The sequence below is a fragment of the Neolamprologus brichardi genome, chromosome 3, assembly GCF_056152115.1.
Source record: "Neolamprologus brichardi isolate AB-2024 chromosome 3, ASM5615211v1, whole genome shotgun sequence".
Classification (NCBI taxonomy): domain Eukaryota; kingdom Metazoa; phylum Chordata; class Actinopteri; order Cichliformes; family Cichlidae; genus Neolamprologus; species Neolamprologus brichardi.
In genome coordinates, this window is record NC_142106.1 from 5,975,367 (window position 1) to 6,115,970 (window position 140,604).

The window sequence follows — 140,604 nt, forward strand, 5'->3', positions numbered from 1 at the left end:
GCCCGACAATTACGCTACTCAGTCTCAGGACCACAGTTTCCAAACCAAGTTACTCTTATTTCCTGTTTTAACTGATGAGCGTAACTTAGACAATACACAACATGAAGTGTAACATAAGGTAAATACATACATACATACTCTGGCTAACTCTGGCTGGAAGAAGCTTCTCGGATGAGAGGTGAAACGTCTTCAAGCAACTTAAAGAAGTCCAGACACTTTTCTTTGCAAGCTCCTTTGACTACGATGACCTGGATGACTGAGAACCTTCACAGACGTAAATACATCTTCTTAACTCACATATGTTAGCTGACAGATTCACTGGCTTTCCACTGTAATGATATAATACTTTAAGATTTAATAAGAAAAAAGAATTAAGATTTAATACTTTAAGAGCTGTATATGTCATTCAGCAGTTAACTTAAATACAGACAGTGGCAGAAAAACCATCTTGCAATATGGCGGAGCACTATTGAAATCTAGCTTGCACAGCAACGGAGTTCAGCTGAAATTCCTCAGCAGAAGCAGTCCACCATTAACCTCTACCATTACAATGAACAATGATGATGGGCTAACGGTCAGCAGTAAAACGTGTTGCCACATTTATAGAGTTGTGTGCAGTGGGCCGTTACCTTAAACAGGGGAAATAGTGGAGAGATGAAAGAAGCTCCTGCTCATCTGTATTGACTGAACAAGAGGTGCAAATCCCCCTACTGGAGCCCTGTGGCATTACCAAATCAAAACACTATTCACTACATATGTGTGTGTGTGTGTGTGTGTGTGTGTGTGTGTGTGTGTGTGTGTGTATACATATACATACAATTAAAAAATATATACAGAGGTTAGCGGTTGGATATTGTACAAAGGAAATGGCATTTATGTACAGTATGGAGTGCATAATGTTGAAGTTCTGGTAAGTCATAGGTGTCAAACTCTGGCACGCAGCCTAATTACATTTGGCCCGTGAAGCCATACCAAATTACTATCAGAGCTGGTATTATACAGCTAATATATATATTGTTTAATATTAAGCTTTGCTTGTTCCATATTCAGTTTTTCAGCAAAACGTGTTTGGGTCCATAAGAAAAGATTCATTCTTAGATCTGGAGGAATAAATATATTTCAATAAATATTAACGTTAGCCCGCAACTTTGTTCCAGTTTTGAATTTTGGCCCACTGTGTATTTGAGTTTGACACCCCTGTGGTAAGTGATGGTGAGGTGTCGATGGCTGTATCCCAATTCAGGGTCTGCAGCCTTAACGGTCCTCAAGGGCCGCGTACTCAAAGACCGCTGAGGCCGGAAGTGCGAGGCTTGTGAAATGGGACGGTCTGCCCAGGTTGCCTAGCAACCATGATACTAACAGCTGGAAACGTTTCATACAGCTTTGTTTGATAGAAATGAAGGAGAAAATCTTTTGTTCATTTGTTTGTTTGTTTCTACATGAGCTTTGATCATTCTCTGATTAAGCTCAGCTATTGAACAGCGTATATTTTAAAGTAAAGGCTTTAAAACCAAGTTAGTACAAACGTCACTAATGTCACACAACTTTGCCGACATGTGGCCAACAGTAATGTTTTAATGTTCTTCGTTAGTAAACATTTGCACATAAATAAGTGACATAATATTCAGTACTTACTTTTCACAGTTTACTCTTCGGCCGCTCCGCTTCTGCCGTCTGCGGCAGAATTATCCACACCCACCGCCGCGCTATGCATTGTGGGATATGTTGGGCCATGAAGTCTACACCGCCACGTCCTTAAAATTCAGGGAAATGAAGGACACATTTGAGGGCCGCATTTCGAGCAGCCTTTGAATTGGGACAGCCTTCGTCGCGTCGCTGTGACGTAATCGGCCTTAAAATGCGGCCTTTAAGGCTGCAGACCCTGAACTGGGATACAGCCTATGAAGTGTTCAGCAGTGTGATGGCTGCTCGTTCGGGACTGGATACTGCAGTACCAGTGGATCAACGCAAAGTGAACCCGGACAAAACTATTACCATCATCTTGTTTTACATTCCCACTGTGTGTGGCCATGAGACCAGTTTTCCCACGCTTCAATTGTGTATGTTCATGCGAAGAGGGGAAAAAACTTCCACAGGACTCTGATGTGAAAAGATATAAACAAAAATTTATTCCACAGCTTGTAAATCTTCTTATAGGAGTAATCAGGACTAAGTTATCCTCAAGAACTGTGGCTCTGTCCTCCTCTCTTGCAGCATCTTGCCTCTGCTATACTAACTTTTTTCTCTCCCACTCCCCCCTTGAGCAACGCATATACTCATTTGCATAAATCCACATAAACCAAGCCTTTAAGGCACACGTATTCATGGTTTTACTTAACCAACCCAACAATAATGCAATAAAAAGAAATTTAGTTCAATCGTAACCATGAATTTACTCATTAAATTACTAAATACACAAAATAATCAAAGGAGCTTGCAAAGAAAAGCGTCTGGACTTCTTTAAGTTGCTTGAAGACGTTTCACCTTTCATCCGAGAAGCTTCTTCAGTTCTGAGGTCAAATGGTGGGGAGTCCCAGATTTAAACCTAGTGGGAGTTTCCCCCCACAGAGGGACAAAAGGACCCCCTGATGATCCTCTAATCGCCTGAGCCAAGGTGTGAAACTGGGTGTGGGTCCCAATCAGCCAGAGTTTCGGGTGAGTTCATTGTGAAACCTGGCCCCACCTTATCATGCGAATTCCTGGGGTCAGATGGCCCAGGGTGTGAGTGGGTGTTAAGGCGTCTGGGAAGGGATCTCAAAACTGGATTATAGATGGCAGAGAGTTGGTGTCGTAAACCACCGCCTCTGTTCAAAGATGGTCGCTCACAGTGGACATAGATGCTTCTTTCACTCCTCTTTCAAACCATCTGTCCTCTCTGTCCAAAATGTGAACATTGGCATCCTCGAAAGAGTGACCTTTATCCTTAAGATGCAGATGGACAGCTGAGTCTTGTCCTGTGGAGGTGGCTCTTCTGTGTTGTGCCATGCGCTTGTGAAGTGGCTGTTTGGTCTCTCCAATGTAGAGGTCTGGGCATTCCTCGCTGCACTGTACAGCATACACCAATACGTGTTTTGGCGTTTTGTCTTTCGGGTGAACCAGTTTTTGTCTGAGTGTGTTGCTGGTTCTGAAGTACACCGGGATGTCATGCTTGGAGAAAACTCTCCTGAGTTTTTCTGATACACCGGCTACATAGGGGATGACAATGTTGTTGCGTCTGTCTTTCTTATCCTCCCTCGCTGGTGTCTGATCTTCTTTTCTGTGCCTCTTTGCTGACTTTAAGAATGCCCATTTAGGATAGCCGCACGTTTTGAGTGCTTCCTTTACATGTGTGTGTTCCTTCTTTTTCCCTTCAGGCTTAGAGGGAACATGTTCTGCCCGGTGGTGTAGGGTCCTAATTACTCCAAGTTTGTGTTCCAGAGGGTGATGGGAGTCAAACAGGAGGTACTGGTCCGTGTGTGTGGGCTTCCGGTAAACTTCGATGTTGAGGTTGCCATTCTCTTCAATGTGCACAGCGCAGTCCAGGAAAGGCAAACAGTCATCTTTTGTGTCTTACCTGGTGAACTTGATGTTTTTATCCACGGCGTTGATGTGCGCAGTGAAGGATTCCACTTCTTGTGTCTTGATTTTGACCCAGGTGTCGTCTACATATCTGTACCAGTGGCTGGGTACTCTTCCTTTGAAAGAGCCAAGAGCCTTGCTTTCCACTTCCTCCATGTAAAGGTTGACTACAATAGGTGACACGGGGGAGCCCATGGCACAGCCATGTTTTTGTCTGTAGAAGCCTTCGTTGTATTTGAAATATGTTGTGGTGAGGCAGAGGTCTAACAGTGTGCAAATCTGATCGGGTGTAAAGTTGGTCCTGTCCTCCAAGGAGCTGTCTTCTTGTAGTCGTTTTCTGACAGTCTCCACGGCCGCCGTGGTGGGTATGCAAGTGAAGAGAGAGACTACATCAAAGGACACCATGGTTTCATCTGGATCCAGGGTAAGTTTCTGGACCTTGTCAGTGAAGTCGGTGGAGTTCTTGATGTGGTGTGGGGTGTTCCCCACGAGAGGAGCAAGGATGGTAGCAAGGTGTTTTGCAATGTTATAAGTGGCTGAGTTTATGCTACTGACTATGGGTCTGAGTGGGACAGCTTCCTTGTGGATTTTTGGAAGTCCGTAAATGCAGGGTATGGAATCCCCTGGGTAAAGGCGGTGATAAGTAAGGTGGTCAATGATTTTGTCCTTTTCCAAGTCTTGAAGGCAAGCTATAACTTTCTTTTTGTAGCTGCTTGTGGGGTCTCGCTTTAAGGCTTCGTAGGTATTGTTGTCACTGAGGAGAGTAGTGATCTTTGTATGGTAATCTGTAGTGTTTAGGACCACGGTGCATCTTCCCATATCCGCTGGTAAAACAGTGATGTTGTGGTCTTTGCTCAGGGAAGCGACGACCTTCTTTTCTTGTATTGTGAGGTTGGACGGAGGGACTTTGGCACTGGAGAGGGTGGCTGAGACTTTCATCCTGATTTGCTCTGCTTCTGTCTGTGATAATTTATTAATCCGAATGGCAGATTCTGTGGCTGTGATGAGGTCCACTATGGGCAACTGTTGTGGAGAAATGGCAAAATTGAGACCTTTGGCTAATACTCTCTTTTCAGGTTCAGTGAGATTCCTGTCTGAAAAGTTCTTAACCCATTTCTCCTGACTGTCTTCAGGTGTGTTTTCTTCTATGGGTTGTGTAGGTTCAGAATGATGAGTGTGTGTTTTTGAAAGCAAGGTGTGAAATTTCCTGCGTTGTCTTTCTTTTCCTTTCGAGTGTTGGGCCCGCTGAGCCTTGTCCACAAACTTGTAAACCTCTTCTAAGATTGGAGAGGGTAGAAGGGTTTCCAGTTCCTGCAGAGTCTGGCTGATCTTGATCTGGAGGGCATCTATAGTGAAATGGACCTGTCTTATCCTTTCACTTAAAAGGTGATTTTGCGCTCTCTGTAGAATCAAGTCTGCTCTGTATCCCCTGACAGTGGATCCAAGGTGCAGGCTCTTAGGAACAACTCTGGTTTGTCTGCATCTTAGGTTGAAACGGAGATGGTTCCTATAATCCGCTAGTTTCCTTGATTCCCTTTCATACTCCCGCACCAGTTGAATGGTGTTCCTCCCAAAATGTACACCAATATGTCTGTGAAGGTTCTCAGTCATACAGGTCATCGTAGTCAAAGGAGCTTGCAAAGAAAAGCGTCTGGACTTCTACACAAAATAAGTTTAACAAAAAAATACAAATACTAAAATATATTAACTATATTAACTTTGCTCATACAAACTGCATATTCCATACAGCAACACATTCAAAACAACAATGAAGACATGTCATGAAATACAAGGAATAGTTTCAAAGTGTTTCAAACTTTGTGTTATGGAAAAAGAAATCCAGCTCACATTCGAGCAAGTTGGCTATTAGCTTGTTCCTAACAAGAACAAAGCTGACATTAAAATTCCTAAATCGAACTTTCCTTTCAGCTGCAGCAACCCTGGTTTTATCCTCGAACACAAAGTCTTAAAAACTAGAAAACAAGAATCTAACAGGGAAAAGGCAATGATCAGTTGAAGTCTGTATTCATTGAGGAGATTATTTACTTAACATGACCTATAGCGAGTACTGGCTTGAATAAAGTGAATGAAAGCCAAAAATGAATTGTGGTTTCAACAATATGTTTAAGGAGGCAGCAGGAGGACAGCTGCAGTTTAACAGCTTCAATTCACTGACAGGAAACAACATTAGAAATATCATCATCCTCAACTCATCTGCTGCACTGACACTGACACCTTCAACGGACACACCTTTGCTTTATCAGTAAAAATGAATGGAAACATCCTGTGAGTGAAAGTGTGTGTGAAGGTGTGTATGTGTGTGTTAGTATCAGGATCAGAGAACGACAGCTTTCCTCTGTTCCAGTCCAGATTCACTCTGATCCTCTGGAGCTTCTTCTCTACTGAGAGAGCAGTGACACCAGATGGTGGTGATCGTGCTGAATATTTACTTTCATAGAACCCTATTGTCCATAATCCAGACTGTATGATTCCCTTCCTCTGCACAGACTCTGCTAACACACCCAGTAACCACACTGTACTGTCTCCAACATCAACATCCCAGCTGTGAGTCCCTGAGTTAAAGCCCTCAGAGCCCAGGACAGAGAAATGATCAAACCTCTCTGGATTATCAGGAAGCTGCTGCCTCTCTCCTCCTGCTCTCACACTGGTCAGATCTTCAGACAGGATGAGGTTTGGATGAGCAGTGTTTGGGTCCAGAATGAGAGGAGTGTAGGAGACCATGTCCTTCATGTTGTTCCAGATGTTGAAGGTCAGGTTGCCCAGGTGTTTGGCCTGGTCTATCAGAGCTCCTGAGGGCAGCTGTGGATCATCCAGCAGGGGGCAGCGCTGGACTCTTTCCACTGCAGCCTTGTAGTTGTGCAGGAATGAGACGTCTTCAGCTCTCAGCTCCTCCTCTGTGGCTCTGACTGTGTCTGAAAGAGCTGCTATCTCTCTGCTCAGAGCCTCCATCTTCTCCTTCATCATCCCACTCTTCTGCTCCTCTTCCTCCCTCAGTGCAGCCAGCCTGGCCTCCTCTTCCTCTGCTAGAAACTGGTGAAGCTTCTTAAACTGCTCCTTAATCTGCCTCTCTGTGTGTCGGGCCTGGACCTTAATGTGTTCTGCTGTTTGATCAAACTTCACTTGAACTTCTTCACAAACCTTTAACTTCTTCTTTAAGGGCTCCAGAGTTTCCTGAAGTTCCTTCTTGTGTTGTCGTGCAGCTTCATCGATGGGTCTGAATCTGTGATTGGTGTGTTTTTCTGAGTCTCTGCAGACGACACACACTGGCTGCTGATGGTCCAGACAGAAGAGTTTGAGTTTCTCAGAGTGCAGACTGCAGAGAGCCTCTGAAGCTCTCTGATCTCTCTCCTGTAAGAACGACTCACACAGGTTCTTTAAAGCCAGATTTTAAGGTGGATCATAAACTGATCTTTTCTTACAAACTGGACACTCGTGTGTTGGTCTCTCTCTCCACCATCTCTTCAGACAGTCTTTACAGAAGCTGTGGCTACATGACAGAATAACAGGATCTCTGAAGACCTCCTGACAGACCGGACAGCAGAGATCCTCCTCTGATCTAGAAGCCATTGAGTCTGTGAGTGAAGCTGAAAACAGCAGACAGGAAGTACAGTCAGTCCTGGCTCCCCTCCCTCCTCTACCACCTTCACTGAAACTTCCTTTGAGTCGTGTTTTTGCTCAAACTCACATTCAGTGTGTGGAGCGTCAGCAGCTTGAAGCAGCAGTGTTGGAGTTTTCCACTTTTCTCTCCTGTAGCTGGACTCACTCAGAGGAAGCTGCTAGTTTGGTCTGAGCTCAGTCTGATCGTCTGTGCGTCTCTCTTTACTGAGGACGAAGAACTTCCTGTTTCCTGGTTTGTCACATTTGAGAGACGTGAGGGGAGGAGACAAATGTTGCTGTTTGACTTTTAACTAAGGTGTGTTTCAATCCTGCCTTCAGGTCAAAAGCTATTAAACAGGTTTTGCATCATTTTCACCTTCACAGGTCACAACATGAAACCTTTTGTTAATTCTATAAAATAAAGTTTGGCTCAGTCGTGCAGCTGTTTGGCAGCTTTTATTTCAGACTTTGTTCTGGTTCTTGTTCAGGTTGTAATGTATGTAATGTAATGTCCGCCCCCTCCTCCACCTCCACCTGACAGACTGAGAGGACAACAAACACAACATGAGCTGTGCAGCAAAAGCAGCTCTGAACATGTTTTGTCTGAATGGAGAAAATTATATCTTTGCAATGAAATCAAGTTTGACTGGTTCCAGTCTGAAACATGTCCAACTGAACAGAAACTGTCTTATTTGGTTTCTGTCCAATCAGCAGCAGAGCTCTGTCTTAAAGAACGCTGTCCTATCAGCAAGTTTGATGTACTCAGACTAAAAAAATATTGGAATAAAATAAAAACGTTTCAAAATAAAAGCAAAACTGAATTTTAAATGTCAGCAAAATCTAAATGAACATGATTCTCTGCATGCCAGATGTGTCATAAAGACGTGACATGGACGAGTTCTTCTTTCAGAAACGGAGCTCAGCTGACAGAAATGCAGACGAATCAGTACAAGTCATTAATAAAGACGTCTGTTTCTGCAAATTCATTGTTCATTTTCAGGTGATCTGTTGTATTAGTGATTCCATTAATGTAAGAACATCTGCTTCACCTCTTGTTGGAGACAGAGTCAAAGCAAAGAAAGGCAATTTGATGCAGCACTGTCATGGGACATGAGTATCAGGCCACTGCAATATAATCTCAGTCATTCATATACTGCTGCACGGGCTGTAGTTACATCGTAAGGTTTTAAAAACTGAGCTTTAAAATGAACAGTGGTGATAAAAACCGAGAGAGGCCGACTGTGATCACCGACTTTTTAAGAGGCTCGTTCAAATGAAATGGAACCAGATACAAAGTATTACAACATGTTAAAAAGACACCTGTCATGGGTCTGTAGCTCTCCACGGTTTTAGGGAACATATTAGTTTAAAGTAAGTTACAGGGCTTTTCCTGCCTTACATATGCAATAAGCTGATCTGCATATCAGCATAATTCTGGATTATTATGATTATGATATTAAAAAAGACACACCGCCTCTACAAGTGTGACATCAGCGGTCATGGAGAGTCTCCATCCAGCTGGATCACTGTCACAGGTGAGGAGCTTCACTCTCATTTCATGTCTTATTTCAGCCACAAGTTTACCTGAACAGATGGGATTCTATCTGCAGGCAGACCTGCGACTACAGCCCCGCCCACATCAGCACCTTCTACCTCAAGCCCCCTGCATTTTGACTTTACACTGCTTCGCTACCTGCTGGTGCTCTGTCCATATTTTATCTCCACTCTTCTTGTTGCATCTTTACATCGACAGAGCCACAGGTAACACTGATCAATTATTAAACAATCAATAATCAATGAACTGATGACAGATATCTGTCTATAACTACAGCTGTTAACATTTTATAGACTGCATCTGTGTTTCTTTTCTGATTTGCTGACTGCAGGGAACAATCCACCCACCAGTGATCATCCGAGCTCTTCGGGTCAACGGATTGGATGAAGAGGATGATGTCATCAAAGAGCATTGATTGTAAATTTTACCGAAGATTTTGAGGCTCATTCAAAAACAAAGCCTGTGTACAAATCTGGTCTCTACACTGCACTAAACAATAAGAGGAAACAGAGCCATTCTGAATCCTTCAAAATAAAAACCTTAAAGAAGCATAGAGGCTGGTGCAGATGCTGGATGAACAACTAATGAGTATTAAGGACACATTAAGAAAAAACATTATTATTGATCAGTTTGAGTCAAAATGTGGAGATTACAGTAATTGTTTCAAGACAAACTGCGATGCTTGTTGTACCCTCATACTTCAGAATCAGCTTCAGGTACAAGGAAGGAAATGGAGTGTTTTTTCCTCCGGAGAGTAGATCAGAGAGTGGAAATTTAAAGAAAGGTTGGGCTTGTTAGACCTGTTAAAGTGGGAGTTATTAAGTATCTTGAGTCTGTCTATGACTCAACTCTCTTTGTTTTTGCCTTGTCAATTCTGTCTGTGCTGTAAGAGTGAACTTGTTTTCAATAAACTATTTCTGCTATTTGAAGTAGCATCTCCAATGGTTTTTGCATGTTTTTTATTATACTTGAAATAGATGACAGTTAGCTTAGCAAGTAAACTTTGATCTTCAGTTCCTGTATTTGACAAAACTCTAAAACATGTGAGTTTTGTTTTAGATTACTCAAATAGAAATGAAATGCAGTTAACATCTGATCTTTGTGTTTTTTGTTCAATGATCAGCGTGACCTGTATAAATGCATGAACTTTATTATAGTAACGCTGGTGTTTCCGTCATGTGGTAACTGTTAGGTTTAACTGTACAAAGCTTGTTCGACACATGAGAAACATACAAACTTCACGATGTTCAACTAATATTTTTATCTTAATGAATAATTTGATTACTTAATATATTTATTTCACTTTTATCCTGATAATCATTTGATCAGTCAGATACATTTGATTATTTTCAAATTGATGTTTCCTGGGTCATTATTTTAATTTGCTGCGGGATGAGACAACATGGTGATATTTATGGTGGGCGGAGTTGAACATTTTCATATATATATTACTGTCCGAGAGTAATGATTCTAACAAATACATACAGTTAACTTATTAATTTAAATTAGTTTATTAATGTTTAGGAAATAAAACCATCCCTATCTTCATTGATTAAATCGATTCAGGTCATTTTCAGATCTCGACATAAACACGTGTGACACAGTGAACTGAAGCCCCGCCCTCGGCGTCTCTTGCCATGGCAGCGTGTCAACAGCGCTCCATGGAGACGGCGAAGCCTGAACCGGGGCAGTTTTTCCGCGTTTCTCCGTGATTTGGACACAGCTACCCGCCTGCAGATGATGGGACGGCCCAGGTACTTCACTCCCTCGGAGGTGGCGGCTCACAACACGGCGGAGGACCTGTGGGTGTCGTTTCTGGGCAAAGTGTACGACCTGAGCCCGCTGATGAGCCAATACAAAGGTGAGCCGCAGCAGGTAGATTACTGCGTCACCGGTTGAAGACAGGGCAGGCTGAAAAACACAAAGTGCCTCTGTGAGAAGTCAGAGTCCGTGAGAGTGATTCCTGTTTTTGACTCTTTAGTTACACAACAGGAAAAAGAGTTTCCGGAAGTGTCTGTTCCTGCTGCTAATCCACACAGCGAGCAACCAGAAGGAGTCGCACTGTGTGTGTGAGACTTGTGTGTCCGACATGAAGACTGGCAGAGTACAAACACACAAAATGACAACACAGGGAATAAATAAATAAAAAACAATCCCTGAAAACGTGGATCACAGTTTTTCCACTCGGTTCATTGATTTAATCCATAGACTGTATGCAAAAGATGGTGCGAGGACCTCAGGTCATTTTACTGAAAGAGGCTGCCCTCTGGTGGTCATTTCAGGCATTTCTGCACTGAAGTGTCAAAGACCGATTAAAAAGAAGTGTTTTTTCTTTTGATATTTTAAAGACACAACTAATGATTGACTGTAACATCTAAAGATGAACTAGATCAGCTACTGTTAAAATTATGTGTATAAATTAAATTAGATTAACTGAAAAAGCCGAAGGTGGGTAAATGACCCAAATAGTTTTAAAGAGAATATTTAAACCACTTGGATGAATGAACTTTGTGTGGAAGTTAATCTTAATATTTCAAGGCATCCTGTTTCCTCTGATGACTGATCGGACAGTTTTACTCTGAAAAAATTACACTTTCAAGCATTATGATGCATTCCTATAACTAAAGGTGGAATTTTAGTTTGAAAATCAGAGATTTCATAGCATCCTGTTACCATCCCCTATCTAATACACTTTTATTTTGAAAATGATGAATTCTTTTAACTAACTCTAGGTTTTATTTTGAAAATGTGAGATTTCATAACATTCATTACCTCACCTAACATCACCTTCCAATTACTAATTGGACACTTTTATTTTGAAAACAAAGACACTTTAAAATAATCTTTCCTTAAAGTTGACTCGCTGCTGGAGCCTCAAGTGGACATTAAAGGAACTGCAGTTTTTGTTCCATCAACACTGGCTTCATGCTTTAGACTCTATGATCAGCTTGTTTTGTTGCTGTTTGAAAGCCTTTGTAATATTAATTTGAAAGAGTATAAGTAAACATCTGTGTAGTATTTCCTCCTACAACTTTCTTAAAATGTGAGTGGGTTAAAATCAGACACCGCTGTGGGAGTTCTCAGGTGGAGAGTATTAATGAGGGTAACATGTGTTTCTGTCTGCAGGTGATGTTCTGCTGTTGCCCATCATGGAGTTTGCAGGGAAGGACATCAGCAGCTGGTTTGACCCCAAAACTGAAGACGTGAGTGCCGATCAAACTTATCCTTTAAGCACTTTCTCACTGCTTGTATGGATGCTTCTTGGACCACTAGTGTCTTGCTGAAGGGCATTACAGCATGCTGGAATCAAACATCCTGAGCCACAGTCACACTCAGTCATCTCCTACACCTGTCATTAAGGGCAGCTTGAGTAATAGTCGTGCATTCCTAATCCTGCTGAAGTACAAGTGTTTTCACCTGAATGTACTCGCCTGCTACTGAGTTCTGATTTGGAGAAAATTGAAATACTGTTGTTTAATCTTCTCTACATGAAGCTTCACTTCAGGTTTAAGCCCAAATCCTCCCAACCTCGAGCAACTTTCAGGAAAAAAACACTTTTTCCCAGAGACCTGTGGTTTCCATGGGAGTGCAGACTGCTCTCTAGGCTTGTGTGAGTGGTCAGAATCAGTTTCCAGGTCACATCGTTTTCTCGTATAGAAAATATAGAGAAATAAAACTTCTTATCACAGTTCAGCTAAAGATAACCAGACAACATTTCCTGTTGCTTTGTACTTGGACAGTTAAAGTAAACACACGTCACTGTTTTCTCCAGCAGGTTTTGCTTTTACTTCATGAGGACATTTCAGTTCTCTGATCTGGAGTCTGTGGGCAGTGGCCCGCCTCACACCTGAAACCTGAAACAGCATCTGGTGGTTTTATGCTCCTGTGCTGTCAGTGTAAAAAGATAGTAAATTAATGTCCCACCTGTCCTCAGATCCTGAAGTACGTGGACCCTCTGACCTGCTGTGTGGCGTACTACACCCCCAGGGGGCGTTTCCTGCACATCCCTCCCAACGGTCCGCGCTCCGACTGGGACAGCGACATCGGACTGCCGTGGTGGAGAGATAGCCGATACGAGGTGGGGCTGCTGTCCGCTAAAACCAGGTGGATACGAATCATCAACACGCTGACGTCGCAGGAGCAGTGGATGGAGGTGAGCACATCGCCTCAGCCAGATGCACTTTGGGTAACTGCGCCTTCATGATGTGGCTAACGGTCACAAAGACGTTTAGCTACAAACACAGTGTCCTGATGCCCTCAGGTGTGCTCAGAGGAGACTCTGAACGAGATCCTGCAGCGCTACCTGCGATACAACTCGCATGCCCGCAGCTACACCTGGAAACACAACGGCGCCGTCCTGGACGTGAACAAGACGCTGAGTGAGAACAATGTCCCAGACAATGACCTCGAGCTCGAACAGCTGCGTCTGGACCGAGACGCATTCACCCCCGCCATCCTCCTCCACTACAACGATGACCTCACCGAGGGCTGACCTCTGACCCTGAACTGTGGACTAGAACATAACAGTTATTTTATTAAAGCTGTGCTAACAGGAGCCTTTTCTAACTGTTGTTTAATGGAAGTTTTAACCAAAGAGAGACTTAAATTCTCTTTAAAGGCCAATCTGAGCTGCACATTAGCACAGATGGACTCCCACAAAGTCACTGGAGACCCAGTTCGGGTTCGCTGAGTTCCCTGATGGCTAACTGAGCTAAGCAGTTTGGAAATTTTGTGCATAAAGAGGCTGATCCAGAGCCAAACTCTGTTTGGTCTATCTGTCTATATGTTGTTTCTTTGCATTTAACTTAATTTTACATCTTCTTTTACATCTATCAGTTCAGCCCTCACATCTTTAAATAGCCCTAAATTTAAGTAAATATGACGAGATGAATATGAAGAGAAAATGTTGGCCACCCCTGGTTTAAACCTAATTCACCACTCCAGTGAGTCAGGCCCCACAGACTCCCGTGTTAAAATATTCAACTCTTCAGGTGAAATTAACATGTTTACAACCTTTACAAATAATAGATTTCAGGTAGAATGAGATATATATTAATAACATATAACGTACAACAACTAAAGGCTTAAAAAAGTGGAGGTTAACGTCAGTAAAACACATGTATAGATGTACAACAAGCCTGTAAAAGTCAGACCTGAAGCTTTTTAGCTTAGTTGGCGTATCTCTGGATGGCGTAACCATCAGAGAACACTGTGAGTAACAAAACCCAGAATGGGGCGTCACAGAGTGCTTTCTTACAGGTCATGGAGTTCCACAGGGCTCTGTTATAGGTCCTTTACTTTTGTTCAGATTTAAATTATAATCTAAATTCACTTGTTTAAATTGTATTAACACTTAAAGTTTCCATTAATGGTAGTGTGGCCTGTTTGCTGCTGTTGGAACATTATGTTTAACGCAAACATGTGACTAAAATTGTACTTGAGACCATCCCCTAAAACCTGGTGAATGTTAATGTGATTATGAATTAATGTCATAGAAAAACTGATCCAGATGGTTTTCCACAGTTTGTTTCAATTAAACCATTTAATGTTGAACTCTGTGTCCTGAACACCTCTTGTTTTATATCGAGCTTTGTGTTTATGGTTATCTTGTGTTAAATTTTAAGACCACATGTCTGTGTTTGTTTGTGATCTTGCATTTACACATAGTTTGAATTTGTGAACACTGTGGTTGATTTTAGGGAAGTTCAGACCGAGGAATGCTTCCCTCCCTGGGAGAAAATGTTTCTGAACAAAAGGGAAATTCTGAGGCTCGTTTTACAGAAAATACTAAAATAGGATGTGAGACCAGGAGCTAAATCCTCAAAAATAATTATGATGCGCTTAATAAAACGGGTACTTGCACATAGTTTCATACTTGGTGGGTGGGAGGGAGGAGGTGATGTAAATTTTTATCTGATGCTTTCCAGCTGATTCTTCACAGGCAGAGCAGAGGTGAGGAGCACTTTATTCTTTCTCCATTATTAGTTTGAATTAGCTTTGATATTTAAGTGAGTTTGGTAGAAAGAACAATTTGATTTGGTTTGATTTTGTTGAGATTAGCATAGGTGTGTTTATATACTGAATATCTACATAAATCCAGCTACAGGTGTTTTCATTTAAACTACTTTGATGCAATTTATATTTAATAAGTTTAAAATAACTTTATGGTTTAACTTGAAAGTAATAAAGGGAGGCATCACCGGGTAGTTTTTGAGACTTTTGTTTGTCTCTCCAAAGGTACTGTAACTTGACTGACTCTATTTTAACCACAGTAAGAGGTGAGCAGAATGGAGGAATCATATTATGAGAATTACTGGGACCAGACGACGCACTCTCTCACAGGTATCCGTGTCATTTAAGTTGGGAATGTCTTGGTTGTAGCGTGCACCTGTAATAACTGAGCGTCTGTCAAGCAGACAGTCCAGCACCCTCATCTGCATCCAGGTTCAGACGGTGGCTGTTTCCTGGTCTGATCGTCGTGGTCCTGCTGATTCTGATCATAGTGATGGGAAGTACCAGTAAGTGCGTGCACGCACACACACACACACACACACACACACACACACACACACACACACACACACACACACACACACACACACACACACACACACACACACATTCTAGTTTAGGTTAAATGTGGGGACCACTGTTGTCAGGTCATTTGTGAGGACCCCCAGTTTATACTTTCATAAACAGACACGACCACAAAACAGTCAAGTATTTTGTCACCCAGATGCCCCTAGAGAGCTAAACTTTTAAAATCATTGCAGCACAAGCATCTTCATCTTCTTCTGGCTTCTGTCTTTAGAACTTGCTACATCTCAGCCTATTCCCAGGATCCTCCTCTATCACACCACTCTGCATGTCCTCGTTCTGTCATGGTCCTCGGTCACTGACCCAGTGTCTTGACTTCATAGTTTTGTTTTATTTTGAATATTTTCTGGTGATTCTAGGTTTGTCTTGTTTTTCGCTTCATGTCTGTAGTTTTGGTTATATTGTTCTTTTCGTATTTTGTTTGATCCTGTTCTTAATTCCCCTGTGTTATCTTTATTCATGTCTGTTTTTCTCATCTTGCAACAACATTTCACTTCCTGTTTTATTGACTGACTGTGACTCACAGTGGATGCTGGCATGTTTCTGGTTGGTGTGGTTTTCTGTTTTAATGATTCTTCTGAGCATTTTTGTACCTTTTTGTATCCAGATTTCTTTTGTATTCCCCCCCCCCCCACACACACACACACACACACGCACACACACACTACCAGTGTTGGGCAAGTTACTATGAAAAAGTAATTATTTATAGTTACTTTTTTGAAGAAGTAACTAGTAAGTGAGTTACAAGATTCTAAAAGTAATTAATTACTTGAAAAGTAACTATTGCGTTACTTTAACAAAACGTTTAACCCTCTGGGGTCCAGGGTACAATTGGCCATTTGTAACTACTTTAAAAACTATTTATTTTGCCTTGTTTGGTTTCATCCTTTTCAGCACAACCTCACGTGTCTGAATTTACAGTTATGTTTTCATTTTGACATACTGCATTAACACAATTGATCTAAAATCAGACAAAAAACATAAAATCCGAGTAGAAAAAGTTATATTTACTTATTATGTTATGTTTACTGTAACAACCACAAACATGTTTATTGAATCATATTTCATAACTTTAAATGCAAATATAAATTGTCAATTTTAAAATCCTATGCACAAGTTTGCAAACAACAAAGTTATTGGCATCCATTTACCTTTTACCTTGATTTTTTTAAATAACAATTTCAATCTATTTACACAACAATCAGCTGTTCTTCAATAAGATGCCACACAAATTATTTGTGCCACTCCAAAACAATAATTTCTGTCCACTATAAAGGAGAAAATCACAGCCTGATACCTGCAGGTCTGACAGCAGCAGGTGTGTCACTACAATCAGCAGGAGCAGAGTACGTTAGTAGCTAAATCACTGTGACTGCAAAGATGGTTTACAGAATTTTCTTATAATTGAAAATAATTTTTGATCCTTCAACATGACATAAAGATAAAACAAATGATAGCTAAACTCTAATCACACAATAGATATTTACATGACATCATCTTCAAATTAAATTATTATTAAATAAATACAATTTTCACCCATAGAAAGATAAAAGTCATTTGATTTACAGTTTTTGTTATATTGAATCTACATTATGTAATAGAGCCAGTTTTTAAAATGAGCGTTTTATTTTATCATCTCTAGTTTTGTTTCATTTTGTTCTTTTAATGATTTTGCTTTACTGAACATTTTTTTATTTTTGTCTTACTTTGTTGAGCAAATTTCTTTATTACACTATTATTTTATTGTATTATAGAGTGTTTAGTTTGCTATACTACAAGAATTTCCTCTTTTTGGGGATGTGTACAGTTGACCTTGTCCATCTCTTTTTTCAGACAGGAAGATGTCAAATCGTCTGGGGACTTTGGAGCAGAGAGTTTCCAACCTCAGTAAGATCGTCCAATCACTGAACGCCTCACTGCATCACACTCAAGGTAGCACACCTGTTAGTTAACGTCTTTTTGGAGAACACTCAAAAAACAAAACAAAAACAGGACACAGTTTCAGCACATTACTCTGCTACACTTAAAATGTGAATGTGGTTAGCTTACATAGATTTTATACGTCAAACTTAAAGGTGTTTAGATCCACAGCAAAACTAGTTATTGTCCCAGTTCTGGGTCATCTTGACCCAGCATTTTCAGTTTCTTGTGTTTTGGTATTCTTCTTCTTCTGAGTTATGATTTATGTTCTGATTCTTTAGTTGTGCTGTTTTGATTATTATTATTCTAGGTTTCAGTTTGGTCCTGGTTATGAGTTTAGTTTTTAAGTTTTGTGTCAAGTCTGTGTCTCGATGTGATTTGTTTCTTGTTTCCTGTTATACTTTGAACGTCCATGTCTTATGTCAGTGTCCATTTTACTTCCCCCTGTCGCGTTAGCCCTAATTTCTCCCAGCTGTGTCTCCCTCCTGTTTCCTATTCCCTGATTACTCCACTGTGTATTTAAGCCCTGTGTTTGCCCTCTGGCGTGTCGTTAATGTTTGCTACCCTCAGTATGCTGTGCGTTTGTCTTCTACTTCTGTTTAGTTGCTCAGTTCCTATATTCACAGTTTTTTTTTGTTTTTTTGGACATTTTATTTTTGTGGAGTTTTTCCGAGCAACAAAGCTGTGCTTTAAGTTTAACCTGTCGGTTCAGAGTCCTGCTCTTGGGTCCACCTTTCCGGCCTGCCCGCCACACAGCCTATCATGACAGTTACAGCTATCTAGTAGAGGTGGACAATGTAACACTAGATAACACTAGATATTGAAACATTATATATTTAAATTAAAAATGACACATTTATATTAAAGCACTGCTTATTCATAGTGGAGTAGATTCGGTACCTTTGTGTCAAATTAATATATTTGGAGGGATTTTATTGTTTCCCTTGTTTTCCTTAAAACCACCTGATTTAAAGGTTTAAAGTAATTCCTCTCTATTTCTGAAGTAGGACCCAAACATTAAACTCTTCAGTTTAGACAGAGTGTTTATTTACAAGGTGGTGAAGTAATTCACCAATAAATCTCCGTGTGTCCCAGACCCCCGTCTTCATCCAGTGTCAGTGCTCTGTGCATGTGCTCCTTAGTGTTCGTGTAACCCGTGCTTGCTGCCCTCTCGTCCCGCAATTCTCCTGAGAAAATAACAGAAGGAGCCGTAAATACACTACACTGCGACAAACTCACACTCACTGACTTCCAGCTGGGAAACTAACAGGAAGTCTCACAAAACGATCCAGCATCGGAGAGAGCTTCACCACACTGCTGAGTAGCTCCCTCAACGAGGCTTGATCATCTGCAGGTTTGTGTGAACATCTTCCTCAGGTGTGGCCAGCCACCTGGCAGAGCACACCCACCAGGCCTAATGGTGCCCGTAAACCAGCCTATCAGATGCACCCACACCCATATACACACCCACACACACATACCTGCAATCAGGGAAACCAGTGACAGCCATACCATACATCAAATATACTTATAACAAGTAATATAAGTCCAAAACTGCAGAGGACCCCTGGGTCATCAGACCCAGGTCCCTGACACTAAAATATTTATCTCATAAGGGATTTATGCAGACTTACACTAACAATGTGAAAGTCTAAACCAAACGTCATCATTTTAAGTGTTCCAGTTGCCAAGTTGCTAAACATGCTAAGTCTTCTTGTTTCTAGAAACAGCTAAACAAGTTCAGCAGCTCCAGTATGCTGTTGACAACAACACGGACCAGCTTAACTCAGGTTTGTCTGCCCCCCTGTGGATTATACTGCTGGTGATGACTCCAAACATCATGTTTAACCTGTGTTTGTGCTGTGTGTTCAGTGTGATATGGATCCATAATGATATGGAAAGATTCAAAATCAAACAATTCCAGATGAAAGAGGATGAAAATCATAAAGCCATACTGGCATCATACTAGCCAAACCAGCCATTCCAAACTTTTTAAAAATGATTTTCCATTTTTGTTTATTTTAACTTATTTTTTCTATTTACTATTTTTCTGTACTGTGCTTTGTGACTGCAAGTCTGTGAGTCTGCAAGTCTTCCTTCCTTATTTACTTTCTTTCCTTTTTCCATGTTTCATCCTGCTTTTTATTGAATTTAATTCCCCAAATGTTTGGGCCATACTCAAAGACACATCATGCCTTTATTTGCATTTTTTTTTCAAAAAGGTTTTTCAGAAATTACAAAAACATGCACACATGTCCACAGATTGCCCTTAAAGAGTGACTCGACTGAAAAAGAAAGTGATCCAGAGTTGGTGGGAATTTTATATCAGGTTTCCAGCTGCAAATCCCTCCTGTCAGACACTGTAGAAACAAAATTAGCATGTTAGCAGAAGCAGCATTTTCTGTGTAGCTTTGCTCAGTGTTAGCACAGCTTTTAGTGCAGAAATGAGCCATGCCAGCTTTGACAGAAGCTGCTGTAACCCTGGAGATGAGAATAGGACAATTATGTTCACTTCTGCATAGAATTCTCTCACAACCATAATAAGTAATGTATGTGTGTTTTTCCAGGCGGTGGAAACCCGGGCAGCCGGACAACCTGACCGGTCACGGAGATGAAGACTGCGCTCACCTTTATGATGATGGACTCCTGAACGACGTGCACTGCTCCATCAAGATGCAGTTCATCTGTCAGAAACCTACCGTGAATGCCTGAACACACCTGCTTCCCTGGCTTTGCCCACATCTGCTCTCAGATTACACCGCGAAAACTTGTAATATAATGAAGATATCCCACTTACTGCTCTACAGGGGGCGCTCTCCAGCAGGTCCAGAGTTAATGAGGCTATATGGAACTGTAGAAGAAAATTGTAGAAAATTTCCTAAGGTGTTTACTTTAAAGACTGAATAGAACATGGACTAAAACTGAAACTGTAGAAAAACATTAGTGAGAAAGACCTGTAATTGCAACACATGAGCTCTTTAATGAGCGTCCTGATGCCCTCAGGTGTGCTCAGAGGAGAATCTGAGGAGATCCTCCAACATTACCTGCACTACATCTCAATGCTACATCTGGAAATACAACAGCACTGTCGGGACATGAAGAAGATGCTGAACGAAAACAGCACTCCAGTGAGATCTGCTCAGCCCCGCTGTCCACCTCCCTCTTAAATGACAACCTCACTGAGGGCTGACCTCTGACCTCTTGAACGTCGGACTTTCACTAGGTCATGGAGTTGGGTTTTGTTTTAGCTACATACTAATGAGGAACTTTTTATTCAAAAAACCTACCTTTTGAATGAATACAATTATGTATAAAGAGGTTAATGTTAGCCAAACCCTACCCCTAACTCTAAATGGGGTCCTTGTAACCAAGCGTATGCTAGCAGATGACTTTTTTTTTTTTTTTTTGCTATTTCTAATCATTTGTGGCTGCACATTTGTTTTTCTTGTTAGTTTGCTTTAATCCTTTTGGTCATCATGCTGTATTGTGCACATGTGGGTAAAACACACATCAAGGGCTGGACTAGGCCATTTAACATCTCAGTAAGGTGTTTCATCAGTGCCAAATAATTAGCAAGATCTAATAATATTTTAACAGTACTTTCACTGTAACCTTTAACCATGCTTTGAGTCAGTTAACCATGATGTGGTAATTTTGTAAACTTATCTAAGTCTGTGGTCCTGAAGTAGAAATGCTGGCCACTTCAAACTAGGGGACGAACCTAGTGGAGGACATCCTTACCCACAGACTCTCACATTCAAATGTCCAAGTTCAAAGCAGAAATAAACATTGTTACAGCCTGATTACAAAAAATAGTTTTGGTCTCTATATCTACACCCCTGCTTTATTGCAACAAACTTACTTTTTTAAAGCATCTGAATAAAGCCGTGTCAGATATTATGATGGTATTATCGTCACACAGTTTTTGTAGGTTTTGGTTGATTTTAGGGAAGTATCAACTGAAAAGTGGCTCTTTGGCAGGGAATGGCTGCCTGTTTCTGATTAAAAAGGAAGTTTTGAAAGCAACTTCTGTAAAACTTGGGCTGATTCACTTTAAAATCTAACGAATAGGATGATAAACACGAAGCTAAGACCCCCAAAATGTTGTGACATACCCGTAAAAATGATGAGTGAGTGTTTTCACACAGCTAGTTGCATGAAGGGCAGGAAGAGGAGGAAATATCAATCTTTATGTCTGAGAATCCCTGCTACTTCAGAGGCAGAACTAAGGTGAGAAACTTTCATTATTAATTTGTTTGTAACAGTGTGAATTGGGTTTGATATTTGAATCAGTTTAGTAATTTTAAAAGATGCAGTTTGAATTTCATTATTACATCTTGATGTTAACACAGCTTTGTATATTTATTGAAAATATACATAAATCCAGTTAAGAGTTTACACTGCTTTGGTTTGATTCTTTTCAACATAAAGATTCAAATCTATAACAGGTTAAATTAAAATGCAGAACTGATTCTTTATACTTTGCTTTCAAGCAGCACGACTTTAAGATGGTCTTGAGCAGAAGTTCTCCAGGCTTTCTTAAGGTCTTCTTTTTCCATTGGCTGCTTTTTCACCCATTTTCAGTCCAGTTCCTTAACATTTTCAGCATAGACCTCATTTACCTATGGGGACATAAAGAACTTCCATCTTTGGGCACATTTTCAGGCTCTATAAATGTTGCTGATCTCTATAATTAGAACAGGGGTCTAATGAACCCAGTTTGAGGTTAGGATAGGGGAGCCTACGAGACGTGTACCCTGTAACTCAGACTATTTCAGGAACAGCAGGTCCGGGGGAGGTTGAGGTCAGGAGACCTCCAGCAAGAGAAGGGTCTTCAACATACTCATATATGATATCAAAGGTGAAGCAACAGCAGGTATAAATGTAAATGTGGAGTGGATGTGTCTTTGTCACATGGGAACAATAAGACCCACTCATGAATAAATATCTCAAACCATCGAACTATCCTTTTGATTGTCTCCTTCCACAACTACATCACGTCATTATAGAACGAACCAATTTTAAAACTGTATCTTTAGGCACTTTGTTACTAGCAGCCTGCTGCAAAAACACACCATTAGTTCCCATTTTTGTGGCTCAATCTATGACAATTATCTGATATAATACAGTTTGACAGGAATCAAGCATTTTTGCACCAATAAGGTGATTCCCAAATAACTATTACCTGAAAATTTTGACTTAAGAAAATCAGGAAACTGGCTGGAAAAAGAAGTGGCAGGTCTAAAAAAACAACAAAAAACTGTGTGCTGCAGATAAACAGTAACTGAAAATCAAATCATTGAGAAAGATGAAAAAATTAAACACTTCATTCTTCAGCATGACAATGATCCCAAGCACACTGTTAATGCAATAGGATTAGAATAGCTATTTTTTGAGAATCTTTTTGTGCAGATTTCTTTACTTTTTTAAATTTCTTATTTAACCAGACTAGGTGGCCGCGATGTCTGACGTACCTTATGAGAATAATTGGGACAACACTGCGCTCTGGACCAAAGGTATCTGTTTGAGCTTGAGTAGGCAACTTATTTGATTTTAGGATTTTAAGATCTACTTGTGAAGCAGTAACTATGTCTGTCTCTGTCAGATTCTCCACCGTACTTCGTCTCACCGATGTCCAGGTTCAAACGCTGGTTATTTCCTGGTCTGACTGCTGTGGTCCTGTTGATTCTGATCATAGTGCTTGGAGTTACCAGTGAGTATAAAACAGACACATAAACAGAGATTTCTTTATGACTAATTTTACTCCACTGACCTTTTTGTGATTATGCTGATCTGCTTTGTAAGGCTGTCATGTTTATTCCATTATAGGCAATGCTCACTGTTTTAGTTACTATAACACAAGCTTAGCTAAATATTATTTTTATTTGCTGTCGTTTTGTGTGTTCAGACACAAAGACATCAAAATATCTGTGGTCTGTGGATCAGAGAGTTTCCAACATGAGTGACACCATCCAGTCATTTAACACCTCACTGCATCAAGCTCAAGGTAAAATGCCTGTTAGTCAATGTCTTTGTCACACATAGTATTAGAAAACTAAATGTGGTTAGTTCATATGTAAAGACTTTATAAGTCAGACTTTCTAAGTTAACAGATTTGCGGATTTGCAGTGTAACCCACAACATCCAGAATTTTATGGCTCCCTAAAGACAAGACCTGCTCCAGGTCTTTCCAGTCATTTGGGATAACTGGGTCTGACCAGCAGCATTCATCTAATCCAAGTCACCAGAACGTAGCGATCACTCGACAGTGCTGCTTTTCTCTCTGAGAGGCTAAGACATAAGATCAGAATATATGACAAAAAAGTTACTGACCCTTAGCCTACGGTGCTCAAACACCATATGCACTTATGAGCCACCTTGAGCCACCTTGAACATGATGATGATGCAATCAGCATTTTATCACCTCAGACGTTTATCAAAGGTTAAGCCCTTTCTTTCCAAGCGTGACTTGGAAAGTGTTATTCATGCCTTTATTACCTCACGTTTAGATTATTGTAATTCTCTTTTAATAGGGGTTGGGCACTTTGTCACGCTTGCAATTAGTGCAAAATGCTGCGGCACGATTTTTAACTGGCAGAAGAAAATTTGATCACATCACTCCGATTTTGGCCTCTTTACACTGGCTTCCAATTGAATTCAGGATCCGTTTTAAAGTCCATTTATTGGTTTTTAAATCTCTAAATGGTCTGGCACCTGTTTATTTGTCTGACTTGTTGAAGCCCCACGTCCCCACTCGTTCCCTTCGGTCAGCTGAGCAGTTGCTGCTTTCGGTCCGAGCGTTCTCTGTTGCCGCGCCGATGCTTTGGAATAACCTTCCTCTCCATATCAGACAGGCTACATCAGTGCCAGTTTTTAAGTCTTTATTAAAAACCTATTTTTTATTCCCTGGCTTTTAACTCTGTGGGTAACTGATATTTTTTATTGCTTTGTTTTTTTTAAATTATTTTTTATTTTATTGCTATGTCTAGTTTTATTACTATGTGCATATTAGTATTGTATGGCACTTTGGTCTACTAGGTGTGTTTTTAAAGTGCTATATAAATAAATAAATGATGATGATGATGATGATGATGTTTGTACCCATGCCTGGTACAGAAGTGAAATAACAAAATACCAATCTGGTTCAAATGAGACTGGGTAGTGCTTGCAATCTACAGGTCTCTACTATGTCACCCACATGAGCTTTTGAAGGCACCACAGCAATTTATGTAGTCCCCAACAAGGACTGTAGGATTCGATCAAAAATTAACCAAGAAGGTTTGGTGTTCTCAACTGCTGCACAAGTGCGCACATTCAAAAGGATTACCCTCTGTGAGCTAAATGTTCATAGAGGTGACTTTCACTTTCTGGGATTGTGATTCCACAATCCTTCCTTTAGAAAGAAGTGAGGCCAAAGTCTAGTGATGGTGAGATGAAGCCTCGAACTGGAGCTTTCCATCCAACAGGCCGACGGTCCAACATGGTTCCAAGCATTGTGATGATTCATTTGCTCTACTGCGCCATCAAGTGGACGATTCAAGTGAAACAGGCTCTGTGATTATAATGATGTGATGTGTAAACCTCTGAACTAAATAAATAAATTGTTTTCATAGTTATTTATCCCGAATATTGTCTCAGTCTGATACAAAAGAGAAAGTGGAAACTATCAGGACAGAATTTTTAACTGTAATCATGCTTATATCTACATCTGGATGATGACACAAACTAGTGCGTGGCGCTTCACTTTTTAATAAACTAAAAGACAGAATTCAGATTATAGGATCTGTAGTGTTGTTTATTTATATTATGGCACTTATCATTTATTATATTTATTACTGTGTGCATACTTTATTAGGAGAGATGACATAAAAAAAACCTCTTCCTTGCTGGCTTCATCGAAGAAGAAATGCTCAAGTAAATCAGGAAATCAGCCGTGTTTTGCTGCCCATTTTATTTTGAATCTGGCGCAAACCGGCGTAATCAAAGCAAGCTTCGATACGCACTTCACAAAAACTCCCCCGAGATTACCCGACACATGCTTCGAAGCTTCGGCACACAGGACACATCACTACCAATGTCACTCCACCTTCTTAACAAGGTCAGGTTTCTTCCTTACAACTGTAGTGATGCTCCAGATACAAAAAAAGTCTATAATTCTGAGGGTCAGAAGGCCAATTGGTCTTTGCTAAGGCAAACCCCATCGAGGCCTAACCACCCAAGGCTACCATTTCCCTTGAGGCCCCGGTTAGCCAGTGCTGTCTCAGTACTAGCTGCTTTTAAATAGCTGCCTTTCACATATTCCATTTCATATTAAGACAATTTTAGGGGTTTCCCCATAGCCCTTGTGTTCCTTAACAACATCTTATTTGAAGGATTTTTGAGATATTCTAAATTAATCAGTGAACTAGCTACAGTGTCAAACATGCTAACATGCTAAATCTTTTTCTTTCTAGAAACAGCTAAACAAGTTCAGCAGCTGCAGTTTACTGTTGAGAACAACAAGGACCAGCTTACCTCAGGTCTGTCTGCCCCCTGTAGATTTTACTGCTGGTGATGACTCCAAACATCATGTTTAACTTCTGTTTGTGCTGTGTGATCAGTGTCGGAGGCCATGAAGCAGCTGGCACTCATCGACACACTCACCAAGAATATTGCAGCCATCAAATGTTCCCTTGAACACATCATCAACAACAGTGCGTTTACCATATTTTACCATTTTACACATCTGCAGACTGAATTTCACATCTGTGGTAACTGTTTCTCTCTGTCAGGTTCAACTACAGGTGGTTGTTGTCCTCTGGGTTGGACTGTGTTTGAGTCCAACTGTTACTTCTTCAGCAGTGATTCTCGGTCCTGGAACCAGTCCAGAGACTGGTGTCAAACACAACAAGCCCACCTGGTCATTCTGCGTAACGACAAGGAGTGGGTAAGACCTGCCCACACCTGTCACATGACCTACTATGAAACACTTTTTTGCAATATTATGCAATATTGTATTGTACCACAAGATGGAGTAGTGAGTCAATGTAATTTTTATTTAAACAGCTTAGTCATTAAATACAAATTCTTCACAAACAATATATTTTTTGTTGTTGTTGTTGTTGTTGTTCTTTTTCCAAATGCCGTCATTGTCTCTTTATCCAGGACTTTGTGACCCATAACACAATCCCTCAATTGTACTGGGTCGGTTTGTCTGACTCCAGAACTGGGAGGTGGGAGTGGGTGAACCAGACACCATACAGGATTGAGCGCAGGTCTGTTTCAGTAACAAAAAATATAAATTCTCTGTTATTTTCTCCTGTCATGCTGCATTAACTGTGTACGGCCACTTAATATCAATTAACTCAAGACACAAGGATAAAAATGACTATTTCTTGCATTTATAAAATATTCTCTAACCTGCAATTTAAAACTCAAGGTCCAATTAAAAATCTGAAAACTTTCTGTTACATTTTCTCCTGTTTACCTGTGTTCCCCTTGATGAATGTGCCTTTTCAGGCGATGGAGACCCGGGCAGCCTGACAGCTGGACTGGGCACGGTCTTGGAGGGGATGAAGACTGTGCTCACCTTCACAGTGATGGACGCCTGAATGACCACCACTGCTCCACCAGGTTCCGCTTCATCTGTCAGAAACACAGCCTGAATATTTGAACACATTCGTCGCCTGGCTCCACCCACAAACTGCTCTCCAACTACTGTTGATTACAAAGAAAATTTCTCTTTAAGATATAAGACAGAAAAATCTTATCTTATTAAGTAGAATTCATCTAATGTGGACTTCCTGTTCCATAGTGGGGCGCTGTTGAGCTTGACCAGAATGAATGGGACTCTATGGAGTCCATGATTTACAGGTTGTGTTTTTGTTGTAGTAAAATACCTTTCTGTGAGTATTAGGGACATCACACCACCAGGTCCAGTTTATCCCAGATCACAAAGCCTAACCCTTTGTGCTCTTTAGCTTCACCTACCACCATTCAAACTGAACAGGCTTACTGTGTGCATGTTTTAGATAGTACACAAGAGTCACTGTGATGTCACACATTGATTATAGACTCACTATGTTGGGTTTTAAGTGCCAGAAACAATAAGCAGACTGGGTGACGTGTTAAGTTATCAGTTGTGTGCATCTCACAGGCACAAATATCTGTTAATTACTGCCAAGGAAGATTAAGATAAAATCCTAGAATTTCACTGACCAAACCTTTGGACTTCTTGGATTGTCTGTTAACTGCACTGAAGCCATATGTTAGTTAAGATAATTGCATCAAATGCTCCAAAATCACAAACATCATCCAGAAATGCAGTTCAGGGATTGTCGTTGGCTGAGCTGAAGCCTAGCAGACACTTAGTACCTGTCCAGCTTGACATAATTTAAATAGGTGAATCACAAAAATTGTACTACAGTTGTACAAACAATGTTACAATGTAAACCTAAATAAAAAGTATCCATCCATCCATTCTCTTCCACTTGTTCTTGTCAGGGTCGTGGGTGGCTGGAGCCTAGCACAGGGCGAGAGGCCGGGTACACCCTGGACAGGTCACCAGTCCATCCCAGGCCTATTACAAAGAGATAGACAACAATTCACACTCATATTCACACTTAAGGGAAATTTAGGATCACTGATTAACCCAACCCCACTAACTGCATGTCTTTGGATTGTGGGTGGAAGCAGGAGTACCTGGAGGGATGATCAATAATTGAGCTCTGTGGAACTTCATCTGTGATGTCCCGGCGTTTTCGGTGGAAGAAACACATCACGATGAACACAATCAATTTACTAGATCTTCCTTGCGAGGATGATTCAGATTTGCATCAAGAAATTCTATGTTTTTTCTTTAGGATTTCTCGAGTTTTGGCTTCTAATTTCATTTTGTTGATTTCTTTTGTTAGGTTTCTGATGTTCTTAGGTTCACTCAGTCTTTCCCTGTCTTTTTTTTTGTTCATTGCCTTTGACCTCTTGTCTCTGGTCACTTCCTTTTTCAAAGTTATTCTCTGATGCGTCTTGTTCTAGATGTACTTTGCTTTTTGTTTCCCTCTTTGCAATTATATGCCCTGCTCTCATTGTCCCCTCCACCATCTGATTCCTCACGTAAACTTTAGTTTACTTTAAGAAAAAAAATCTTGCCTTCTTTGTTTTTGTAAAATTGTTTGTCAGTATTTTTTTCAGCTTGCATGCTTTTTATGTTGGATGACCCGAGTCGCCTGACAACTTTTAGTTTACATTTTCAATTGTAATAAAGTTGCTTTTACACCCAGAGAACTCCCTCTGTTTGGGTCATCTCTCCTGAATTATACTGAAACTTTCAGTGACTCTGATACAGTGAAGCTTTTAATTCACTTGTCCCAATAATATTTTATTCATTTATTGGTTTCACAAGGCAAAACATATCTACTTACAGTGAGCATATGATAAATCTGATGTAGCCCATGCAATGAAACAGCCAATCCTAACAGCTGCAGGTGTCTAAAAGGGAGTTTTTCCTTCCCACTGTCACCAAGTGCTTGCTCAAATTAGGTCGTCTGATTTGGGTTTTTTCTCTATATTATTGTAGTGTCCTTATGATATAAAGTGCTTTGAGGTTGTTGTTTAATTTTTTCAGTAATTTAAAATACGCACACCAAGCTCAGCAAATGGAAGTTCCTATCTATATCAGATATTATGGTGTCATCATTTTGCATAGCAACAGCATAGTAATGGCTGAAATTTTGTACTGCTGTTTTGCAGTCATGCACTTCTAAAACTTCATAAAAGCATAATCTCATAGTTCTATCCACAAGTTACAGCCACAGAATGTTGAATTAACACTTTCATGCATGAATTATGAAAATTATGAAAACCTCAATCAGGATCTTTTTTTCTTGGGTATTTTATTCATCTTTAGGCATGAAAAGATGAATAAAAATACTTCAGAAAAAATCATGGATGAGGGTTAAATAACAAAAATTACAATGAAACACATCATACATGTATAGTAACATTAAACGACCAGTGGGTGGCAGGGTATTAAGTGACACGTCAGTGTCCAATGTAGTGGTTTATGTGCAAGTATACCATCAACACTGACACAAAACAAGAAAACAGCCTTTGAATAGCTGCCCACTGTAGTGACCACTATGTGTGAAAGGGTTAAATACGATACAAAATGACCCCATTACACTACCTGGCAAACACCTAGCAACAAGCTAAAATGGGTGAGTCTCAGCATTTATTCATCTACAACACCTTATAAAAACGTGTCTTTGAAATTTTAAAGCAAACAGTACTTCAACATGGGCATGTCCCAGGGAAGCAAAAATATTAAAACCTGTTATTAAATTTTTACTTTTTGATCCCAACCTTTTCCAAGGCTATTTGGTGGGAAAAGGTTTGCAAATTCACCACATCTGTCATGCCAGATGTTTAATTACCTCTTGTTTATCACAACTATAACTCCAAAAAGTGGGTTTAGGGAAATGTGCATATCAGTGTGACTATCAATGTTTTGTACATTAGTCATTAGCCCTGACACAACAGGATTTTTCCTGTAAAGAGTGAGTTTTAAAAAGTGCACAATCAGAGTTCACTCTGAGGTGAAGGCATTTGTCAGGCTGCTGAGTCAGCTGACAGTTTCCTACCAGCATAGATGGATTATCTATGAGCAACACTTTTGTTTGACTTTTTGACTTTTGAAAAAAATATATTTTTGTTTTATATATGCAGACATTGAATAAGAAACTGCTTCAATGGACTGCTTCATCGTTAATGGTCGCAGGGACATAAGAACTGCATATTTAAAAAAGCAACCAAATCTGAAGGAAAGCTTAAAGGTTTTTGTGACTTTTTAAGTTTAAAAACTGAACTTTTCTCTGCAGTTTAAACTTACATTGCAAAAGTAAAAGTTACTCAAGCATGTTAGCGTCATTAATCAAGACTGCCAACACTATAAATTAATCTGTGTATGAGCAGATACGGCTGCCTCCAAACACAAACTTTCATAACCCTCCGATCTTTTTTTTTTTTTTCTCTTTTTTCTCCGAAAAAAAAAAAAGACGATCTGCTCTACAATTGTCAGTTTTCATCTTATGATTTCATAAATGCAACAAAACCTGGTATCACTGTATTGAACATGCAAAGTTAGAGTGTTTATAATCATTATTACGATCATAAATACAGTAAAAGATATTAATTATTTTAGTTTTTTTTTTGTGAAAGGTTTAGGGGTGTTTGTGAACTTTAGTGTTCTGTTTTTTTTAGGGAAGCAAAACCTCCCCAGGTTTTGCTTCATTTTATAGCTGATTCAGAGGACTCAGAATGAACAGCATGTGCAACAGAGAGCTGATATTCATGACAGCATGGAGCCAGATTCACTTAAAATGATCATAAATATACTAAAAAACTGTAATTGTGTACAGCTATACAGATGCTGGTTTGTGAGATACAAATCTCACAGTGATGTTAACAAGCTGTTGTTTTTTCGTTTACTTATATTTCACACTGTGGGCCGTGTTACCTTCAGTTTAAAGCTCACTATATGATTTTGTGACTCCATACAGATTTATTTGGTCAAAAATGTCTGATAAAAGTAACCGACCCCTTCATACTTTGTGCTCAATGATGCTCCTGAAAGCCAGCATTAGGTCAAGCTCTGTGAATCTTTTGTGTGAAAGGTAGAGCAGTGTTTGTGAACTTTAGTGTTCTGGTTTATTTAGGGAAGTAAAACTGACAATAAATTCCCTTTCTGGAAACTCCCAAAAATGTCTTACAAGTTGATTCACAGGACTCAGAAAAAATAGCATGTGCAGCAGAGAGCTGATGTTATTGGTGGCACGGAGCCAGATTCACTTAAAAAAAAAGATAACTGGGCATTCAAACTCAGTTCTGTATTTCATGGGTGGGACAGAGGAGACCATATATATTTTACCATCAGGGGAAACAGACGGCATATTCTTCTCTGGTCAATCTACAGAAAAAGAGGTGAGAAACCCCTTTTATTTCTTATAATGTCCAAATTTTACCCTCACAGTATGACTATTTTCTATCCTTAAAGTAAAGGACAGAAAATATTAATATTTTTAACACACATTGTGTTAAAATTTTATTCTTTTTAGTTTTTTTTGTCTTTTTCCATGCAATTTTGCTTCTTCTTAACTACATAATTATGAGATAAAATTTGTAAAATTTTCAAGGCTGCAAAACACATTTAAATTCTCTCCAGAAGTTGATTCTGTTCATCTGGATGTAACGTTTTCAGTGGGAGAAACGTTTTGTCACTCATCCAAGTGACTGATCAGTGGTTGTTGATCAATGGTCATGAGAATTTGCATAATTAAGATTAAGGACTGACCTCCCAGCCCATTGTTCCTTCAGTGGTGCTGGTTTTAGTCATTATGCAAATGTCTATAAGTAAGTAAGTAAAATGTATTTACATAGCACTTTTTAAAACAGGAAGTTATTTCAAAGTGCTTCACATGGTAATAAAAGCATATCAAATGAAACAATAAAACACTATAAAGAGGGTATAATAGCATAGCCAATAAAACAGTATACTACACCTGTATTACCTAACTGCCTGTCTAAACAGATGTGTTTTTAGCTGTCTTTTAAAAGAAGCTACAGAGTTGATGGTGCGTAGCGGGGGAGGTAAACTGTTCCACAATATTGGAGCCAAGGTTTTAAAATCGCGATCCCTCTTGGTTTTCAAACGGGTCCATGGAATGGTTGGAAGACCCCTATCAGTGGATCTAAGGATTCGGTTTGGACAGTAGGGTTGGAGAAGCTCTGTGATATAAGTGGGGGCCTCACCTTGTAGGGACATGAATGTAAGAGTGAGGATTTTAAACTGATATCTAAACTCAACCGGAAGCCAGTGCAAGGATTTTAACACAGGGTTTATATGGGAGAATTTATGACTGACTGATTTAGGAAAGCCTTAGATCAGGGGTGAGCAATCTCAGTCCACGAGGGCCGGTGTCCCTGTAGGTTTTAGATATGTCCTCGAACCAACACAGCTGATTTAAATGGCTAAATTAGCCCCTCAACATGTCCTGAAGTTCTCCAGAGGCCTGGTAACGATCTAATCATGTGATTCAGGTGTGTTGACCCAAGGTGAGATCTAAAACCTGCAGGGACACGGGCCCTCGTGGACTGAGATTGCCCACCCCTGCCTTAGACAGACAAGAAAAGACTGCGTTACAGTATGAGAGGAGATGAGGGTATGGACAAGCATCTTTAAGCATCTCCAATGAAGTAGGTAGGACATCAACTGGACTCACTGAGGGTTTCATTTGGGTCAGTATTTCTGATAGATCTTCTAGAGAAACTGGGTGAAAGGTTGGGGAAACCTGCAATCAGCTGAGACAGAAAAAGTCACTTGGATGAAAACATTTCTCCCACTCCGCTACGTCCAGATGAACAGAATCAACCTTTGGAGATTAACTTAAACTGGATGATTGAGCATGCACCAAGATACTTAAACTGCAGCCAAAGCAAGTTCACACCCACTCTATTCTTCTAAAGCCTCAATCTGTTTTGTTCTATAGCTGACTCTTCTTGGAAGCAGTATCATAGTCGTAATAACAAATGTATATAATACAGATTGTAATGTAGTTGATGCAACAGATAACTTCATAGCATATTTAAAGAAGTCATCCTGACTTTTATCTTCCACACCCTCAAAGTGGATTCAACCCTGACTCGTGTTTTTTTTCCTTTTTTAGATTATATTTTCATATTATCATAATTAAGACTGAGCATGTTGCTGATAAAAATCAGCTGAATGTGGAAGTTGTTGGTTACTTACTCAGTGTTATCATGGTTTTATTATCCAGTAAAAACAGCAAGCAGATGACAACAATGGACCAATACCATTATGTGAAGGACCAGGATGGTAGTGCACTCTGGATCAGTGGTAACTGCTTGTGTCTGAGTTGGTAATGTGTTTGTTTTGACTTTTTTTGAAATTATATTTGTCTGTCAGAGACTCCACCCACCCCCGGGTTGGCTGTCTCTAGATTCAGACGCTGGTTATTTCCTGGTGTGACAGCCGTGATCCTGTTGACTGTGATCATAATCCTGGGAGCTAGCAGTAAGTATGCACATGTATTCTTGTTAATGTCATATGTGGGGACTACTGCTTTTGGGTCACTAGTAAGGCCCAATTTTTGTGAGTTTCACAAACAGTCATGTATCATGTGGTTTGTGGCTTTGATGCCTAATGACAGCAAACACTGGACCTCTGAAGCGCACTTCAGCATGCTGGTGCAAATAGTATAGTATAATATAATACCATACGTTTGGTTTATAGCTGCTAGAAAAGAAAAAACAGACCACTGTGACTGCACATAAAGCTAACAGAAATGTAGTCACATTAAAACTTAGCTAAAGCTAACTCTCAGACTTTATCTTGTAGAAGACTCGAAGAAAATTTTGGTCCAACGTGACAGCCAATAAGTGATGATCGTTAAAACTTTTTTCCGCGTTTGCAGTTTAGGGCTGCAATTATCAGTTATATTGTCATTTATTTTCATTCCACTTTATTGTGTTGTGTTATATTGAACACATTTACTTTATTTTATTTTATTTATTTATTATTTTTTGTATATTATTGGTGTGCATTTAAATTTTGCTTGACATTTATATTTATAACTTTTCTTCATAGAGCAAAATTTAAAAAGCCCATTACCTTTTTAGCACTTTGAGATTTTTTCCCTTAATGTTAAAATTTTGTTTTCAGTAACAAAATTTTCCAGCATTTTGCGTGAGTACATGTTATGTTGTGTTATGTTATGTTGTGTTATGTTGTGTGTTATGTGTTATGTTAACATGTTATGTTATACACACTCTTAAAATTTCTTTGTGTTTTTGTTGTCTGCTTGTTCAGACATAAAGGTGTCAAATCACCTGTGGTCTTTGGAGCAGAGACTTTCCAACCAGAAGGACGTCTTCCAGTCGCTGCATTCCTCAGTGCCTCAGGTTCAAGGTAACACACCTATTAGCTATGATAAAATATTAAATATAAAAATAAAATAATATAATTTTATATATTTTTAATAAAATATTAAAAGTAGGTTACCCTCCTGCTCTGATGGCTGCAGCCCTAGTGATTCTGAGCACAGAGCCCACACAAATATTTATTTTATGTTAAATGTTGGCAATAGTTTTCTGCTGTGAGGCCCAGGGTTCACTTCATAGCAGTAAATACAAAAGACATCATTTGATGGTAGTAAATGTTTTAACCCTTTCATGCCCCTCTATCATATTGATACAGAGGTATGGATTTTTCAGAATGTTCCACTTTTAAAAGCATTTTCTGTCAGTTTTTATTTCACGGTTCAGACTTTGCAGGGTTGAACACAATGTTGTTTTTGTGTTTGTTTGTTTTTGTTCAGACGTAAACACGTCAAATCGTCTATCGTTTGTGGAACAGAGAGTTTCCAACCTGATTGATGTCATCCAATTACTGAATGACTCACTGAAGCATGTTCAAGGTAACAACATGTATGTATGTATGATGAGAGCAAATTTGACTACACATGAAAACATAACAATAATAAATGTGTGTTTTGTTTTTTAACACATTTCAGTCAAACAGAACATAATATTTTGTCTTCAGTAACAATAATTTACTTTTCAGATACGTATATCTTAGCTTATCTCAACTTGTGCTACAGACTATGTTACATTTAACTGTACTTTCTGTTGTCTGTTCATTCAGTCACAAAGACAGACACACACACACACACACACAGTGCTACAGTGAGCCACAAATTTAACAAAAAAAATGTCAGAAGTAGCAAAATTGATATAAATGATATAAATTAAAACTCATAATGTTCAATAAAATTTTCCATTTTGAAAGATTCATGTGTGGCTGTGTGGCAGGAAGGATGAAGGACCCAATTGCAGGACTCGTACACTGAATGTAAACTTAAAGCAGCAGCTTTATCCACTTGGAAAAATCCTCCATAAAATAACTTGAACATGAAAACTGAGAGCTAATAACTGAGAAACTAGTAACAGTAGGAAATGAGGAGCACAGAACTATGAATGATAGAAACCAGATTGAGAAAGTTGCAGCACTTTGGGTGGTAGGACACAACAACGGCCAGAGGGAAACACAAGGCTTAAATACACAAGGGACAAACAAGGGAACACGAAACAGGAGGGAAACACAGCTGGGACTAATCTGAGATAATGAGATGGGGAGGAAGCAAAACTGAATAAACTGAATTTTTCAAAATAAAACAGGAAACATGAGACCTTCACAAAGACACAAACTTAACACTGTGACATGGAGACATGACTGACCAGCGGAACAGAGGGAACATGAAACACGGAGACAAAGTAACTAAACGTGGAACACGGGGAAGGCAACTAGAAACTAGGACCTAAAAGCAAAGGAGAGCCAAAAACATGAAAAACAATAAACCAAAGAATATAACTTAAACCAGAATTACACAAACTGGTTCACAGACCATTTCTGTGAGGTTAAACTTAATGGGTTTTTTTAAAATGCATTTTCTACTTTCTGCTTGTTCAGACACAGACACATCTAATCGTCTATTATCTGTGGAGCAGAGAGTTTCCAGCCTGACTGACGCCACCCAATTACTGAGTGACTCACTGCGGCATACTGAAGGTAACACACCTATTAGTTAAACTTCACATTAGTATTCCTTCATTTGCTGTGGAAAAAAGGGAAAAGAAAACAAAGGAAAAAAACAAAATTCAATGGTGAGTAATTGGACAATAGTTTTCAGAGGACAGATGCCTCAAATTATGTAAAAGACTAAGTTGTGCAATTCCTCCATCATAAGTTTAAGCTACTTTTTGTCATTATTTTAAAGAAGAACTTTCACCACTCTGGGCCTGTTATTTTTGTTTATTTATTTATTTTTACCAATGAGGATTTATCAATATGATTAATGTGCTCTTAATAACTCACCTAGTTAAATAAAGAATATATTGACTTACTGTGTTATAAAACATTTATAATAACTTCTACTGTACAACCTTTTGGTACATAAAAACATACCATGTTGGTGTTTGGACATGAAGTTATAGAACTTGGCTCTTCAATTATTTTGTGGCTCCAGTTAATTTGCATCATTTTACACGTAGCAATTTCAAGTTTCATTCCAGTATCCATGCTGCTAAAGTGCTAACATGCTAAATGCTTTTGTTTACAGAAATGGCTAATGACCTTCATCAGCTAAAGCTTGCTGTTGAAAACAACAAGGATCAGCTGACCTCAGGTCTGTCTGCATTACTGCACTTTCTTCTGCTGGTGATAACTTCATACGTCACTAACTGGTGTTTGTCCTGTGTGTGTGTTCAGTGACCAAGACCCTGAAGAAGTTGTCGGTCATCGACTCTCTCAGTAAGAGTGTCGCTGCCATCAAATGTACCATCAACCTCATCCTCAACAACAGTACGTTCACTCATATTTGGCCATATCAGGAAAATGCACATCTGCACACTGCCCACATCTGTTTATCTGTCTGTACCAATCAGGTTCAGATGCAGGAGACTGTTGTCCTGTGGGTTGGACTGGGTTTGAGTCCAGCTGTTACTTCTTCAGCAGTGAGTCTCAGTCCTGGAACGAGTCCAGAGACTGGTGTGAAACACAGCAAGCCCATTTGATCATTCTCCACACTGACAAGCAGTGGGTAAGACAGTTCGTGGTAGTTTTAAGTGCCTGAGTTAAAGAAATGCGGACTTCTGTTTAGGTTGGTGAAGATGGTTCACCTCTGATTAAAGAAGCATATTCAGCAGAAAAAGATGAAGGGGACTCACATATTTAACCTTCTGGTAAAATACTATCACACGTTTCTTTATTGCTTTACTAAAAATCTACTCAACAGTTGCCCCAAAGCAAAAGTTAAGAACTACAAACTTTATTTACTATACACCCTTTGCTTTACACACACTCATGCTACCCAGAGGATGAGACCTGCTGACCAAGCTATAAATTATCCTGAGTGATTTTCTTCAACAGCATTCTTTCTTTTTGTTTAGGACTTTGTGATCAATCAAACAACCCCTCAGTATTTCTGGGTCGGTTTGTCTGACTGGAGAACTGGGAGTTGGGAGTGGGTGGATCAGACACTGTACACTGTGGAGCCCAGGTCTGTCTCAGTCCACTCTTGTCTCAAAGCAAAACACGCACTAGTTTCAAAATGTTTTGGTTTTTATCAAGATTTGTTATATTACCTAAACCTAATATTAAAGCTTTAAATGCCTAAATATAACCAAGAAGTTTCATATCCTAAATCAAACTGTAAAATGTTTGTCCAGAAACGGTAACCAGTAGATCAGAGATCGTGAGTGTCATGGGAGCAGGGAGCTTTCAGCATAAAGAGGAATTATTATCAGTCAGTGCTCCACAGGAATTACACATAATGTGTGTGTGTGTGTGTGTGTGTGTGTGTGTGTGTTTCAAGGCGGTGGAAACCTGGGCAGCCCGACAACTGGGCCCATCATGGTCTAGGACCTGGGAATGAAGACTGTGCTCACCTACACAATGATGGACGCCTGAACGACCAGCACTGCTCCATCAGAGAACGCTTCATCTGTCAGAAAGACAACCTGAGAGTCTGAACACACCTGCAGGCCTGACGCCACCCACTTCAGAATAAAAGGAACAAGCACTGGATAGAAAAACAATGAGAACTTCTAATACAATCAGGAAATTCCACTCTGTGGACTTCCTCTTTCATGTAGAGTTCTTTCAAAATATTCCAGAATTAATAAATGCAACATAGCCTATTTAGAAACAGTCCACGTATCCTATACAAACACACTTCAGACCATCTTTACATCTCTCCTTAAAAATGTTATTTAAAATAAAAAATAAATTTTTAAAATTTAAGAGGTCCAGTCTTAGAACATTTCCTCAAATTTCCAGAATATGATAACGTTCCACATTATTGTCAGAGGGGAACTCTAAACATTGGAGTTGTAGCCAGAATTTAGTTTATTTGCTTTAAGCTTCAAAATAATGCTAATACACTGAAAATCTAAATAAATGAAGATCAGACTCTTGCTCATGCTGACAATATGCATATAATGTACATAATGAAACATCCCAAATGTTCTTTAGTAGACATGTAGCTGTGCATTCACTTTCACTGTAAACTTATATGAGATGTCAGATGTACTTTGTTCCATGTAGGCATTCAATAAATCCTCCTATTGATCTTTTATATTGTTTCTCTAAAACGTAAATGACATTCATTGAACCTTGCGATCATGTTATTTTGTAAATCACACCTCATTTGTTTATATTTTTCCAGTAGGATGGACAACAGATGCAGCAGTTGATTGAAAAGTGTCAGGGAGGAAAGTGCAAGATCTCTAACCGCTGACTGACATGTTGTAGTCAGACATTATGACATACATTAAAATAATTGAAAACAAATCTGTGTCTGTCACTGCTTCTTTACCTTTATTGCCACTGCTACTCAAAAACATTTTAATGATTATCTGTTTGTCCGTCACTTTTCCTTTTAGTCTGTTTGCAGCTCCAGACTCAGGTATTTTCAGATGTTTGTCCTTTTTTCCATGAAAGTTTAGTTCTTTGTAGTTGTTGATGTAGATTATCTCAATGTAGTAATCAGCTAACACACACACACACAGGTGGTGTTTTCCAGTGCAAAGTGCAGCTCGTGGCCAATGACCTGAGGCTGTGTTTGGACAGTTCGCCTGTTTGTTCATTGGGGACTGGACGAAGACGAAGTCAGACGCACGCCATTTCACGCAGAGACAGACCCAGAGACCAGAATCGCCATGACGACTGAATACCATGACAATGTGGACGAAGAAATGAGCAATTTCTGGAACAAAGGTGCCTGTCTGTGTGTCCACCTGTCTGTGTGTTCTGTAAAATGAAAAACTCATGTCCTATTTGTCTGTCCGCAGAGCCTCGTACTGTCGATTTCTCTAGGTTCTCCAGGTACAGACGATGGCTCTTTCCTGCTCTGACGGCTACACTCCTCGTCATTCTGATCATAGCTCTGGGAGCCAGCAGTGAGTACACTCAGGACACAACTGGGCCTTAAGGTCACTATTCATCAAAATAGACACCTAAAACACAAGTGTATAGATTTTCCTGTGTGGCCTGCGTTATCCTTTTGGATAAACAGCTGTCCACTTTAGGAGATATTGACTTTAGAGGTGTCTGGCTTCACTTCAGTATAATATAATCAAATGATGCTCAACTTGTTGCTCTGAAGGTGTAAAACATACATTAGTTTGTGGGCAGTAACTGACCCAGCATGTTCTTGTTTCTTTCTTGAAACTCTTTTCTGTCTACTGTCTACCTCTATCAACCAAAAGAGGTGTGTTTTTATCAACACAGTCGTCATTTTCCATCCTAATGACTGGAAACTTTCTCTCAGGAACTTTGTTCTCAGATACTTGACAGTTTCCTTCTGACTGTTGTCGCCTCTGCTGTTTAAATCCATACAAAATTAGGAGTCTGTTAGGCTAAGATGCTGTGCTAATCCAGAAGACAGATAGCAATCTAATGTTTCACTCACATTTCCTTGATTTAGTCTTTATTGATAACGATTTATATAAGGTCATGCATACTTCAGTTGTTCATCTTGATTGTAAAGTGCTTTATGACTCAGCTGGAGGTCCAGTTGATAAGAACACCACTGCACAGATTTTAACTGGCACCAACAAATATAAAAACATTTTTCTTGTACTGCCAAATTCTGATGTTGAAATATTGCTAACTGATTTTAAAGCATTCAATGACCTTGCTCAAGATAGACTCATATTAATCCATGTGTCTATGTGTTTACTTAGAACAGTGAATGGAGCAGTGCTGATTATCCCAAGGTCTTACTGGGCCTTTTGCTGAGAGAGCTCCCAAACTGGGGTACAGTCAGCCCATTGAGGTCAGAATAGAGATCCAGCTGTGTAATTATAAACTACTGCATTACATAAACCTGAAATCTGTGTGGAACAGCTGACCCGTAAGATGTGTAGAAGAAAACAAAACATTTGTTATTGAAGATACAGTTACCGTGCCATATCAACAAAACAATAACCTTTAAAAAAACTTCAGAAAGCATGGAGAACAACAGTTCAAGCTTTTTTTTTTTTTTTCAGAGTTGTTTTTTTATTTTTTTATTTTTTTGCCTGTCCCGTTTGGTTCTTTTGTAATCAGAATTATTGTCTAAAGGCGAGGAAAGATACCCAACGGATTTACTTTACCAAATTGACCATCATAGCCTTGCCGTAATGGTCTATTTGATTCACCTTTTATTGTTTATTTTATTTTATTTATTTATTTTATTTTCACTTGCTAGATACAGGACAGACTTGAATGAGGAAAAGAAAAGGGAGAAAGGAAGAGGGGGAAAAAACAGCGGAGAAGAGGGATGGGGATAAAGGGCAAAGAAACCCAAAAACAACTAAATAAGCAGGCAAAAAAAAATACATATATCAATCACCTGGATCACCTGTTGAGAAAGAAAAAACACAACAAGCAGAAGAAAATGAGAGCAATACAATAAACAACATCACGATGATATATGTGAATATAACAGTAAATACTAAATATTAAACATTATTGTGCAGCACGTAAGATCGACAGCGCACAGTGTGCTTTGAGGTAGGAGCCAAAAAGGGTGTAGTTTGTGTGTGTGAGCACCCGTGTGTACACCTGTGAGCATGGACGCGCTTGTTTTTAAAAGGTTCCTTCATGTAATGATCTGCTAGAGGGTGTGGAGGGGCCACTGCCCCATCCTCCAGGGCATGAAGCAGGTATGGAGGAGATCAAGACTCCAGACATCCAGAGGCCCCCAGAACACAAGAGACCAAGGAAGACCAACAGAGGGGCAGCTGCACCACTATCCCAGAAAGAGCTGAGGAGAGTCCCAGATGAGGGGTCACCCAGCAGCCACGGAGCAGAAGCCAGGGGGGGTTGCAGTGACGTGCCCGTGAGCTCTGCCGGCAGCCAGCTGCACCAGCGTGACCGAGCCCCAGGCCGAGAGGCCGTGGGGGACCCCACCCCCGAAGTGGCCCGAGCGAGCCCCAGGCTCCAGGCCCCGATAAGCAGCCACCAAGGAGTGAGCCGGTGTGTACCTGGGCACCCACCCCCGGACACAAAGAACCACCAACGCACCGATGTCTGAGGGCGTCTGCCACCGGCAGGGGAAGTGGTGGGGGGAGATAGGCCTCCATACCTGAGATGTCCCCAGAGAGGTGGCGTCTGATACCCAACCTGACATATAGACACAGACATACAGGCACACAAAGATACAAACATCCATTCCCACCCTCATGCTCTCATATGCAATTACTCAACACTCAACCAACGTGGAGACAGACATAGAGAGACACTGTACACACAATCACACTCCCCAAGCGTACTCTAAGAACCAGGTCTAGGTACCTTTGCCCCTGGAGGGGGAAACTGCACCCAGACCCAGGTGGTGTTACCCTTTTTTTCCTGCGGTGGGGAGAAGCAGACCGCCCCGACTCCGCAGCAGCAGGGAGGCCCCACACTCCAGACCCCAGTCGGACGGCCAACTCCTCCTCCTAGCCCCCCCGCTCCAGCAGGTCTCAGAGAACGGGGGTGTGAGAAGACTCCAAAACCTCCCTCCGCCTGCTCATATGTAGTGTTGATGCATGTGTGTTCTAAGGTGCATTAAAAACCCAGGAGGGCATGGAGCTACCTGCCAGAGAGCAGCAGGTAAGCGCATAGCCCCTCCTGATAGCCCTCGATGTCTACTTGTATTTAAAATTGAGAGGTGGGCAACGACGCCAGGGGTGAGGTGTACACCCTGATGGTCTTTTGGAGTCCGTGTAGCGTGCCCACCCCCAAGATCTTATATATATGTGTTATGAGAGTGTGAGTAATGCGAATGTCTAAGTGGTGAGATAAAATTGAGGCACAAGAAGCCAGAAGGGGACAGAGGGGGGATGCCTCCCCTGCACCCTGGTGACACACCTTTACCCCAAGGCCCTGCATGTGTGGGTGATTGTGGTGGAGCGGGAAGAGGGAGGCAGCTGGAGATGGGGAGGGAAGGAAGGGAGGGGCAAGTGACCCCTCCCTGGGGCCAGCTCCCCCGCTGACCCCAGTAGGCACCCCCATACTCTGCAACCCACCAGGGAAAGGGGGCCCAGGCCCATCCGGACCAGAGCCCAGAACAGCAGCGCCGCTCGGCCCCACAGAGCCCGGGACAGCCCACCTGACCCCACCACAGAGAAAGCTGCACCCACCCCGTCATCCATTCATCTTCCAGACTACACAAGACAATAGACGCCCAGGCTAAGATCTTCCTCCACCTCTCCTGTATCTCCCCCTCCTGCACAGTGAGTTCCTGAAGAGAGGAGAGCTCCTGCAAGGTGTAACAACCTCCCCCACCAGTTGAAGAGCCCCCCAGGTGGCTCGATGCACTGGCGGCACCCCGCACCAGGGCCGGGCCCCCATACACCCACCCGCCCGCAACCCCAGCAACATACCAACCAAACCCAAGCCCCCGAGGCCCAGCCAGGGCCCCAGCCCAGAGACGGAGCGCCCCCAGAACCTCACGCCCGTCCCGGACCCACCCAGGGGCAGCCAGGCTACCAGGTCAGTAACCCACGTCCGTCAGCACAGACCCTCCCCTAGCCCCGCTGCACGCAGCCATGAGGAAATCGTCACCTAAGAGCCAACAGAGCCCCTAATAGGCCATGGGGTGGCTGTAGCCAATAGGCCATCAGGTGGCAGAGCAGGTCAGCCACTAATCAGAAGGTCGGTGGTTCGATCCCAGGCTGCCTCCTGGCTGCATGACAAATATCCTCGGGCAAGATACTAACCCCATGTTTGCCTACTGGTGGTGGTCAGAGGGCCCGGTGGCGCCTGTGTCCGGCAGCCTCGCCTCTGTCAGTGCGCCCCAGGGCAGCTGTGGCTACAATGTAGCTTACCATCGCCAGTGTGTGAATGTGTGTTTGAATGGGTGAATGACTGAATGTAGTGTAAAGCGCTTTGGGGTCCTTAAGGACTAGAAAAGCGCTATACAAATGCAGGCCATTTACCATTTACCATGACCGCTACCCCGGGTTGAGCCCCCCAAGGAAGATGCTCCTGGGGAACCCCCCGACGCCCTAAGCCTGTCCCTACCCCCACACCAATCACAACAGCAAAGATGGGACCAAACTATGACCCACCACCCCCACTAGGTGATGGAGCTAATCAAAGGAGCCCAGAGCAATTGATCTGATGTGGTGGCAGAGGCTGTATCAAGACTAATGTAATCTAATAGATAATTTCTATATTGGTTAGAATTAAGATTATTTTTATTTTTCCAGTTCATGAGGACTGTTTTCTTGGCTATGCATAGGGCAGTGAAAACCATATGGGCTATATTCTTTTCTGTAGTGACATTATCTAAGCTGCCCAACAAACACACTAAAGGGGAAGTTGGAATGTTACATTTCAGACACTTTGATAAGTCTTCACATATCTCACGCCAAAACTTCAGAACTGGTGGACAGAACCAAAGAGCGTGGATATAATTGTCCGGTGTTTTGGTTTGACAGTGTGAGCAGTTGCTGGTAGTCTTAAAGCCCATCTTGAACATCCGATGACCTGTGTAGTGCACTCTATGTAGTATTTTGTATTGAATTAATTGAAGACTGGGATTTCTAATTAGATGAAAGGTTTTTAAGCAAATCTGAGACCAGAAGTTTTGGTCTAAGTTAACTGATAAATCCGCTTCCCATTTTGCAATAGGAAGTGATATTGATTTTTCTGTTTTAGAAAGCATTCTGTATATTTTGGATAGTAATTTGGGGGTTTTAAGAGTAAGAAATTGAACCACACTTGATGGTGTTTGTAGTTCAACTTGACCCGGTTTAAATTTCATTTTTACTATGGATTTAATTTGTTGATATTCTAAAAATCTTTTCTTGTTGATCCCATGTTGTGTAACTAGTCTGTCAAATGAAATAAATTCTGTTCCTTCTAGTATATGTTCTAAATATTTGATTCCTTTACCACTCCAATCTGAAAAGTTTATCATATTATTGTTTTGTAATATGTCAGGGTTGTTCCAGATAGGTGCACGTTTGCATGGGATCAATGAAGACTCCGTCAATTTTAGTTTAAGCTTTTTAAAAGATTACAAAAAGGCTGGCTCTGTGGAGGCAAAAGATAACGAAAGTAATGGTGCATAATGTGTGCTACGCCATAAACAGTTAAGCAGATGTAAATAATCAGATAACAAAATAAGGTGAACAACAACAGTAAGTACTTTTATTTAATGGTGAGAACATAGACAAAGATCCTATGAAAAACGATTAAGTATTTCTTTTCGGTAATGATTTGATGAAAATAATTATTATTTTATAATTTTTTTTTATGTCTGTGTGTTTGCAGACACGTCGACATGGAACCGATTGTGGTCCTCGGAGAAAAGTGTTTCTAATCTGACTGAGTCACTGAGGGACACACAGCAGCTCACCAAAGGTAGCTCAGATGTACTCATACTGTGATACCAACTGCTGGCTTTTTCATCTTTTTCACACTTTAGTTTCCCGTTCTTCTACCACAGATACAGCAAAAGAAGTTTTGTCAATGAAGTTTGCTGTGGAGAACAACAAGGACCAGCTGGCATCAGGTGGAAACTCTGCAGAGCAACACTGCATACACATTAACACTAGCAAGTAGTTTTATTAACATACCTGTGCTTTGTGTGTGCAATTCCTCAGTATCAGAGGCACTGAGGCAGCTCTCAGTCCTGGACGCTCTCCGCAGGACGGTCGCTGAACTCAAATGTTCTTTAGAACGCTTGGTCAACAACGGTACACAGCTCCCGTCTAACCCTGTTCCCTCTGCTTCATTTACCAAAGATGCCCTCACAGTTTTAAGCTTATAGAACAGCTTTACCGTTACTAAAGAAGAAGCCTGTGTATAAATGTGCCTTGGTTCATTGGCCCCCAAGTCATTTATCTCTGAGTCTGAGGCATCTGATGAGCTCAGACCAACTTCAAACACCTGCAGGCATTACTGGAAGGTTTAAACAGGTTCTTGAAGCTAAGAACCAAACTTCATGTTTCTTTGTATAAACTGTAACAAGCTAAGGCAGAAAGGTTTTGTCTCTCTGGGGGGGAGCGAGGTCTTATGAGGAAATTAGTAACTAAATTGTGTTATTTCCTAATTTAAGATTTGTATTAAGCTCTCCAATTGTTCCATTTGTTTATTATATTTATTTGTTATTATTTGTTTGGCCTTCTTTTATTTTAGAATTTCTTAACCATGTGATTGTGTGCTTTCATCCACTGATCTTTTTTGAAAAGGATGATGTTAATCTCATCATATTTCTTCACTAAAAATATGTTTTTCTAAAACGAGTTCTCACAACGACTGTCTAATATCTCCTATGATTGTCCCCTTTTAAAGAAGGTCTCCAATATCTAAAAGTGTATTTTTGAAATGACTTATAAAACATGGAAACCAGACACTTTCTGTCTGTCCGTCTGTCAGGCACGACATCACACGGCTGTTGTCCTCTGAATTGGGATTCTTTCGGCACCAACTGCTACTTATTCAGTACCACGCCATTATCGTGGCACGATGCCAGAGACTGGTGTAATGGACACGAATCTCACTTGGTCATTCTTCTCACTGACGAGGAGTGGGTGAGTTGGCTGTCCCTCTCATCTGTTTGCACTGACACTCAACTTTGTGATGCAGCTTAAACACACTGTCACCTCAGTAGGAGCTCTTTTGTGATGAGCTAATCAATAAAAGCCGAACTACAGCTCATGTATGTGACTGAAAAGGGGAGGAGCCTGTATTGATCCTTGATTGAAACTGAAAATTAGAGTTTTCTGTCCGTCTGCCTTTAACAGGATTTTGTGACCCAGCGTACTGTGGGCTCCTTCCACTGGGTGGGTCTGACTGATGAGAGGACTGGGCAGTGGGAGTGGGTCAACCAGACACCCTACATCATGAACCGGAGGTAAGCTGTTACACTTAAAAAACAAAACAACTGATGGTATACATGCAAGAAAATGAGGGGCTGTGTTTTTTGTACTGCCAATTAGGAAGAGAATGTAATTGTTCTGCCCATTACTCATGCCGGTCGCTTAGACTACCAATCAGGTGGAACAAGATAACCTTCCTAGCACACCTGATCATTTCTCACAGCACACCTGTGTGCCATGACACAGTGGTTGGGAAACACTGCCATAAGGAAGACAATAGTGCTACATAAGAGTACATAACCAGTGTATCAACCATTCAAAGGTAATCTTGCTACACAGATTCCCTATATTTAGACCAGCCATGAATGACCTCAGTCACACAGGCCTGGTGTTGGTTACTAGGGGAAAATGGGTATTCCCTGAGTAGTTGGTGAGCAGTTATTACTGGCTGATAGTTACTGTGAAAATGGTTGCTAAAGCAGCGCCCTCTTTGCGACCACTTCACTTCTAGACAGCAAAGAGAGGTCTTTAGGATGCTGATTTTTTGTTTGTTTGGGGTTTTTTTTTTTTTTTGCTAAAGGCACCACAGTCCAAGTATGATGAACCTTTTGTTAAAAAAGATGTGTCTTTTGGGGTTTTTTTCTAATTCAGCATATTTCTAATATTTATTCTTGTTCATTTATAAACACTATTAGGTAATTAATCATGAGTAAAATATCATGAGTCAATATTATCAGGAAACCATCTGGAACATTTTCTATTTACAGTTAACCCAGAGTCATTGTGAGACAATGATTTTTAGAGAATCCTAATTGTAGAATGAATAGATTTAATAGACGTTATATTCAGTCCCATCATCACCATCATTATGAGCTTCTGGAAAAACAAAGACATCCTTTTTTCCAATATCAAAAGGTATGAAGTGGCGAGGGTGTCCTACTTTATGTTTATGAGGAGTTCACATGACCTCACATGGTCTTTTTAAAGGCACCTAAAAAGAGTATGTCACAAATAATACGCAAAGGACAAAAGGAAAAGTGTCCAGAGAGCCATAATCATGGAAAATCATCAGACATCTAAGCGGCATCTTCGGGACTACCACTTCGTCATCAGCTGTACTCGCTGCTGACATCTGAAAGTCTTTTTGCAGGACCTTCATAGTCCAGACCTCCAGGCAGGAAAAAGCAGCCTCTTCATTTTGTTGCTGAACTGAAGTCCCAGTCCTCAGGCACTTCATGTCACATCTACATTATTATAATCTCAGGGGTACACCACTATTATATTTATATCATACTGGTCATGCTTATGTGTGTTTGGCGATAACTGTAACTACAAATATCCAAAATGTGATTCTGTTCATCTGGACGTTTTCAGTTGAACAGAATCAAGTTTTGGAGATTTCCTTACCTGGATGATTGAGCATGCATCAAGACATAACTATAAATAGTTATTTGGCATTACTGCATTTGTGTTTGAGAAATTCTGTGCGCATTTTCCCATATAGTTCATTGTATGAGCTGCAAAAATGTTTATAGCGGCTGTAAAGTTGGACGTTTTACCTTGAAAATTTGTGGGAACTGAGTGACTGCTGGAACGAGCCTCAATTGGACATTATAGGAACTGCAACTTCACGTGCTTTGACGCTGGCTTCTCTTGTCTGTCATGGTGGTTGCAGCTCACCTTAAGACTCACTTTGTATCATTCTTTTGTAGGAGGTGGAAACCTGGGCAGCCTGACGCCTGGACCCATCATGGTCTCGGTCCCGGGGATGAAGACTGCGCTCATCTTCATTCTGAAGGACGTCTTAACGATCTGCACTGCTCCAGCAAAATGCGCTTCATCTGTCAGAGGCACACCATTAAGAACTAAACTCAGATGTGAGCTATGTGCTGACACCATTGAATAGTGTGATTACAAGCTACCAGAATGATCTGTTTCTGCTGTGCTGAGGGAAAGTTCATTAGTGCTTTGCAGTTTGTATGTTGTATCAAAATCTTGATGTACCTAATTTTCCAGAACTCCACTGGTGTCCAAAAATCTAATAAAACACATCATCAATTTCCCTGAAACCTTCCTTCATTATCCCGAACAAACCAAGAGATTAAAAGTTCTTTAAATAGTTCTTTGAATTCCTGAAAGAGTAGCCCTAAAGGAAAACTCTCAATGTCCTAAAAAAGGTACGGTTTCACAGATCAAGTGTTTCTTAAGCCAAGTCACTTTTGAGAATTCCTTAATTAAATGATCAGGTTCCTTAAAAAAGTTTTGAACTTGAAGTGCATTAAAAAATACGGAAGCGTAGAGCTGCCACCCAGGCAAAAGAAAAATACAAGTGTATCACGTTATAACGTGAAACGTTTATTGTTCTAACAAGATACTTTTCACGTTTGTACAATATACCTTTCACGTTTGAACAACATAATATCACGTTATTACAATATACATAATTATCACGTTCGTACAATATAAATATTATATTGTACGAACGTGATAATTATATTGTACGAACGTGATAATTATATTGTACGAACGTGATAATTATATTGTACGAACGTGATATTTATATTGTACGAACGTGATAATTATATTGTACGAACGTGATCATATATTGTACAAACGTTATAAAAAATACCATTACAATAACATTTTTATTGTAAGAACGTAAAACGTGTTGCGTTCGGAAACCCAAATCCATGGTAGGTGTGGAGAGCTCACGCTCTTCAGAACTGGCACTTAACTTTGAATGCCCTGCTTTCAACATGGACACAAACACTGATAGCCCACTTCTGAGATTTCTTCGGAATCGTGGTGTACCTGAGGACTGTCTCTTACGAATGCTACAAGAACGCGTAAGTGCTCTCGTGAGGGGGAAATTTGTAAAACTCGCTTTTTACGAAGTTACAGCGTCTAAAAATATGACATATTGCTAAGTTAGCAACCACAGCGGTTTTCGCTTCTCTCGCTTTGACTGCGTAAGGACGTAAAGGTAAACTGCATTGGTGTGGATCTATATGGAATGGAGAATGTAGAACAAATTAACCCGCTGTATAAAACTGGGTCGTTGTATGACCACGTTACTACTTAACCCATATGCAGATTCCAGGTTTCTTAAATATATCGCTATATTATGTGATGCACTATGTTTCCTTGTTTATCTAAAAACAAATGAATTAAACTGTGTTTATATTGATATTTGGCTTCAATTTAAAAAACCAGTGAGTTCAACCCTTTGTGCTCTGTGCAACTGAAAGATACGTGAATACTAATTTACTTTTTCAAAAGTGGGCGTTGTATATACTGTAATATTTCTATTAATAACATGTTAGATAATCTCATTAATGTTGCTGGCATAGAGAGATGAAAAGAATAAATGCTAAATATTGATGGCTGCCACTAAAATAATAACAGACAATTATCAAAACACATGTGAAATGTACATACATTTTTTTAGTGAGGTACCTCATGTGGTGTGGCAGCAGGTATACCTTGTACTTCTGTATAGTAATAAATATCTCTGTTATTACAGATTGATGCCACAGTGATTGATTTCATGGATGACAAGACCCTGTCTGGTTACATCCCAACATATGGTGATCGGATAGCTGCCAGGCGGTTCTGCTTGGAAAACAGTGGTGCAAGTACTAAGGAATCAAGAAAAAACTCATTGCTTGAAAAATTGAAGGAAAAGATGGGAATCAATGAAAATGAGAAGAAACCTGATCATGAGGAGGCATTTGTTTCTAAGAGAAAAAGAACATATGCAAAAAACAACAAATGGGCTGAGAAAAAGACTCGAAAAATTGAGTTAGGGTGGATCCATGAAGGTAAGCAAGTGAGAAAGCGCAGAGGAGGAGGAACAAGGACCTTTGATGTGCCCAAAGACTCCAAAAAAGCTGACATATTACAGTATGCTAAAGATCTTTTCTTTCCAAGTGGAAAAAGCAAATTTGGAAGATGGGAGGTGTTCAGTCATAACATATTAGACTATCAGGAAGAGGCCATATTTGATGAAAATGTCACAGTTGGAGAACTCTACTCAGCACTTAAAATGGGAATGTTGAGATTTTACTTGTGCACAAGAAGATTTTCCAATGATGAAGATGATGAAGAAGTTTATGATAGAGGGAAAACACATGTAAACAATGTTACACAACTGACTGACTCACATCAAGGAGATGAAGAAGCTTCTCACACTGTTGTGATCTCATCATCAGAATCTAGGAATGCTGATGAAGATGTATTATTCGACACATCTGAGGTAATGATTGGACCCTACCTTGGAGAGCCTCTGCCTTGTCAACTTGATGACACTGTAATAGATGAACCATTCCTGCAGTTTGAGGAAGATGATCTGGTCATCACATCCATTACACTTCCTCCAACAGACACAGCAGTCAGTAGTCCAGATACATCTATAAGCAATGAAGCAATAAGCTCTGCAGGATCATATGATGTTGTCTGTGTTACCATCAAACTTCACAGGGTTACTATTCTGGAGGAGATGATCAGCCAGTTCAAAGATCCAGCACTCCTCATACACCCTCTAAAATACACCTACATTGATGAAAGAGGAGCTGATGCAGATGGTGTATCAAGAGATGTGTATGCTGCATTTTGGTCAGAGTTTGTGGACAACACAGCTGAAGGAGAGGAGTTCAGAGTGCCATCACTGTCTCCTAAATGGCAGGAAGAAGAGTGGAAATCCATGGGTAGAATTTTACTGAAGGGATTTCAAGACCATGGATATTTCCCTTGTCGCCTTGCTCCTGTTTTCACAGTGGCACTCATCTTCGGTGAGAATCAAGTATCAGATGATCTGCTGTTTGAAAGTCTTCTCTTTTACCTAAGTCAATCAGATAGAGATCTGATAACAAGGGCACTAAAAGAAGATCTTTCAGATGAAGACAGGGATGAAGTGCTGGATCTCATGGATCGCCTGGATGTATCAGTGCTTCCAACCAAAGAGAACTTAAAAGGCCTTCTTCTGAAAGTCGCACACAAACAATTAATCCAAAAACCAGCATATGCCGCAGAGAAAATGTCCTTAGTTGCAAGCCACTTCCTAAAAGAAGCTTTTCAAAGCCCACAAGATGTCCTACAAATGTATGAAGATAAAAAGCCAACAACGAGAAAGCTTTTGAAGTTGCTTACTGCCTCTCCCACCACTCAAGCAGAAAAGCAAAGCTTCAGATTTCTGCACCAGTACATCAGAGGACTTGACAATACAGGGCTCAGAAGGATGTTCAGGTTTCTTACTGGGTCAGATGTCATCTGTGTTGACAAGGTTGAGGTACTGTTCACGCCTGTGGATGGACTGGCACGACGACCTGTGGCACACACATGCGGCCCTCTTCTGGAACTACCATGGACATACACGTCCTACCCAGAACTACGAAATGAACTGGACAATGTTTTGGCTGCTAAAAGCTCTTATGAGTTCAGCATAGCTTGATTAAAGTCCATCATGTTTAAACCAAGAATGAAAGGTTTGCACTAACAATGACTGGCTATGAAGCTCTAAAGTTTGTTAAACCCACAAACAGGGAACACATCATTGTATAAAAAAAGAAAGAGCTTAAATTTCAGGGATATTTGAATTTATTTTCAAAAAATTGTGGATAACATCAATTTGTTTCCACCATGAAAAATGTAAATTTCAGTTTAAAATTTCATACTTAAAAGTTTTACTAGTTTAAATGTTAAATAATTATGTTTAATAAGTTCATATGGTTAGCAGCAAGAGGTGAACTATGCTTATTATTAGTTCTATCTATCATGTGTCAAGGTCCTTTTCCACAGGTCTGTGGTACAGTTTTGTAGGATACAACATGTCTGCTAGAGGGGATGTTTTGTTTAGTAATAATTCAAAAGACTTAATATTAATTATTTTCAAGTATATATATTTTTTTACCTTTCCACCAGTCATTTGTTTAGAACATATTTAAAGGGAATAACTTTGGAAGGCAATGTGTTTGATGCAATAGTTGACTGGAATAAAAGACAGAAAATTGGCACATAAGTTAAGTTTTGTAGTGTTTATCAAGAGTCTGTGTTTTCTTCTCCTTGAACACAAATAAAAGGGAGGCTAACATCTAACAGTGTTTGTTAATTATTAAATAATGCAGAATTTTTACATTTACCAGTTTACAAGAAACTGTTCGTGGATGAATAGCAGTTGCACAGTGTGTTCAGTAAAATTGAAAACAATATTTCATGAATGAGAATGTATAGGATCAGCAGTTTAAAAAATGTTTTTTCGACAGTCTTAAAACAGAAATCAGATATAATAGAAATTCAGTTAAAAAATAATTGGAAATGCCAAAAGGTTGAGATTATTCAATGCAAGTCTTTCTACTGATTTATTTTTAAAACATTTTGCGTATTCAAGCATTTACTTCAATGTTCTCATTTCAATTAATAAACAGGTGTCAGATGTTTTCTTTAGATGGGAAGCAAACGCCTGTTTTTTGCATAAATGCCTCAGTCAAAATATTTAAAAAAAGAAAAGCAATACAAATACAAGGACCTGCTTTAATTTTGATTCTTCACTGGAGTACGCAGATTTGGTTAAATAAATTTAGACATGCTTGCTTGCTACTATCTTCAACCGAAAATCCAAACAAAATAATAATGATTGTCTTTTCTATTGTTTATTGCACAAATAAAACATTGTACCAAAAAATATGTGCATAAAAATTCCCAAAGCCCAATTATATTTAGGTTTATAAGTCCTTCAGTATATAGGTTCTCAGGAAGAGATACAGTTCAATGGATTCATCTGCTGTGCTTGGTGGAAGTAAGAAGTTCTCTGACATTATGAGGCAACACAAGCTGAAAACGGTTTCATCACAGGTATAAGGTCCTCTCTGTTGACATTCTTGCTTACAAGCATCCACTGCCTCCCGAGAAACCTCTTTCAGATGATCCTGTCCTCCAAAGAGATGAGGGATGGTGTACATGAGAATCGGACGTCCACTTGGAGCAACTGCATTTCTGCTTCTGCGTATTATGTGGGTGTTCCACATATGTGCAACTTGCTGCAGCTCCTCCTATTAAATATTAAAAATTAAAAATCTCATATCAGTAAAAGAACACATTTCTCTTGGCTCAACATGTTACCCAAAACGGCGCTGGCACGGCTGGCAGCCTTAACCCAATTTCCCTCGGGATGAATAAAGTACGATCAATCAATCAAAAGCACCACACAGTGACAGTCAGAAAAACAGAGTTTATCAAAAAATAAGACAACAACAACAACAACAACAACAACAACAAGAATAACAGTAGTAGACACGTGATACTGTGTAAAATTTAAAGTAATTATTAAACGTGAATTGTTTTAGACAGTGTGATTTTATGTTTCTGGCCAGTGAAATATGCATTCTTTCATATCCTGAACGCAGTGATAATAGGGACGGTGCATGGTGGGTGTTAAAGCAAACTTTTTATTCTCTCTCCGTGTCTCTCTTTCTCTCTAACACACACACACACACACACACACACACACACACACACAATGACTCATTAAAAGAATATAAACATGGTTACATACCTCGATGACGTTCAGGCACGTAAACAATATGAGCTGCTTGTCCAAAAAACATCCAGAAAAGCAGTCATGGTCTTTTAGTTCCTGGAGACGATTTATCCAGTGCTGAGCATGATGTCGTCTCAGAAAGGCCCACCAGCCTTCAATACGCTGATTGTGATTGCTGGATCCAGTAATAAAACAGTTTCTGACGTTCGGATCCATAGTCCAGCGCAAGAATCGTTGTATCTCGGCCATTATGACATTTTCTGTTCCCAAATCAGAGCGAATCCTAGCAGGTGTTCCCATCCTCTTTTCAACTTCTGCTATGAAATATCCAGCAATGACTTTGGGATCATTGTTTGTTGAATAGGCATGAAGCCAAATCATAACTCTAGAAAAGCCATCAATAGCTCCATTTATACAGATTTCAAAAGGCTTCAGTTTGTCATAGGAGTCAACATGCCACATGAAATTTGGTCCAGGATTTACATACGTGCGTCGCATTAGGCGATTTCTGCGTCGTTGCTCAACACCGTAAGGGTCAAGATATTTCAGTAAATGTCTCACAGTACTCTGCGTGACAACATAACCTGCCTGAATGCAGTTCAGGTGGTGTAGTTTGTATCCATGGAGCCTCCCGTGTCCCTCCAGTTGATCAATAAGAAATCGTGCCACCTTAATCGGATCGGACTCATTCTTTCTCCTGTACAGTCCCATGCGTTTTAGGTTTCTTCTAAGTGTCCGCATGCTTATCACAATACTGTCCAAACTGCTCAATAACAGCAAAATCTCCCCATGCCTCAATCCAAGCATAAAATAGAACTTAATTGATTCCAATAAACGAGCCATTTTCTCGCACTTTGATCTGCACTGTCACCCACTTCACTATGTTTTACGCTTCCGTAGTTTTACGGCAATATATCATGCTCGAACAATAAAATATATGTTATAACGTGAAAACTTTATTGTTCAAACAATATAATTATCACGTTCGTACAATATAATATTTATATTGTACGAACGTGATAATTATATTGTACGAACGTGATAATTATGTATATTGTAATAACGTGATATTATGTTGTTCAAACGTGAAAGGTATATTGTACAAACGTGAAAGGTATATTGTACAAACGTGATAGTATATTGTACAAACGTGAAAAGTATCTTGTTAGAACAATAAACTTTTCACGTTATAACGTGATACACTTGTATTTTTCTTTTGCCTGGGTGGCAGCTCTACGCTTCCGTAAAAAAAGCTCCCAGGATTCTTGAAAAAGTCCTCGAGTTAATGGATCATTATCTATGTTGCAAATGTGGAGAAGAGAACTTGCAGTAATTTGCTTTTCACAGAGCGACATTTAAATTTATGCCTGCACATTCAGACTTGAGATATGAAGCATCATACCTATGTTTTAATGTTGGAGGAGTCTCCTACACTAAAGAAATAAAACAAAAAATGCCATCCTCACTTCAAGACTTCTCTCCAGACATGAAGTCAGGGCTGTAACATATGAAAACATAAACATGTAGCAAAGTCCAAAGAAGGCCATAAAACTTTAGTCTAAAGTAGGCATTGACAGCTGAGGTACACAGTTAACATTATAGGGAAAACTGTTTTTAAGATGACTCAAAATGTAAAATACTGTAAAATATTTATTTGAACATGGATTGTGTCCATTTTTAAAAAAATTCCTCATTATAGCTTATTTAAAACAACAACTGTTGACCAAAGTGCTATGCATTTAAAATCATCAAAAGAGATAAAAACATTGTAAGAAAGGAAGCATAAAATTAGAATTTGTTTATTTTTCATTTCCTAATTTTTTGCTAAGTGTTCAGACTTTTAGAATATTGTGTACATTTTAAATGTGTGCGTACATATTTTGTACACTGTATGGGGTTATGGGCTACAGTCTAAATGGCTTAGATCTGTCTTGGCTGACTTAAAACATGTTGGTTCTACAGCCACCATCATAGCTAGGATTATGAACTTGAATTGGGAACTCAGCCGTCTGCAATCTACTGACATCTAGGGGTGAACATGTAACAACATTTAAATAAGTTCTCAAGCTAATCAGAGTTAATTTAGGTTTTCAAGATTAAGTTACTGAGAAAAGTTCAAAAGGTTCTTACAGAAATTCTCTAGTGGTTTAAAAAGTTCTCAAAGTCCTTAAAAAGTTCAACAGTTAATTAAATAAGTCTAAGTTCTTAAACGGAAAATTTGAGAGTTCCTTAAAAAAGCCCAGGAATTTGTAAAACAAAGATGAGTTCCTACAAATGCCAAAGCTATTTAGGAAAGTAATCAGGCTCCTTAAAGCGTGTACTACATGTTGATACATACTGCTGAAGTAGTTCGAAACACTGACAACTTTATGAAGGTAAAACCTTTTTACCTCCTTTTTCTTATATTTCTTCTTCTGAACAAGGTTCAAGCTCTCCTCCATCAGCACCAGCCACAACTGAACTAACTCTTTAAGTCACCAGTCATTGTGGTTTTGTCTTTTCCAATCAGTTTAATTTCTGTTTCCAGACGAGTTTTTTATTTGTGTCACTATTAGTGTTAATGGTTTTTGTTTAATTATCAATCTCATTATTATTATTTTACAGAAGGTGTTGGTCAAGGCCATGTTTAGGAATACCAGAATAGAAACTGCACTTTATGACCTCAAAGTGATGCAGACCTCCCAATCCTCAAAAAAGATAAATAAAATAACCATAAAATAAAACTACACATCTGCGAGGTGGTTTAAAGAAGTAGATATTCAGATGATCCATGATGGGTTTGAAGATCCAAGAAACTGGTAGTGGAAGAAACACAAAAAGCACTGGGAGATAAATTACTGCTGTCAGTGAGAGAAAACAGCTTTTTAGGGAGTTAAAAGCATCAGTCGGACAATACGGCCACTGAAACATTCACATGGGAGACATTTTATTGGGATGTTAAATGAAATATTTGCTTGAAGTATAAAAACTTCACATGTGTAGAAATCCAAAGAACATTCAGTGAAGAACAATGTTTTCCATACTACAGATACAATGTAACAAGCTGTGAATCCAGGAAAACAAAAGTTTATCAAAGTTAACAAAGCAGTTTGGCATATAATAAAATATAAAATATAATTTAAAGTTATTAAATGCTTTTTGTTGGCAAGAACAGAAAACAGTAAACAGGTAAACAAAGACAGGATTTCAGAAACACTGTGGACCTGACACTGTAGCACAAATGTTAATCCTATTTCAAAGCCTCCTTCACAGAAAACACACTGAATGTAACAGTGAATACTTTACAGAAATTTCACAGTAAAAAGGCAGAAAATACCACAAACAACAAAACAGCAGCGGCAGCAGTGAGAAGCAAAGAAAGTAACCACATTGCATTAATCGCCACACCAGCTCTTCTCTCCTTATACTTAAATAAGTTAATTTCTAAAGTTTAAAAAATGTTAAATATTATGTCACAGTCCACAAGAGGAAAATGGGGGATAAAATAAGGTCATAAATCTGAATTTTAAGGGAAGTGAGAAATAATTTTACACTGTAAATACAAAACGGTCCAAACTGAACCATACAAACATGAACCAACACAATCTTAGTGTATTATTCAAAATAAAAGCAAAATTAGGCTTAAAAATGACTTTTAAGCCTAATTTTACCCTAAACAATAACACTTTTAACTCTTTACCTTCTTCTATTTAGCTTATGAACCCTGCTATACACATTTTATTAATACCTCGATATATTACTGCACTTTTTGAGTACTTTGATGAAGTGGTACTACAACTCCCAGCGTCCCATCAGCATTTTGTAAATAAGAACAATGAAAAAAAGAGAACAGCAATAAAGTGTACACATTTGTCACTGAAGATGTTACAATGTAGTTAAAATTAGTGTAAAAAACTACAACTCTCAATACTTACAAATACTAGAATTTTTAAGTGTATATACTACAGCTCCCATCAGGCATCAGTTGGTCAGCTGGAAGGCTCTGCTTAGGACGAGTTCAGTTGTAGTTCCACCCAGATGACACGCCTCTACAATGCACACCAGCCTCTGATTGGTCAGCTGGGACGCCATAGCGATAAGGTCACCTGAGCGGCAAAGAGAAGACCCTTTACTATCACATCTTTGTGTGTGGGAAGGTGTGACCAGATATGCTCTGTGGGAACGTATCTAGTTTGTGAGGACATTTCTGAGAAGATATTTCTGCTTTGTGGGGACGTCTATGCATTACAAGGACATTTCTGCTTATTAGGACGTTCCTGCATTTTGGGGACAAGTCTGCAATAGAAGGACATTTCTGTTCTGCAGGAAGCTTTCTGCTTTAAGAGGACATTTTGATAATGTAAGTGTTTCTGCTCAGTGTGGACATTGTGCACAAAGAGGACATTTGTATTTATGAGGACATTTTTAAACTGTGACATTACAAGTTACACACTGTGAGGATATTACTGTTTGATGATCACATTTCTGCGTTATGAGGACATTTCTCTCTATAGCAAACTTTACCAAAGTGTTCCCCCTAGGGGGGGCGCAGAGCCATTGCAGGGGGAACGCGATATGAAAAGGGGGCAAAAAGCTTGGACACTGCTAGCACGGTCGCCCACAGAAACGCAAAGCAGGAGATGAAGCATCGCTGAAAATGTTTCCAAACCAACTTCATTCTAAGCCAAAGACTAGAAAATATGATGAAGCAAATCTTCTCTTCACCTGCACAAGTGCCGAGGTAGGTCTCCCTGCAGGATTTGTTTTCCCTTTGTTGGGAGCAGCGCTGGGCTCTTCAAATCACAGACAAACAGGATCCCAGAGTTGTTTATGTTTTTAAACCCATTTTGCACAGAGAGGCATTTTTTGGAAAATGCATTAATAGCAATGTTGAATATTATTACACACCAAAAAAAACAACTACACGTAAAATAATGACACCGTGACGCCTCTGCCTTTGTAAATGGAGGGACAGTAACTGTGTGTAAAACCTGCAGACAGTCAGATTAACAGTATTTTGTCTCTATCTGCCATTCTGCAATTCATCTCATGTAAACAATAACGTGGCGCACAACGTGATGTGAAAATAGCCACATACCTTTGACGTTGTGTGACGAACGCAAAAAAGGAGTTTTAAAAATCTCAGTTTTCAGTGATTCGAAACGCCGTTTACGTGTGGACGAAACAGCTGTGTTTTAAAAAATACCCGTGTAGGTGTGGACGTAGTGTAAAAAGAGTTAGTAGTTTATTTTATTACTACCTGTAATTTATTGCAGATTACTTGTATTTGCTTAATTGTTTACTAAATGTTTGAGGTGTGAAATAAACCACAATGGAGCAAAATATGGGTGTGTGTGGTTGGAGGATGTGTTTGTGCGCGGGGGGCAAATTTTTCTTGTAAAACAAAGGGGGCCCAGCAAAAAATGTTTGGGAACCACTGGTTTAAACGATGTTTAGTTTAAGAGATATTTAAACTAAACATCGCAGTGCAGACATGACGTCAGATCTATCAAAGTGAAGGCCGTCTCTCTGAGATATTTACAGCCACAGATTGACTGTAAATATCTCGATTAGCTTCAGTGCATCTGTAATAAATATGTGCAAGTTTCAGTGCTTCGTTTAAACTGTATGATACTTATACTGACCCAGGGTCAGTGTAAAATACAATCCTAGCTGGGTGAACAAAGCCTGGCTCCTTTAATCCTGCATGACAAACCTCAGGATGCAGGTTATTATTACTCTTTCCTGCTGGCACACCTGTCACACCTGAGAGTCAGCTAGAAACTTACAGTGACGTGGACATCATGCAAAGACTGCCAGACTCTGTAATACTGCAAATGATCAGTGACTCAGGTTAACACTAAAGAAAGTAAGAGAAAATTTTATTCTATTAAACAGTAAAAAATCCACACACATGTAACTCACCACTGTGTGAACATCACAGGGGAGAAATCGTTTCTCTGAGTCAGAGATGAGTGTCAGTAACACAAAGGTAACACTCAGTGTCATGCAGTGACTTTTACACAACCAGATCAGATGAACCAACTCACACTAAAACATGCATTTTGCTGCACTCTTTACACTTATTTCTTTTCTTTCTGCTCTTTTATATATTTTGTAAAACCACAAAAAATATTTTATATCAGCAGCAATTTCTCTCAAACTGCTGCATCACAGCTTTCATGCTCTGACCTGCATGTGAAATGAGAGAAAAGCTCTTTATTAGTAACTTTTACAACTTCTGGCAGGTTAATGTCTGAACTTTGGAGTGAAACACACCCTTAGTTACAAGAAATAACACCACAGTCTGTAACTAAGTGAATCCACCTTAACACCACCTGTGTGTGTGTGACTGCATTACACTCCCACTGCTGGGAACCTGAACAAGAACCAGAACAAAGTCTGAAATAGAAGCTGACAAACAGCTGCACCACCGAGTGACACTTTATTTTATAAACTTCACAACAGGTTTCATGTTGTGACCTGTGGAGGTGAAAAGACACAAAACCTGTTTTACAGCTTTTGAGCTGCAGGCAGGATTGAAACACACCTTAGTTAAAAGTCAAACAGCAACATTTGTCTCCTCCCCTCACGTCACTCAAATGTGACAAACCAGGAAACAAGACGTTCTTCGTCCTCAGTAAAGAGAGACGCACAGACGATCAGACTGAGCTCAGACCAAACTAGCAGCTTCCTCTGAGTGAGTCCAGCTACAGGAGAGAAAAGTGGAAAACTCCAACACTGCTGCTTCAAGCTGCTGACGCTCCACACACTGAAGGTGAGTTTGAGCAAAAACACGACTCAAAGGAAGTTTCAGTGAAGGTGGTAGAGGAGGGAGGGGAGCCAGGACTGACTGTACTTCCTGTCTGCTGTTTTCAGCTTCACTCACAGACTCAATGGCTTCCAGATCAGAGGAGGATCTCTGCTGTCCGGTCTGTCAGGAGGTCTTCAGAGATCCTGTTCTTCTGTCATGTAGCCACAGCTTCTGTAAAGACTGTCTGAAGAGATGGTGGAGAGAGAGACCAACACACGAGTGTCCAGTTTGTAAGGAAATATCAGTTTATGATCCACTTTTAAACCTGGCTTTAAAGAACCTGTGTGAGTCGTTCTTACAGGAGAGAGATCAGAGAGCTTCAGAGGCTCTCTGCAGTCTGCACTCTGAGAAACTCAAACTCTTCTGTCTGGACCATCAGCAGCCAGCGTGTCTCGTCTGCTGTGCCTCAGAAAAACACACCAATCACAGATTCAGACCCATCGATGAAGCTGCACAACAACACAAGAAGGAACTTCAGGAAACTCTGGAGCCCTTAAAGAAGAAGTTAAAGGTTTGTGAAGAAGTTCAAGTGAAGTTTGATCAAACAGCAGAACACATTAAGGTCCAGGCCCGACACACAGAGAGGCAGATTAAGGAGCAGTTTAAGAAGCTTCAGCAGTTTCTAGCAGAGGAAGAGGAGGCCAGGCTGGCTGCACTGAGGGAGGAAGAGGAGCAGAAGAGTGGGATGATGAAGGAGAAGATGGAGGCTCTGAGCAGAGAGATAGCAGCTCTTTCAGACACAGTCAGAGCCACAGAGGAGGAGCTGAGAGCTGAAGACGTCTCATTCCTGCACAACTACAAGGCTGCAGTGGAAAGAGTCCAGCGCTGCCCCCTGCTGGATGATCCACAGCTGCCCTCAGGAGCTCTGATAGACCAGGCCAAACACCTGGGCAACCTGACCTTCAACATCTGGAAGAACATGAAGGACATGGTCTCCTACACTCCTCTCATTCTGGACCCAAACACTGCTGATCCAGAACTCATCCTGTCTGAAGATCTGACCAGTGTGAGACGAGGAGGAGAGAGACAGCAGCTTCCTGATAATCCAGAGAGGACTGATTTGTTCTACCCTGTCCTGGGCTCTGAGGGCTTTAACTCAGGGACTCACAGCTGGGATGTTGAAGTTGGAGACAATACAGTGTGGTTACTGGGTGTGTTAGAAGAGTCTGTGCAGAGGAAGGAAAGCATAGACTCTGGATTATGGGGAATAGGGTTCTCTATTTATAAATACTACAAACACTCACCATCAGCTGGTTTCACTGCTCTCTCAGTAGAGAAGAAGCTCCAGAGGATCAGAGTGAATCTGGACTGGAACAGAGGAAAGCTGTCGTTCTCTGATCCTGATACTAACACACACATACACACCTTCACACACACTTTCACTCACAGGATGTTTCCATACATTGACAGTGATGGTAAAGTGAATGTGTGTCCGTTGAAGGTGTCAGTGTCAGTGCAGCAGATGAGTTGAGGATGATGATGTTTCTAATGTTGTTTCCTGTCAGTGAATTGAAGCTGTTAAACTGCAGCTGTCCTCCTGCTGCCTCGTTGTTCCAAAGCTCTTTGTTTCTCTTTTAGTTCTCACTGTTTCTTTCTGTTTCTGCTGTCCACCTTTTCACATGGAAAATCATTTCACTGTTTCTCACTGAATGACTCCCCAAACTAGATTTGAAATTCTATCAAGTTTCTAATCATTACAAGTGATTCATGTTTCTATTTGATGTGTAAATGGAGATGATTTCGTTTGCTGGGATATGGACTGACATGTGTTGAATGGGAGGAGCAGTTTGTTGTTGTCTTCTTGTCTGTTTATGACAACAATAAATCTATTGTTGAAACAATGATTCATGTTTAACTCCATATATGAAATGTTTCTGATCTTTGAATTCTGTTTGATTAAAGACTTTCTTCATGACACAAATGAGATTTCAGTGTATTAATAGAACTAAATAAGCTCAGAGTTGAAAGGCTGGAGTATTATGTACGTGCTTCACTGTCAGTATCTTCAGGGGGATTCAAAGGGAAACATCAAACTGCTGTAATGAGATCAACTAGTTGGGCTGAACACACTTATCTGCAGTCAAAGGAGCTTGGAAAGAAAAGCGTCTGGACTTCTTTAAGTTACTTGAAGACGTTTCACCTTCATCTGAGAAGCTTCTTCAGTTCTAAGGTCAAATGGTGGAGAGTCCCAGATATAAACCTAGTGGGAGTTTCCCCCCACAGAGGGACAAAAGGACCCCCTGATGATCCTCTAATCACCTGAGCCAAGGTGTGGAACTGGGTGTGGGTCACAATCAGCCAGAGTTTCGGGTGAGCTCATTGTGAAACCTGGCCCCACCTTATCATGTGATTTCCTGAGGTCAGATGGCCCAGGATGTGAGTGGGTGTTAAGGCGTCTGGGGAGGGATCTCAAAACTGGATTATAGATGGCAGAGAGTTGGTGTCGTAAACCACCGCCTCTGTTCAAAGATGGTCGCTCACAGTGGACATAGATGGCTTCTTTCACTCCTCTTTCAAACCATCTGTCCTCTCTGTCCAAAATGTGAACATTGGCATCCTCAAAAGAGTGACCTTTGACCTTTAGATGCAGATGGACAGCTGAGTCTTGTCCTGTGGAGGTGGCTCTTCTGTGTTGTGCGCTTGTGAAGTGGCTGTTTGGTCTGCCACTTTATTCATCAGCTAGCAAAACTAAAGGGGAGGCTGGAATGTTACATTTCAGACACTTTGATAAGTCTTCACATATCTCACGCCAAAATTTCTGAACTGGTGGACAGAACCAAAGAGTGTGGATGTAATTGTCCGGTGTATTTGCTGTGCAGTGTGAGCAGTTGTTGGAAGGTGTATAGCCCATCTTGAACATCCTATGACCAGTATAGTGCACTCTGTGTAATATTTTGTATTGTATTAATTGCAAACTGGGATTTCTGATCCATTGAAAGGTTTTTAAGCATATCTGAGACCAAAGGTTTGGGTCTAAGTTGATCAATAAATCTGCTTCCCATTTTGCAACAGGAAGGGATATTGATTCATTTATTTTAGAGAGAGTTCTGTATATTTTAGACAATAATTTGGGGGGTTTTAGACTAAAAAATTGTACCACACTTGATGGTGTTTGTAATTCAGCTTCACTGGGATTAAATTTCTTTTTTACTATGGATTTAATTTGTTGATATTCCAAAAATCGTTTCTTGTTGATCCCATATTGTGTAACTAGTCTGTCAAACGAAATAAAGTCTGTTCTTTCCCATATATGTACTCTGTATTCCTCGTCCACACGTAAACACAAAAAAGGAGTTTTAAAAATCTCAGTTTTTGGTGATTTGAAACGCCGTTTACGTGGACGAAACAGCTGTGTTTTCAAAAATACCCGTGTAGGTCTGGACGTAAAAGAGTTAGTAGTTTTTTATTGCAGATTACTTTTATTTGCTTAATTGTTTACTAAATGTTTGAGCTGTGAAAGAAACCGCAATAGGATGAGGAGAGGATGTGTTTGTGCGCGAGAAGGGGGGGGAACCTTTTTCTTGTAAAACAAAGGGGGGCCCAGCAAAAAAAAAGATTGGGAACCACTGCTCTGTGTGTGTTCACTGACCTGGTGATGGTGGAGGAGTGTGCGAGGAGAAGGCTCCGTGTGATAAGATGGAGGTCCAGGTGTTGGAGTGAGACGAGAGGAGAGGAGCGGGAGAGGAAGATGAGGCATGGGGGAGGAAGACGGTGTCGATCAGCACTCCGTCTGAGAGAGCTGAGGGGACAGAGTGGTTCATTTACATTTGGAAAATCTGACCGTGTCTCAATAAGATATCATGACAGTCACCATGGTTACCAGTGCGCTTATTAAAGTGTACCTCTCAGTCTCAATGTGTAGTAGCCATCGAGGGCGGAGTCAAACCTCTCAGGCGTCGCCCGCCGTCCCATTGCCACCGCAGCCACCTGCTCCTCTCTGTGGGCGTGGTCGTAACGCATCGGGAGCGTCTCCACAGCAACAGGTGGGAAGGCCGGCAAAGTGTGGGCAGTAACAAAAGACGAGGTGTCATCATCATCATTATCATCGTCGTCATCGTCTTCATCATTGTTGTCATCAGAGTTTGTGTTTTCAAGGAACTCCATAGAAGCTTCAAAGAGAATCACTGCAGACAGACAGAAGATCGAGAACATCGTACTATGAGGAACGCGGTCCCCGTGGTCACTGATGAGGACCGTAGCTCCTCTGATTACCATCATCTTTTCATGTTCTGTCATCTGTGAGGCCTATTCTGGTAGACACAAGGAGCACAGTTGGGTCTCTTTTATGAAAAGTTGTTTTTCTGGTTTCTTGTGAGGACCTCTGTCCTTTTGTTTCTTTGTTAGCACCACATTTGATTATTGTTTTTCTCACCAACGACGATCAAATCTTGTGAGGACTAGTATTTCTGCTTTTTTCCTTTTAAATGATTACAGTCTCTCCGGTCACAGAAAGGTCACTTGTGAGGAGCACAGATTTTCTGAGGACTTCAGTTGATTGGTGGAAACGCCTTTGGTCATTTTCTTTTTTTATCCTTATGATGATCCTTCTGTTTTTCTTGTCAGATGTGAGTAACTCAGGCTTTTTGGCTCCTTGTTGTGATCTAACGTTTTCTGGTCACTGCTAACATTTTTTTTCAAAGTGTGTGTGTGTGTGTGTGTGTGTGTGTTTGTTTGTGTTCCATAGGAGGACGACAGCTTTTAAGGAGTCCTTTTCAGGATCAGGTCAAATTTATTTAATTTTATTTACATTTTTATCCCACCTGAGGACCGTACTTTATGGAGGACCTTGATGTTTGTATTACATGTAAGGAAGAAAACCTCGGGAGTAGACTGAAGTGGTCAGACCTTTTGTCTTAATTATCAGGTAGAGCTGCTGAAGACAAACATTTAAATGAAAAACTCAAAGAACAAAACTACTTTATCTGTCCTGGATGCTGAATGTGGTCTCCACACACCTCGTATGAACATTCATTTAAACAAAGGCTCTCTATTATTTTTAGATTTGGTCATACAGAAACTTCCTCTCAGCAAAGTGCAGTTTTTTTGAAACAACATTCAGTCTCACCCGTCTTGTTGTTCTGCTCTGGCTGCAGTGTGATCCGGGGACTTCTGAAGGGACAAAACAATTCAACCTCCTTAGATCAGAGTTCATCTGTCACGAGGAGCTCTGATTAGTCAGACACTGGAATACTGCGGTATGCAGTTTATACATTAATATAACCCGATCCCCCTCAGAACTGACCTCTTGGTTGGCGTGTCCGCCTGCAGAAGCTGCTTCCTCTTCCACGACTTCCTGCTGAAACAAACATGGTGAGTGTGACTTGCGGTCAGAGCTGAGCGGTGCAGTCAAAGCCGGTTTAATGTCTCACCCTGCTCTGCGGTCCGGAGGACAAGGCGTCGACTTACTGACCAGTGAGGACGGAGAGGTCAGAGACAGAGAGGGGGACGAGGGGGAGGAGGAGAGGGGAGGTCTGAAGGAACGAGGGGTGGAAGGTAACGGGAGTTGGGAGAAGTAAGAGGGGGAGGAGGGGGGAGATGCGTAGCGGTGGCGAGAAGAGGGCGAGGCAGAGGATGCGGGGGAGGGGCAGAGAGATGAAGCTCGGTCTGTCCAGAACAAGCAGCGATCCTCCTGAAGGAGAGATGAGGAGGCGTTAGAGGAGGAGCAGAAGGAGGTCAGGTGGTCCGAGGAGTTTAGACGCTTCAGACAAAGAGCTGATCCTCTTTGAATTAAAGCTGCTCGAGTGTTTGTTCACTGTGGTGAATCTCGAGAGCAGGAAAGTGATACATGAGTCATCCTGTAGCCTGTGGTCAACGCTGGCACATTCCTATTCACGAGGCTACACCGGCTTTGTTTCCGAGCATCTATCCTGAATGTTTACGCTGATTATTGGAAAAACTAATAAGAAAGTGTTTGTTGGACTTTGTCTGTTTTCCTGTAGACGTGTGACCCATGTCCAAACTGGACGTTTTAAGTTTTCAAAGCAAGCTTGTTACTTTACAGCGACCTGCTTTTGTCCCTTCCTGAAAGCTTAAAGTCACTCGCTGTTTAGTTCAGCTTGAGCCAAGAAGACTAAAAGAGACGTTTGGTTAGAGACACAAAGTCTGTGTTACAGGAATTAAGACTCACACTGGGTCCCATTTGTATCCGTCACTACTCTTTTCTTCATAATTTAAGCAAAGGATGAATAAAATAATAAATTATGTCAAATCTGTCGATCTCAGTCATCTGAACCTTCATGTGAACCTTCTTTAAACTAAGTGCTGCACAAATCAAACCTTTAACGTAACTCTTGACTGAAATAAACGAGGTGCACTTGATTTATAACACAAGAGAAAACGAGAGATTTGCAGTGAGAATAAACACTTTATCACACATTCATCTCCACCCTTCTACACGCAGCTATCTCCCTCTAGTGGCCATAATAAAGAATACAGGTTACCTGCCAAACCCAGTCTCTGTAATGCTGAATGAGTCACATGACCTCTGCATGTATAAATAAAAAAACTGAACAGATCAGATCACAAAGTAAAGCCGTTTACATTTACATAACAGATAATTGTGCACTAGCTGTTACCTCTCCTCTGCGGCTATAAGTAACCATGGTGATGGTAGCCTGGATACAGAAGGTGTGTCTCTCCCTGTAACAGAGCCGCTCCACCTCCCTCTTAAGCTCCGCCCCTTGCAGGAATCCCAGCTCGCCTGTGTTTTAGATTCAGCACAAAAGAGATAACTGAAGCTCCGTCAGAAAAATGAAACTGCTCTGTGGTCAGGAGCTATAAACACACACGCTGACCTCTCTTGTCCTTCATGTATGTTTCCAAGGAGACCGGAGGGGGCGGGTAGATGAAGAAGCCTCCAATCAGAGCCCTGTTCAGCACCTCTTCATCGTCCTGGCTCCTCAGCCACTGGAGGAACTGCCGAACTGGGCGGAGCCTGCGGTAACTCATCTCTGAGTGGTGCCCCAGGCCTGCCAGTCGACCAATCAGGAGCGAGGACAGAGTTGACACACAACATTGACCGCCAGGGGGAGTCAGCGGGAGAAACGCTGCAACTGAAACTGTGAATGTAGCTTCGTACACAGTGTGTTACCTGTGCAGTACACCTGTGTGTAGGTGGTGTTGGTCAGGTAGAAGCAGCTGTGACCGTGATCCGAGGACCTGACCACCTTCAGTCGTGTGCAAACGACCACGGACACTGCAGACGGAGGGTAAACAAAGATAAAATGTGCTGCAGACACACATTCACATGTTCACGGTCAAAGCTACGGTGTCTCACGTGGGTACAGCCTCAGGTGGGTTTCCGGCTGAGACGTGGAGAAAAGTTTCACCGTGACTGGCTGCTCACTCGTCCCGTCCTCCAATCGTAGCCAGCGATACTCCAGAAGCTCCACCCCTCTGCCATCTTCAAATTAAAATAAAAAATAATACTTAGGAATAAAAAGACAATTTCTTTGTGGCTGAAAGAAAACTGAAAGAAAACCAGCAAATTTTGTTGTCATGGTGTGTTTTTATCGCCACGGTAACTCCCTCACCCTTGCTCCTGATTCGCTCCGGCCGTCCTGAGAACGTCAGCAGGCCAATAACATCACATTCAGCACCGTTAGGGCAGTCCAGCAGCTCCTTACTGACAAACAGAGTCAGTGTGTGAGGACATCAGCTTTAAACGATCAAAATGAGGACATCTTTGAATTATGGGGACATTTCTCATTTATGATGTTTGAAGGGCAGAGTTTAGTTTCAGGGTCAGCGGGGGAAATGCTTTATTTAGACTAGAAGAGGACACAAAACATCTACCAAGTCCCCGTTTTTTGATCAAACCCACATTAAAACTTAAATTGCTTCACTAATATATAGTGTTTTATAGTGTCTTCATAATCTTGCTCACAAACAGATAAACAAACAGCTCTAAGGGAGTGTTTCCAACCACTGTGCCACAGCACATAAGCAAGACTGTCCTTTGAGCCTGAGATCTGTGGACTCCGTGGTCGCTTTTAAAAAAACAGCTAAAAACTCATCTTTTTAAACTTGCTTTTGGTTGATTTTTATTTTTAGGTTTTAGCTTCTGTGAAGCACTTTGTGATTTTTATCTTGAAAGGTGCTGTATAAATAAAGTTTATATAAACTTTACTATATAAATAAAGTTTTACTTACTTACTTAGTCTAAGGGAGTGTTTCCAACCACTGTGCCACAGCACATAAGTGTAACATAAGAAATTATCAGGTGTGCCGTGGAAGTTTATCCACTTTCACCAGATTGGTACTCCAAGCGAGTGGCGTGTAGTGACAGGACGAACAGGAACAGGAAGAACAATTAGATTCTCTTCCACTAAGTGGGTTACATGGACGGCCAACCGCCAGTAAAACAGAAGAAGACAAGAAGAAATACTAATGTACAGAGTAGTACTATAGTACGACTGCAATAAAGAGGGAAAAAAGAGACTCAGAGTTGTTGAGGAAGAACTTCCTGTGTGTCTTTCTTCAGTTCCTGCAAGAATATCAGCTTTGTGTTCAACTAAGCAGGCCCGGTTTCACACTAAGTAAGTAAATTAGAGCAGATTATCTTTATATTTCAATAAAAATGGTTTTTGTGACATTTATTTTGGGTGGTGTGCTTTGTGATTTTTCTGATGTGAAATATGTGCCGTGGCTCAAAGAGTTTGGGAAACACTGCTCTAAGGGTTGAGTAGAGTCCTCGTGTGCACACAGGATGATGTACCTGTTGTAGAAGCTGTAGGTGGGTGCAGGGGGCAGATAGTCGGGTGAAACAGTGGATTCTTGGAGGACAGAAATGCGTGCAGCAGGATTTCTGCTGTTCACACTGATCTCTGCACAGAAAAACAGAATCAAAGCGATAACTGTGAGTCACAGGTGTCCACGTATACAATGTTCAGTTAGAATAAGTCTGCTTCTCACCTGTGGGGAGATTTAAAGGTAACTGAGAAGTTGAAAAGGCTAAAATGAAAGATTAAATATAGACGTGTGTGAAAAACACAAGTGGGGAGACTCAATGAGAGGCCCACTGGTTCAAACTGAGTTTCAGGGTGAAGTTAATATAATAATATGTTAAGCTTTCAAATCTGCACATCATAAAACACCTTTTAGCCCAAAGGACCGGAGTTTGAAAAAGGAACAAATGACTAAAAAAGTCTCGTTGCGTTGGTCCTGTGTACCTATGTCGTTGAGCTCAGCCTGGTAATGCTGTTTGACTCGATAGCGTCTCAGGCTGATGATGTCACCAGGCTTGAGGCAGCGGTACCAGCTGACACATACGCTGTTCCACAACACCACCCACACATTTCCTGTCCGATCGTTCACCTCCAGCACCGCCTGAAGCAGAGGGAGCGAGAGAACAGCTTAAAGTCTGGAGTTCCTCAGGGATCAGCATTAGGTCCTCTGGTAATTACATCCTATTACTATGAACAAAGACGTGTTACGTTTGGCTGTTACACTGCGTCTTTATCTGTTTCACTTGAGTGGCTCTTTAAAACAATTAAGATAAATTTGACAAATAATACCTAATATAATAATACCCAAAATATGAGACTGAATGAGCAAGTTTCCCCTGCTGGTGTAGCAACTAATGCTTGTCTGATGTTGTTTAAGTTTGAGTTAGTTTAAACAGTGAATAGGTGAATAACTAATAAAAATCTGTATTAATGTGTTTGCCAGTGTCGATAATGGTGCACACTAACCTTATAAGGACACTCACAGTTCCTGTCTGTTCTCCCGTAATACATGAGATGTGACTTTTTGATGATGCGTACAATCAGTTCGTGTTGGACGGCGCCTCTGGCGATGCCCCGGCGACCGTACAGGTAGGACTCACGCAACTCGGATATGGTCACAGCAGGACATCGTCCTGTTGACACACACAGCCAATCCAGCCAATAAGAACGACATGAATCCACTGTTTGTCTTAACTCACTTTATATTTTATATTTCTATAATTTACTATTGCAACCTTCTGTCATATATCTCCTGTACTAGCAGCCGATGATAACGTTAAAAGTGGCAATCACACTGTTTTTTTCTAGTCTTATATTTGTGTGATGTCATTGAGAGACAGACACCCACCTGCTCTCTGGGGACAGGCAATGAGAAGAAAGGCTTCCAGATAAATGGTAAATAAAAAATGGTAAAAATAAGAAGTCAGCGGGTTTGTTTGAAGGAATGTTTTTTTAATGAAGACATAGATACCTTCCTCTGGCTCTTCTTCTGCTTCCTGACCCGCTGCCTCTTTATCAGTGGCTTCCATCCACGCCTCCCCGCTGTAGTCCACGTTGTTCCACAGAGGGAGAAAGACGGTCCTGCTGGCTCTCAGAGGAACCAAAGGACCTGCTGGATAAACAACATCAGCAAATCAGAAGCTTTAAAATGTTAGAAGCAAACCTTTTAATTTACAGCCCTGAATGTTCAAAGTCAGTCGCTGTTTAGTTCAGCTTGAGACAAGATGACTAAAAAGACTTTGATGACCAAAATCTGTGTTAGAGGAATGGACATCATGTCACTATCCAGTTCTTTTCTTCACTACTCGTGTAAAGGATGATTCTATCCATCTCAGTCTGATTGCCAGTGACTGGCGGCTGCCATTGCAAGACGTTCTTTAGTGTTTTTAAAAAATCTGATCTCCTGCTTTGTGTAAAAATACGATCAAATATCAGGTACAAAAGAAAAGTGCTACGATACAAAACCATCAATAGTTCACGATTAAACAAAAAGATTTCTGCTGTAGTCCTCAAACGTGGTCCTCGTGTCCAACACCGAAGCTTTGAATGGCTTCACTTCCTGTGGAAAATGGTCTTAAAACATTAAACCTACAGTGGCTTCATCCCAACACGTGAAGGGCTGATAAATGACACGTACGGACAGTTCATACGTTTACAGGGAGCTGAGTCTACAAAGATGATGCCTTACAGCTGGAGGACGAAATACACTTGAGTACGTTCACAACACAGAAACCCACTACAGCTGGGCTTCGATCGTTTGTAGGCACCGAACAATTAAAACTACCGTGTACAGTTAAATACTCTCACATGAATCACATTTGGAAAAGTTCTGGTTTGAGCAGGGAGCGAACATTCCCAAAGACTACCTTAAAAGTACACCGGTGTTTTCTGAGGCAAACCCAGAATATTCCTCACAGATTACAAACAGTATGATGCTGAAACTTTACTAGAACATGCTGACAGGTCACATCATGAATCCCTTCAGATGGTCCTGAACGCTGGTGTGGAAATAATCCCACCGAGAGGGAGATTACCGACCGGTGCGTTGGAATTCCTGTGACATTTCCTCCCGCATGTCCCACATTCCCAAGATGTCCTTCAGAAACACGTGTGTTCAGATTCCTATTGGTGCTTGAAGAAACTCAAACACCGTCACCGTAAAACCCGTCCGGCTCATTTTAAAAGGCTCTCAGGTCTGTGCAGTCACAGTGGCAGCATCCTGCAAAGGTCTGTTTCTTCTACAGGAAGTAGAAGTAGTAAACCAAAGTATCCTGCAGGATTTAGTCATTTTCTGCCTGTAATTTTTCTCTCTTGTGTCAAAAACACAAGAAAACTCTAAAACTAAATGGCCTGTATTTGTATAGCGCTTTACACATCCAGTCATCCACCCATTCACACACACATTCACACACTGGTGATGGTAAGCTAGTAAACTAGTTAGAAAGAACAGGTTTATCACACTAGTGCACTTTGAAGAGGCCGATGGTTGTGAGCAGAATAACATTTGTGAAGAAGTGAAACATCATTTTTTGTGTGGTTCACATGCTTCATATGTGCTACTAGAAGAGCCATCGTGTCAACCTTCTCTTAACTAAGCTGCAGAAATCAAACCTTGACCAAAATGAAAGCGGTGAAGTTGATTTGTAACAAAACAAAAACAGAGATCGACAGTGAAAAGGAATATAAAAAAAAGTCATTTCCAACCTGAAATCTGAAAAATCTGAGAGTCACAATCTCCTCGTTTCTAGCCTCTTACCTTCAGTTTTTGAGGATCCAAACCAGGGCAAAGAGTCCCAGTCCACATCCGACCATCTGTCCCCGACTTCTTCATCCTCGTCCTTCACCTCCAGGCTCACCAGCCTGTAGCTGCAGGAGCACACACAAGTCAGCTGGTCTGACTGCATCGCAGCTACATCGTCTCTATTGTCCTCACTCACCTGTCTCCTTCCCCAAAGGCCCCGGAGCACTCGGGGAGCTGTGCGGTAATGGCAGTGCTGAAGGTGGCGTGTCTCACTGCAAGCCCAGGCCGCAGGATGTTCCTCTCCACCAGCCGGTTCAGACCAGGATCCATAGTCACCTGAACCCGGCAGTCCCCATCGCTCAATGTGGCGTCGTACAAGTCGTCACCTGAAGACATCAAACTGGTAAAACCCCAAAGAAAACCAGTATCGTCATCAGATTGAAATATATCAAACAACCAGTTAAAACCGGGTCCGACCTTTGAGGACGGCCTGGGGGAAGTAGACGGGGAAGCCCTGGTCCCTGGTATAACGCTGTAAGTCCACCACATAGAGGAACTCCCTGCAGACAACCGAAGTGGATGGAGATGCCTGCAAGGCAACAAAAAGTGTTAAAAATGTAATACACTCTTCTTTTACTTCTCAGCATAGCTCCTGCTACACCTGTAGACGTTCATATTAATCACAACCAACTATGGGCTCAGTGTATGTACTTGCTGCTCCAAAAGCTCAGTTTATCACTGTTTTTTCTAGTCTTGGATCTGTATGACATCACATAGAGGACAGAAGGGGCAGCCAATGAGAAGAAAGTTGTCTTAAAGGAGGAGGAGCAGGGGGGAGCTTAAAGGGCCAAAATAAAATAATTATTTTAAACTGTCATTCAGGTAAAACTGATGAAAGTTTTAGTGAATAAAAAGTGAATAAAACATTTTGGAGCTGGAATTGAGCAGAATCGTTTCTACTTTAAGTCTGAGTGATAAGTGGTCTTAAAAACAAAATACAACAGTACAACATAAAAACGTGTTGATTTTTAAAGGGTAAAAACAGGTTATACTCCAAATCCGTCATTTCATTGTTAAACATTTACTGACGCCTTCAGGCAGAGGTGCGTCACACAAACCAAATCCAATTTTAAAAACGTACTAATCAATGATTTTCTCATTCCGCGCCTTCAAACGAACAAACCCAAAACACATCTGGCTATTTTTCTAAATACTTATGATCCTAATTTGATTTCGGCACAACATTCAGTCACCAGACGGGTTGCTGTTTCTGTATAGAAAGCGCGTTTCAAGCAGCTCATCCACAATCTGACATTTAAGCATGTTTCTTACAGGCTAAAAGCTAACGGACACAAGACAGTTTGGACATGTTTCTACGTCTCTATTATGTAATATTAATTCAGTATTCAGTCGGTAAACATAGCGGATCCTTTTCTATATCACATATGTTTTTTTTTAATGTGAGAATCGTTCAGCAGCGCTAACACGTCAGACTGACTGCGCTGGTCAAGATAAAGCTGAAGATTTTTGAATGGAGTCTGGTGGAGGATGGGGTGGCGGCAAAAAGGCGGGGGATTTAGCAGCTGTAGGAACCGGTTAATCAATCAGACCGATCAAGATCGTCCTGGCGGCTGTAAGTAGAGGAAGCACACCTTGTTAGTACCGGGTCTGGACCGGCCCAGGGTTCTCTGGAAGAGGCAGCCCGCGGCTGCCATGTTGAAGAAGCCCAAACAATAACAGTGCGGTGCATTATGGGAGGAGGGAGGAGACGCAGATTTTCTTGTTTAGTATTTATGACTTAAAATACTAATAGAACAAAATAGGATTATTTGTTAAATTAGTGTTAAAAATCTAAATGTTTAGAAGTAAAACACACCTAAAGAAAACTTCTAAAAACGTCTTTTAAAATTATATTTGGAGCTTTCAAACTTGACCTTTGACCTCATGTAACCGTGTGTTTCTGCGTTGTCTGACAAAGAAAGGTAAAAGAAAAACCTCCAAGTAAATAAGTGCTCGCTCCAGCTCCTCTCTCTGCATTTATTTCTACATTAAACATAAAGTACAAACTTACATGGAACATTTTTGACATAAGAAAAAACACCAACAAAAACTCCGACATACCTGACAAAGAAAGGTAAAAGAAAGAAAGACCTCCGAGTAAATAACTTGCTCGCTCCAGCTCCTACAACCAAATACAAACAGTGGGGGAGAGGGTTAACTCAACCCAACAACTTCCAAGCTAGCCATAGTTATATATTCGTGCTAGCATTAATGGCGCCACATTTGTAGCACACACATACTACACATTTATAGCGCCTAACAAAACACAGGCTTAATGATGACAATAATTGAACTAAAATCCCAATCAGAAACATCAGGGTGGCTAAATATGAATTACATGTTGCACAGGGTAGAGGGAAATGACACCAACCTCCCCCACAGGGGAATTGTAGAAAACGGGAGAGGCCAAAGGGGTACACTGTATTTACAGGGTTGCACCAAAGAAGAAGAACAATGAGGAGGAGCTCTAACCGATAATGAATATAAATACAGGCTTGAAGGTCCTAACAGTCAGGTATAAAGGACACATTTTGTGTAATTATAACAATATGTAATCTATGACTGGGTTACACTCACAGAGTTTATTTATTAATTACATATAATACATACGGGCAGGCACAGGACTTTACAGATGTTCACACAGTGACCTTGTTCTGAGCGGCTGGTTTATTACAGCGTTTATCCAGGACCTTCATCTGGTCCCTGAAGTATTCAGGCTGCTGCAGGTGGCACAGGTGAGCAGTGAAAGTAAGCTTAGGTTAGATGAAGCTCGAAAGCTGTGAACATGGCTTTTATTTCAGAGGACAAACAGAAAACAAAATGAGGAAATAAAGAAAAGCAGAGCAACAGGTTCTCAGCTAATAAAAACTCTTACAGCAGCCACGAAATAGTCGAACATCTGGCACATCTGGGGTTAGTTTTCAGTTCCTGAACAGACTTTTGTGACCGTGTGGATGTGGTACTTCCAGCCACTAAGCTCTGCGCGTGAAGTGCTGCGAGTCTCTGAACTCCAGGTAGAGGCTGAAGAGCAGGTGCAGGGACTGGACGCGGCTGCCGTAGACGGGGATGTCGAGCAGGCCGCACACAACGTCCGCATACTGCGGCAGGTCACAGTTCAGGCGGGCGGACGGCAGCTGCAGGCGGTCCAGCAGCTCCTCGAGCTCGGTCGGCCACTCCTGCATCAGGCTGTCGATGTCAGGCATCGCTCTGCCGTACTGGACGCTCGCTGGCGGCTTGGAGCGGTGCAGCGCGCTGATGCTCTCCACCCAGCTGTCCACCGCCCGCGGGTTGCTCTGAGGGTTGGCGATGCTCGTCACCTTCTTCACCTGCAGGAAAGGAAACAATGAGGAGTGACTCTGACTTTAATGCTGAGTGTGTGTGTGTGTACAGGTGTGTGTGTGTACCTCGGTGGCGCCGTGCTGCTTGGTCTCCTCCGACAGAAACAGCGACAGCACCGTCGGGTCCGACTGCTTCACGCTGGGCTCATCCAGAAGCAGCAGCCCCAGGTTGTCTGGTCTGCCATCGGACCTCGGCACCTGTGGGATTACAACATGAGGTCACTCTGAGGTCAGAGGTCGCGCTTTCTATGCTATCAGGCGCGATTGTGTTCGAACCTTGAGGAAGGCGTCGATGTCTCCCACTGCGGGGATGAAGTCCGGGATAAACGGCTTCAGGTTGTGCTCCAGCTCGACGGACTCGGGGGCGTATCTGAGACGAACACAAAACACGGAAACTCTCCAGATGTGTGCGTGACAACGACGTGATTTACTGCAGGGTCTTTAACACAAAGTGCTTTGACTGTTGTTGTGATTCGGTGCTTTATCAATAAACTTTGATAAGGTGTTTGTTTTTAGCAGAAAAAGGCACCAGATGGTGGCACACGTGTGTCTCTGCTCACCGTGTGATGTACTGGAACAGCTCTTTGATGTCGGTGCCGACGGGCAGGTTGGCGTAGTCGGCGGGATCATACAGGCCCTCCGGCGCCTTGTGGAGCTTGCTGTCCTCCTCCGATTCGTCATCTTCGGAGTCCTCGTCGTCATCATCTTCTTCTTCTTCATCATCCTCTTCTTCCTCTTCTGGCCGCCCCCCTGCCGGCTCCTTCCCCCTCCCGTGGTCCTCGTCAAACTCGTCGCTGCTGCTGTGGGCCGACATCAGGCTGTGAACCCTCCTGCTGCTCCTCCTGAACTCCACCTGAAGAAGGAACAAAACCAGGTCATGTGACCTGAGACCAACCTGGAGCAGGAGTGACTCAGCTTACAGTTCAACTCTGATGGAAGAAAACTTTATTTATGTTTTAATAAAAACTGGGGCTCACAACTTAACATTACCAGATTCACTCTTCTGTCATTTCTACACAGTTTCTTATATGAGACGAGTTTGTGACTGGAAACACTTTGAGCTTTAAATAATGAAGAAACACGAGCAGGCGTCACGATCACCGGTTAAACCGGAGCTCTCCGCAAGGACAGGAGATTACCTGGGGCTGGCTGCGGGGAGTCGGGCTGTACACGCTCGGTACCTCCTCGGCGTCCGCCACATCCAGGCTCTCGTCGTACGGCTGGTTCTTCAGCAGGCGGCCTCCTCTGTCCCGGTCAGCCCGCTCCATCGGAGCCCGGCGGGTCAGCTGCGGGCGGACACAGTAAAACCTCCATCAGGAACAACGGTTTACAGTAGCATTAGCCACCTAGCAGCAGACAGCTAACAAGAGGCTGACACCGGCGGTTTTAAGCCCGTTAACCCACCTGAGTCAGCACACACTCGGCATGCAGAGACAAACGACCTGCCGGCAGAGCTAAACTCAAGTCCGATAAATATGTTTTAAATGTCTTACTTGTCGTCTGAGTTCAAGCCAAACTCGCTTTTCGGCGTCAAAATGGCCTTTGTGGAATGTTACGTATCCTGGCAACGGGACGGGCAGGGCATCATGGGTAGTGTAGTTAGAATCTAATGAGCGCAGAAGCTCCAGCTGCAAGGCATATTATATTATATTATATTATATTATATTATATTATATTATATTATATTATATTATATTATATTATATTATATTATATTATATTATATTATATTATATTATATTATATTAAAAATAAGTGCTTTAAAGTAACTGGAAGAAAATGAAACAGTGGTGCATTTAGTCAGTCAGTTCTATATTCTTTTGAATCTCATCATCTCTCAGCTCCTCTCGACTGCTGAATGGAAATCAAACAGATGGATGGCTGAGGCTCCTCTAAATCTGGAGACTGGAAGACTGAAATAAAAATAAATAAATAAACATGTTAACAAAACAATTTTAAAACCACAAAAATCAAATCTATTTAAAAAGAAAAACTATTGAGGCTCATTGTCATCAATATATTTCTGATGAACACGCAGGGAAAGGTTTCCTGAAGTGTGAAGTGACAATATTTATTCATCTGTTCTCAATAACAAAGGGTTTACACAAACAAGGCCGTCCACAGCTGTTTGTGGGGCGCGACTCCTCTTAATATAGGTGCTTGTGTTATTTTGTTATTGCGGTGTTTGTATGTTTTGCACCTACCTGAAACAATTCAGGTTCCCTGGCAGCTTTGCACAGTCTCTCAGGAGAGTCTTTAAAGATGAACGAAAACAGGCCTTTGCTTTTAGTTGTGCATTATTCTTTTTTCATGCTATCTTTTGTCTTTTAACCTTGTGTCATCTGGTGCTGTTTAAATCCTATATTAAATGAAACTGGATTGATGTTTCTCATAAATCAGCACTGGCATTGACTGATTGTAACATCCTGAGGCAAAAACGATTCTTTCATTAAACTTTATTAAAGCGTTTGGGTCATTGCAGATTTCCTGTCGAGGTCGTTACATTTTACATTTTGATGATCTCGATTTTATGTTGGTTGGAAGTCACAGCTGTGCAACCTGTATGTATCACCACCACCACATCATCCTCATCGTTTAGTGCACCTTTATTCTTCAGTTATGCTGAACAACTTTTTACTCCAGAAAACAAGAGGGACTCGCGCCCTGAGGACATGTTCCCAGTGGTTACCACCTCATAAGCTGTTATTTGGTTCAGAAGTCAAGAAAGAAAACCTTTATTTAGAGAGCACATCTTAATCCAGGTGCAAATGCAAATTATGAAACCCCACATGTAAAGCCTCACAGTAAAGCCATAAATTAAACAAATCAGAACAGCAAACATGAAGAAAAGAACAATAAAAAAAATCAGTAATAAAAAGACCTAAAACTAAATCCCTAAACATCCATCCATTCGCTTCCGCTTATCCTTTTCAGGGTCGCAGGGGGCGCTGGAGCCTATCCCAGCTGTCATAGGGCGAGAGGCGGGGTACACCCTGGACAGGTCGCCAGTCTGTCGCAGAGCCAACACATAGAGACAGAAAACCATTCACACTCACATTCACTCCAGCATTCACACCTAGTGGCAATTTAGATTTTTCAATTAACCTATCCCCACAAAGTGCATGTCTTTGGATGGTGGGAGTATCTGGGGAGAACCCACGCAAACATGAGGAGAACAAACATGAGGAGAACATGCAAACTCCACACAAAAAGACCCCAGCCTGATGGTGGAATTGAACTCAGGACCTTCTAACCACCGTGTTGCCAAAAATCCCTAAACAACAAAATAAAATTGAAAATATAATGCAGCAAAAACGATTAGAACGATAAACTTAAAGAAAAGGAGTAGGAATTAAATCAGTTTAGATCAACATCAGTCCACTAAACAGGCCTCACAAGAGTGTTTCAGTCATTTCTTTATCAAGCTGATAAAATTTAGGTTGAAAAAAATGAGCTAATATTTGGCAGAAAAAAAACAGGGCTGGGTCTGATTTCTATAATTGATTTGATTCGATTCAATTTTGACTCAGACAGAAATATTATCATTTGGATCGTTTATCTGTACAGATCCATATTTTTATATCTGTGTATAAAAAAAAATCTGACACTAGTGAGACTTCATCACAGGTGTAAACTTCACAGCAGATGCCTTTGTGTGAAAGTTAAGCTGGGCATACACGGTGCAATTTATAGCCCATTTTGAGACGATTTTTCACTCCTGCGACTTGGAGATCGACTCTTTATAAATCGGACTTTTCCTTTTGTTTTACTTAGTGCTGGCAGCATCGACTCGCTAACGGAGATTTGAGGAGTTTCGCCTTAATCGTGTGTCATGCATCATGTAGTATACATGGGGTAATGAGAAGCGATTAACACCTCACGACCAGCTCCCGATCAGCAATTGTACGGTCACATGGTTGCCATACATATAGATGCGATGAAACGAGCCAATTTAACGCAACATCTCACACTCTGCATGTGCAAATACAGAAACAGAAGAGAAAAAGATGAATCAGTGCAGTGTGTGATCTGGACGCAAGCAGCGGACTTGTAGAACTTTGGCCCATCCGAACTTTTTTGATGTGGTCTTACAAAATTATCATCGCAACATCCGCAAAAGAAGTTGGATGGACATTGCTGCTCACTTGCTGCTGTGTTGTAAGTCAGTGTTTTTCATTAGCATTTTAGTTGATGTTGTTGGTGGTGTGTGTCTGTGGGAGTGAAAGACAGAGAGGGAGGAAGAGCAAGAGACAGATTTTGTGTTATATCTTAGCTATAATATAAGCGTTGGTAACACTTCATGTTACCAAGCTAAAATTTGGATGCACAGTTTGAGCACTCAGGTCGCAGAGCTGAGCATCAGGCTGTATAGTGTGAGACCCTGCATCGTGACCTACGAACTTCTAACCCCTGCGATTCAGTCGTACACTTTGAGCAGAAGCTGAATAACGTGACTGAAAAAAACATTGCACAGTGTCTGCCCAGCTTAACTGAGGATAAAACAGAAAAACATGAAGGAGATTTTCCTGGCCTGGCTTTTTATAGCAGATAACCTTTGTCAATGGAAAATTGTACTTAGTAGTCAGTATAATCTTTTAATGATATAAGTTTGAATATGGTAGAATACTGCATGTAACCATTTGTGTTTATTGAAAGGATGTCTCATCCTAGGAAGTCTGTAACATTCCAGGGTGTTCTGGCTTTCACCCCCACATCCTAGGAGCATGAGAAAGTTCGTACCTTGTTTTATTGTTTTACGGTAGGATTAACGTAGTTATATCTGTTTCCAGTCTAAGTGGTTTAGATGAACTGCTGGACTTCCAGTCCAGCAGGTTTAGGGAAATCACTTATGGGGTCACACTCTGACCACACACACACCACACAAGCACCCACTGAAGTGTATAAATAAAGGACCAGGGCAAGTCCTCAGGGCCACTCTCTGAGACTCACTCTTGGGGTGTGAGTTCTGAGAGATGCCCTTGCTAGCAAGAAATTCTGTGTGTTTCTCCTCTCTGATTCTCTACTGAAGAAGTGTTTTAGAATATATCTCTTAACATTATTTGGTCCTTCGTAGCCGGAGCAGAAAACATCAGAACTGTTATCTGTGACTCTGTTCCAAGATCCAGCACTGATTCCTGATGCCGTGGGAAGCCAGCACCGAAGTCTGTGCATAGCCCTCTTAGACGAGGAGAGAGCCCCAGGACGTGAATTCGGGTCTGGGCCGGTGTTTTTAGTCTGGTCCACGGCGGTGGGATTCAGTCTGATGATCCGAACCACCAGTGAGACGTCGGAGGGTGAGAAACACTATTTTGGTATATAAAACGGCCGCAAAGGTTTAAAGTAACGTGATAAATTAGGTTGGGTTCACCGAAAGGAGCTGAATTAGACTTAAGTTTTAGAGGTAGCTGAAATTACTTCGTGACAAATTAAAATACGTTTAGGCAAATGAAAACATGTTGAGACAAAGAAATTAAAATAGGTTGGGTTCACCGAAAGGAGCTGAATTAGACTTAAGTTTTAGAGGTAGCTGAAATTACTTCGTGACAAATTAAAATACGTTTAGGCAAATGAAAACATGTTGAGACAAAGAAATTAAAATAGGTTGGGTTCGCCGAAAGGAGCTGAATTAGACTTAGGTTTTAGAGGTAGCCGAAATTACTTCGTGACAAATTAAAATAGGTTGGGTTCGCCGAAAGGAGCTGAATTAGACTTAGGTTTTAGAGGTAGCCGAAATTACTTCGTGACAAATTAGCGCGCAAATGTCTATATGTGTGTGTGTCTGGAAGTAAGTTGATCTTACAGCACAATATGCTGCTGAACTACTTTCATTTTTGTTTTCTTTGCTGAGGCTCAAGTACTGGTGACAAAGGAGAACGGTTGAGTTTTATCTCATAAAACTGATACCGCTTCACCGTTAGGGTGAAGTCGAAGGCCGTATCAGTAAACCACTCTGAAGTCAAGCGTGCCAGCGACGGCCCAGCAAAATTTTTGAAAATGGAGAATAAACAAGCGAAATTAACACCTGATGAGAAATGTTTAGAAAAACAACAAGCCGGAGCAGGACTAATCCAAAAGAAAGGGAGAGGAATGCATAGTGGAAGAGCAAGAGGTAGAGGCAGAGCTACACACACACCAAACAGTGGCTTTAGCACTGCATGCTGGAGGTGTGGAAAAGAGGGACATTTTGTACATGACTGTAAGAAACAAAGAAGACAGTAACTCAGAAACAGATAGCAGCTCAGGTGAAGAGAGCAGTTCAGACTAGGAAGAACGTAATAATCCCTCACCAAGTGAAAATTAGAGATCAAAGTAGTAGTAGTTTAAAAAGGGTTGGAAACAGACCCGACTGAATAGATATAAATACAAGAGGAATAAAGTAAAATAAGCAAAAGTCTAAATTACAACTTATCTTTAATGTATTCATACTAATAATAGCAAGGATAACAACCTGTAAACTGGTGTTAATGATGAAATAATATTAATATGAAGAGGCACCTCAGTCAGTTATGATGTGAGGTGGATAATTGTTGAAAGTAATCTGCATTAAGCTTAGGGTTGCTCAAATTCAGTACAATGACATATGAAGTAAAATAGGTAAATACTTTAACTAATTACGTGCATAGAGGCACTTGACCTGTTTGAAAAACTGTAATCCGAATATGAGCCATTGTTGAGATATAGAGCACACATATGAAAACAACTAATATGCTGAACCCTGTATAAAACAGCTGAAAACTACATGATGGAGAAGCTGAATTAAATATGAAAGTGCAAGTCTTTGCCACTGTGGGGCAAAGCACGCAACCACTGTGTGAGGTTGCGTTGTGGTCTCTTCTGAGCTGATGAGCAAGCTACACATTATCAGATTGAGGTCTGGCTGAGAACTCTTCAAAGAGAGGGAAACAGAACTATGATAACTGTGATAACTGGAGTGTGCAGCGTTTCCGTGAGCAGTTTTCCTGCATCTTGACTCATGTGTGTGGAGTGCTCATAGCATCAGCATTATGATTTTGTTTATTTGTTTTGTTGGGTTGAAAATAATTCAATAAATCTGTGATCATATTTATGGATCACAATAGCACATGCCATTGGCCAAATGATTTATGTACGCAGATGAAAAAAGTGAGTGTGAATGTGTCTGACGTCACAGTGTTTTTGTGCGCTGTGTAAAAGTAATTGCCTCTGATTGTGAGAGCGGTGATTCTGCAGGTCACCAGCTATTGTAAGAAAAAAAAGAAAAAAAAAGAGTGAAAAAGAGACAAAATTTACATTGTAGATGAAAAATAATCATAGGAAAAAGGTTTTGTGTTGATCAGCCAAGAACAACTACAATCTCATTTTCTGCTTTTAAGAAAGGACTGTTCACAAAAACAGAGAGAGAGAGAGATGTGTGTTGATTAAGCAGTGATAATAATAATGAAAATGTCTTAGTTTGTCACTTTCAGGTGAAAAGCAGACCTGAATCAATTTTCCACATGCAGCGGTCGGAAGAAAGTTATGGTTTAACATCATTAGAAACATTCAGGCCAAGTTTTTGGCTAACTTATTTACAGCACCATGTGTCTCTCAAACTCACAAGCGAGCTCTCACTCCTCCCTGAAGACAAGGAATGCAGCTCCAAAGAGCAATAACATGGCAGATAAAGAGACAGCAGCAAAGTCCTGGGCAAAGAGTCCCAGCAAGCAGCAGCAATGTGGACAAACAGCATCAGAGAAGAAGAGCAAACCCATCATCCTGCCTGATTGGATGAATGGCACTGTGTTTCCAACAAGCTGCAAATTCACTGTGCATGTGACAAGAACGTTTGAGGAGAACTGAGGAGACTGTTGGAGTTTGACATTTGCCACCTTTGGAGAAAATGGCAAGAAGAGACAGTGAAACACAGGACAAAGCTGAAGGACAACTGCCTGCTATTGGACTGTTGAAGTGGGAGAGGACAACAGAGTGAGAGCAGTGGTGAGAACACATAGGAATTTTGTTTAACCTGGGAAATCAAAATTTGGGTTAGCAAACCTGGGGAAAAGAAAACTGACTGCTTAAGTGGGAAAATTGTGAAAGAGTCTGAAACACTGCAAAAAGAAACATACAAAATCACACACACACAAGCAGAACATGCATTAACCCTACTAACACCTCCAAATACAAGAGAGCTCATGAAGATTAGACAACATCTCAAGCATGTGAGTCTGTTTACCATCTTGTCTAAGTCACTTAGTGTGATGAGAAGTGATGCAAAGATCAATGGACTCATAGCACATCAGTTACAAAATGATTAAATAATAGCAGAGAAGTGTGTAGGAAAGGCAGCTTTAAGAACATGTCCTGCTGGATATGCAGCTCCACAGACATGCATTAAACCTACCTAATAACACAAAACACACATGCAATGAAGATCAGCTTGTTATCTTTCATCAGTGTTAAAATAGTGTTAATTTAACAGACACTTGTTATCAAATGCTGAATTTATCCAATGCAAAAAATTGACTCTCTAGGTTGCAGGACAACAGTTTAACTTTTGTGGGAAAAAAGATTCTGGTTTGACCAACCAGTGATCAGACAATAAATTTAGTTGTTAATATAGTAAATTGGGAGATGCTTTCTGCTTGATTGATGCAGCACAAGTAATTTACTGTATGAGGGAAATTCTATTTTTGTGATTACATTTTGAACATGCATTTCTGTTGTCCTGTCATCTTAGTGGGTTAATAGCTGATATGCAAATTAGTTGATCGTTCTTAGATTAATGAAAGGTGACTGAATTCTAGCACGAGTGAATGAGATGTGTTGGAGTTTGTTGTGCGTTGAGTGGAGACTCTAAAACACTGAGTTTCCTGTTTTGATGTGCGAGTGAATCCTGTACCTAGATACACAACTCTGAATACATAAGAACAAACGTCTTTTGTGAAATAGCTGATGACATGTCTCACGTTTTATGATGACTGGATAATATGGATCTGTGGCCCAAATGAGTGAAAAGCACAGACCTGGGGATTAAACTCATAACATATTAGGCTTATGTTGTGTGTTGTGCAGCTGATGGTTGGTTTGGAGTGAATCTAGCTGATGATTTTTCTTTTGTTGTGAAGTTGAGCCTGCCAATTAGTATGATGGTATGATAAACCATGCTAATGGTATGATTTACCCTCCTGAGATGAGGAGCTTGTGTCATGACTTAACAAGGCCTTTTTATTTTGATACTTTCACAGTGCACTGAAAGTTTTGTTTGATAATCTCTGTTTGAGCAGATCTGCACGATTAGAACAGAAAGCGCTGTACGATACGTCGTCAAGAAAATTGTTACAAGTGAGTTTCTCCACATTGAAATGGGCTCAGGAGAAAGCCACTTATCTGGGACAATTAGAAAATGAGAGTCCCTGCCTAAAAAGGATTCAGCGAGGTAATCCGATCTAAAATTCTGTCACGGTTCTGGGTCAGTTTCTACCCAGTATTTTGAGTTGATAATGTTTTGGTTTAATTTTCCATCAGGGATTGTTTTCTTGTTCTCTTGTTGTGTTGATGATGACGATTATGTTTATTATTAGAGTTTCATGTTTCTGTTTATTTGTGTTTAGGATTTGTTCTTCGGTTATGTCTGCTTAGTATGTCTAGTTCCATGTGTCATTTTCTGTCTGTCTCTCAATGTCGAGTCTGCGTCTTAGTGTGATGGTTTCTTGTTCCTGTTTTATTGTGAAGGTCTGCGTCTCATGTGAGTGTGTTCAGTTTTACCTCTCGTCTCGTTAATGACTCCCAGCTGTGTCTCCCACCTGTGTGTGTAATCTCCCTGTGATTTTCTGAGTGTATTTAAGTCGTGTCTTCTGTGTTTGTAGTTGCTGGTCCGTCTGCGTTTCCACCCTGCTTCATCTGTGTGTTTCCCTGCAGTCTACCGTCATCTGTTTCCGCCCGCTCTCGTTCATGTTCGTGTTCTGTACTCAGTTTGTTCCCAGGATAGTTTAGTCTTTGTTCGGTTCGCCTTTTGTCCAATTTTATTTTGTGTTTAATAAACCACCATCACACCTTTACAAGTGCCTGCATTTGGATCCTCCTTTATTTTCCACACGGCTCATCTCACTCGCCGTGACAGTACGGACCAGCCAGATATGGATCCAGCGGCATTCAGCCCACCCAGGGAGCTTCAGGAGGCCGTTATCGACTCTGCTTCTAAATTAATTAACCAGTGGTTAGAGCATGAGGGAGAAACCTCTCTTTACACCGTGGAAGCCAACCTACAACTCCTTATTTCCGGTTATCCCTGGCTATTGGACTCTCTGCATCCGCTTGTGCAGAATTTCGTTCTCCACGAGCTTCACCTACACCCCCCCGCCGCTACCGCTCGCCTGCTCGCTTCAACGGAGGACGTGCCATCCGAACTGCCGAACGAGGGATTACCCGGCCCGTCGGAGCCGTCTCCGACAAGAAAGCGACGTTCGCGCCGTCGGCGTAGCACCCCACAGCCGGATGTCGGGACATGTAAGCCACCGGCAGTGGTGAGTGAGAGGGACACTGTTTCTGCGTTGCCAGAAACAAGGACGATTTATTCTGGGGCCATTTTCTGTGGTTCCACTGAAAATGATAGTGGTTTTTCTATGGCCGCTGCTTCAAAGACTGTTTCTCCTGAGCCCACGCTCTGTGTTAATGACTGTTTCCATTCTGTTTCTAAGCCTGGTGTTATGTATGGAGATGTTTGGGACCCTTTTTCACCTGCACTGATTCATTCAGGGGAATTTGTAAACCTCACCGAAACTGTTTTTTCTGATCATGTTCTCCCATCCACACTTTCCCCACAGTTTAACATTGGGTCTGCAATTCAGTTAGCGGTTCAGTCAGCAGCCGCGCTGCCCTCAGTTCAGTCAGCAGCCGCGCTGCCCTCAGTTCAGTCAGCAGCCCCCGCTGCCCCCAGTTCAGTCAGCAGCCCCCGCTGCCCCCAGTTCAGTCAGCAGCCCCCGCTGCCCCCAGTTCAGTCAGCAGCCCCGCTGCCCCCAGTTCAGTCAGCCACTTCACCATCTATTACGCCTCCACTACAATCGTCTCTGCTACTTGTAGCTCAGTTGCCACTAGCTCAGCAGCCTACCCACTCATTCACTCAGCCATCATCCTCACAGCCTCATTACAAGCAGGGAACACACTTCATACAAACGTTAGCTGGTTCACTTAAGCTGGCCGTCTCAGAGACAGTTGCTCCCTCTAGGGCCTCCCCAGAGGCTGGGTGTCAGCCACCAGCCAACTATGGACCCCTAGAGGTCAAGATGCCAGCACCAGCAGCTTCACTGGAGGACTTTACTGAGCAGTCTCAGCCGTCATCCCCTGCTGAGAGCTCCAGTGAGTTCACCCCTCTGCCCCTGTCCTCTGCTGGAGAACCAGAGGGACCCATTCGGCCGTCTATCTCAGCTGGAGGGCCCGAGTCGCCCGTCCAGCCTCAGGTTTCGTCGGCTGGGGGTTCGGGAGAACCCAGCCAGCCTCAGGTTTCGTCGGCTGGGGGTTCGGGAGAACCCAGCCAGCCTCAGGTTTCGTCAGCTAGGGGTTCGGGAGAACCCAGCCAGCCTCAGGTTTCGTCAGCTGGGGGTTCGGGAGAACCCAGCCAGCCTCAAGTGTCGTCAGCTGGGGGTTCGGGAGAACCCAGCCAGCCTCAAGTGTCGTCAGCTGGGGGTTCGGGAGAACCCAGCCAGCCTCAGGTGTCGTCAGCTGGGGGTTCGGGAGAACCCAGCCAGCCTCAAGTGTCGTCTGCTGGAGGGCCCGAGTCGGCCGTCCAGCCCCGAGTGTCGTCTGCTGGAGGGCCCGAGTCGGCCGCCCAGCCCCGAGTGTCGTCTGCTGGAGGGCCCGAGTCGGCCGCCCAGCCCCGAGTGTCGTCTGCTGGAGGGCCCGAGTCGGCCGCCCAGCCCCGAGTGTCGTCTGCTGGAGGGCCCGAGTCGGCCGTCCAGCCCCGAGTGTCGTCTGCTGGAGGGCCCGAGTCGCCCGTCCAGCCCCGAGTGTCCTCTGCTGGAGGGCCCGTGTCGCCCGTCCAGCCCCGAGTGTCCTCTGCTGGAGGGCCCGTGTCGCCCGTCCAGCCCCGAGTGTCGTCTGCTGGAGGGCCCGTGTCGCCCGTCCAGCCTCAAGTGTCGTCTGCTGGAGGGCCCGTGTCGCCCGTCCAGCCTCGAGTGTCGTCTGCGAGTGGGTCTGAGGAGCCCACCCAGCACCACGCCTCGTCTGCTAGGGGTCCTGGAGGACCCAGCAAGCACATCCTCACGTCTGCTGACGGTCCGGGGAAGTTTGTTCAGCCACCACCTGCTGAATCATCCCCTGTGTCTCCTACACCGTTGCCTGCATCCACATCACCTCCTGCAGCATCGCTGCCGTCAGGTTCCGCAGCCGTCCCACTGCCGTCTTCGTCCACGCCTGGTCCAGCCTCTGTGTCTTCGTCCACGCCTGGTCCAGCCGCTGTGTCTTCGTCCACGCCTGGTCCAGCCGCTGTGTCTTCGCCCTCGCCTGGTCCAGCCGCTGTGTCTTCGCCCTCGCCTGGTCCAGCCGCTGTGTCTTCGCCCTCGCCTGGTCCAGCCGCTGTGTCTTCGCCCTCGCCTGGTCCAGCCGCTGTGTCTTCGCCCTCGCCTGGTCCTGCCTCGTCTGGTCCTGCCTCGTCTGGTCCTGCCTCGTCTGGTCCTGCCTTGTCTGGTCCTGCCTTGTCTGGTCCTGCCTTGTCTGGTCCTGCCTCGTCTGGTCCTGCGGTTGCAACGCCGCCGTCAGAGCCCGCTCGGCCTGTTCTGCCTCTCCTCTGGCGGCAATTTCCAGGCCTCTGAGTTGGCATCATGGCCATTGTGGACGGCCTCCGGAAAAGGGTTCGTTGCCGCCGCTGGCCTCGCGGCCAACCTCCGGAACTGCTCTGTGGCCGCCGTTGCCGTGTGCACGGCCGGCTTCCGGACCTGCTCTGTGGCCGCCGCTGCCGTGTGCACGGTCGGCCCCCGGAACTGTTTTGGCTCTTGTGTTGTCGACCCCCAGACTTTCCTGTGGACTCATGACTAGTCTTGTTTTGTGTTGACCTGTTTTTTTTGGTTTGATCTGAACTGTTGTGCTCCTTGTTTTTTGTTTCGGAGCCTCCTTCCTGGACCCCCTCCGCCCGCCCTGGTCTGTTGCTCGGTTTTGTTGTTCTGTTTTCTGTTTAGGGCTGTCGTTAGCCAGCCCTTGGAGGGGTGTACTGTCACGGTTCTGGGTCAGTTTCTACCCAGTATTTTGAGTTGATAATGTTTTGGTTTAATTTTCCATCAGGGATTGTTTTCTTGTTCTCTTGTTGTGTTGATGATGACGATTATGTTTATTATTAGAGTTTCATGTTTCTGTTTATTTGTGTTTAGGATTTGTTCTTCGGTTATGTCTGCTTAGTATGTCTAGTTCCATGTGTCATTTTCTGTCTGTCTCTCAATGTCGAGTCTGCGTCTTAGTGTGATGGTTTCTTGTTCCTGTTTTATTGTGAAGGTCTGCGTCTCATGTGAGTGTGTTCAGTTTTACCTCTCGTCTCGTTAATGACTCCCAGCTGTGTCTCCCACCTGTGTGTGTAATCTCCCTGTGATTTTCTGAGTGTATTTAAGTCGTGTCTTCTGTGTTTGTAGTTGCTGGTCCGTCTGCGTTTCCCTGCAGTCTACCGTCATCTGTTTCCGCCCACTCTCGTTCATGTTCGTGTTCTGTACTCAGTTTGTTCCCAGGATAGTTTAGTCTTTGTTCGGTTCGCCTTTTGTCCATATTTATTTTGTGTTTAATAAACCACCATCACACCTTTACAAGTGCCTGCATTTGGATCCTCCTTTATTTTCCACACGGCTCATCTCACTCGCCGTGACAAATTCTCCTTTTTCTTTTGAATGACGTCATTTTGCTGAGGGTGGAAATCAAATGCGGCGATAGTTTCCACTAGCAGCAAAGAAAGAATGAATGAATAAATGGAAATAAAAACAAACTGACTAACTGATAAAACCTGACAAGACTTGACCACGACTCAAAGTTAACCTCCACCTAGACAGGCCAAAAGGGTGGATGAATTTATGTGTTTCTTTTTACAGGAGCAGAAAGATGACAGCAACATTCGAGGTTGCATACCGATTTAACTTTTAAATGCCACTTTCTGTGTCTGTGAATCTACCAGAGGTGTGTTATTCATGGGTTTGTGTTGCTCACAGAGATTACTGTGAGAAAGAGTGTATACACCCGCGCAGCGCTAACATTTACATTTCTTTTCTACAGCATTACAGTTCTTCTTGTGATTTGATGATGTGATTTATACCAGAACAACTAGTTAATGTTTTTCTACTACAGGATTTCTGGGTTTATGTGTGAAGAAACTGTGTTTATAGGTTATGAGTAGGGATGGGTATCGAAAACCGGTTCTTGTTGAGAACCGGTTCCCACTGTTTCAATTCCTTGTGTCACCCTTTTTAACTGAGTAGTCCAAAATCAGTCGAATCCGCAGTAATCTGTCATACAAAGTCAAGGAAAAACAGTATTTGAGAATCTACTCATTGGGTTCAGTTAGGATCGTAAGGAGACTGGCAGTGGTAACTCAACTTAAAGAAGGAATATCCCTCCACTCAGAATGAGACACTGACAACAACTTAAAGGAAGAAAAGTGATTTGAGTGTATTCAACATTTAAATGGTCCAAAGCATAGACATGAACAAAACATTTAAATAATCTCAAACATGCAAATCTCAACAATGTACAATATATCACTTAAAGTGTCCATAAATGGTTTAGGTAGGCTGTCCATTTCAGTTCAGTGCACTTAGTATTCAGTGTTCTTAGTAAGTGTTAATTGTCTTTAGTCACTGGTTTGCTTTTTTTCACCAGTTTCTTTTTGTTAAGTGGAATCAGATCTGACCCAAAAAAAGAAAAAAAAGTAACAACATAAAGCGTCCTGAGATCTCAGAAAAACGTTAATCCAAAAAAAATTGCAAATCGTTGTATCCTACCACCCTCCAAGGGAACAGGTGGCCTTCAGATTGAGAACGTCCTTTCTAGGCACCTCCAGTGGCATCCAGTCCTTAGATGGCACCCCTCGGTCCTTGCAGCAGATTTCTACCACATAAAAAACCAGTCTGCACACAACGTGCAGTCCAATCACTTCACTTGTAAAATAAAACATGTCTTCCTCTAATATTATCCCTTTTTTCCCCCACACATCACACATCTATACAGTTCTTATTGGCCAATAACAATTTATCAACAACAAAAATACATTTCACTGCAAATCATGAAGCATGAAAAGTGTCTCCGTGGTGTGTTAGCTAAAACGTCACATATAAACGCCTTAGCCCAGGGAGCACATGTGGGTACGCTAGCATACTTTCCACAGGCTAACACAGCTAAGCAATCATTAGCAGGTTCTAAGACAAATATCACATTTCTGACAAGCATAGTATCCTGACTGGTTTTATGCTCAGAACTGGACTGTGAATCACAACTTAAACTGCAACTATGAGACTCACCAGGATATTCTTCAAAGAAAACATTAATTCCGTAGCGCAACACGTTACAGACTGAATCTCCACACAGCTTTTGCGCATCTAGCTCCGTGCAGGCGGATGCAGTGAAAGAAAGTCACCACGCACGCGCTATGGTGCATTCACGGTACATGGGAAAACTCAGAACTTAACAAAACAGTAACACTTCAAATTAGAATAAAAATGGAATACAATTGGCAATAAAATAACCATGGGTTACACTCTCCCCCTCTAAACGGCATGAGTCCCTTCATGCATCGTTGACCAACTGGGACCTGGTAAAGGTGACATGACAGTTTTGGAGAATGCAACACCTAAGGTTTGGAAAAAGGAGCTAACAGCCAAGGTCAGCGGCTCTCCTAACTCATCATAAGTGAACTTCTGAGGTGGGCGTCTTTCTCTGTCAGAGCGCCTCAACCTCACTGGTTCTGTAGCACCAGCATCAGTACTAACAGCATCATCATTAATGACTGCAGGCTCTGGTGGAATGAGATCTGCGTCAGTCATGGTAGGTGTCAAGTTGGGTTCGGGAATGTCAATCACAACATGGTCTGAAGACCTAGCATCGGAAGGAACATAGTCCACATGACTTGTGTTAGAGACTTCAGGTTGTGTGAAGGTAGGCTTTCCAATATCAAGTAAGGATGTTTCCGGTACAGCAGTATCAGGGGATGATACAGGGGGATGACTGTTCATTTGCTGTCGGGCTTTAGGATGAGCTGACTCAGTTTGAATGTAAGGGCCTTTTATGATGATTTGTGGATTCCATGTGCCAATACATAAATCCCCTTCATCACTCATCTCATCCTCATCACTGTACTGTCCTCCATTATCCCTGTCGTTGCCTTTTGTGCGGTTTGGTTTACTCCTGGTCCTCATTTTCCTTTGATTCCCATTTTGAGAGTCCGATCCCACCTGATCTCCAACAGGTAAGAACCCGCAAGGGAGAAGCAAATCCCTGTGTAATGTACGCTGGGGGCCGTCTCCGGTTTCCGGTCTGACAACATACACTGGGCTGTCTTTGACCCGGTTGACAACAATGTGAATATTTTGTTCCCAACGGTTAGCAAGTTTGTGCTTACCTCTAACATTCACGTTCCTTACTAAAACTCTGTCACCTGGAAACAGTTCTGCAGCTTTGATCTTCTTATCAAACCTCATCTTATTCTTCGCACCCATCTTTTGTGCGTGTTCGCTGGCAAGGGTGTAACTCTCTTGGAGGTTTTGACGAAGACCTTTAACATAGTCAGAGTAAGACTTTGGACTGGTCTTGCCCGGGTGAGTACCAAGGACAAGATCAATAGGCAACCTCGGCTGTCTGCCGAACATAAGTTCGTATGGACAGTACCCTGTTGTGTCATTTCGTGTACAGTTGTAGGCATGTGTTAATGGCCTAACAAAGTCTCTCCAATGGTACTTGTCTTTGTCCTCCAGTGTGCCTAACATGTCTAAGAGAGTCCTATTGTACCTTTCCACCGGGTTTCCTCGTGGATGATAGGGTGTTGTGCGAATTTTGCTTGTCCCAATCAATGTGCAGAGCTCTTTAACAAGCTTAGATTCAAAATCTCTGCCTTGGTCACTAAGCAGACGGCTAGGGATACCATAGGGGATGATAAGGTGATCCCAAAGAGCCCTGGCTATTGTTTTAGCCTTTTGATCTTTTGTCGGGACCGCGACTGCAAATTTTGTGAAATGGTCCGTCAATACTAACACATTTCTGGTGTCTCGACTATCGGGCTCAATACACAAGTAATCAATGCACACTAGCTCAAGAGGGTAAGTTGCCTGGATATTCTGTAGTGGAGCAGCCTTTTGGGGAAGGGCCTTCCTCATGAGACAACGTGAGCATTTCTTACACTTCTCTTCAATGGACTGAGCCATTCGTGGCCAGTAGAACCTTGCCCGTGCGAGATGTAAGGCACGCTCAAACCCGAGGTGACCAACCTCGTCATGTACACCTTTCAGGGCTCTGTCGCGGTACTTTTGGGGCAGTACTAACTGGTACAGAAGGGAATCTCTGTCGTTGAATTTCCTGTAAAGCACGCCATTACTGAGCTCGAGTTTGTTCCATTGTTTCAGAAGGAGTTTAACATCTGACGATTCAAGATTTGTTTCTTTGGGGCTGGGTTTCAAGCCTCTTCCCAACAGGGCTATAACACGAGTGAGAGAAGGATCATCCTTTTGTGCAGCGCACCAATCAGCATCTGTCATTGAGGGTAAGATGTCTTCTCCATAAGCCTCAGTGACTGAGCTGGGGTCAATAGCGAGACTCTCGGCGACTGAGAGGGTTTCTGAATGGCATGACACTGAGTGACGCTGACACAAGGCAGAAAACGTTTCATGGTCAAGATTGTTTGGCATGTTAATGAGACGTTCTTTCATGTCATCAATACGAGCTTTTTCTTTGACAAATGCCTCATCTTCATGAGGAGGCTCTTGGGGCCGCCGTGACAAGCCATCAGCATCTTTGTTTGCTTGACCTGCCCTGTACTTAATATTGAAATTGTAAGTAGACAAGGCAGCCAGCCACCTGTGTCCTGCCGCATCTAGTTTCGCAGTTGTCAAAACATAAGTTAGCGGGTTATTGTCGGTCAGGACTGTGAAGCTAGAACCGTAAAGGTAGTCATTGAACTTTTCACACACAGCCCACTTGAGGGCTAAGAATTCAAGTTTGTGTGTGGGATAGTTCTGTTCACTCTTAGAAAGCCCCCTGCTAGCGTAAGCAACTGCTCTCAGCCTCCCCTCTTGCTCCTGATAGAGCGCAGCTCCCAACCCATCCCGACAAGCATCCGTGTGCAATACATAGGGGAGTTGTGGGTTGGCAAAAGCAAGAATTGGTGCAGAAGTCAGCTTTTCGATTATTGTTCGGAAGGAGGTTTCACACTCATGAGTCCATTGTTCCCCGAGAGGCTGAGTGGGACTGTAAGAAAGTCTGGGCGGTTCTCTCTTGTAAATCTTGCCTCTCTTTTTCGGTGGCCGGTAACCGGCAGTGAGACGATTCAGTGGTTTGGCTATCTTGGAGTACCCTTCAACGAAACGCCTATAGTATCCAGCGAAGCCTAAAAAACATTTAAGCTCTTTGAAATTGGATGGGCGCGGCCAACATTTCAGAGCAGAGATCTTTTCGGGATCGGTGTGGACTCCGTGAGCATCCACAACATGCCCTAAATACTTCACAGATGTTTTGAAGAAGTGGCATTTTTCTGGGGATAATTTAAGACCGTAGTCTCTTAAGCGAGTAAGAACTTTCATTAGCCTGGATTCGTGCTCTTCTAATGTGTCTGAGAACACAATCAGGTCGTCTAAAAAGACAAGCACTTCGGTGAGGTGGAGATCACCCACACACTTCTCCATCAGGCGTTGGAAGGTGCTTGGGGCATTTGTAACACCCTGTGGCATCCTATTAAATTCATAGAACCCAAGAGGACACACAAAGGCTGTCTTAGGCTTGTCCTCCTCGGCTACCTCCACCTGATAGTAACCGGACTTAAGGTCCATGACTGAAAACCATTTAGCTCCACTCAGAGCTGTGAATGTCTCCTCAATATTTGGCAGGGCATATGCATCTCGAATAGTTCTTAGATTTAGTTTACGGTAATCTATGCATAGCCTTATCGAGCCATTCTTTTTCCTTACCAATACAATTGGTGAGGCGAAAGGACTTTGTGACTCTCGAATGATGCCTGCATCCAGTAATTCCCTTAGATGTTGTTTGACAGCTTCTCTGTCACTTGGGTGTATGGGCCTTGGCCGCTCTTTGAAAGGTGTTTCATTGTTCAATTTGATTTGGTGCTTCACAGCTGTGGTGTGGCCATGGGACATGTCATCGAGAGCAAAAACTTCAGGGATGGATCTCAGTTTTCCCAGAATTCGCTCTTTCCATTGCTCTGGGATGGGAGAATCATCAAGGTTGAATGTGAGGTTGTCGCTGTCTGGTTCATTTCGACTTGGAGGATTCTGAGTTTGACTCGGTGCTAGTGGGGAAACGTGTTGGGCTGCACAAGCTTGAGCGACAATGCTATTTGACTGCAATGTAACAGCATGTTCACTAACATTGTGTACAATGACAGGTACTTTACTGCTGGAATTAAAAGGAATGTCCACTAAAGCAGATTCAAGAAGCAATCCACCTGGTAACTTGTATTGCTCATGCGGCTCAAGGACAAAACTTGTGTTCCGGTTGTTCTTTCTTAACCTCACATTTCCCATTAGGCATTGTTTGTGTCTTGCAGGGATTGTCACTGCCCCTTTGCTATGCAACATGACAGGGCAGGAATGAGTATCATTTCTTTGTACTTGGGCAACGTGTTGAAGGATCGTTGCAAACTGCTTAGAGTGTAGCTTACGAATGAACTTGGGACCATCTTGATGTACTAACTGTCCATAAACCCGTAAAAGCACATTTGTCCCTATCAACAGCGGAATTCTACTGTTAAAGTGACACTCAGGAACAACAAGGGCCAAGACAGCTAATTGTTGTTCTTTGCCTGCAATGTTTTCGGGAAATGTAATGCAAGTCTGAACATAACCCAAGTATGGCACGTTTTGCCCTCCTGCTCCTTCAATTTCAAGAAGAGCATGTATTGGTTGGATGGGAAGGTGGGAAAGGTGCATCTTGTGAAAAGACTCAGAAATGGTCGTAACCTGTGAGCCTGAATCCATTATGGATTCACAGGGTACCCCGTCAACAAATACTGAGGCTGCACAGCGTGGGCCTATGAGACCTTGAGGGAAGAGGAAGTTAGGATCTAGGCTGTGTATGGGATGAATGGGCTCTGTGATTTGCACTTCAGGACCACAAGCTAATGTCTCGGGACTTGGGGAATCAAGGGTTTCAGCTCCTGGGTGTCCCACGACAGGAGCTGCCACTAGTTTAAAGCAAACGGGGCTGTGGCCTGACGTGCAGCAAAATCAGCCCGTTTCTTTCTCAACTCTGCATGCTTTTCTCGGACAAGTGTGGGATTAGCGTCATTTGAGCAGCTTACTGCAATATGATTGTCTTCCCCACACTTAAAGCAAAACCATGCCCTAGGTGTGCCAGGAACTTTAGCAAATGCCTGTGAGTTTCTGGTGTTGACAGCTAGAGAATTTTTGGGCTCATATCTCTCAGGTTTGGTTGAATGGCTTTGGCTTTGGACAAGCATTTGGACTTGTTTGGTCAACTCAGCTATTTGACCTTCAAGCTTGGCAGTTTCATTCGGTTTTGGGTTCACAGATCTGGATTTAGTGCTTACAAGAGGTTCAGTACTTGGGGCGGTGCTCCTTGGCCTTTGCGTTAAAGTTAACTGTTCAACTTGCTTTGTGAGCTCACTAACTTTTTGTTCGAGTTTCACAGCTTCACTGTCGGTTGGAGTAGGAGTCGCAAGTGGCGCTTGGCCAAAAATGGGCATACTAAAAACTGAGTGTGCGTGTGCAGCAGCTTTTGTTGCACCCAAATGTTTCTTCATGCGGTCCAACTTGGCGAAGCGACGCTCTTCCTCAGTCCTTAACATGAGGAGAAGCTCTGAAAATGAGGGTGGAAAGCTCTTTTTTGCTTCAAGCTGGAGACTTATTATCAAGCTTTGGTCCCAGCAACCTCTAATGAATTGCTTAAGAAGCAGTTCATTTACATTTGCAGGAGGGGCTCCCCCTCTAGAAATGACTCGTGTGAGAAGGCTGTGAAGACGGTTCAAGAAGGCAGATGGGTTCTCTCCGCTGTTTTGATTCGAGCCAAGAAAGGCAGTGTAAAGCTCTTCACCGTCCTCAACAACTCCAAAGGCTGAATCAAGCTGAGTGACATAAGTGCTTAGTGTCGCAGTGACCCCCAGAGGCTTTACAATTTCAGATGCAGGGCTAAGTAAGCTCTCAAGTATCTTCCTCACTTTGAGGGCATCAGTCAGAAAAGGGTCAGTGAGTAGAAGATCGACTTGGGTACGCCATGTCTCATAGTTGACTTCACCGTTGGGCCGTGGAAGTCGGCCTGAGAAGGTACGTATCTTAGCATGAGCAAGGGGTGCGTGACTTGGCTCATTACGAATAACATGTTCAACCACTACTTTCTGAATATGCGAAGGGTTGTAGATGCTCTCGTCTACATGCACTGGACCAGCAAAAGTGTCAGTATGTGGGCTGAAAGCACTTGTGGGTTCTACGGGTTCACTTGAATCAGTATTGGGAATGATGTCAGCTGTCGTATTAACGTTATGGTCAACGGGTGATCGTGTCTCAGTCTGGGGGGTAGGGCTGGCCTGCAACTCGTCTTGGAAAATACTGAGGAAGCCTGCCCTCCCACTGCCCCCCATAAACTCAAGTTCCTTCAGGTATCTACGGGCCACTTCCTTGCCCATTTCTTCTTGGGTGATATCTCTGACAGTTTTGGAAACCCATTTCACTGTAGGGTCTACAGGGCTGACAACTTCCCCTAAGGTGGAAGGGTCTATCTTTAAGATAGCCTGTTCAGACTCATACGCTATAAGTGTTCTGCCTTCGGGCTGATGTGGCTCATCAGGGACCCTGACAATGTTAGAGATCTTACCATTGACTTCGAAAACATTAGTTATATCATGTTCACTACGGTGTCTTTCAATACCTGTAATAAGCAGGGTTTTCTGGCTATCAACTCTAAAGCGTTCACAAAGGTCAAGTGCCATTTTCAAAAATAAACGTATTACTCAGTGTGTCATATGAGTTGGAGGTAAAACCACTATGCCAATCTCCTGGCTGGCTCGCCACTAATTGTCACCCTTTTTAACTGAGTAGTCCAAAATCAGTCGAATCCGCAGTAATCTGTCATACAAAGTCAAGGAAAAACAGTATTTGAGAATCTACTCATTGGGTTCAGTTAGGATCGTAAGGAGACTGGCAGTGGTAACTCAACTTAAAGAAGGAATATCCCTCCACTCAGAATGAGACACTGACAACAACTTAAAGGAAGAAAAGTGATTTGAGTGTATTCAACATTTAAATGGTCCAAAGCATAGACATGAACAAAACATTTAAATAATCTCAAACATGCAAATCTCAACAATGTACAATATATCACTTAAAGTGTCCATAAATGGTTTAGGTAGGCTGTCCATTTCAGTTCAGTGCACTTAGTATTCAGTGTTCTTAGTAAGTGTTAATTGTCTTTAGTCACTGGTTTGCTTTTTTTCACCAGTTTCTTTTTGTTAAGTGGAATCAGATCTGACCCAAAAAAAGAAAAAAAAGTAACAACATAAAGCGTCCTGAGATCTCAGAAAAACGTTAATCCAAAAAAAATTGCAAATCGTTGTATCCTACCACCCTCCAAGGGAACAGGTGGCCTTCAGATTGAGAACGTCCTTTCTAGGCACCTCCAGTGGCATCCAGTCCTTAGATGGCACCCCTCGGTCCTTGCAGCAGATTTCTACCACATAAAAAACCAGTCTGCACACAACGTGCAGTCCAATCACTTCACTTGTAAAATAAAACATGTCTTCCTCTAATATTATCCCTTTTTTCCCCCACACATCACACATCTATACAGTTCTTATTGGCCAATAACAATTTATCAACAACAAAAATACATTTCACTGCAAATCATGAAGCATGAAAAGTGTCTCCGTGGTGTGTTAGCTAAAACGTCACATATAAACGCCTTAGCCCAGGGAGCACATGTGGGTACGCTAGCATACTTTCCACAGGCTAACACAGCTAAGCAATCATTAGCAGGTTCTAAGACAAATATCACATTTCTGACAAGCATAGTATCCTGACTGGTTTTATGCTCAGAACTGGACTGTGAATCACAACTTAAACTGCAACTATGAGACTCACCAGGATATTCTTCAAAGAAAACATTAATTCCGTAGCGCAACACGTTACAGACTGAATCTCCACACAGCTTTTGCGCATCTAGCTCCGTGCAGGCGGATGCAGTGAAAGAAAGTCACCACGCACGCGCTATGGTGCATTCACGGTACATGGGAAAACTCAGAACTTAACAAAACAGTAACACTTCAAATTAGAATAAAAATGGAATACAATTGGCAATAAAATAACCATGGGTTACACTTGGAATCGTTTGCCATTTTTGCAAACGATTCCCTTATCGATTCCAGTCGCCCCGAATGACGTCACCACGTTGCGGAGCGTCATTTACCTGGCAGGAAACATGGCGGCTCAAACGCTAAAAAGTTTGGTTATACTTTACGAGAACGGATGACAACAGTGCAACTTGCAATACTTGCAAAGTAGATATTTCATTTAAGGGAGGAAACACTACGAATATGCAAAAGCATTTGCTCACAAAACACACGATGACCTTAAATAAATGTCGTGTTTTTAATTCCGCTCCGGACTCGTGAATCTCAACCCAGCAGCAGCGGTAACGTTTGCACGTCCTCTCCCGTTAATGCGGCAGGTAAATAATCAACTAACAGTGCATATTATGTTAGCGCGATCTGCCTTATTACAAAACCTGCCATTACTGTGCATTTAGGTGACCATGATGAGAGACAGAGTCTGGCTCAGATGCTGGCAGTTCTTGCTACAGTCTACCGGTAGCGTCTCCTTTCAGGCCAGGATAGACGAATGTCACCGAGCAGTGACTAAGTTTGTGGTAAAAGGCTTGCACCCATTTGCCACAGCAGATGCCCCGATTTTCGGTAAGTGAATGTGTTTAATTGTAGGCAGGGACATTACTGGATATTCTTGTGTAATTGCTACAAAAGAATATTTATTTTATTATTTTACATTCACAATTTTTTTTCCTGGGGTCCCTGTGACACCCCATTGAAGAGTCGTAGGCTGAAACTGTTAAGATCTCACTGTTGGGTTTGTAAGGCCATGTTACTCCTAAATTTCTATCTTGTTCAAAGAGAAGATATAAAACAAAGATCTAAGCTAATTGACCTTAGTGTTCTCCTTTTTTAAAAAAAAAATAATCGATAAGAGAATCGATAAAGAATCGAATCGTTAAACAGAATCGAAAATGGAATCGGAATCGAGAAAATCTTATCAATACCCATCCCTAGTTATGAGTTGGTGATGCTGTTACACTGTGTTTCCTGTGTTGAAAACTAGTGTCACTTCTTTCCACAGCTATGGATGGCTAACTTTATGGTCTTTTTATGGCACCTCTGGAACCTGTCGACCTGCGTCTGACCACAGGGATGGTCAATGTGTATTGCTAATGTTTGTTTTTCTAAGAGTACATGTAGGGGATTCAGCAGAAGTGGACAAGTGACATGAGAAAAACAAATAAGAGATGCAGTGTTTATGGAAATAATTGTAGTTTACTGATTTGAAAAAACCTGCACATGACACTTGTCTTGCTGATGTTGAATGCTTTATTACTCTTAGTATATAATTGTTTATAAGTGTGAAGTTTGATTTCACTTCCAGATCTTGTTTTTCAGGCCATGATGGTGTGTATGCAGGCTCCTGGCGGAGCCAGTTTTTAAGCAAACTTAATATGCCAAACACACTAACATCTTTTATTGCAGGGTTATAGGTCCAAAATGGTCCTGCTCCAGAGGAGGAGATGCCCTGATGTTGCCTGGGACATGATCTAGCTAACCTTTTTCTTTAAGACAGGAATCTGGTTTTGATGAGTTGACTCATGGGAGTGTCCATGCGTCAAGAGGAGGGGTCCAGGATTAACATGAAACAATGAATTAACATTAAACTATGTTTTATATGATTTTTGCAGCGATTTGTGTGATTAACAGTTCATTCAACGGGTATTAAACCTATACAAGTGGTGCATCCATGCTCAGATGAGGCTTTGATGGCCTATAAGTGAAGTTCACTGAACTAAAGAATGTGGTTTGATGATTGTTGACATGCTCTCCAAATAGAAGTTTTTCCTCCTAGCAAGGAAATACAGGTGCAGCAGTCATCTCCTGAGAAATCTTCAGAGGCCCAGTGAGAAGTGAGAACCATTCCAGGCATAGCTGAAAGCCCAGGCAGTGGTTGAGGTCAAAGGTCAAGCTGGTTGGGGCCCATCATGAGATTAGACTTTGGAGCCACAGCAAGGACCACAAAACTGCGTTGGAATGAGAGCTGTGCCAAAGGGGATTTCCAGAGGCCAACGGAGGAGATTGTGGACAACAGACGGGCACCTGAAGGTTGAGGGGAGCGTGCCAAGCTCCATCGACAACGCAGGGGGAGTCCGAGGATGACATCATGATTCTGTGAAAAGAACAGGAACCAGAAGCTATGGTGGTGATGGCAGCAGTTTCCTATGAACATCACCTAATGCTGTGTCACTGTACTGTGCATACGATGACACTCTGAAGACTGCTGGGATCATAACAGCAGTAAGATAACTGGACCCAGCACCCTTTCCACAGAGGGGTTTTTCTGCAGAGGATGGACAGTAGAAGAGTCATAAATATTCCTATCGCAGGACGAAGGCCTAAAGTGAGGTGATGGGGGTTGATAGAGGCCATTTCAAGTGCTTCTGACCACTCAAACTGCCTGCAAAATAGCGGAGAGACCCTCCTGGATACATCAGAGCCACTGCAAAAAGGTTGAGGTCCCAGAGGATTCCACTTCCTTCACAGAAATCAACTAGTAGAGGAAAGTTTCACCCTCACTTGGTTGCTTCAGTGGCGAGGGGGAAGTGCTGATTGGGCGCCCGTAGGAAATTGCTCGCACTTCAACCTCCAGCCATTGGCCAACTCTAGAGTAACCAAGTAGTAGGGTGTGACAGACCTGTACGTAGCCATGGGAAGGTGGACCCTCCTGGTTACCTTGACTACGACGCTCACCTTTACAGGACAAAGACAGAATCGGCAAATACAGACTATTATGTCTGTTCCCATATGCCCAGCACGCCTTTGAGACAAATCCAGCAGGCCCAAAATCAGGACTATGTAAGTGATACAAGTGACTGGTTTTCTTGGCTTTACACTGGCTCCTGGTTACAGGTGTTAAAAGGACTACTCATCGGAGTTGGGATATTTCTACTTTTATTTTGTGTCTTTGTAACATGTATACTGCCGTGTTTAAAACTTTTGATTAATCGCATAATATTTTCCACTGTTGCTGCATACATAGCCATGACAAGTGATGATAATGACTCCGACCTGTTGGAACATGAAGACTTTGTGTGACCAATGACGATGTGACAGAAAATGTACAACAAGATGTTACATACTGATATCTCATTTAAATTTATACTGACAACAGGAGGGAATGTCAATGGGAAATTGTACTTAGTAGTCAGTATAATCTTTTAATGATATAAGTTTGAATATGGTAGAATACTGCATGTAACCATTTGTGTTTATTGAAAGGATGTCTCATCCTAGGAAGTCTGTAACATTCCAGGGTGTTCTGGCTTTCACCCCCACATCCTAGGAGCATGGGAAAAGGTCGTACCTTGTTTTATTGTTTTACGGTAGGATTAACGTAGTTATATCTGTTTCCAGTCTAGCAGGTTTAGGGAAATCACTTATGGGGTCACACTCTGACCACACACACACACCACACACACACCACACAAGCACCCACTGAAGTGTATAAATAAAGGACCAGGGCAAGTCCTCAGGGCCACTCTCTGAGACTCACTCTTGGGGTGTGAGTTCTGAGAGATGCCCTTGCTAGCAAGAAATTCTGTGTGTTTCTCCTCTCTGATTCTCTACTGAAGAAGTGTTTTAGAATATATCTCTTAACAACCTTAAAAATATTCTGAAATACAATAAAAACAAAAGACAGGCGGTTGTTGAAATAGTTTTATGAGTTTTAATCTGAGATTCTGGCGTTTCTGGATTTAATGAATCGATATTAAAAAAAATAATTTTAATCATTTCTCAAAGAAACAACTTTATATCCTTCATGCTTGGGCTTGGGCTGGACTGAGGTCAGTTTTGTCATCAGACGGTGAGTCTGAAGGTCATGGCCACAAGCCAGTTCTTATTGCCGCTGCTACAGGGGCAAGAGCTGAAACAAAAACACAGGGTGGGTGTTTATTCCCAGCCTCAGCTTTCTTTTGCATTGCTCTCTTGACCTGTTTATCTCTCCACCTGTGACCAAGGTTGTGATTGTACAGAAGGCTTTGATCAGGGAACATGTCCCCGCAGCGACTGCACGGGTACCCGGTGTGAGAGAGTTGATGCTCCTTCAGGCTGTTTTGCCAAACAAACGTTTCCCCGCACGTTTCGCACCAGAACGGTCTCTCTCCAGTGTGCACACGCCTGTGGTGGTTTAGACTGGACCGCTGAGTGAAGGTTTTGTTGCACTTGTCGCACCAGTATGGCTTCTCTGCAGTGTGGCTACGGCGATGGGTCTTTAGGGCCCCCAGGTATGCAAAGGTTTTGTCACACAGGTCACAGCTATATGGTTTCTCTCCAGTGTGCAACCGTTGATGGCCCCTGAGGGCTCTGGACTCCGTAAACCGTTTGCCACATTTGCCACTTCACTTCATTTAGAATCACAGTGGACAGTGGAAGAACATATGAACAGCACAGAATGGATTCATACCCGCGACCCTCTTCTTGTACAGCACCACCATGTGTGCCGGCTCACCTGTGAGTTTATCCACATCTAAGGAAGAGCTGCACACCTGCTGAGCCCTGCACGATGACCCAGTGGGGCTCCTCTGGATCATTAACATCATTGTCACTGTCATTACTTTCCCTCATGTTTAAAGCTGCACCACCCCAACACAAGAACATACATGTTACTGTTTCATTATTTGTTTATAACATTTTTTAAAATCTGTATATTACGTTGATTTTTAAAAATAATGTCAACAGTTTATCGTGTTTATTTAAAACATTAATTTCTCTGGAAATGTTTTGTATTTATTAAGAAATGATTTAAAAGCAGTGAAAATTATTTTAATGAGAGAGACCCGCTGTAGGAGATATTATTCAGTTTGCTTCGTATTTATTAGAATATACTGAATGTTTGGCTGTTTTATATGTTTATTGTTTGATTTGTCGGACTCTAGCGGGACACCTCGGGTTATCCACACCAGTTGGCAGCTGCACTCTGCTGGTCTTTGCTGTTTAACAGCAGGATGCTCTGTCGGGACTTCTGCGCTGGACTGAATCAGAGGGCTGAACAAAAACGCTTCTAAACATTTCCACTGGAGAAACACGTGTTACAGGCATAGACCACGGATGAAGCCTCAGTGAGAAAAAATCTTTTTGACTTGAAAAATGTATTTTTTAAGAGTAATCTGGCCAAGAGGACAGCTGAAATTGCAACAATAGTTCTGTAAACATATTTTAAGTGGACAAAAGGGAGCTGATTGATTATAATGAAAGTACAATGACACGTAAAGATAGTTGAGAAAGAAATAGTTGAGAAGAAACAGGTAATTTTTAAATTTGATATATAACCCCTTTGTAATACCTGTTCACAAAAGTTTATTTAGCAACATACGCAAAGATATTACACATAAGAAACACACGGAAACAGTGGAAATCATTTTTTGCAGGCAATCACTTTTTGCCACAACACCGTCTACGAGCCAGTCACGGATCCCGGAACAGCGGTTTCCCGACTAAGGTTCAGAGCCGCGGAGGCAACAACCGGCAGATACTCTTGTATTCTTCCACCCGCACCGAGAAGGATCAGATATAAACCCACGCTGCTTACTGACCTGGGCTCCTGAGGAGGAGGTGGGGGCTCCAGCAGTCCGCTGCTCCAACTCCTGGTTCTCCTGCATCACTACAGTGTGAATCCACCAGCAGCGCACTCGGTCTGTGGCTGGAAAGCACACCGGACCGCTGAGATCTCCTGTGCGTTCTCGTGAACTCTCCAAAAAGCGCGTGCAGGAGAATTAAGAGCCGCCCGTTCAAGTGATAAAGTCGCAGATCTCGCAGTGTTTGCTCACCGACACAAAGGCATTTTTATGACAGCAGCACTGTACTCCAGGGGCGATTTTAGCACATTTGGGGGAGCTTCGGACACAATTACTTTTTATTTAATTCATGCAACTGTCTCGCAGCTGTGGGACCACCATGTAACTGTGTCCTGACCTTTTTACCAGTTTGAGGAGTTGCTTCCTAATGCTGTCTGGTCCGAATATTTAGGATGGGTCAAATTCCAGATGGAAAACAAAGGATATTTTCCATGTTATACCTTAAATGTGTATAAATTGGATCTGTTGATGTCCAATAAAATGAATTAACAATAAATGTAAATCTTCTTAAAACTTGATAGACTCATTTACCCACTCCAGTGAAAGCAAAAAACAAGACTGATAATGGCTTTAAATTGATTATGAACAAAATGCAATACATTTTGTTTTTGCTACATTAACAACTTCTAACTTTCAGAACTCTGATTTCCTGCAGGACCCACAAGGACCCTAACCCACGCTTGAAGAAAAAAGGCTGGTTCTCAGTCGGTAAATTACTTCAGAAAATAAAAATACAATATGAGAACATGTCTTAAAATGGTGTTTTGGGGATTTTACAGTGAAATGAATGAAAAACTTGAATATTGTCCAACCTCAAAACAGAATATGTATCCAAATAGCCCTCAATAAGTCACAAACTTCACTTGAATACATACAAGTCAGGTAACAAGCATCAAGAATTAGAGAGTCTTAAACATCTACAGTGAGGCCAAGAAAACCAACAAAAAAACCCAGAGAAACTGATTGCATTACATTAGTTGAGCAATGAAAAATCATGTGGCCACAACTAATCTTTAAGGCTCATAAAAGAGAAAAGATTTTGACAAAGTGACATTTATTGTGTCTGTATTAAGGTTGTCTGTGAAGGTTCTCAGTCATCCAGGTCATCATAGTCTAAGGAGCTTGCAAAGAAAAGCGTCTGGACTTCTTTAAGTTGCTTGAAGATGTTTTACCTCTCATCCGAGAAGCTTCTTCAGTTCTAAGGTCAAATGGTGGAGAGTCCCAGATATAAACCTAGTGGGAGTTTCCCCCCAAAAGGGATAATGAACCCCCTGAAAATAATCCTCTACCTAATCACAGGAGCCAAGGTGTGAAACTGGTTGTAGGTCACAATCAGCCAGGGTTTTGGGTGAGCTCATTGTGAAACCTGGCCCCACCCTATCATGCGATTTCCTGAGGTCAGATGGTCCAGGATGTGAGTGGGCGTTAAGGCGTCTGGGAAGGGATCTCAAAACTGGATTATAGATGGCAGACAGCTGGTGTCGTAAACCACCGCCTCTGTCTCTCATTGGCATCCTCGAAAGAGTGACCTTTGACCTTTAGATGCAGATGGGCCGCTGAGTCATGTTCCATGAAGGTGGCTCTTCTATGTTGTGCCATTTGTTTATGAAGTGGCTGTTTGGTCTCTCCAAACCAAGGGAGACAAGAACTAGATAAAAAGTAATTGTGTCAAGACTGAATGTACTTCTGTGTTTGGGAAGTCCTCAGTCCAAACTGACTTTTTGGTTCACTAATGTCAACTCAGGAAGCTGCTGCCGTGACCTCTGTGAACACACACACACACACACACACACACACACACACACACACCTACACACACACACACACACACAGAGAGATCATTAATGCAAAGGATTGCAGCAGCTTTTAGATTTTTACTCTCTCTTGGATTTTAGATGAACAGTCATATAAAATGTATCCCAAATTTTTCGCCTTTTTTTCCATTAAGATGTGTCTTTAAATCTATGATACGTTTTTTGTTCAAATAGTCCGTTCACATAGTAAAGAAGTAGCTAGGGTACTCACCAAGTAGGAACAACAATTTTTTTGCCTGTCCCGTTTGGATCTTTAGCCATCAGAATTGTTGTCTGAAGGCCAACAAAGATGCCAAGCGGATTTACTTTACCAATTGGATCATCCTGGCCTTGCCATATTAGTCCATTTGATCGACCTTTATTATAATTATGTATTTCTTTTACTTGATTTTTGGTTGGTAGAGATGGGACAGAGAAAGAAAAAGAAAACCAAACAAAACACCTGGATCACCTGTATGGAGATAAAAAAAAAACAGAAGAGAAAACAAACAAAAAAAAGAGCAACATAATAAATACAACACCATCACAATAAACTAGATAACAGTACATACTAAATATTAAATGTTGTTGTGCATATATATATACATATATATATATGTATATACATATATGTATATATATATATATATATATACATATATATATATATATATATATGTATATATATACGTATATATATACATGTATATGTATATATACATGTATATATTAGGGGTGCAACGATACTCGTATCGATATTGAACCGTTCGATACAGTGCTTTCGGTCTGCTAGATGATGTTAATGCAGCACTACGGACGATACCTACAGCCACGATTACCGACACTAACAAGCTGATCTACAATACGGCAGCAGTGATCAGTGAGATGCTTGGCTACAAGTTGAACAGCCACAAGGGGCAGTACCCTCCATGGAGAAGGAGGCTAGAGGGCAAGATCAAAGTAGCACGGAGGGAGGTGAGCCAACTAACGGAGTTGCAGAAAGGTGCGACAAAGAAGGTGCATAAGAAATACAGCAAGCTGTCCATACCTGAGGCCTTGGAAACTGCCAAGCAAAGACTCACAGCCTTGGCCAGCCGCTTGAGGAGGTACACCAGAGAGATAGAAGGCAGGAGAATAAACCAGCTGTTCTCCACAGAACCAGCAAAGGTGTACTCTCAGTGGCAAGGGAACAATAATAAGAGAACAGCACCACCAAGGCTGGAGACGGAGCAATACTGGAAGAGCATATGGGAGAAGGACGCAACCCATAACGGCAATGCTCAGTGGCTAGTGGATCTGAGGGCAGACCATAGCGACCTCCCTGAACAGGGTCCAGTAACCATCACAGTGGCAGATATCCAAGAAAGGGTCTCCAGTATGAAGAGTTGGACAGCACCAGGGCCCGACATGGTTCACGCCTACTGGCTGAAGAAGCTGACTGCACTCCACGAGCGTCTGGCAGCACAAATGAACCAGCTGCTAGTTGATGAGAGACACCCAGAATGGCTAACCGAAGGTCGGACGGTCCTGATCCCCAAGGACCCCAAGAAGGGACCAGTCCCCTCTAACTACCGACCAATAACCTGCCTCAGTACTACATGGAAGCTCCTGTCAGGCATCATATCGGCTAAGATGAACAGGCACATGGGTCAATACATGAGCGGGACACAGAAAGGAATTGGCAAGAATACCAGAGGCGCAAAACACCAGCTACTGGTAGACAGAACAGTCAGCCGAGACTGCAAGACCAGACTAACCAACCTGTGCACTGCCTGGATTGATTACAAGAAGGCCTATGACTCAATGCCCCACAGCTGGATACTGGAATGCCTAGAATTGTACAAGATCAATGGGACCCTAAGAGCCTTCATCAGGAACTCAATGGGGATGTGGCGTACAACACTAGAGGCCAACTCCAAGCCCATAGCACAAGTCACCATCAAGTGCGGGATCTACCAGGAAGATGCTCTGTCCCCACTGCTGTTCTGCATAGGCCTGAACCCCCTCAGTGAGATCATTAACAAGACTGGCTATGGATACCGACTACGGAACGGAGCAGTTGTCAGCCACCTCCTGTACATGGATGACATCAAGTTGTATGCCAAGAGTGAACGAGACATCGATTCACTGATCCACACTACCAGGCTATACAGCAATGACATTGGAATGTCGTTCGGGCTGGAGAAGTGTAGTCGGATGGTAACAAAGAGAGGGAAGGTAGTCAGAACTGAGGGGATTGAACTACCAGAAGGCAACATTGCAGACATAGAGGACAGTTACAAGTACCTGGGGATCCCACAGGCGAATGGGAACCATGAAGAGGCCGCTAGGAAAGCTGCAACCACCAAGTACCTGCAGAGGGTCAGGCAAGTCCTGAGGAGTCAGTTGAACGGTAAGAACAAGATCCGGGCCATCAACACGCCCTGCCCGTGATCAGGTACCCTGCTGGGGTAATAGGCTGGCCAAAGGAGGAGATAGAAGCCACTGACATAAAGACAAGAAAGCTCCTTACCATGCATGGAGGGTTTCACCCCAAGTCCAGCACCCTGAGGCTGTACGCTAAGCGGAAGGAAGGAGGCCGGGGACTGGTGAGTGTCAGCACCACAGTCCAGGATGAGACAACGAACATCCAAGAATACATCACGAAGATGGCCCCAACTGACAGCGTGCTCAGTGAATACCTCAGGCAGCAGAAACCCAAGAATGAGGAGGAAGGCGAGGAACCATCATGGAAGGACAGGCCTCTGCACGGTATGTACCACCGGCAGATAGAGGAGGTGGCTGATATCCAGAAATCCTACCAGTGGCTGGACAAAGCTGGACTGAAAGACAGCACGGAAGCACTAATCATGGCAGCACAAGAACAAGCTCTGAGTACAAGATCCATAGAGGCTGGGGTCTATCACACCAGGCAAGACCCCAGGTGCAGGCTGTGTAAAGATGCCCCAGAGACAATCCAGCACATAACAGCAGGGTGCAAGATGCTAGCAGGCAAGGCATACATGGAACGCCATAACCAAGTGGCCGGCATAGTGTACAGGAACATCTGTGCCGAGTATAACCTGGAAGTCCCGAGGTCAAAATGGGAAATGCCCCCAAGGGTGGTGGAGAATGACCGAGCTAAGATCCTGTGGGACTTCCAGATACAGACGGACAAAATGGTGGTGGCTAACCAACCGGACATAGTGGTGGTAGACAAACAGAAGAAGACGGCCGTAGTGATCGATGTAGCGGTTCCGAATGACAGCAATATCAGGAAGAAGGAACACGAGAAGCTGGAGAAATACCAAGGGCTCAGAGAAGAGCTCGAGAGGATGTGGAGGGTGAAGGTAACGGTGGTCCCCGTGGTAATCGGAGCAGTAGGTGCGGTGACTCCCAAGCTAGGCGAGTGGCTCCAGCAGATCCCGGGAATAACATCGGAGATCTCTGTCCAGAAGAGCGCAGTCCTGGGAACAGCTAAGATACTGTGCAGGACCCTCAAGCTCCCAGGCCTCTGGTAGAGGACCCGAGCTTGAAGGATAAAACCGCCCGCAGGGGCGTGCTGGGTGTTTTTATATATATATATATATATATATATATATATATATATATACAGTGGGGCAAAAAAGTATTTAGTCAGCCACCGATTGTGCAAGTTCCCCCACTTAAAATGATGACAGAGGTCAGTAATTTGCACCAGAGGTACACTTCAACTGTGAGAGACAGAATGTGAAAAAAAAAAACCCATGAATTCACATGGTAGGATTTGTAAAGAATTTATTTGTAAATCAGGGTGGAAAATAAGTATTTGGTCAATAACAAAAATACAACTCAATACTTTGTAACATAACCTTTGTTGGCAATAACAGAGGTCAAACGTTTACTATAGGTCTTTACCAGGTTTGCACACACAGTAGCTGGTATTTTGGCCCATTCCTCCATGCAGATCTTCTCAAGAGCAGTGATGTTTTGGGGCTGTCGCCGAGCAACACGGACTTTCAACTCCCGCCACAGATTTTCTATGGGGTTGAGGTCTGGAGACTGGCTAGGCCACTCCAGGACTTTCAAATGCTTCTTACGGAGCCACTCCTTTGTTGCCCGGGCGGTGTGTTTTGGATCATTGTCATGTTGGAAGACCCAGCCTCGTTTCATCTTCAAAGTTCTCACTGATGGAAGGAGGTTTTGGCTCAAAATCTCACGATACTTGGCCCCATTCATTCTGTCCTTAACACGGATCAGTCGTCCTGTCCCCTTGGCAGAAAAACAGCCCCATAGCATGATGTTTCCACCCCCATGCTTCACAGTAGGTATGGTGTTCTTGGGATGCAACTCAGTATTCTTCTTCCTCCAAACACGACGAGTTGAGTTTATACCAAAAAGTTCTACTTTGGTTTCATCTGACCACATGACATTCTCCCAATCCTCTGCTGTATCATCCATGTGCTCTCTGGCAAACTTCAGACGGGCCTGGACATGCACTGGCTTCAGCAGCAGAACACGTCTGGCACTGCGGGATTTGATTCCCTGCCGTTGTAGTGTGTTACTGATGGTGACCTTTGTTACTTTGGTCCCAGCTCTCTGCAGGTCATTCACCAGGTCCCCCCGTGTGGTTCTGGGATCTTTGCTCACCGTTCTCATGATCATTTTGACCCCACGGGATGAGATCTTGCGTGGAGCCCCAGATCGAGGGAGATTATCAGTGGTCTTGTATGTCTTCCATTTTCTGATGATTGCTCCCACAGTTGATTTTTTCACACCAAGCTGCTTGCCTATTGTAGATTCACTCTTCCCAGTCTGGTGCAGGTCTACAATTCTTTTCCTGGTGTCCTTCGAAAGCTCTTTGGTCTTGGCCATGGCGGAGTTTGGAGTCTGACTGGTTGAGGCTGTGGACAGGTGTCTTTTATACAGATGATGAGGTCAAACAGGTACCATTCATACAGGTAACGAGTGGGAGACAGAAAAGCTTCTTACAGAAGACGTTACAGGTCTGTGAGAGCCAGGGATTTTCCTTGTTTGAGGTGACCAAATACTTATTTTCCACCCTGATTTACGAATAAATTCTTTACAAATCCTACCATGTGAATTCATGGATTTTTTTTTCACATTCTGTCTCTCACAGTTGAAGTGTACCTCTGGTGCAAATTACTGACCTCTGAACACTGAATTCAGGTTTCAGTTGTGTTAAGTTGTGAAGTTGTGATTAAAGTTTTCTTACTGACACAGGTAGGATGGTCAGGCGTCCTCTGTTCCTTCAGCGTTCATGAACTGTCACTTATAAAATGCTGCCAAACATCAACTACACTCAATAACTAAATGTGTGCAGGTTAAAGTGATGGACGCCCGGATCTGCACTCCAAATAAAAACAGACTAAAGGTGTTTACTTCAGAAACAAAGACAATATTTACAAAGATCTCACAGGTCAATTGTGAGCGATCACAGCAGCATCTCATCCTGACTAACAGCTTTTAGATGCAGGGAGAGCGTCGTGGTTCAGAGGTGGTTCAGCAGATGATGAAGGCCTTTCTGTTGCATTGTGTAGTGCTGTGGATGCCATGATGGTTGACTGGGTCTGCTTCTACTGAACTCACAAACACTTCTGAGGTATTTACACCTGAAGCCTCATTTAATGTGAGTCAGAAACAAACGGCTCACCTGTGATTAATGGATGTTTCCCTGCATTTATATTTTCACACAGTTTATTTCTTACAGCAGGAAAACTGAACAGAATGTATGTAAGAGGTTAGAGTGAGGATGACGTCACTTCATACAGAAAATACATGTTTGTCTGTTTTGATGATGAAGGACTTCTTTAGCTCTGTAAACAGCTACACTTGAGAGGACAGAGGTGATTTCATGGATAAATAACAATGTGTTTATCAGCTTTCATCATCGCAGTGCAGACGTGACGTCAGATCTATCAAAGTGAAGGCCGTCTCTCTGATGACGTCACAGAGCAGAGTCGTTCTGTCCAATAAAGGATCTCAGATCAGCTGCTGCCATCTTGTGGCCACAGTTGGTTACTGTCTCTGAAAGTTGTCTCATGTTTCCTGTTTTTCTGTTAACAAAGGCTGGAGCTCATCATGCTGAGAGGGCAGCAGCATTTTTTGGCTCTTCACACATGTTCATTATATTGTGATGATCCTGGATGGAGACAAACTACAGATAAGTGTGTTCAGCCCAACTAGTTGATCTCATTACAGCAGTTTGATGTTTCCCTTTGAATCCCCCTGAAGATACTGACAGTGAAGCACGTACATAATACTCCAGCCTTTCAACTCTGAGCTTATTTAGTTCTATTAATACACTGAAATCTCATTTGTGTCATGAAGAAAGTCTTTAATCAAACAGAATTCAAAGATCAGAAACATTTCATATATGGAGTTAAACATGAATCATTGTTTCAACAATATATTTATTGTTGTCATAAACAGACAAGAAGACAACAACAAACTGCTTCTCCCATTCAACACATGTCAGTCCATATCCCAGCAAACTAAATCATCTCCATTTACACATCAAATAGAAACATGAATCACTTGTAATGATTAGAAACTTGATAGAATTTCAAATCTAGTTTGGGGAGTCATTCAGTGAGAAACAGTGAAATGATTTTCCATGTGAAAAGGTGGACAGCAGAAACAGAAAGAAACAGTGAGAACTAAAAGAGAAACAAAGAGCTTTGGAACAACGAGGCAGCAGGAGGACAGCTGCAGTTTAACAGCTTCAATTCACTGACAGGAAACAATATTAGAAATATCATCATCCTCAACTCATCTGCTACACTGACACTGACACCTTCAACGGCAACACCTTCACTTTATCATCAGTGCTGATGTATGTAAACATCCTGTGAGTGAAAGTGTGTGTGAAGGTGTGTATGTGTGTGTTAGTATCAGGATCAGAGAACGACAGCTTTCCTCTGTTCCAGTCCAGATTCACTCTGATCCTCTGGAGCTTCTTCTGGACTGAGAGAGCAGTGACACTAAAAGTGGATCCAGTTAATGGTGAACATGCTGAGTATTCACTTCTATTAAACCATATAGTCCATAATCCAGAGTCTATGCTTCCCTTCCTCTGCACAGACTCTGCTAACACACCCAGTGTCCACCATGTACTGTCTCCAACTTCAACATCCCAGCTGTGAGTCCCTGAGTTAAAGCCCTCAGAGCCCAGGACAGAGCAGGACCAATCAATCCTCTCAGGATTATCAGGAAGCTGCTGCCTCTCTCCTCCTCGTCTCACACTGGTCAGATCTTCAGACAGGATGAGGTCTGGACCAGCAGTGTTTGGGTCCAGAATGAGAGGAGTGTAGGAGACCATGTCCTTCATGTTGTTCCAGATGTTGAAGGTCAGGTTGCCCAGGTGTTTGGCCTGGTCTATCAGAGCTCCTGAGGGCAGCTGTGGATCATCCAGCAGGGGGCAGCGCTGGACTCTTTCCACTGCAGCCTTGTAGTTGTGCAGGAATGAGACGTCTTCAGCTCTCAGCTCCTCCTCTGTGGCTCTGACTGTGTCTGAAAGAGCTGCTATCTCTCTGCTCAGAGCCTCCATCTTCTCCTTCATCATCCCACTCTTCTGCTCCTCTTCCTCCCTCAGTGCAGCCAGCCTGGCCTCCTCTTCCTCTGCTAGAAACTGGTGAAGCTTCTTAAACTGCTCCTTAATCTGCCTCTCTGTGTGTCGGGCCTGGACCTTAATGTGTTCTGCTGTTTGATCAAACTTCACTTGAACTTCTTCACAAACCTTTAACTTCTTCTTTAAGGGCTCCAGAGTTTCCTGAAGTTCCTTCTTGTGTTGTTGTGCAGCTTCATCGATGGGTCTGAATCTGTGATTGGTGTGTTTTTCTGAGTCTCTGCAGACGACACACACTGGCTGCTGATGGTCCAGACAGAAGAGTTTGAGTTTCTCAGAGTGCAGACTGCAGAGAGCCTCTGAAGCTCTCTGATCTCTCTCCTGTAAGAACGACTCACACAGGTTCTTTAAAGCCAGATTTAAAGGTGGATCATTCCTTGAAGATCTTCTCTTACAAACTGGACACTCGTGTGTTGGTCTCTCTCTCCACCATCTCTTCAGACAGTCTTTACAGAAGCTGTGGCTACATGACAGAATAACAGGATCTCTGAAGACCTCCTGACAGACTGGACAGCAGAGATCCTCCTCTGATCTGGAAGCCATTGAGTCTGTGAGTGAAGCTGAAAACAGCAGACAGGAAGTACAGTCAGTCCTGGCTCCCCTCCCTCCTCTACCACCTTCACTGATTCTTCCTTTGAGTGGTGTTTTTGCTCAAACTCACATTCAGTGTGTGGAGCATCAGCAGCTTGAAGTAGCAGTGTTGGAGTTTTCCACTTTTCTCTCCTGTAGCTGGACTCACTCAGAGGAAGCTGCTAGTTTGGTCTGAGCTCAGTCTGATCGTCTGTGCGTCTCTCTTTACTGAGGACGAAGAACTTCCTGTTTCCTGGTTTGTCACATTTGAGTGACGTGAGGGGAGGAGACAAATGTTGCTGTTTGACTTTTAACTAAGGTGTGTTTCAATCCTGCCTGCAGCTCAAAAGCTGTAAAACAGGTTTTGTGTCTTTTCACCTCCACAGGTCACAACATGAAACCTGTTGTGAAGTTTATAAAATAAAGTGTCACTCGGTGGTGCAGCTGTTTGTCAGCTTCTATTTTAGACTTTGTTCTGGTTCTTGTTCAGGTTCCCAGCAGTGGGAGTGTAATGCAGTCACACACACACAGGTGGTGTTAAGGTGGATTCACTTAGTTACAGACAGTGGTGTTATTTCTTGTAACTAAAGGTGTGTTTGACTCCAAAGTTCAGACTTTAACCTGCCAGAAGTTGTAAAAGTTACTAATAAAGAGCTTTTCTCTCATTTCACATGCAGGTCAGAGCATGAAAGCTGTGACGCAGCAGTTTGAGGAAAATTGCTGCTGATATAAAATATTTTTTGTGGTTTTACAAAATATATGAAAGAGCAGAAAGAAAAGAAATAAGTGTAAAGAGTGCAGCAAAATGCATGTTTTAGTGTGAGTTGGTTCATCTGATCTGGTTGTGTAAAAGTCACTGCATGACACTGAGTGTTACTTTTGTGTTACTGACACTCATCTCTGACATCTCTTTCTTTTACTTTCTTTTTTCTGTTATTTAGTAAAAAATCTTTCAAAGAAATAATGAATTCTCCACACGTGTGTGAAGGTTGCTGATACGTTCATCTAGCACAGACCTATTGCTGGAACGCCAAGACAATTCTACTACAATGGCAAAAACAAGACGCAAGTCACCAGAGCTCTTTGTGTTGCTCGTGCATGAGGGAGAGAACTGTGACGAGCATCGTTCCCTCCAAGTAAGCAAATGAATGTTAATAGTCAAACATAGAAATTAACATTTGCAAAATCATTCCAGCTTTGTGGTGCATCTCCTCCAGGTGTGTAAATCACACATGCAGAGTGGTTTGAGTTCCTCGGAGCTTCATAAATGTCTCTTCCAGTTGTTTCTATCACTGTCCATATGACCAGAGTCCAAATGTATGCAGACATGTGTATAACAAACATACCAGTTACTTTTGCTGTTTGTCAATGTGGCTTTCAGTTATCTTCAAGGCTGCAGGCCTTTGTCAGCACTCCTGTTTTATGGCCTCTATCAACCCTCATCACCTCATTTCATGCATTCTTCCTGTGGGGGGATACTTATGACTCCTCTATTGTCCTTTCGTCTCTGTAGAAAACCTTTTTTGGAAAGGGTATTGGATTCAATTATTTTACTGCTGTTATAACCCCACCTGTTGAGTCACTTCAGCAGTCTTGTTCATGATGCAAATGACAACAACAATGACACAAAGGAAGACCCTGTTCAGAGTGTCAAAGTATGCATAGCACAGTGACACAGCATTAGGTGATGTTCATAGGAAATTGCTGTCAGTCATTCCCCGTCACCACCATAGCTTCTGGTTTCTGTTCACAGAATAATGATGCCATCCTTGAACTTCCTCTCTGCACGGTCGACTGGAGCTTGGAACGCTCCCCTCATCCTTCAGATCTCCATCTGTTGTCCACAATCTCCTCGTGATTACCTCTGGAAAGCCCCGTGCCACAGCTCTCCATCCAATGCAGCTTTATGGTCATTGCTGTGGTTCCAGAATCTTCTCATGATGACCAGTAGGTCCCCAAACAGCATGACCTTTGACCTCAACCCCTGCCTGGGCTGTCAGCTATGGTCCCTACTTCTCGCTGGGTCTCTGAAGATTTCTCAGGAGATTCCACCCTTGGGATCATTTCTTTTTTTTTTTTTTTTTTTTTTCTTTTTTTTTTTTAACCTGTCCCGTTTGGCTCTTTTGCCATCAGAATTATTGTCTAAAGGCGAAGAAAGATGCCCAACGGATTTTCTTTCCCAAATTGACCATCCCAGCTTTGCCGTAATGGTCCATTTGATTCACCTTTTATTCTTTATTTTATTTTCACTTGCTGAATACGGGACAGACTTGACTGGGGGAAAGAAAAGGGAGAAAGAAAGAGGGAAAGAAAAACAGTTGAGAAGAGGGACGGGGGAGAAGGGCATAAAACAAAAACCAACAGAATAAGCAGAAAAAAAAAATACATATATCGATCACCTGGATCACCTGTTGAGAAAGAAAAAAGAAAACAAGCAGAAGAAAACGAGAGTAATAGAATAAACAACATCACAATGATATATGGGAATATGACAGTAAATACTAAATATTAAACATTATTGTGCAGCACGTAAGATCGACAGCACTTTGTGCTTTGAGGTAGGAGCCAAAAAGGGTGTAGTTTGTGTGTGTGATCACCCGTGTGTACACCTGTGAGCATGGACGCGCTTGTTTTTAAAAGGTTCCTTCATGTAATGATCTGCTAGAGGGTGTGGGGGCCCACTGCCCCGTCCTCCAGGGCATGAAGCAGGTATGGAGGAAATCAAAACACCAGACATCTAGAGGCCCCCAGAACACAAGAGACCAAGGAAGACCAACAGAGGGGCAGCCGTGCCACTGTCCCAGAAAGAGCTGAGGAAAGTCCCAGATGAGGGGTCACCCAGCAGCCACGGAGCAGAAGCCAGGGGGGGTTGCAGTGACGGGGAAGTGGTGGGGGGAGATAGGCCTCTAAACCTTGGAGGGCCTGAGATGTCCTCAGAGAGATGGCGTCTGATACCCAACCTGACATATAGACACAGACATACAGGCACACACAGATACAAACATCCATTCCCACCCTCATGCTCTCATATGCACTTACTCCACACTCAACCAACGTGGAGACAGACATAAAGAGACGCTGTACACACAATCACACTCCCTAAGCGTACTCTACGAACCGGGTCTAGGTACCCTTGCCCCTGGAGGGGGGAACTGCACCCAGACCCAGGTTGTGTTACCCTTTTCCCTGCAGTGGGGAGAAGCAGACCGCCCCGACTCCGCAGCAGCAGGGAGGCCCCACATTCCGGACCCCAGTCGGACGGCCAACTCCTCCTCCTAGCCCCCCTGCTCCAGCAGGCCGCAGAGAACGAGGGTGAGAGAAGACTCCTAACCTCCCTCCACCCGCTCATTGTAGTGTTGATGTATGTGTGTTCTAAGGTGCCTTTAAAACCCAGGAGGGCATGGAGCTACCTGCCAGAGAGCAGCAGGTAAGCGCATAGTCCCTCCTGCTAGCCCTCAATGTCTACGTGTATTTAAAATTGAGAGGTGGGCAACAACGCCAGGGGTGAGGTGTACACCCTGATGGTAATTGGGATTCCGTGTAACGTGCCCACCCCCAAGATCCTATATGTATGTGTAATGAGAGTGTGAGTAATGTGAATGTCTAAGTTGTGGGATAAAATTGAGGCAGAGGCAGCCAGAAGGGGACAGAGGGGGGGGGGTTACCTCCTCTGCACCCTGGTGACACACCCCTACTCCAAGGCCCTGCATGTGTGGGTGGTTGTGGTGGAGCGGGAAGAGGGAGGCAGCTGGAGATGGGGAGGGAAGGAAGGGAGGGGCAAGTGACCCCTCCCTGGGGCCAGCTCCCCCGCTGACCCCAGTAGGCACCCCCATACCCCGCGGTCCGCCAGGGAAGGGGGGCCCAGGCCCATCCGAACCGGGGCCCAGTGCAGCGGCGCCGCCTGGCCCCACAGAGCCTGGGGCAGTCCACCCAACCCCACCACAGAGAAAACTGCGCCCACCCCATCATCCACTCATCTTCCAGACTACATAAGACAATAGACGCCCAGGCTGAGATCTTCCTCCACCTCTCCTGTATCCCCCCCTCTTGCAGAGAGAGTTCTTGAAGAGAGGAAAGCTCCTGCAAGATGTGACAACCTCCCCCACCAGTTGAAGAGCCCCCCAGGTGGCTCGATGCACCGGTGGCACCCCGCGCCAGGGCCGGGCCCCCATACACCCACCCGCCCACAACCCCGGCAACACACCAACCAGGACCCAGGCCCCCGAGGCCCGGCCAGGGCCCCAGGCCAGAGCCGGAGCGCCCCCAGAACTTGGGATCATTTCTTCCAGCAATGCTCTGCTGCACCTGTATCTCCTTACTAGAGGAAAAACTTCTATTTGGAAAACATGTCAACCATCATCAAACCAAATTTTCCTTTCAGTTCAGTGAACTTCAATTATCAAAAAAATATAATTATTTATTATTTATTAATTATATTATTCGTTTATCACGTTTTCACTTTCACTTATAGGCCATCAAAGTGTTTCTTATCTTTACCCAAATGATTGGAGCAGAACTTAAAATCTATAAGCTGTAAAAACTTTATATTTGAAGACTGAAAGAGACCCAGGAAGTGGTCACAGGACGAGGGTGACAGACTGTCTGAAGTAGTTAGAACAAGACAAGGCTGTTGGACCAGGTGTGCTTGCTTTTGAAACTGTGTCTTAATTCCACCTGTTTCACATACAAGGGTCAGTTCTACAGGCAGGAACATGGGTGTGCCGTGGGCTCCCCAGTTTCACCAATTGTGGGTAACTTGTATATGGAAGACGTGGAAAAGAGGGCTTTGCTATCCTACCCTGAAACACCACCAAGTCATTGGTTCAGGTATGTGGATGACACCTGGGTGAACACACAAACCTCCATCTCTGGTTTCTTTGACTGGAGGTTGTTGATGATTTGATGCTTTCACAACACTGTATGTGATGTCACTGGTGATGTCATCTTCTCCATCTGCTGAAATGAGTTAAAGTAAACACTTTTATGATTTAAGAATCTAAATGGACCAAATTATGATGACAGAATGGAAACGAAATACCACAATGAATAAGAATGAATATGTACAAACCTTCAAGTTTCCTGTGAACACATCGTCTCACCAGCAGAACCAGTAACACCAGTAGAACCACAACATAGACTGATCCAACAGGCAACAGCACAGAGAGAAGAGGAGGAGAGAGTGATGGAGGAAGAACCAGGAGGAGGTGTGTTTGTCTAAAATAAAGCAAACACAGTCAGTAGCAGTTTTAGATACGGGCGGTTGCCCGGGGCAGCATCGTGGTGGGGGGCGGCATCACGGGCATCGGCAAAAAATAAATAAAAAATGCTCGTACTCTTGCTGCCCCGACGTCAGCCAGCGATTATTGGGAATGTCACAGGCACCAATCGGTTTTCTATCGCCCATTTGCTGGGAGTAAGAGCGCCCGCCGTTTGTGAGGTGCGCCTGCTGCTTCCGGCGCAGAGAGGAGAGGGCGGGGCTGCGGGGGATTCTGTGACCGGCTGGAGCAGCATCTAATAACCAACTCGCAAAATAAAACAAAATAAAAACAAACCAACAAACACGAAAACACCAGACATTTTGATACAGACTTATAATTTGCACCGATGTTTTTTCAAAATTCTATACGTGAAAAGTGAGCGCGAGCCCTCGGTGCGCCTGCTCGCTGCTGAAGTCAAAGTAAACTTTATTGTCATCTCCGCTACATACAGTCCAGTATATAGAGAGACGAGACGACGAGGCTCCAGTTACAGCAGTGAAAGTAAAGAAACAATAAATATAAGAAGAGTAAGAAAATAAATATACACTTTAGGACTCGGGGTAAAGGGATCAATAACAATTTATATTTATTTGATGATTTAAAGTCTCACACACAACCGTTTGAAAGGGGAGAGGGGTCTGCTGCTTCCAAATTTCACATTTCATTCATAATGTTGTAAATCCAAGCCCATCATGTATTCATGATTTGAATCCTGGGTTGTGTGAAATCCCAGAAATAAACCGTAGACAAAGTGAATCTGTGAACTAAGGTGTAGGTGTGTTAGATCATGTTGTGGTGATCCTCGAGTTGGTGGATGGGTGTTCATACTGGAGTGCAAAATTAAAACCAAGATGGACAAGAAAAGTTCAAAGCCATCAGGTCCTCAGTTTAGAAAAAAGAGAAAAGAAGAGGAGGAAAAACGAGCAAAAGATGCAGGTAAGCAGATGTGTGATTGGATAATGGCAGGTCATCCTGAAACAATCAGAATCAGAATACTTTATTAATCCCTAAGGAAATAATGTGGGTTACAGTTGCTCCAAGAAAAAATGGTAAAAATAGCAACAGTAACAGACTAAACTCCAAACAATACATTATGTTACAGATTTTAATATTAATTAGTCATTGTCAGTTGTTGATTTGTCCTGTTCTCATTGTATGACAAATTATGATGGCTGTTTGGTAGCCGTTTGCATACTATGCACACTCTCTCTCTTCATATGTGTGTGTGTGTGTGTGTGTGTGTGTGTGTGTGGGGGGGGGGGGGGGGCAGAGGGAGTGTTCGCCCAGGGCGCCAAACAGGCTAGGACCGCCACTGCTGGGCTGTGTTGAACAAAGTGAGTTAGCACCATTTAAATAAATAAATAAATATTGTTCTATTAAATGACCGGCAGCTAGACCATCACCGGGGACTCTGTAGTGGTAAGAGGCTTAAAAACAGACGATGTATACTGTCAACAAACAACTCTTCATCTGCATTTTTTCAGAATATTTTTTATTTCAGAATGTTTTCTATTTTGTGCACCGGAGTACACCGCTTTACAGGTGAAACACGAAAAGTGGGATATATAAACAAACACACACACACACACACACACACACACACACACACATAAACAGGATGGAGATGATAATTTGACATTCGTTAGGGAGGAGCTCACTGAGTGTAAGCATAGAGAGGAGGAATTCCTACTTCTCATTCATCTGCACTGTGCATCGTGTCAAAAATGTCCTTATCTGTCCTTGTAAAGGTAGCTCTAAAAAAATTAAGAAAAACTCTTAATAAATAAATAAACTTAATAAATAATAAATCTTAATAAATCCACTATTGTAAAAAGAATGAAATAGCCCTCAGTCTTTGCCAAAAAATGTTTACATTTGTAGACCTCTACTCACCAGCTGCTGCGATCATTCGGTCTCTCTATACAGCCGAATGCACTGGGATCTCCACTGACTCATCACAAAATCTGCTGAACTCTCCTCAACCATGCCCCCCCAGCAACGACCCCCTCCCTCTCTGGACAAACATAAATCTTTTTTCACACCAGATGCAATTCGTCGAGCGTCTGGATTCAATTAGTCACGCTTTCTCACCTCTAGGAGTACTTCCGGTAAAGTATTATCCACCATTGTCCTTATCTTGGACAACATCTGCCTCTCAGACACCCTAACTGAGTCCAGCTCCAGCCCCACAACATTGCTGGCCTCGCAGATAAGTTCATTCAGTCTGTTGGCATCTGTGACCCTCAACCTGACCCTCCCCCCAGCATGCAACAGCATGGAGGATTGCACTGACCACAACAGACTCAAAGAAAATCCTGAGGATTGTCCGACAGATGTTGAAAGACCTCAGCCGACTGATAAGACGATGAGTTTTACTTCTCACTGTTTTATAGCGTAGTATCCATCATGTATGCTACTTTGCTCAGTGGACTCTTAAAAATATTTCATTGTGTTCGTGAAATAAACCAACAACAAATACAAAACTCACTAACTAACTATCTATTAGTTGCTTTTTCCCCAAAACACAATCGGGCGAGAGAAATAGTCCACTCTGTGAATGCTGAAGGAGATTTCTTCCATCTTATTAGTACAAAAGGTTGTTCTTAGTAAAACCTGAGGATGGGGAGAGCTGGAGGCTGCATGCCCGGATGGAAAGCTTTATTACATTTTATTTACATTTGTTTAATTCAAAAAAGGAACATTTAGATAAAAAGGAAAGTTAGATTTACAAATGTGCAACCTGAGTGTGAGACTATCACACACTCAGAAGGATCCCAGAGAAAAGTTAAACTGTGTCTTCACACAGCAGCCAGAGTGTGTCTGACTCACAGGATGACCCCCGGCCACGATCTCGAACTCCTCCCAGACTCTATAAAGTCATTTAAGGGACACAAGCTCTCGCTTCTCCACTGAGAGCCTGAGGGACGGTTTTGATCTGACCAAAGAGCCAAATTCACGGCCTTCTGATGAGTAAAGAGCAGTTTTTGAAACCACCAAGACAGCTCTGCAGACACTAGAAAAATACGCAAATCCGTACCAGCTGCCCTGTGATCCAGTGTTTCTGACCACCTCATCACATCCATGCTTTTTTCTTCCACTTAAAACATCGCTCTTTTGTGAACACTTTTCTAAGTATATTATACTTTTAAAATGTGGCACATGTAATGTGATCATCAAAGAACATGATCTTTAATCATATGATTTGAAAGGATGTCATATTTTCATGAAACTTTTATTTGTATGTTATAATGTTTTCCTTACACTGTGTGTAATTTTTATAGAAACCTTGTTCATTGTATGAATGTGTAATTAATTATCTTTTTATCTATAATAAAATGTTTGATCTTGCATTTTTGTACTTTGTGGTTGTTGAATAAAAATGAGTGACACATAGCGCTGATAAACGCAGACGACTGAAAGAAATGTTTGATGGAAAAATGAAACAGGTGTTGTAAAGAGAGGGTTCTAACTCACCAGTGTTTAAATAAACAAGTCTTGAGTCTGTATGTAAAACATGAAAAACTCCATAGCAGTGATACTTGTTCTTACATAGGTGCACTTATTCTTTGTTATGGCACTTTACTGCTCCAATAAAACAAGAGGATCTCATATTAAAGGACATTTTTTGGCCATCCTGTGTTCTCATTTGCTGTATTCTCTTAATATATTAGAGCTATTTGTGGGGACAATAATACTTATGTTTTCAATGAGGTTGTGATCTTAAAGTCAGTCTCATGATTTTAGAGTAATGTGCAACAATTGTAATGTCATTTAAATTGTTCTTCTATGTGACTGCACACTGACGTGAGAGGACCTCTTAGTGAGCTGTACAGCAGAAGTTTCAGTTCAGGTTTATCTATACATTACCAAATTACAACAATAGGCACCTGGAAGTGAGACTGTTAGTCTCACAAATGGTGCAAACTGCAGAGAAAAGCATCAGTGTGGGAGTCAAAAAAGGGGCAGTTTGACCAGTGAGGAACAACATATAATTGTTAGTAGTGATGTGTCGGTCGCAAACGAAATGACTCTTAGAGCTGGATCTTTGACGTGAACGACGCGAGCCGGCTCCTTTTCGCGAGCCGTTGGGTTTTCTTTGTCTTTATCTCTCTCTCGCACTTTTTTTCCGCTTCACTTCGCACGCGAGCCTTGTGCTTTATGAGAATATGCATCTTCTTTTTGTTTTCATATTATAATTTATATTTAATTGTGTTGTGGTTTGCAGTGTTTTGTGTTGTTTCATTTTAAATTTGTGTCCTTGGGCAAGACACTTCACCTCCCGCCTACTGATGCTGGCCAGAGGGGCCGACACACATTGTGTTGTTTCACTATAAATTTGTAAAAGGAAAAAGCTGAAAATTTAAATAGTTAAAAGTTGAAATGTGAATAGTTGTTTTTTGTATTATAGGATTTATTTATTACATTTTATGTGGAGTGAATAAATAAAAGTATATTTACCGTGGCCCCTACAGGCAAAGCACGTACAAACTTCAAAACACGTACAAAAGACAACAGAAGTGCTCCAGGATGCTCAGGCACAGTGTTGAACTTTTGTAACCTCGTGGCTACACAAGCCAGCAAGTACCAACGACCGGATTTGGTGTGTGGTAGTAACAGGTAAATGAACTTTTTTTAAATTATTTGAATATATATGAGTGCTTGTGTATAAATACACAAACAATACACATATGCTTTCAATTGAGTAATTTGAGTGATCTAGGTAGCTTTGGAGTTTTGGAGTTTGCACGTGTTTTGTCTCTAGGGGTCACCGCATATATTTATATATAAACATATATAAATAAAACCACTTTTTTTTTTACATTAGTAATTCCTTTTGTGCATAATTTTATATTATTGTTAATAATAAATTAATTGACGCAACAAAACAACCTGAAGAGCTGGTTCGAGCTGAAAGAGCCGGTTCTCTAAAAACAGCTGGAAATCCATCACTAATTGTTTGAAACAAACAAACAAAACATTAAAACATTATTTATTTATTTTTTTAGCTCCAGTGCAGAACAAACATGTGAAAATATCTGTGTTGAAAAACAGTAAAGAAGCAAACCAGCCTGTAAATCTTAGATATTTTCTTTATAAGCAAAAGCAGTAAATTCATTTCCAAGCCTTTAAGATTTTTATTATCAAATGTACAGACTACTGCCGAGAGATAAAAAGCTCATCTGGATATGTGTGAATGTTAAAACTGTTTCCAGAGACAGATATTTAATGATATGCATTTTTTCTATGAATCTGACCACAGCTAAATGCTAGCAACACTGATACTGTGTGTTTGTGCTGAGTTCAGCCTCATGTTGATATCTGAGCACAGAAGAAGTCCTGTGGTTCATGAGGACGGGGATCCATGATACTGGTTTCACTAATCGACTCTCAAATGCTGTACGTTGCCTTACATCACTGGTGTTGAAGTAGTGATGTCCAGCTGCTCCCTGCTGCTCTCACTCTCCTCATTTGCTTGTTGGATGTTGGTCCTCCTGGACGCCTTTCTCACCTGAGCTCGAAAAGTCTTACAGAGGAAAAAGTAAACAACAGGGTCCAGACAGACGTTGAAAACTGACACCATGGCGGCTGCCTCCTGCAGGTTGTACAAAACTTGACGCACACTTGAGCAGCTGTTCAACAGAAACGTATAGGGAAGACGAACCAGGTGATAGGGGACAAAGCAAACACAGAAGATGCTGACCAGCACCAACATGTTTCTACGAGACTTCACCAGCTTCTCAGAGCCAGAGGAGGCCAGCTGCCTCTGCTGTGCCTGCAACACCCTGCGAGAGATGCTGTAGTAGAAGAAGACCAGGGATATGAAGACCAAGAGGACAATGATTGCAGAGAAGGTGTGGAGGATTTTGTACAGCAGGCTGACTGATGAACTAAAGGAATCAAGACAGTAATTAGAGGTCAAAGGTTTCTTGGAGCTGATAAAAAAGCTGATAAAAGTGATTGTTGGAGCCAGGAGAATAACCCAGGTGATGACAGAGATGATTCTCGCAGTTCGTACTGTTTGCGGGATGTGAGTTCCTGAAGGATGTACGATTTTCTGATACCTGCAGACAGAAGAGGAAGGAGGCAGAATACAACTTCACTAATCAGTCACAAATGTGCCAAATCTGCAAAGGTCAATATTGAGCCAGAAAAAGGTACATTGATGCTTTTGTCAGGAGCACAGGGTGTGTCCTTAACCACTTAATCTAGTTTTTACGTTAGAGGTTTCTTACCTATTGGCAGCGATGTATACCATAAATATGATGCTGGCGTACATGTTGAGGAAAAAAGCAGAAGCTCCAACTGTGCAGTAGAGCAGCTGAATGATGGGAGACCTGCTGATATAGTGGGTGATGCGCAGTGGCAGAGAGAGGCAGAGCAGGAAGTCAGCAGCTGTCAGGTTCTTCAGGTAGACCATCAAGCTGCTGGATGCCTGCTGCCGAGCCCGACAACAGTGAAACTTCATGACGAAGCCATTGAGGGGTAAACCCACCTGTAGAGACACAGAGAGGATGGAGAGAACAGGACTTTGGTAGATGCACAGAGAACCTCGTTTCCATCAGAGCACAATCTGAAGATTTAAAACTCACCAGAAAGACCAGACTGTAGACCAGAATAAAGAAAGTGTTGACTGATGTGTTGACATAATCACAGGTCTGGTCCGAAGACACTGTTTCATTTTTGGGGTGAACCATGTTTCTGGTGCTGAAAAAATAAACACTTTAAAAAAACAGTGTTTTAAACTGAATTTTTTAAAATGATTCACTCTTACTTTGTTGTGTTAAATTAATGTTGGACCAATTTTAGATATTGTGCTACAGGTTACAGTCTGCAGTTGTGGAAGGAAGCATACATCTTTTGTGAGAGTTGATGTTTTTAAGGTTGTGATTTGTGCTTAGAGACATATAATCATTTATATGCTGATAAAATCTTATCCTTATTAGGTCTGGTAAGGATTCTCTGTGCACCATCAGATGAGAGGAAGCAGCCGCGACATTATGATTTCCATTATAGCTTTAAACCAGACTGTTCTGTTCTATTAAAATGTGAGATTTCACACTTTTAAATGTTCATTTGAGATATGATCAATTGCAAGTTTCTGTTTTTATAGTTTAGCAGGATGCTTCTGCTTTTTGAGCATAGCTCATACACACACGTTAAGTTCATTGAAAGGTCGTAAGTCTATGTATGGTATGGCTGGAAACGCACAGACACACATTCTGTACATTAGTACCTTAGTTGTGAAATGAAGCACTCATTAGTAAAGATAAGTCAACCCTCTCATGAATCTTATAACAATCCATTAAGCACAAGCTGAAGCAGTGAGCTGTAGGCAGAACCTGGACTCATCTCTGAACATAACGTTCCTCTAACTGTGCACGTTCCAGTGCACATGGTACTGACACCAGGGCAGTCATGGCAGGCCTCCTGGACTCCAATGAGCTTGGATATCAAGTTAAAGGAATTTACTCGAATTGCCTGCAAGTTTATTTATTTAAATGTTTTGTTTTGCTGTTTTAATTCCTTTAAAGAATGAATGGCCCTATTAGCAGGACTTGGAAACAAAGGGAGTGAACTAAAAGAGGCAGCTTTAATTACTCTAATACTGAAAGCTAAAGCACAAACATACAAAACTAAAAAAAACTAGAAACTAGAAACACTTACCTTAAATACAGGCAGGATAACGAGAGGGTGGGAAACGAGAGGGTACACACTGGGACCAGAGAGAAACGAATTACTTGGAACAGATGAACTTTGAGGTTGAATGCTCAGTTAATTAAACGTCCAAGTATTTTCATCATGACATCTCTTGAACGCTGAACTCAGCTGTGTTATTAATCATTGATTGTTTTTGCTCCACATGTCAGGAACTATTAAAAATGATAATTGTCATTTTTTAAAATCAGCAGAAGCACAAAAGATGTGAGTCTGAGAATCCAGCTGGACTCACCTGTATTTAACGTATCCCTCTGCATTTTTTTGTGATGATGAAAAGTTACTTCTGTCTTTATGTCTTCCAGGTTAAATTGTAAACCATAAAAGACACAGCGCAGCTCTAACCTCAACCCTGTTGTCTTTCCTGTTTATGACCACTGAAACTGCTGCACAGAAAACTCAGACACGTAACTTCCTGATTAGTTGTTAAAAGTTAGAATTTAAATTTTTGTAAGTCATTAAGCCTCGGTGGTTTAATGGCATCACTGTAAATCAGAAAACACACAATGATTGATCGTCTCTTGTAACCTGACTTGCTGATAACTTGAGTTAAACAGGTTTTATATTGTGCTGAAAAAGTATTTGACCCCTTCCTGATTTTTTTCTAAATATAATGATGTGTTAGTCACAGTATGTTCTCAACAACATTATCATGTTTGAGCGTAAGGTTGTTTGTCCATGCATCTGGCACCAGGACACCACGAACCTTAGTCAATAAGAGATTTGTAATCGTATGTTCAGATTAGCTTCCAAAACACTAACCCAATTACTTTTGTTCCTTAAATCAGGACTGGTTTAAAAGGATCTTATTTAGTTTTTCTGTCAGTATTAAAGATGTGAGAATCAGACACCATCAGGACTCACCTCTGGTTCTGCTGCGAGGAGGAAAAGTTGCTTCAGCCGTTCTGAGTGTGATGGTACCACTGTAACTAAGGAAATACACAGTGACATCACTGCTGCCCTGCACACTGGCCTATTTCCTCTTTGTCTTCACTGTTAAACTGTCACGACATGTTTCCAAAAGAGACGAGTCATTCTCTGATCAGCTGCTGCTACACTTCTTATTTTAGCACTGACTCACTTTATTGCCACTAATTGATTTGTTACTAAAGTCCTTCACTTCTTCATCACTACAGCTAACATGAGACAGCACCTGAAGCCAATTCAGATTGCATCTGAAACAAGTGTCATGGATCCCAAGACTTTCTGAACAACTCAAATATTTCCTCAGCTCAAAGGTCAATCGATTGATGGTGCTGGCCAATGGATGCACTGAGGCTGATGTAAATCTGAGTTCAGTTTTTAAAGAAACTCCAGTGTACAATGTGGATCAATAAGGACATTTTTTGACCTTTTGATTGGTAGATGACACACTCTGCCTCGTGAGCCACAGCTGCCTTAAATGCTGGCCCAAAAACTATGAACACACTGGAGAAAACTATTTCCCATCATTAACCAACGACCATTTCCCCATATCATCCGAATCCATTGATTCAGAAAAAAAACATTTATAGATATCAGTGTCTAAAATATGCATCAACTGATTTTTATATTTAAAATGTATAAAACAGGGATCTTGTTAGTTTTTTTTTTCATGAGAGAAGACTAATATCCTCCAGTTATACGTTTTCACGAATCATTATCAAACTGTTAAAATTTAAAATTACTGTTACACAGCAACAGGGACCTTCTCTCGCTCAGAGACAAAGGCAACCTGTCCCAGGCAGCAACTGTATTGCGGGTCACAGAAACAGAATGTTAGCATGATTGGTGGAATCAGTTGAGGGTGTCTTAGGTCTGATACATGCTCACGTTTCTTCTTCTGCAGCTTTCTGGGCATCTTCTTATATAGAGATTTAACCTTCTGCTAGCAATGCTCCCATTACCATGGCAACCACCTCTTGCCCTCCAGTCAGGCCCGTAGAGTTAAAGAAGTGGATAAAGTGCATATCATAACAGCAGATTCATGATTGAGGCCACATTCCTGTGAGGGAGTTGTGAGGAAGTGTTGTGTCTGCTAGTATCAGAGTAGCACAACTGCTCTACAATATATTGTGTGCAGTAAAGAATAAAACACAAATACTGTATGTGATGCAAATGATGAGATATTAGCTTTACAGATAAAAATGAATCCCAACAGTCTCCAGCTCCAGTCCTTGAGAGCTACTGTCCTGCAGCTTTTAGATGCATCCCTTCTCCAACACAGCTGAATCAGATGGTTGAATTACCTCTTCAGTGAGCCATCAAATGTGGAACCAAGCCTTTCATTTGATTCAGGTGTGTTGGAACAAGAATGCATCTAAAAGCTGCAGGACATACTCATCGATTTAATAATCTTCTCATCATCCTCCTCCTCTGCATGATTTGTCAAGATATAGGTGGCACATTTACAACGCTTATCTAGAAGTCAGTCAATTCAACTTACAACCAACAAAAAATATAAGAAAAATAAACAATATTTTGACTCTTAAATGTATATAATTTGTTATTCAACCAAGAAACCCTTGTGTGAAATAGTTTTTAACTTTATTAATGAGACTTTAATTAATCAAGTTATCTTTTTTCGGGTTTTTGCGGTGCTCATTTTATCCAGTTGTCAGGAACTATGGCCTCCCCCACAAAGCAAACTTGGTATGGCCTGGACCTGGCCCACACAATGTGCTTACACGTGGCCCACATACCGCAAAGAATGACGGCCCTTTGGTGGCCCAGATCTGGTTTGCCAGACCTGGCCCACATCAGGATGACATACCACTTACCATGCCAGAAATCAGCCAGCAGTGCCAGTTTGACACCAGCTCTGATACCGGGCCAGACCTGTCTGCTATGTGGGCTTCTGGCACTTAACAGTGTACACTATATTACTATGTTTGTGCCAGGGAACCTGATCCAGAACAATTTTGGTCACAGTGTGGTTATAAGGTTGGGGAAACCATCTGAGACTGAAGAAGTCACTTGAATAAATGATGATGTTTCTTCAGCTGAAAACAGCACGTCGAGATGAACAGAATCAACTTTTTTCGCAATCCTTTAACTTGTTGAAGGTGCCATTAATCCGATACCTTCACTAGAGAATATCATAGGGAGCAGATTCCAGATTTTGTCTGAGTTAACTCTGTCACCTACCCCTTTAATCACTTCACTGGCCCTCACCTTCACCCTCACAAGTCAAACAACTGAAAACCACTGAGCTAAAAGGTAACAGGAGCTCAGATGAATGAAGAATCCGAATCAAAAATACTTTATTAATCCCAAAAAAATTATGGGTTATGTGGCACTATGTTAGAGAAAGTGCAACATTACATGTATCAATATTGAACCGTTTAATACAGTGCTTTCGGTTCGGTACGCATATGAATCGAACAATACAAATTTTTTTATTTATTTCATCAACTTTTCTTCTGACGGTGCTGTCTGTGTTGAGCACTCAGTGGATCTGCATTCGACTACTCTGCCTAGGCTGCACTGTCGAGTGCAGAGCCACTGAGTGCAGGGCAAGCTAGCAAGACAGAAGCTAAGCTCATTGCAACAAGGCAAATTGAACCTCCCCCACCCTCATTCAGATCTGGCGTTTATTGGTTTGTAAAAATGCTGCAACTTTAGTGGTGTGGAACTGGTTTAGCTTTTGTCCGTCAGATACACAACAAAGCACTATTGTTGGTAGAGCATGCTAGCGGACCGTCATTATTACCGTGTTATTTGGAAAATACGGCACACTTAAAATCAATCCGTTGATTTTTCTGAAAATCGACAGTGCCCTTTATAATCCCGTGTGCCTTATGTATGAAGTCGGCTTGTGTTTACTGACCTCGAAACGATTTTATGTACACGGCGCTCAAAAATCTGTCAAATGATTTAGTACGACTTTGCTAAGCTATGAACCCGCACTGCTTGATGTATTGTCGGAGCATTACGGCTATCGTAGGCAGGAGCCTCGCGGAGTGATACGTACGGTGCTTCAACATAATATTACCGTATTGTGTGTATAACCTCTTTTTAAGTTTTGTGGATATTATACATGGTTATGCTGAGGATATGTCGGCCAGTTTCCACTGGAAATGCCTTTTGAATTTAAATTTGAATTTGCACTGTTACGTTTTTATATAACTTTAATGCACATAAAAAACAGCTGCTTGTTTAAGTGAAAATACATTGATGGGTTTTTTTTGCACTAATAAAATTGTGGAGTTGTAAAGTATTTTGTCTAGTGTCAATTATATGGTCACTTAGATCGTTATTGCAAATTTTCAAATCTATATTGTGATAAATGTTTTTGGTCATACCGCCCTGCTCTACTGCGTACAATCAGCACATTTTGAGAATTCACGACTCACCACATCGTTTCAATCACTGTGGGCAGCCTTGTGGGGTTTTGAACAGTCGTTTCTACTTTCTTCAATTTCCAATAAGCCAGGGCCAAGCCAGCTTCGATCAGCAAGAACCCTGTTATCATGGTTCCAAAAAGGTAGATGTTTTCAATGTCCTTGATCGACAGTTCGCCAGGCACACGACCCTCCAGTTTCTCCACCCGTCCATCCTGTACCGGCAGGGAACGTCCCTTCAGGACTCCCAGGCTCACCCGAGCCCAGGCTTGCCCAGACTGTGAGAGTCTTCCAGACTCCAGATTTTAGGAAATGTAGAACGAAAGGAAGGATCCAGTTTAGATCTCAAAACCCAGTTATATTGAACTAAGGCCACCTTGTTTCTACCTCAGTAGCTTGTTTTATTTTGTGCAGGTGTGTGCACACACACACACAAAAGAAGGGACAATGGACCACCAAGGCCGAGGTCCATTGACAAAGGACCCCCTATTGATCCGCTACCTAATAAGATGAGCCAAGGTGTGAAAATGGGTGTAGGTCACAATCAGGCTCCAGGTGAGCTCATTGTGAAACCTAGTCCGCTGTTCCTCTTGGGGGAAACTCCCACTGGGCTTAAATCTGGGACTCTCCACCATTTGACCCTAGAACTTAAGAAGCTTCTCGGATGAGAGGTGAAACATTTTCAAGCAACTTAAAGAAGTCCAGACGCTTTTCTTTAAAAGCTCCTTAGACTACAATGAGCTGGATGACTGAGAACCTTTACAGACATAAGTAGGTAGATATAACACATCCTTATTGCTGATTTGAACGTGCATGTTTAAACATTCTGATTTATAGACATCAGATTCAGATGTGTAAATAGCAAAACAAGTAACCACCAAATGGGTTCATAACTAGCTCTATAACCCTTGTAAACACTTCTTTGCGATACAATTACATTAACATTTTCTTCTGCACTTTACACACTGTTAAAATAAAACAGCTTCCATTAACAGTTACTATTAGTGGTAAAAATCTTATCACCAATGAAGTTTGTTTTGTATGATCTGTTTCCTCAAAGTCACTACACAGTCTCTAATCTGTACACACTTTCACTGTGTGTTGTAACATACGAATTAAGGCATGTTGCATCACTTGTTGTTTCTTTTCAGTTGTATCTCTCGGTGCTGTCCACTGATTTTATTGAGCTAACTAAACAGCAAATGGCTGTCATTTCTATTGTCAAAACAAATATATAACCTACACATCTGAGTCTAAAATAGAAGGTTGGAAAGAAGATACAGAAGTCCCCTTTAAGTCTTCGTCATCATCTGATTGCTATTTCAGTACTTCCCCCTCAGTATTTATGTAGAAAGATGAGCTGTGGCTAGAAACCACAAAGTAGAAACTGCAAAACACTCACTGAAGATAAGATACTGTTATCACTTTGAAACACAAATACAGACACTCACTTATTTTCTCTTTGAGCCTCGTTTTGACTGAGGTGTTTATTTTTGTCATGAAACAGGCAGGTAGGTAGGAGGAAAGACCTAAATGCAGAACTCAAAACACGTGGATGAACTGAAGGAGGCTGTTTTATTGCACAGATTACACAAAAAGCACTTACAAAACCAAACCAAAATCTAGAAACTGGAAACTAATACCAAAACACTGGGAAACTACGGATGGCGATTTTAGGGAGCACAACAGAAGAAATCCACACAGCATGAGTCTGTGAAGGTTCTCAGTCATCCAGGTCATCGTAGATCAAGGAGCTTGGAAAGAAAAGCGTCTGGACTTCTTTAAGTTGCTTTAAGACGTTTCACCTCTCATCCTAGAAGCTTCTTCAGTTCTAAGGGTCAAATGGTGGAGAGTCCCAGATTTACACACTGTGGGAGTTTCCCCCGAAAGAGCTCAACTCTTTGTGTACACCGTTATATTTGTGCCACAAAACCAGCCAATCACAGAATTGAATGCAAAAAAATCTGATTGGCTGTTTTGGTCTCCAATCAGCTCAAAATGACGAAATGCAATATCCCAGAATGCATTTCGTCCAAACTCAAACGAGGCAGTGGCGGAGGAACACAGAGTGGCGGAGTTTGAAATTATATATTAATCCTTCATCTATCTGGCTTGCAAAATTTAACAAAAGGTTTTTACTTTAAAATCACTTCATTACATTTTATTTGTTATTCTTAACAAGGAGCATTCACATTCATATCCAAGCTTAAATCTTTTTTTAACAGCAAAAAACAGCATTTTAATATGTATAAAAAACACTGGTGGTTTCTGTGGGAGAATGTTTGTGCTAGGTTGAGCTTTGGACTTTGGATCAATAAGCCTCAAAAAACCTTAAATAACTCTCAAAAAACCCAACAAAGTTTTCTTTACAATTCACTGGTTTGGTTTGTTGTTGAGATAATGATGTCCAGCTGCTACTCACTCTCCTCATTTGCTTGTTGGATGTTGGTCCCCCTGAATGCCTTTCTCACCTGAGCATGAAAAGTCTTACAGAGGAAAAAGTAAACAAGAGGATCCAGACAGACATTGAAAGCTGCAACCATGGTGGTCACCTCCTGCAGGTAGTACAATGCTGGACCCACAGAGCAGCTGCTCCACAGAAAAACTGAGGGTAGTCGAACCAGGTAAAATGGGACAAAACAAACACAGAAGATGCTGACCAGCACCAACATGTTCCTGCGAGACTTCAAGAGCTTCTCTGAGCCAGAGGAGGCCAGCTGCCTCTGCTGTGCCTCCAACACCCTGCGGGAGGTGCTGTAGTAGAAGAAGACCAGGGATATGAAGACCACGAGGAAAGCAACGACACTCAAAGCCTGAATGATTTTGAAGGACACAGTGACCAGTGGACTAAAGATGAGAACACAGCGGCTGATACTAGAAGGCAGAGATTTATGAGTGATGAAAAACAGGATGATGAAAATAATTCCTGTAGTCACGAGAAAAATCCAGGTGATCATCGAGATGATGCGGGCAGTCCATACTGTCTGCAGGACACGAGTTCGTGAAGGATGAACAATCTTCAGATACCTGAGAAAGAAGAGGAAGGAGGCAGTAGACAACTTCACTGATCAGTCACAGTGCTGCCAAACCTTCAGAAATCTCTCATGCTTTCATCAGGAGTGCATGGTTTGTAGTCAACAACACCATCATGAACTGCATCTGAATCTGAAATCAGTAAAAGTTTCTTACCTGTTGGCAGCGATGTACCCCATGAATATGATGCTGGCACACATGTTGAGGTAGAAGGCAGAGGCTCCAAAGCTGCAGTAGAGCTGCCAAATTATTATAGATCCGCTATTATAGTGGCTGATGCGCAGTGGCAGAGAGAGACAGAGCAGAAAGTCGGCAGCTGTCAGGTTTTTCAGGAAGACCTTCAAGCTGCTCGATGCCTGCTGCTGAGCTTGACAGTAGAACTTTATGACGAAGCCATTGAGAGGTAGACCCACCTGAACATGACACAGAGATGATGGAAAGAAGACTTTGGTACATGCACCTTCAGACTCAACATGAACAGTTTATGAAAACTTCAACCAGTGTATAACAGAGCACAGTCTGAAGATTTGACACTTACCACAAACAGCAGACTGTAGACCACCATAAAGAAAGTGCTGGCTGTTGTGTCGACAGCATCACAGGTCTGGTTGGAAGGTGAAGTCTCATATTTTCTGGTCAACCATGTTTCCAGATCTGAAAAATAAACCTACTTCAGAGATCTACCTCTTTGCAACAAACTGTGTATAAATGCTAGTTTAATCTTTGAAAGGATCAACCTTCATGGTCCCTTAGTTCGAGATAAATCAAAGTCAAACCAATTTTAAACATTGTGTTGAGATCAACTACATGTGTCTTTGAGACAGTCATTTTGACCCCCAGTAACACTGTAAGACACCTTGGAGTCACTCATGATCAGTGTTGGGCAAGTTACTTTTAAAAAGTAATTCATTATAGTTACTAGCTACTTCTTCAAAAAAAGTATCTGAGTTACAAGATTCTAAAAGTAATTACTTACTTGGAAAGTAACTATTGCATTACTTTAAAAAATGTTTAACCCTCTGGGGCCCAGGGTATAATTGTACATTTTTAACTACTTTTGATTTTCCCTCCATATTTCACCTTTAAAAACTATTTACTTGTTTGGTATCATTCTTTTCAGCACAACCTCACGTGTCTGAATTTACAGTTATCTTTTCATTTTGACATACTGTACTAACACAATTGATCTAAAATCAGACAAAAAACAAAAAAAAGTTACAATTTTACTGTAACAACCACAAACATGTTTAATGAATCATATTTCAAAACTAAATGCAAAAATAAATTGTCAATTTTAAAATCCTATGCACAAGTTTTGCAAACAACAAAGTTATTTGCAGCCATTTACCTTTTACCCCTTTTTAAATAACCATTTCAAACTATTTACAGAACAATCAGCTGTTCTTCAATAAGATGCCACACAAATTATTTGTGCCACTCCAAAAACAGAATTTCTGTCCACTATAAAGGAAACATCACAGCCTGATACCTGCAGGTCTGACAGCAGCAGGTGTATCACTCCTGTTTCTACCTGGAGACAGCAGTCACCTCATTGTTCTGACACACAACACAAAACTATCCACAACACTACACACTAACTACACAAGACAACACATTAACTACACACTCCAAACACGCTAAATGTCACAAATCTCTCATCTCTCAAAACTCGCTCTTTCTCTCTCTCTCTCTCTCTCTCTCTTTCTCCGTCACTCCTAAAACTTCCCCCTTTTCCTAAACAACCAAATGTCATGTTGCCATATCGTTTTTTGACGCTCACTTATTTTCTCTTTGAGCCTCGTTTTGACTGAGGTGTTTATTTTTGTCATGAAACAGGCAGGCAGGAGGAAAGACCTAAATGCAGAACTCAAAACACATGGATAAACTGAAGGAGGCTTTTTTATTGCACAGATTACACAAAAAGCACTTACAAAACCAAACCAAAATCTAGAAACTGGAAACTAATAACAAAACACTGGGAAACTACGGATGGCGATTTTAGGGAGCACAACAGAAGAAATCCACACAGCATGAGTCTGTGAAGGTTCTCAGTCATCCAGGTCATCGTAGATCAAGGAGCTTGGAAAGAAAAGCGTCTGGACTTCTTTAAGTTGCTTTAAGACGTTTCACCTCTTATCCGAGAAGCTTCTTCAGTTCTAAGGTCAAATGGTGGAGAGTCCCAGATTTACACCCTGTGGGAGTTTCCCCCGAAAGAGCTCAACTCTTTGTGTACACCGTTATATTTGTGCCACAAAACCAGCCAATCACAGAATTGAATGCAAAAAAATCTGATTGGCTGTTTTGGTCTCCAATCAGCTCAAAATGACAAAATGCAATATCCCAGAATGCATTTCGTCCAAACTCAAATGAGGCAGTGGTTGAGGAACACAGAGTGGCGGAGTTTGAAATTATATATTAATCCTTCATCTATCTGGCTTACAAAATTTAACAAAAGGTTTTTACTTTAAAATCACTTCATTACATTTTATTTGTTATTCTTAACAAGGAGCATTCACATTCATATCCAAGCTTAAATCTTTTTTTAACAGCAAAAAACAGCATTTTAATATGTATAAAAAAACACTGGTGGTTTCTGTGGGAGAATGTTTGTGCTAGGTTGAGCTTTGGACTTTGGATCAATAAGCCTCAAAAAACCTTAAATAACTCTCAAAAAACCCAACAACGTTTTCTTTACAATTCACTGGTTTGGTTTGTTGTTGAGATAATGATGTTCAACTGCTACTCACTCTCCTCATTTGCTTGTTGGATGTTGGTCCCCCTGAATGCCATTCTCACCTGAGCATGAAAAGTCTTACAGAGGAAAAAGTAAACAAGAGGATCCAGACAGATGTTGAAAGCTGCAACCATGGTGGTCACCTCCTGCAGGTAGTACAATGCTGGACCCACAGAGCAGCTGCTCCACAGAAAAACTGAGGGTAGTCGAACCAGGTAAAATGGGACAAAACAAACACAGAAGATGCTGACCAGCACCAACATGTTCCTGCGAGACTTCAAGAGCTTCTCTGAGCCAGAGGAGGTCAGCTGCCTCTGCTGTGCCTGCAACACCCTGCGGGAGGTGCTGTAGTAGAAGAAGACCATGGATATGAAGACCACGAGGAAAGCAACGACACACAAAGCCTGAATGATTTTGAAGGACACAGTGACCAGTGGACTAAAGATGAGAACACAGCGGCTGATACTAGAACGCAGAGATTTATGAGTGATGAAAAACAGGATGATGAAAATAATTCCTGTAGTCACGAGAAAAATCCAGGTGATCATCGAGATGATGCGGGCAGTCCATACTGTCTGCAGGACACGAGTTCGTGAAGGATGAACAATCTTCAGATACCTGAGAAAGAAGAGGAAGGAGGCAGTAGACAACTTCACTGATCAGTCACAGTGCTGCCAAACCTTCAGAAATCTCTCATGCTTTCATCAGGAGTGCATGGTTTGTAGTCAACAACACCATCATGAACTGCATCTGAATCTGAAATCAGTAAAAGTTTCTTACCTGTTGGCAGCGATGTACCCCATGAATATGATGCTGGCACACATGTTGAGGTAGAAGGCCGAGGCTCCAAAGCTGCAGTAGAGCTGCCAAATTATTATAGATCCGCTATTATAGTGGCTGATGCGCAGTGGCAGAGAGAGACAGAGCAGAAAGTCGGCAGCTGTCAGGTTTTTCAGGAAGACCTTCAAGCTGCTCGATGCCTGCTGCTGAGCTTGACAGTAGAACTTTATGACGAAGCCATTGAGAGGTAGACCCACCTGAACATGACACAGAGATGATGGAAAGAAGACTTTGGTACATGCACCTTCAGACTCAACATGAACAGTTTATGAAAACTTCAACCAGTGTATAACAGAGCACAGTCTGAAGATTTGACACTTACCACAAACAGCAGACTGTAGACCACCATAAAGAAAGTGCTGGCTGTTGTGTCGACAGCATCACAGGTCTGGTTGGAAGGTGAAGTCTCATATTTTGGGTCAACCATGTTTCCAGATCTGAAAAATAAACCTACTTCAGAGATCTACCTCTTTGCAACAAACTGTGTATAAATGCTAGTTTAATCTTTGAAAGGATCAACCTTCATGGTCCCTTAGTTCGAGATAAATCAAAGTCAAACCAATTTTAAACATTGTGTTGAGATCAACTACATGTGTCTTTGAGACAGTCATTTTGACCCCCAGTAACACTGTAAGACACCTTGGAGTCACTCATGATCAGTGTTGGGCAAGTTACTTTTAAAAAGTAATTCATTATAGTTACTAGCTACTTCTTCAAAAAAAGTATCTGAGTTACAAGATTCTAAAAGTAATTACTTACTTGGAAAGTAACTATTGCATTACTTTAAAAAATGTTTAACCCTCTGGGGTCCAGGGTATAATTGTACATTTTTAACTACTTTTGATTTTCCCTCCACATTTCACCTTTAAAAACTATTTACTTTGCCTTGTTTGGAATCATTCTTTTCAGCACAACCTCACGTGTCTGAATTTACAGTTATGTTTTCATTTTGACAGACTTAGACAGATTTGACAGATTAACACAATTGATCTAAAATCAGACAAAAAAACAAAAAAACAAAAAAAGTTACAATTTTACTGTAACAACCACAAACATGTTTAATGAATCATATTTCAAAACTTTAAATGCAAAAATAAATTATCGATTTTAAAATCCTATGCACAAGTTTTGGAAACAACAAAGTTATTTGCAGCCATTTACCTTTTACCCCTTTTTAAATAACCATTTCAAACTATTTACAGAACAATCAGCTGTTCTTCAATAAGATGCCACACAAATTATTTGTGCCACTCCAAAAACAGAATTTCTGTCCACTATAAAGGAGAACATCACAGCCTGATACCTGCAGGTCTGACAGCAGCAGGTGTATCACTCCTGTTTCTACCTGGAGACAGCAGTCGCCTCATTGTTCTGACACACAACACAAAACTATCCACAACACTACACACTAACTACACAAGACCACACATTAACTACACACTCCAAACACGCTAAATGTCACAAATCTCTCACCTCTCAAAACTCGCTCTCTCTCTCTTTCTCTCTCCCTCTCCCTCTCTTTCTCCGTCACTCCTAAAACTTCCCCCGTTTCCTAAACAACCAAATGTCATGTTGCCATATCATTTTTTGATTGGTCTAAGTGGTGCATTTTTCCACCTACATGTTCCTTCTTTTTTCCTTCAGGCTTAGAGGAAGTGGAAAGGAAGGCTCTTGGCTCTTTCAAAGGAAGAGTACCCAGCCACTGGTACAGATATGTAGACGACACCTGGGTCAAAATCAAGACACAAGAAGTGGAATCCTTCACTGCGCACATCAACGCTGTGGATAAAAACATCAAGTTCACCAGGGAAGACACAAAGGATGAC

General features: G+C 42.0%; 13 protein-coding genes and 2 pseudogenes across 16 annotated transcripts; 6 read left to right on the top strand and 9 right to left on the bottom strand.

Moving 5' to 3' along the window:
- Positions 1-5,283: 5,283 nt before the first annotated feature.
- On the bottom strand, positions 5,284-7,425 carry LOC148103259 (nuclear factor 7, ovary-like; annotated as a pseudogene). Its single transcript, XR_015718626.1, has 2 exons — positions 7,265-7,425; positions 5,284-7,163 (listed from the first exon to the last, which is right to left on the bottom strand). The product of XR_015718626.1 is annotated as a nuclear factor 7, ovary-like (transcript).
- Positions 7,426-10,362: 2,937 nt separating this feature from the next.
- Positions 10,363-14,264, top strand: cyb5d1 (cytochrome b5 domain containing 1). The gene is made up of 4 exons (XM_006809066.3): positions 10,363-10,592; positions 11,858-11,934; positions 12,666-12,884; positions 12,993-14,264. The coding sequence occupies exons 1-4, from the start codon at positions 10,469-10,471 to the stop codon at positions 13,221-13,223; spliced, it is 651 nt and encodes a 216-aa protein (XP_006809129.2). The 5' UTR covers positions 10,363-10,468; the 3' UTR covers positions 13,224-14,264.
- A 400-nt stretch (positions 14,265-14,664) lies between these two features.
- On the top strand, positions 14,665-27,701 carry LOC102793542 (asialoglycoprotein receptor 1-like). 2 transcript variants are annotated; one of them, XM_087831665.1, is made up of 9 exons: positions 14,665-14,678; positions 15,001-15,073; positions 15,148-15,249; positions 17,162-17,260; positions 25,702-25,767; positions 25,849-25,941; positions 26,020-26,174; positions 26,393-26,502; positions 26,747-27,701. In XM_087831665.1, exons 2-9 carry the CDS (start codon positions 15,019-15,021, stop codon positions 26,898-26,900), a joined length of 834 nt encoding a protein of 277 aa, XP_087687791.1. In that variant the 5' UTR covers positions 14,665-14,678; positions 15,001-15,018; the 3' UTR covers positions 26,901-27,701. The 2 variants fall into 2 exon arrangements, with proteins under 2 accessions (XP_087687791.1, XP_087687787.1); XM_087831661.1 differs by lacking the exons at positions 14,665-14,678; positions 15,001-15,073; positions 15,148-15,249; positions 17,162-17,260 and adding exons at positions 21,385-21,478; positions 22,696-22,764; positions 22,854-22,961; positions 23,157-23,255.
- Positions 27,702-31,162: 3,461 nt separating this feature from the next.
- LOC118455892 (C-type lectin domain family 10 member A-like) lies at positions 31,163-38,648 on the top strand. The gene is made up of 11 exons (XM_087831677.1): positions 31,163-31,204; positions 33,058-33,137; positions 33,207-33,314; positions 34,110-34,208; positions 34,618-34,716; positions 35,769-35,867; positions 36,418-36,483; positions 36,567-36,659; positions 36,743-36,897; positions 37,247-37,356; positions 37,672-38,648. The coding sequence occupies exons 2-11, from the start codon at positions 33,074-33,076 to the stop codon at positions 37,826-37,828; spliced, it is 1,050 nt and encodes a 349-aa protein (XP_087687803.1). The 5' UTR covers positions 31,163-31,204; positions 33,058-33,073; the 3' UTR covers positions 37,829-38,648.
- A 276-nt stretch (positions 38,649-38,924) lies between these two features.
- LOC102781046 (C-type lectin domain family 10 member A-like) lies at positions 38,925-48,225 on the top strand. The gene is made up of 8 exons (XM_087831671.1): positions 38,925-39,074; positions 39,149-39,256; positions 44,607-44,696; positions 44,782-44,847; positions 44,939-45,031; positions 45,714-45,868; positions 46,082-46,191; positions 47,869-48,225. Exons 1-8 carry the CDS (start codon positions 39,017-39,019, stop codon positions 48,023-48,025), a joined length of 837 nt encoding a protein of 278 aa, XP_087687797.1. The 5' UTR covers positions 38,925-39,016; the 3' UTR covers positions 48,026-48,225.
- A 621-nt stretch (positions 48,226-48,846) lies between these two features.
- On the top strand, positions 48,847-51,605 carry LOC148103260 (uncharacterized). The gene is made up of 2 exons (XM_087839094.1): positions 48,847-49,002; positions 49,680-51,605. The coding sequence occupies exons 1-2, from the start codon at positions 48,847-48,849 to the stop codon at positions 51,603-51,605; spliced, it is 2,082 nt and encodes a 693-aa protein (XP_087695220.1).
- Positions 51,606-52,844: 1,239 nt separating this feature from the next.
- LOC148103261 (uncharacterized) lies at positions 52,845-54,308 on the bottom strand. The gene is made up of 2 exons (XM_087839095.1): positions 53,706-54,308; positions 52,845-53,202 (listed from the first exon to the last, which is right to left on the bottom strand). The coding sequence occupies exons 1-2, from the start codon at positions 54,186-54,188 to the stop codon at positions 52,876-52,878; spliced, it is 810 nt and encodes a 269-aa protein (XP_087695221.1). The 5' UTR covers positions 54,189-54,308; the 3' UTR covers positions 52,845-52,875.
- A 2,531-nt stretch (positions 54,309-56,839) lies between these two features.
- Positions 56,840-74,186, bottom strand: si:ch73-71d17.2 (RPA-related protein RADX). Its single transcript, XM_087831685.1, has 19 exons — positions 74,103-74,186; positions 72,928-73,039; positions 72,647-72,836; positions 72,466-72,575; positions 70,681-70,821; positions 70,176-70,342; positions 69,654-69,810; positions 69,200-69,308; positions 68,016-68,107; positions 67,760-67,885; positions 67,574-67,678; positions 67,278-67,451; positions 67,059-67,183; positions 65,853-66,112; positions 65,726-65,776; positions 65,549-65,592; positions 64,326-64,607; positions 64,073-64,222; positions 56,840-57,775 (listed from the first exon to the last, which is right to left on the bottom strand). Exons 1-19 carry the CDS (start codon positions 74,163-74,165, stop codon positions 57,651-57,653), a joined length of 2,583 nt encoding a protein of 860 aa, XP_087687811.1. The 5' UTR covers positions 74,166-74,186; the 3' UTR covers positions 56,840-57,650.
- Positions 60,471-62,397, top strand: LOC148103262 (nuclear factor 7, brain-like). The gene has a single exon (XM_087831689.1). The coding sequence runs from the start codon at positions 60,566-60,568 to the stop codon at positions 61,952-61,954; it is 1,389 nt and encodes a 462-aa protein (XP_087687815.1). The 5' UTR covers positions 60,471-60,565; the 3' UTR covers positions 61,955-62,397.
- Positions 74,187-74,467: 281 nt separating the features above from the next.
- ift46 (intraflagellar transport 46 homolog (Chlamydomonas)) lies at positions 74,468-77,408 on the bottom strand. Of its 2 annotated transcripts, none has more exons than XM_006809065.3 (6): positions 77,342-77,408; positions 76,988-77,134; positions 76,409-76,701; positions 76,125-76,218; positions 75,915-76,046; positions 74,468-75,836 (listed from the first exon to the last, which is right to left on the bottom strand). In XM_006809065.3, exons 2-6 carry the CDS (start codon positions 77,114-77,116, stop codon positions 75,483-75,485), a joined length of 1,002 nt encoding a protein of 333 aa, XP_006809128.2. In that variant the 5' UTR covers positions 77,117-77,134; positions 77,342-77,408; the 3' UTR covers positions 74,468-75,482. The 2 variants fall into 2 exon arrangements, with proteins under 2 accessions (XP_006809128.2, XP_006809127.2); XM_006809064.3 differs by having other exon boundaries at positions 77,253-77,405.
- An 18,723-nt stretch (positions 77,409-96,131) lies between these two features.
- Positions 96,132-99,299, bottom strand: LOC148103263 (uncharacterized). Its single transcript, XM_087831712.1, has 2 exons — positions 99,083-99,299; positions 96,132-98,692 (listed from the first exon to the last, which is right to left on the bottom strand). The coding sequence occupies exon 2, from the start codon at positions 97,933-97,935 to the stop codon at positions 96,175-96,177; it is 1,761 nt and encodes a 586-aa protein (XP_087687838.1). The 5' UTR covers positions 97,936-98,692; positions 99,083-99,299; the 3' UTR covers positions 96,132-96,174.
- Positions 99,300-113,444: 14,145 nt separating this feature from the next.
- LOC148103264 (nuclear factor 7, ovary-like) lies at positions 113,445-114,911 on the bottom strand (annotated as a pseudogene).
- Positions 114,912-125,540: 10,629 nt separating this feature from the next.
- On the bottom strand, positions 125,541-126,828 carry LOC148103265 (P2Y purinoceptor 14-like). The gene is made up of 3 exons (XM_087831763.1): positions 126,724-126,828; positions 126,367-126,626; positions 125,541-126,195 (listed from the first exon to the last, which is right to left on the bottom strand). Exons 1-3 carry the CDS (start codon positions 126,826-126,828, stop codon positions 125,541-125,543), a joined length of 1,020 nt encoding a protein of 339 aa, XP_087687889.1.
- Positions 126,829-134,585: 7,757 nt separating this feature from the next.
- Positions 134,586-136,075, bottom strand: LOC148103266 (P2Y purinoceptor 14-like). The gene is made up of 4 exons (XM_087838080.1): positions 136,012-136,075; positions 135,743-135,858; positions 135,361-135,617; positions 134,586-135,198 (listed from the first exon to the last, which is right to left on the bottom strand). Exons 1-4 carry the CDS (start codon positions 136,073-136,075, stop codon positions 134,586-134,588), a joined length of 1,050 nt encoding a protein of 349 aa, XP_087694206.1.
- Positions 136,076-137,943: 1,868 nt separating this feature from the next.
- Positions 137,944-139,205, bottom strand: LOC102792647 (P2Y purinoceptor 14-like). Its single transcript, XM_006809075.2, has 3 exons — positions 139,101-139,205; positions 138,719-138,975; positions 137,944-138,556 (listed from the first exon to the last, which is right to left on the bottom strand). The coding sequence occupies exons 1-3, from the start codon at positions 139,203-139,205 to the stop codon at positions 137,944-137,946; spliced, it is 975 nt and encodes a 324-aa protein (XP_006809138.2).
- Between the last annotated feature and the right edge of the window lie 1,399 nt (positions 139,206-140,604).

Coding starts and splice junctions, on each gene's coding strand:
- si:ch73-71d17.2 (XM_087831685.1), bottom strand. CDS start 74,165: ATGGCAGCCGCGGGCTGCCTCTTCCAGAGAACCCTGGGCCGGTCCAGA. Junction 69,309..69,653: donor GGCTGAGCTCAACGACATAG/GTACACAGGACC, acceptor TTTTCTGTGCAG/AGATCAGTGTGAACAGCAGA. Junction 66,113..67,058: donor CTTATAGCCGCAGAGGAGAG/GTAACAGCTAGT, acceptor TCTCTCCTTCAG/GAGGATCGCTGCTTGTTCTG.
- ift46 (XM_006809065.3), bottom strand. CDS start 77,116: ATGGAGCGGGCTGACCGGGACAGAGGAGGCCGCCTGCTGAAGAACCAG. Junction 76,219..76,408: donor CTGTTCCAGTACATCACACG/GTGAGCAGAGAC, acceptor TGTTCGTCTCAG/ATACGCCCCCGAGTCCGTCG. Junction 76,047..76,124: donor ACATCGACGCCTTCCTCAAG/GTTCGAACACAA, acceptor GTAATCCCACAG/GTGCCGAGGTCCGATGGCAG.
- LOC148103263 (XM_087831712.1), bottom strand. CDS start 97,935: ATGGCACTTGACCTTTGTGAACGCTTTAGAGTTGATAGCCAGAAAACC.
- LOC148103266 (XM_087838080.1), bottom strand. CDS start 136,075: ATGAGTGACTCCAAGGTGTCTTACAGTGTTACTGGGGGTCAAAATGAC. Junction 135,859..136,011: donor TGACTGTCTCAAAGACACAT/GTAGTTGATCTC, acceptor TTTATTTTTCAG/ATCTGGAAACATGGTTGACC. Junction 135,618..135,742: donor TCTACAGTCTGCTGTTTGTG/GTAAGTGTCAAA, acceptor TGTCATGTTCAG/GTGGGTCTACCTCTCAATGG.
- LOC148103262 (XM_087831689.1), top strand. CDS start 60,566: ATGGCTTCCAGATCAGAGGAGGATCTCTGCTGTCCGGTCTGTCAGGAG.
- LOC102781046 (XM_087831671.1), top strand. CDS start 39,017: ATGACGACTGAATACCATGACAATGTGGACGAAGAAATGAGCAATTTC. Junction 39,075..39,148: donor GAGCAATTTCTGGAACAAAG/GTGCCTGTCTGT, acceptor GTCTGTCCGCAG/AGCCTCGTACTGTCGATTTC. Junction 45,869..46,081: donor TTCTCACTGACGAGGAGTGG/GTGAGTTGGCTG, acceptor TGCCTTTAACAG/GATTTTGTGACCCAGCGTAC.
- LOC148103265 (XM_087831763.1), bottom strand. CDS start 126,828: ATGGTTCACCCCAAAAATGAAACAGTGTCTTCGGACCAGACCTGTGAT. Junction 126,627..126,723: donor TCTACAGTCTGGTCTTTCTG/GTGAGTTTTAAA, acceptor GTGTCTCTACAG/GTGGGTTTACCCCTCAATGG. Junction 126,196..126,366: donor GTATACATCGCTGCCAATAG/GTAAGAAACCTC, acceptor TTCTGTCTGCAG/GTATCAGAAAATCGTACATC.
- LOC148103261 (XM_087839095.1), bottom strand. CDS start 54,188: ATGCGACGCACGTATGTAAATCCTGGACCAAATTTCATGTGGCATGTT. Junction 53,203..53,705: donor CGTGCCTGAACGTCATCGAG/GTATGTAACCAT, acceptor AATATTTAATAG/GAGGAGCTGCAGCAAGTTGC.
- LOC102793542 (XM_087831661.1), top strand. CDS start 22,710: ATGTCTGACGTACCTTATGAGAATAATTGGGACAACACTGCGCTCTGG. Junction 22,765..22,853: donor CACTGCGCTCTGGACCAAAG/GTATCTGTTTGA, acceptor TGTCTCTGTCAG/ATTCTCCACCGTACTTCGTC. Junction 26,503..26,746: donor CCATACAGGATTGAGCGCAG/GTCTGTTTCAGT, acceptor GTGCCTTTTCAG/GCGATGGAGACCCGGGCAGC.
- cyb5d1 (XM_006809066.3), top strand. CDS start 10,469: ATGATGGGACGGCCCAGGTACTTCACTCCCTCGGAGGTGGCGGCTCAC. Junction 11,935..12,665: donor TTGACCCCAAAACTGAAGAC/GTGAGTGCCGAT, acceptor ACCTGTCCTCAG/ATCCTGAAGTACGTGGACCC. Junction 12,885..12,992: donor CGCAGGAGCAGTGGATGGAG/GTGAGCACATCG, acceptor TGATGCCCTCAG/GTGTGCTCAGAGGAGACTCT.
- LOC118455892 (XM_087831677.1), top strand. CDS start 33,074: ATGACAACAATGGACCAATACCATTATGTGAAGGACCAGGATGGTAGT. Junction 36,484..36,566: donor CAAGGATCAGCTGACCTCAG/GTCTGTCTGCAT, acceptor GTGTGTGTTCAG/TGACCAAGACCCTGAAGAAG. Junction 37,357..37,671: donor CTGTACACTGTGGAGCCCAG/GTCTGTCTCAGT, acceptor GTGTGTTTCAAG/GCGGTGGAAACCTGGGCAGC.
- LOC148103260 (XM_087839094.1), top strand. CDS start 48,847: ATGGTAGGTGTGGAGAGCTCACGCTCTTCAGAACTGGCACTTAACTTT. Junction 49,003..49,679: donor TACGAATGCTACAAGAACGC/GTAAGTGCTCTC, acceptor CTGTTATTACAG/ATTGATGCCACAGTGATTGA.
- LOC102792647 (XM_006809075.2), bottom strand. CDS start 139,205: ATGGTTGACCCAAAATATGAGACTTCACCTTCCAACCAGACCTGTGAT. Junction 138,976..139,100: donor TCTACAGTCTGCTGTTTGTG/GTAAGTGTCAAA, acceptor TGTCATGTTCAG/GTGGGTCTACCTCTCAATGG. Junction 138,557..138,718: donor GGGTACATCGCTGCCAACAG/GTAAGAAACTTT, acceptor CTTCTTTCTCAG/GTATCTGAAGATTGTTCATC.